Source organism: Tetrao urogallus (assembly GCF_951394365.1).
Source record: "Tetrao urogallus genome assembly, chromosome: Z".
In the NCBI taxonomy this organism is placed as follows: domain Eukaryota; kingdom Metazoa; phylum Chordata; class Aves; order Galliformes; family Phasianidae; genus Tetrao; species Tetrao urogallus.
This window is the reverse complement of record NC_136816.1, coordinates 56,034,184-56,156,079: the sequence shown is the minus strand read 5'-3', so window position 1 is coordinate 56,156,079 and position 121,896 is coordinate 56,034,184. Positions and strand designations below refer to the sequence as shown.

Genomic DNA, 121,896 nt, shown 5'->3' with positions numbered 1-121,896 from the left:
TCACTGTTCTGAGCATCTGTTGAAAGGGCAGAGTCAGATTAAAATCTAGCCAACTTTCAAAAATCAGCTCAAGCAGTTCTGCATTCTCCTACACATCTCCTGAATTACTTGCTAGGCTTATTTACAGAAACATGACTTTCCTGCTATGTGGTAGATGTACAAAAAAAGGGGAACTAACTTAAACAAAAATGGTGAAGCTAGCCTGAGATAAAAGTACGGGCAATAGCAGGGAAATAATTTTGTGTGGGGCTATGGTGATAGTTTGTATCACTCTCATACAGAAATGTGTAGTTGACTGACTGTTCCTTACAAAACAAGTGATCTGTGGGGAGATATGAAGAAGCAATTCATTACTTAGTCCAACAATTTTCCATTTAAAAGACATCCGCATAAGCATTATGACAGGAAACAGCTACAGGAATTAGTTACAAGACTATATTTATCAGCAGTTTATACCTGGGACTGCAGAGCACTAACACTGATCTAGAAAGTTCCTTTTATATTCCCCTCCACATTTCCATTCACCTCAGGCTTTTTCTTTATAAGTGGAAAGCAGAACTTTAACCTTGTCTTGGAATTATCATTCTGTGTTTTTTTTTCACCCCTGAAGTAAACTGATTTCAAATACCTTTGTGCCGCATTTGAGCATAAAAGGCTGAGAGTATTTGTGCTCCTAAGTATACTTCACACAAAATTAAGGTCATGAAGCTCATCAGAATTACTAATGACTATTAGTATTTACACCACCAAGCTTTCATTCACTGAGTTAAGATGTACACAGGTGACACCACGAATACTCTTGCTGTGACAAGCTTAAAGCAAACTAGAAAATGTAGCATAATACTCACTGTGCAGATGCTGAAGTGTATTATCATCTGGACAGTCATCTGAAACTTGCTTTTTGAGTTCTCATTCACTTTCAAGTGGTTGTCTTCTAATTTCACTCCTGTGTTGGAAGATTCATGCTGAGCATGTCATGAATGTTGCCATGGTTATACTTCCCATTTAGTAAACAGGATGAAATAAACTCACATTCAATGGCAGTAATGTAACTGAGACAAACCCCCAGTTACTCTTAAAGTGATTTTTCATTTACACTTCTTAAAAACCTGAGTCAACATAGGTTGCAGATTCACTTCCAAGTTGCTACTATAGAGGACACCATCACACTATCCCTTTCAACAAATGCCCAGACTTAGCAAACAATTTTTCACTCCTTGGACCATCTTTGCAGACAAGGAGGAGACTGAGCAAAGGGAAAAAGTTGCCTTCTTCCCCTTAACAGATGTGGTGACTGCAACACATGAGTACCAGATGGAATTTGTCACCACAGCATCAATTACTGTGAGAGGAAACTGCAACTTTTGTAAGGCCCAGAGCTATTTTAGGAGGATTTTCCTGATGTTAGAGTCAGTTTAGGGAGGATTCAACTTCCCTGGCAGTAAATGCCATTTAGAGGGTGGAGCTGGCAACAGACTGGGTTTTATATAAACTAGATCACCCTTCAGCTCTTACTCGCACTCGTTCTGCCCTTTTCTTCCTCACTTCTTCCACTCCTTAAACATGTTCAGATTTTCTTTAAAAAGGAAACATCTCTAGCCCTTCAACTGCAGACAGTAAACTTCTGTTTAAAAACAAAAACAAAAGCAATGAAAATCTAATTCTTTGTGCTTATAGAGATAAATTGAAAGCTCCAGAGTAGACTGCAAACCAGCTCAGGACTGGTTATCCAAGCGTGAGCATGGAGAACTTTTCCTGTGCTGTGATCCCAAGCTCAATGAAAACTAAACAGAATCTGTCAATCTTTTCTGCTGCTCAGAACCATGGGACCACAGAAATAGAAGCTGATTTTTGTGCTGTCTGTAAACAAAGCTCTGACAAAGCACATATAAAAATTACTAACTGGGAAGCAGTTCTGACACAGGCTATGGAGTGGGTCTTCTTTCTTCTCAGTTTGGGGAAGCAGGTATGGGGAATCATAGAATATCCAGAGTTGGAAGGGACCCAATACGTTCCTACAGTCCAACTCCTTGCTCTTCACAGAATCATGCAAAATAGAATCAGAACTTCACTACAATGGATAAATTCAGTGTCTCCCATTCTCACCCAGATTATTTTTTTCCTGAAAAACAAAAAAATGTATTTTACATGGACTGCAGATTTTTATCACTCTGTTCAAGGATCACAACATCCACAGGATGACTGGTGGAGAATCTGCCTAAGGCTGCAGTCAGTCTGACACAGTGTCTCCTATAGGATCTGAATCACACTACTTACCATGTCATATCTATCCCTTCTGAAGGACTCCGTATACAGCCCAGTAGAGGACAGTGTCTAGCAATAAGAGAATTATTCTGTGAGTTCAGCCTGACTTCCTGAAGAAAAGCAGAATGACACATGTGAAGCATCAAGGGGTTCCTTCCTTTGCAGTACTTAGAACTGGCAAATTCTTGCCACTCCTAACAATCCATATGGAAGAAGATCAAAGTACTAACTATCTGGAAATAAATAGGTACATTGTGTCACTGTTATTACAAGTGGAAAAATGTAGCAGAGACATATCTTGCAGCTCATCTTCATCTCTATCTTCTGAATTTGGCTATAAAACTTAGTTTGAGATATTAGCTCTGGTACAGTTTCCAAGATTGCTGAGCAAGAAGCCCAAGAATAAGGAAGGTAAGTGGATTGAATGTTCATGGGGTGTTTATCAGAAAAGAGAACTATTACATATGAGAACTGTCAATACCAAAGTACAGTCATTGGGTAGCTATGAAGAAGAGAAGAGGTGTAGAAATAGGCAAATATGCTAGAAAATGCATATAGTTGGTATAAAGGAAATGTGAAATCATATCAGAATCACTCTAAATACACACTGGTAAGCTGTGTCTAACTCAGAAAATTGATTGCTTTAAATGGATGGAACATTCCACAGCTCAGTAACTTGGCTTTGCAGGGAAAATGCAATAAAACAAGCACACATCAGGCTAATAAGAACTTGGGCTACAAAACTTCAAATGCTTTTTAAAGCCCCAGCTCAAATGTAAAGTTTTTCTTAGATCAACTGAACCTTCTGAAATACCATCACCTTTAGATGGCACTTTGCTTAGGGGTGGAGATGATACCAAATCAATAGATATATGTGGAATATAATGTCTGAAAAACAAACAAATGAAGAAAGCAATTCCAAAAAATGTTACACTCTCATACTGAGTTTTTATAATGGTGGGACAGCATAATTTTTCTGCCATATTAGAAGTCTCAGTCTCTGATTTCAGAGAGTATCTAAGTTACATAGTATCCTCATATTCATAGCGCTCTCTTAAAAGTTTGCCTCTAATACAAGAAAAGAAGTCTGTAAATCCCAACAGGAAGTTTCAGTCCTAGAGGAAGGTCTGTGGTGTTTTTTGAATATTAGTACATTCAGAAGTTAACAGTCAGTAAACAAAGTTTAAATGGACTGTTAGCAAAAAGTTTCCCCAGTTTGCTAAACGTAATCACTGGTGACAAAGTCAGAGGACGCAGACATCGTAACCAAGCTTTTTAAAAGAATGCCAGTTGTTTAAACAGGAACCGGTTAAGTGTTGCTTAGTTATCTCTGACTGCCTCCACGTCCCTGCCTCCACGCTTTATGCAGGTGCACAGTAACAATTCATAAAGGCATGGAAGCTTACAGGCAACTGGCAAATATCAGAAGCAACAGTTGGACAGATAACTACACCTTCTTCTTCCCGCACTTCTTGGCTGTGTTGGTAGAGACAAGCAGGGGGCAACAGAGCCAGGTGCTGGGAACAAGGACCACATCTGCACATAGGCAAGAACTGCAGCTCCTCTAAGTACATTCCACTTCCAGTTTTTGGCACGTTTAAGCTAAGTACCTCTGCATTCAGCTCTGTCAGCATCACAAATGAACCTGGACTCAGAATTCTTGAGATGGGAGACAGAGACTTCTTTTTTTTTTTTCTTCCCTCCTACTCTAGAGCCATCCAGCCATCCTACAGCATTCAGCAGCTTGAAAAGTGCACATATGAGACTCTTTATATGTGTTGTTTCTCTTCCTTTGCCACGGGTGAACATCTGGGTAAGCAAAGCCTTTTGTTTCAGATATTAGTGGATTGAGGCTTGCATGCCTTTCTTCAGGAAGAATCTCTACCCAATAATTAATAAATTTCCTGCCACAGCACAGTAGCTATTTTCTCTAATGCACACAAGTCTCAAGTAAAGTTTAAAGAGAGGGAGCTGGGTAAAAAAAATAAAAAGTTTGTTTGTGCAGTATCTTATCCACAAGAAGCACTGCAAAGAATGCCAAAGTAGTACTTCAGTGTCCATACACTGTATGTGCAGAAGTGTTCCTACAGATGTTGGCAGACTGACTGGTGGCATTCTGCAATTGATTAACTTCGAAACTGGCCTATCATGTTTTTGGTGGAGGATGTCTGACCAGGAGACTTTAAAGCTTTGAGGAATGTGTTTTCTTATTATACTACTACTATTATTATTTTAATCTTTACAGAGATACTTTACCAGATTTAAGAGTATGTATTTGCAACAAGGAGAAAGAATACCTACAAGAAAGTTATTTTAAAGATTGAAACATGTTTTTTCAAATACATTTGCTTTTACTTACAGCTAGAAAAGCACAGTCCTTTAGAAATACCATTTTCAAAAGCATGAGGAGTAACATTGCTTTTACTTAGAGCGTTCACAAATTCTGAAACAACAGACCCAGAGTGATATTAAATCTAGCTTCCTCTCAAAGACAGGATTTTCTGCTTTTGACTTCTTGTGAGTGGACGTAAGCAAGTTATAACTCTGAAGAAAGATGAGACACTCATTTCTCTATTCACAGACTTTGAACCTTGTAAATCAGTTCAACATGTTTCATTTTAAGAAGTCACTTGCATGTTATCATTTTACTTGTAACAGTGATACTTTTATTCCTAGGAAGTTAGTAGTAAACTAAACTGTCCCAGCAGATATTCCAACACAATGCTCCTTATAAGGAAGAAATAATTTTTTCCCAGGGTCTATTCTCAATAAATGTGAAGTGAATGTGCTTGTTCCTTGAGGAAATGCAGAGCAGCATAATTCAAAGAGCTCTGGGACTCTGGCAAACACAATACCATTCCCTTCAGTACATCTCAGAATGACTTCATACATCAAGTATCAAGCCACAGAAAGGCAGAGGACACAGAAATGAATGTCAAGAGGATTTAGCCCAAATTAAGATATTTGTTTCTTTACATTATTTTACAATACTGGTGGAGCATGCCTAGTACTTTAAGTACCTTTTTCCTAAATGTTTTTGTATTCTAGAATCTGACTCCATTTTTAGAATCATCATGGAGTTACAATAAAAAGCTGTCCCTTGAAAGGTCTCTTTCAGTGCTGTTGGTTTATTTACACGTTAAAAGAATGACTCCTAAATGAGCTGGTAATATTTATCCTAAAGTATCCAATTTCATGTAAAAGACTAGTGAAAGGCAAGATTTCTATTTTTAACTTCTGAAAATAAGTTTCTGAACACAATGATTTAAACAATTTAAGAAAACATTTCAAGCCAAAGATATAGATCAGGTATGCTATTTTCTTCATTGACCAGTCTTCATCAACATTCATCATAGTTTCCTGCTTTTCCTGTGTTTGAATTTTCAGAGCTATGGCACTGCCAAGCGTAGCAATAGTCACTGTTTTTATGTACAGCAGTGTTTTCCAAGTTGTTTTTTTTTATGTACAGCAGTGTTTTGTATGATAAATATTGAAATACATTTGGAATCCGTATAATCTACAGCTTTCTTACAAACTGTCTTTGAACTGCTTTATTAAAAAGAAGTCCTTATGCAAGCCAGTTAAAAAAAAACATTGTTTTAGCATTGTTAAACTGTTTCAGTATACTTCTCAGTCTTCCTTGTGTTTGATTATATTAATGCTGTCATCTCTTGATCAACACTTCAAATTAATTCTTAGTAATTTTCCTTGTGCTTATTCAAGGAGTTCTGGCTGTAAGAACCTTCTAGCCTCCTTTGCCAAGTTTCAAAGAATCACACAAAATCACAGAATTGCAGGAGCTGGAAGGGACTTCAAGACATCATCAAGCCTAAGCCCCCTGATAAAGCAGGTACACCCTGATAAAGTAGGTCACACAGGTAGGCACTCAGTTGGGTCTTGAATATCTCCATAGAAGGAGACTCCACAACCTCTTTGGGCAACCTGTTCCAGTGCTTTGTCACCCCTACCACAAAGCATTTCTTCTGCATGTTTGCACAGAACTCCAAGTGTTCAAATTTTAGGCCATTACTCCTCTGTTGCTATGCAGCACTGAGAAGGGGCTGGCCTCATCCATTTGCCTCTCACCTCCAATTAGATATTTATTAACATTAATTACATTTCAGCTCAGTCTTATTTTCCCCAGGCTGAAGAGACCCAGGTTACTCAGTGTTTCCTCATTTCCCCCTTTTCATTTCTGACCTCCTATCCTTATGGTGCTTAGAGATACTTTATGACCTGCATGAATATAGAGACTTGTTCAGCTTAAATGCTGCCTTGGTTTTTCTTGTTCTCAATTTTCCAGATAAGTTTTAGCCACCATGGTGACTCATGTTGACCAGCACTGGGCTGTCCACAATCCATTTTCTACATACAGACCATTGTTTTCTTCATACAAAGACAAGTGCATGCAATCCTTCTTTCAAATTAGTGCAACTAGTGGAATGCTCAAGCCTTGTATGTACTACAGCAAGGAAAGGGAATGACTGCAAGTTGTCCAATGCTTTGAAACATTAAGAACAAATTATGCTGACTGGTCATCAAGGATGTTTTTCCAAGTAGCTCACTGAACTGACTTTGATTAAGTGCAAGAGGTTAACCATGTAAAGGCTGCTATTCCACAGCCATTGCTTTCCTTCTGTGTAACTCCGTAACACAGATCGTCAACAACTGGGAGGCAGAAGAAGAGGAAATGAATATGCAGCTCAGTAAACTCTTTCCAAAAAAAGAACATCCTTCGAAAGAAAAACTAACTACAGATTTAAACACAGATAAGACATTATTTTTTCCCCCTAGACTTTACACATCTTCCTAGTTGCTTTCAGAAAGTTTGAGGTATGAAGGAATCACTACTGGAGGAAGGAGGGAACTTTGGGTTCAAATAATACATGTAAACTGTTACTATGTCAGAGCAGAGTGAGCCCAACAAGAAGCATCCTTGTTGCTTATGGCATCATATCAAGAGGAAAGATGCTATTACTCTTTTATGTACTTTCCAGCCCAGCAAAGAAAAAAGCTTCAACAGCATACTGTGTGGCTATTAATATCATAGGATGTGAGTATGAATGCCTCATATATGGGAAGCAACTCTTCCTGCTGAGTGGCAGGATGAAATATCGATGGGCTTTTCTCTCGGATTTCCTAAGTGAATTTGTTTTGTTTTACCAGATCTGAAAAGACAGAAGGATGACTAAATTAAGACAACAGACACTTGGGCTACTTTTGCTTATTACAGAAAGTTTTATTTTTCATAGCCGTACTTGTCAGTCTTCACCGCAACCCCCTTCGCTGTGACAGGGAGAACTCTCCCAGCAACGCGTTATTTCCATTGCAGCCGGCGGCTAAGACCTGTTGAACAGCCATTACCCAGCTGCGAAGCGGCACTGCCGCTGCCTCGGAAGAGGCTTGTTGGAAGCAGAAGTAGCGGTGGAGCAATGTGGAAGAAAACTGTTTCAAGATGTGAGTCGTTATTAACAACGGCTGAGTGAGGGGGCTGGAGTTAGATATTATTTCTCCTCTGCTGTCGTATGGGTACCGTGAAACTCTTCTATTTTCTACGTGTTTCCTCACTCTGCCCTCAGACGCACAGAAACCAGAGCGCTACCAAGAGTAAAACCGAGCCCGACATCCGCAACTACTCTCTTTAGCACTCGGGCTCCCAGACGGCTCAAATACTCAGTCGAGGTTAGGTACATGAACACAGCAGGTGCCACGAACGGCAAAACGCTACGTTAACGTTACCGCCCGAGCGAGGGGAGCGCAACCACGGCAGCAGAACGGAGGCGGGAGAGGAGTTGCTGGCGAGCCGGCAAGGCAGCCCAGCGTGCTCCGAAATAACACCACGGCGCGGTCCTCTGCCAGAGGAAAGCCTCCCACTCCCAGCGGCCGGCCGCTCCGCCCGCGGCCGGGCCGCCCCTCGGCACAGCCGCTCGCCTGCCCTACCAGCTACCGTATTTCCCCTGCCCGCAGCCACCTCCCTGGCCGGCGTTCCCGCAGAGGTGAGCAGGGTGAGGCCGCCCCTGCATTCCGCTCCCCGCGTAGCGTCAGACGGAGACCACCCCCCTTTTTACCACAGCGCGTAACGCCATGAGGCGGGCTGGGGGGAGCGACTCGGCGTCCTCCCGCCGCCGGCTGTGTATGCGCGCGGGGAGAGAGTGGGGAGCTACAGCGCGCACCTTCCCACCGCGAGCCGCACTCGGGCCGTTCTATTTATGTTTGTGGTGGCGATTTGCATACGGTGCCGCCCCTGCCGCCCGCGGGTGGGCAGAGGAACACGCCCTTCTCGCCGTATGAGGATAAAAAGGGCGGGGACTCGGGGCCGGTGGCCGTTCGTTGCCTTCCTGGTGCCGTTTATAGGGTACTGCCACTTCCGCTGTCTGCTTAGAAGCGGCGCGATCATGGCGGAGCGCGGTCAGCTCCCTCCTCCCGCGAAGCGCCTCTGCTGCAGACCCGGCTACGGTTCGGGCTGCAGGCCGGGCGGGCGGGGGGGCGGCGCCGGCCCCGGCAGCGGAGCGCTCTGCGCCGGCCCCAGCTCCGCAGCCGCCGCCGCCGCCCTGGGGCTGCTGCCGTTGGGCAAGACGCAGAGCCCCGAATCCCTGCTGGACATCGCGGCTCGCAAGGTGGCGGAGAAGTGGCCCTTCCAGCGAGTGGAAGAGCGGTTTGAACGGATCCCGGAGCCGGTGCAGCGCAGGATCGTCTACTGGTCCTTCCCCCGCAGCGAGAGGGAGATTTGCATGTACTCCTCCTTCAACACCGGCAGCGAGGACCCCGCCGCCGCTCCCGTGGGGGCCGCCGCCGCGCCCGGCGGGGCCGCGGACGCCGCCGACGAAAACCGTCTGCCCTTCCGCAGGGGCATCGCGCTGCTCGACGGCGGCTGCGTCGATAACGTCCTGCAAGTCGGTGAGTCACCGGGCGCGACGCCGGGCCCGTGTCAGTACCGCTCCAACATCCCCCAGGTCCCTTCTCCTGGGGTGGACTTCGCCGCCCCTCGGCGCGGGAGGGTTGCCCCGGCCCGGCGGGGAGCCCCGGCACAGCGCTGTCCCTTTAACTCTCGCTGCCGGTAATCCGGAGCGTGTAATCCCGTTTGGGTCTGCCCCCTCCCAGCGCCCACCCCCGGTAATCCGGGTCACCGCCGTACCCCGGGCCACAATGGGGAGGAGGTGCCCCCCGCGCACACACCTCCCCGGTGGAAATGAATCAGCAGAAGGCGGCCCACGGGGGTGGTGTGTGTGTGGGGGGGTGGGGGGTGATGCGGCGTGCTCGGAAATAAAGAAATAAAAGCGAATGCCAGAGCCTGGTTTGAGGGAGGAGGAGGAAGGGGGGGAGCGGCGAACAAAGGCATTTCTAGGGCAGCGGCGAGCAGCAGGGAGGGGGCGAGATCCGCAGCATGCGGGCGTGGGGGGGGGGAGCGGGTGGGGGGCACGGGGCCGTGACAGCGAGGCGTGTGTGTGCGGGGGGGCCGGGCTTCCTCCCGCTGGAACAATGCTCCCTCCTCTTCCTCCTCTGCGTTTAAAGGGCTGGGGGGCTCGGTGCTCCCCTTCTGCCGGGGGGGACGCGCCTCGCCCCGCCTCCCCTCCGCGGACGCCTCCGTGATGGGGTGAGGTGCCCCTTGTCCACTCGTGGGATCTATAACTTCCACGCGGGGCGTGGGGTCTGCTTTGTAGCCGGGCACTTTGTTCTCGTTTTCGTGTTTATCTCCCACCTTTTAAAGGGAAAGCTAGACAAAAGGATCCTGCTCGGTATTCTAATTGTTATTACTTTTTTCAATCTAAAAACGCATCTGTCTTTATTATTTCCCCCACGGTTCATCCTGTCCCGAGCCTTTTGTTCACTCCACTTGCGCTTCTCTTTCTGGACATTTATTTTCGCTGCTGCTGCTTCCAGCCTCACTGCCTTTCTCAGAGCTGAACTTGAGACAAATTGTTTTTTTTAAATCTAATTAACTTTCTGGTAAGTTTCATCGTTTGACTTTTTCTCCTTTCCAAAGGTGCCTGTAGCTCCTTGGAGCTGGCAGAACCAGAAGCAGAGCTCTTCTACTTGGGTTGGCTGTACTGAGATTTTTTTTTTTCCCCTTCTGCTTGCACTTGATTCTGTTTGCAAGCAATGAGGAATGACAGGAGTGCACATAGGGAGGGTTTCTTGGATGATTACATTTAAGCCAGGAATTCACTGTGAAAATAAAGCCAAGGGGCGATAAATAAAAGATGCAATCTTCTGCAGGAGACAGACACCCAGCGTGGGCTTCACTGTGCTTGCTTTCAGTGACAGAACAGGGCCTCAGCGAGGAGTTGTGAAAAGAAGAAGTAACTTGTTGTATAGCTCCTGAAGGGGAGGGGCATTGAGTAATGCTGGCAAGGGTCAATGTGAAGAGAGAAAATATGCATAAATACAACTGAAGTGTTGACTGCTGTTTCTGGAGCCCTTAAACATGTTCCAGACAAATGCTGAAAATACAGTTGTGTTGTGTTTTTTTTCCAGCCTTTCACTGGAAAGCTGTGCTCCAGCAATGTTGGAGCTGTTGATGGTGAGTGTCTCAGTGCTCTGGCACCATCATGGTTGAGCCCGGAGCTCGGGCAGGGCTCTGGATGCAGAGCTCTCATGCAGAGCTGGTGCTGCGACTGTTGCTGGACTGAAGGATGCGACTGAGCCTTGGGTCAGGACCAGTTCTGTGTGGTGTTATGGGGTGCTGCTTTGGGAGAGCTCTGATGGGTCTATGCAAGCAGCGATTGGTGGCCTTACAAACGTGAACTTGTGTTCCGTGCAGTGTGAGTAATGGAAACTCTGTGAATGTTTACTGTTGCGCTGTGGAAAAGTGCGGCTGTTGGACAAAGTGCGTTTTATTATTTATCAGTCCTAACAGCCTTACTTGTAGTGATGATCACTATAAGGGAATGCAGATCTGGTTAGTGAGGGAGAGGCATGAACTTCACTTTGGTAGTTAAATGGACTTAAAGGCTTCTGGAGTCTACATTTCTTAGTCTAGCCTGGAGTGAACACTCGGACAATCTCTTCACAGCGGCTCATTACAAGTAGTAGAATTTCAAAAAATCTCATGTCTACATGCTGCTAAGAATTTTCACATGCTCCCATATCATACTCCCCACCTCTGTCTCACATGTGTCATGAAAAGAGCAAAAGGAGCTAACGTGTCAGATTTGCACAGCCGATGATCCGATGTTGGGCTGACGAGAGCACTGAGTGGTATTGGCCTGGCATGGTAATTAGCATCACTTAGTTTTGAAAGACTTCTCTCCAGAGAAACTGGCTTAAAAATTCTGCCTGCATCTAAGTTATTGATGTTTTTTTTTTTATAGCTTATTTTGGTATGTTTCAACTAAACATAAAGGAATTTCTTTTTTTAAAAAAAAGAGAATGTAGAGTTCTGGAACAAACCTTTTCAACTGTATAATTTAGTTTTTCTACTATATATGTTTCATTTATTTCAAACCAGGTATTTTTAGTAAAGATTGCAGGCTAAGCAAGAAAGCACTTTGAGGAAATACAACAATCTGGGGGAGAAATTAGAAGTTGACTGTGGTTCGTTTGGAGTTTGCACGAAGATGCCTGGAGTGAGCAGACAGTTTTAGCTGGTAGAGTGTATATTTGGTTCCTGAGGTTTGTCTTGAATTAGTATACAGCCCTGCCTTGTCGTCACAGCGGTGTCTGTCAAGGTTAGGAAGAGCCTCAATAGCACTGTTGACCTGGTGAGAGCCCTTAATGCAGCTATTCTAGACACAGGGAAAAAAGCCACCCTGTGCTCTGGTAGGATGACTTTCTGCTTTGGGAAGGGCAGAGGCTGCCTTCACAGCAGTGGCGGGAAGCCCTGCTGCTGTATCTGCGTCCGCATTAGAGCCACTTGAAGTGGTTTCTTGATACGTCACTTGAAGTACTCCTAGAATGTCTTCATCTGTCTTTAATTTGAGGCTGGTTTGTCTTTGCTGCTTAGAACTTGCTTGCTCATACAGGTCTCCCTTTAAGGTGTTGTAGTCTTTTCCACAGTAGCATAGGGCTTTGTAATCATGGTAGTCATGCCTCTAGGTATGAATGGCAGGAGAGTGAGTTGGAGGGAAGAAACTTCCAAGGGGAGGAAAATAATGTATAGAATTAATTGACGGGCACTTACCACAGCACTGGAATGTAATATTCATGTTGTGAACTGGGAAACTACCTTGTCTGGGAAGAGTGTTCAGCTGGAGTGACGTTGGTATGGAGTGGTAGATGTAGTTTTCTGAAGTCCCCCAGTGAAATGTATTCAGAAGGATGCTACCAAAACACTGTTTGATTTCAGGAAAAAAAAAAAAATGAAGAAAACAAAACAAGTGAAGCTTCTCAAATGTAAAATAATAATTAGAACTTCCTGGATGTTTCTTTGTTTGGTTCTTAAATGAAGTTAGGACGCGTGACTTTTTTTCCCGATTTTCTCTTAATGCGAAGTGTTTATCTTTTGACTTCGTAGCTTTAATCATCTGTTGTTACAGAAGAGCTACAAGTTAGTGGTTGCTTTCAAAACCAGGAGAAACCATCATTCTAAGAAGAGAAAGCTTTGTAAGATCCTGTTGGTAGCTGCTCTTATTCTGTCTGAATGTGATATTGTAAAGAAATGTGATATTGTAAAGAATCAGACATGCTTATATAGTAATCAGCAACTTTCTGATCCTTTTGGTGGATTTTGATCCCAGTTAATTTTTTCATTCTTCCTAACCATCTTTGCCCAAAACAGTGTGGAATTACACAGCACGTGAGAAAAGTGCAATTTCTTTTCTTTCAAGATCTAATTATTTGAGTAACAACAGTATAATGTGAAACACCTTTCTGTTGATTAAAACCACACCAGGTATTTTGTTAGAAATCTGGCACAGGCATTTGTGCTATGCATTGAAATGCAGACGTGTTGATTTTCACTAATACCTACAATGTATGTTGTTGACAAAACCTTTGTGACACATGGATTTAGCTTTTTTCTAAATAAGGTAATATTAAATTAAGCAACAAAGCTAAGGCTGTTATTTGTGAATGTAAGCGCTGTGTTCTGCATTAACTTCTTGGAGTTCTGGTGTGTCTGGTGATCTTTGTCCAAGAAGAGAATGTTGTGCTAAGGTTCTTCTCCTGGAAGAGGTAGTTTACGTACTGACATGCCACAGAAACAGGCATGGTTTCTTCAGCAGCCAGCCCAGTGTTGGGGTTTGGTTAGGAACGTATGACTAAAACAAGTAATATAGAATTTGTTAATACAATACTGTGGTAATGTAGTAAGCAACTAATATCTTGCTGGACTTCTGAATATTCTTCTTGAATAGCAACCAAGACCACTAGGATTTTGCAAAAATACCTTCAGTGATTATGATTTGAATTAGCTTTAAGAAAGTACCAATATTTCCAGGTTTGGAGAGACAAGTAAACTCATTTTTAAATATTTCTTCCTGAAAGAGAGACAGCTGAATGCATTCCAGTTTTGTTGTTAGATTTGGAATGCAGTATATTAATTAGGGAACACACAAACTATTCTCAGTGAGTAGACATGTGTATTCTGATGGATTATCCTTGACATTGAAGAATTTCTTTGGAAACTTTTCTTCTTAAAAATAAACATAATAAAGTGGGGTTGGGGGAGAGGAGGGGGAATTATTAAAAAAAAAAACAAAAAACAAAAAACAAAAAACAACAACAACAACAACAAAAAAAACAAAAACAAACAAAAAAACACCCAACTCTTTCTGTTAAGACTAGATTAAAAAACATGGAAAACGTAGTCAGCTCCTGCCTTTTTTGAGTCTTTCTAAAAATATCTAATCTGAATTTTAAGAGAAAGTAAGCATTTTTCAGTGATTACAAGAAGCAGGAATAAAAGCCTTACCCAGGTTCATTTGGCCCATGGCCCGGCCCAGCTGGCTCTGCATCCCAGCTGCTGCCCAGTGGCCCAGCAGTGCCCTGGGCATGCACCTACTGCTTCCTCGCAGCCAAATGTGTGATGATGTATATTTGCAGTTCCATTTTCAGTTGACATAAATGCACAAACTGGGCATTTTCAAATGGAGTGTACAAAGTTGCAACCAGATATTCAACTCAAAGGTTTGACCATGTCTCTTTACTTTTGTAAGCCCTCTCTTACCGTAGAGAAACTCTCCACGCTTCACAATTAGCCTTATTCATGTCATCATTTTTTGGCAGCGCAGATGTTTGGGGACAACTGTTGTCATGGATGAAGTGCTGCAGTAACATTACACCAAAAATCGCAGACAGACTCCTTGAAAGCTCACAAAGATTTGCAGGCACTGCCACTGAACGATCAATGGTCGATGCATTAGTTTCACACAAGCAGGATTATGCATCCCACTAGTTCTGGGTTTTTGTTGCTCTCCTTTTTTTGCTTTAATGTCCTAATATTTTAAAAATATTATAGATTGAGATTAGTTTTGTTACTTATATACATGAACTACATTATATATTTTCGGAGAGCTCCAAAATTAATGACTGCTCTTTTATTATGTTGACCTACAGTGTCAGAGGCGGATGTTGGTGGTACAGTGGTAAGAGTTGAACCTTACCACCAATATTCAATTCCCTGTTGTTGCTGTGAGACAGATGGCAGCAGAGGGGCGCTCTGACAGAATGGCATCTGACATGGAACTGTGTATGAAGCAAAGGTGTGTTACTTTAAATGCCTCCATGAGGAAGAAAAATGGCACTAGTTGACATTCATCAACGCTTGCTGAACATTCCTGGAGACCAGAAAGTGGATGTGAGCACACTGAGGTGGCGTGTGGTGCATTTCGGTAGTAGTGACAGGGGTACTCCTTTGCTGGTGCAGATTTTGACAAGCATGGCATGCAAGCTCTTGTTCATCACTGGAGAAAGTGCATAACTAATAATGGTGACTGTGTTGATAAAGACTGTTTTGTAGCTGGGAATTTGCTCTATCAAATGGCATTATTGTGCTCTGAAGCTGGTGCAGTTTCCATGGAAATATATAGGAGGCATTACTTTTGGAGCATCCTTTGTCTGTGCAGCACAAAACTGTTCACTGGATGTGGCCCAGGTAAGCCAGAAGATTGGACACTGATGCCTTGTAGAGTTTTTCCATGTAATTACAAATAGAATAAGTTTGTAATAAGGCAGTGTATTTACTGTGCTAGAATTTGGTAAATTGCTTCTGCTTAAAATTTGTAAAACATCAAAACCCCACTCTTTTCTGAAAAAAAGTTTTATATTTGCCTTGACCTAACAACTTGCTATTACTCATTTTTTGTCAGTTTTCATGTTTCTCAGGTTTCTTATTTACTCCCTTAATTTCAAGGCTTTCCTCACTTTGATGAAAACAATTTCCATTTTTAAAACTTGCTTTCAGTTTAAGAAAGTGATTCCATCTCTGTGTATAGTCAGATGTTTTGGTATGTAGCAGTTCTTGAATTTGAGCCAGTTGTCACACCAGCAACTGATGCTTTCTCTGTCTGTCTCTGTGCTTTTGGAGATGAATGATTAATTAGAAGTGAAATTTGTGTGTAAGGGTAGACTGAAGCTGTTTAAAAGTTAGCCTTGGACAAATTGGTTTTCCTTAACAATTGCTAGGTTGTTGGTGAGTTTTGCCAAACAAATGTTTGCTGTTTGTTTTTTTTTTTAAACTTACGTAAGACTCCGAAGTTCTAATTAAAACTACTTAGTGAAAAGTAGCATATTATCTTATACAGCAGTCCTTACCAGTGAAGGTTAAAGTATGTTGGGTGGTACCCTGAAAGATGTATCTGCATAGGCTCAGTTTTCGTGTCAGCTGCTGTTTTGGTAATCTAGTTCTTCAAATCCTGAAGTTTTGTAGTAATGTGACAAAATATTAGCACAGAGCTACGGTAATGCAAGAAGGCAGCTGACACCCTTTCACTTATTTTCTCTTTAGTTGATTTTCTTTGGGGATTAGACAGGAGAATTTACTGCATCTTGAAAAGAAAAATAAAAGGAGGACAGAACTATTTTAACTGACAAAAGCTATTCTAGTTTATGAATCTGCCTGTCTGTCATAAAAAGTAATTTGAAATGTTACAAAGCTTTCATGCGCAACGACGGTACAGATTCAATGTGAATTCTGATTGCCTGGAATGCAGTCAGCCTGACAGCATGTGAATACTTGAGCACTGTCCAGTAACTGCACTTGTGCTGGGAGAGCAGTCTCCTTGAACTTCCATTTTTTCTTCTTGGTTCACTATCTAAAGCTACCTGTGAGAAATGCTTCTCTTAGCTGGATGTGCATGCAGCCTTTGACATGGCTTTGTAGCCTTCTGTGACCTGGATCACTAGTAATGTTGGCTGGGGCTGTGTGCTGGTTTACATTCTCCTCCTGGCTGCATGGCAATTACCGTGATTTAGTGATACCCTTGCAGTGCATTACTGTACTGGCTTCTGATGAGGCAGCCATATGCGCTCAACCTTTGTTGCCTTGGCCCCACTGTTAAACACTGGGATGTCTGGAAAGCTGGTAATGTAAGTCACTATCTTAGAATAGTTGCTCTGCTGTTTGTTTGTTTGCTTGTTTTTATTCTGCAATTGTGTGTAAACAGACAAGGAAGGGAGCCTTCTAAAAGTAAGGAGAGTGAAGAGCATAGGATTGAGTCAGAACTGATAAAAGGCTTGCTACTGAAGCTTAGTGGCCATTGCTGAATGGAGCTGTCTCCCAGTGTAGGCTTTTTACCTATACTTTATTAAGTCTTTCTGAAAATCAAAAAACAAAATGTGAAAGAGGGGCATCTTTAACTATATTTAAAACATATTTTAAGGTGATTGCGATATGCACCATCATGCTTTAAAAAGACCTTTATCTTTTCTTTCCCTCTAACTCTTTCCTCCTTGTTGCAAATGAGAGCATTTGACAGTCTTGAGATATCTGGGAATTTTTGCTTTGGATATGCATTGGCAATGGCTGAGAAGGTCTGACGTTAATTGGGAGGATGCAGCAAAACCTGTCAGTAAGTTTAAATTCATGCTAGTAGAGCTAGCTGATCAGATAAATCAAAAGCTCATTTACTGAATTAATGTGCTAAAAATTCATGTGGCTTACGTTTTGTCCTGCTTTATTTAACAATCTGCCTGTTTACATAAGTCATCTTTCATTGTTAATGGGTGTCAGAGCTCTAACTTGCTATGGGACTGCTGGAAAAATGTGTGGAAAAGTGGCACAATAGGAAGAAAGTTAACAGAAGTAGGTGTTAATATATCTTTATTGAATCTGTTTGACTTTTTTTTTTCTTCCAAGAACTAATTATTTTCAAACGATCACTTTAAAGGCTGGGAAAATCAAATGTTGCATAGCCGTATGACTTCTAAGAAATGAGACACTTTGTTGTACGCAAGCCAAGTTTTGCTGCTAACTGGTTACTGACAGCCAGTAGTAATGCAAATACAGTGCAGGAACTGTGCAGCTGCTTACAATGTTTAATTTATACTAATGAAATAAAGAACATTTGACCATTGAGACACTTAAGATTGAATAAACTGTTTTATAAAGTGTGAGACAAATTTACAGTCTGTAATACAGTAGAGGATCAAGTTTGCATGTACTGTACTTATTTTTATATTTCTAATTTTGTGGGTTTTGGTGATAGGATTTTACTAGCATTGACTCTTTTGGGCTTATTTCCATATGCTTCAAGCTTGACTTTTTTTTTTTTTTTAATACTAATGGCTTGTTTTTTTGTCCTGGTACCTGTGTTCAGCTATGTGCTCAACTTAGTGGCTGTGGAAGGCCTCTCTGTCAAATCAGCTTCTAGCTTACCCTTGTCAAGAGCATCTGGTGAGTTTTATTAATACTTGGTTTCTACAGTGAGCTTTAATGCTTAGACCAGCCTGAAGTTCAGAGTGTCATGCCATCTTTAGTGATGGTGTATAGGATTGTTAGCTTGTGGGAAGTATAAGCAACTGCACCTAGTGTGGTGTTAGGATGTCATATACCTGCTGACCAGTCACTTGTGCCACTTAGCTGTAGTCTTGACCATGGAATAATGGCAAATAGAATGTCTGTGTTAACAATCTATTAACAAAAGTGTCAATCAATGATCATCCTGAATTTGTCTGGAAAACATGAGAAATTTTGTAAAGAGCTTTATAGTAAGCAATTGATTACTTGCACAGCAGCAGTTGCCTCAGTGAAGCACTTGCCTTCCTGCTTATGTTTGTGGAGTACAATGCATCATTTGGAAAGTTAAAAGCTAGTATTAGTAAAACACTTGTTTGCATATTTACACAGCTGACCTTGGTAACCACATTAAGTGTGACTTGTGCTTCAAGACAACTCTGCTGAGCATGGTGATTCTGAAAGCTCAGAACAGGGAAAATCAGTAGCCTAAATGAATTGTTTAACATACTAGCTATGTGGAGGAAACATGGGATGCTTTTCTTCTGTTATGACCAATGGCAACTGTGCCAGCTGACTGTATTGCTGATGTACATGCAGAATGACTGTCAGTTCTGCCACTGATTTAAGGTGTAAGCTGAAACCTTGCAAACTGACTGTTAGTGTCTCATGGTTAAAATATCCAGTAGTAATATACTGTATCTGTGTCTGGATTTAGAGTAGCTGTATTGCACAGAAGCGTGAAAATTCAATTTTACTTCTAGAACAGAGGGATAACAAAATGTGTAACTGTGGTGTCAAATTTTTAGCTTTTCATTATTGCAAGTCATGATCTGTGGGATAGCAGTCACGCAGCTTTCCTGGTCAAATCTACATGCATGAACTAATAGAGATGACTTCAGCTGAATATGCTACTAATGTCTGAATGATAGACAGTGACTAGAAATAGGGCTTGATGTAACAGATGCCTTGGCAGTCTGATTGGATAAGGAAACTGAGGATAACTTGATTAGTGTGATTTAGAAGTTTTAGAAGCCATGTACTGCTTAGTTTTACTGATGATTTTCAGTGACCAAACTTTACATTAGGTATCCTGGCAATGATTTACAATCTTAATTTTTACGTAGTTACGTAGATGATAAATATAAGTGGCTACTTGTTGGCAGGAGTGAATCTTTTTAGGAGTAAACAAGAGTTCAACTCACTGAGTAAGATATACTTGAAGACAAAAGGGGTAGTAAGATGCTGAGCTGACCTTTATAGATGAGAGACTGGAAGAAAAGTGGGGACGGGATAACTTCTGAGATAAGGTAGAGGTCAAAGAGCTCTGCGGATTTCTGAAGAGGTGTGTTTAATGAGGTTGTGGTCTGAATGACTGGCATCTCCCTCTTCTATTATCTGTTTTCAGAAGGTTTTAGTGAAGGCATGAAAGGATAGATTTCTCCATTTATGAAAACTTTGTTTTGCTTTGTACAACAGGCTAGCAATCTAACAGCTATCTTGTAGACTTTGAAAATGCAAAAATATTTAAAGCTATGAAGTGAACAGTTGCTTGTTCTGCCCTCTCCCTTTCTTACATCCTAATTTCAGTATTAGCAATTCAGCATATCTGACATTTTTTAGAAAGTGCTGACTTTTCTGTTAAAAAGAAGGTTATTTGTCAGACTGCGCTTTACCGAAGCAGAAGCTATTTCTGTTATGTCTTGGAGGCTCCATCATCAGTGATTAAAAAGAGAAAAGACTTTTTATGCAAGCAATAAACAGATTTATTCATGGGGTTAAATATGCATTGATTAACTCATGTTACAAATTAATCTTGTTTTATTTTAAGATATAGTCAAGTTTTGTCTTAATTTTCTTAATTCTAATCAACAGGCAATAAATGGCATAATTTTAAACCATTCTCTTTTGGAAAAAGTCCACGTGTTTGTTTTCATGTCCTTTTTCTGCAAAATAGTAAATTGGTGTGGTACCCAGAGTTGTGAACAACTGAGTTTTATTTTTCTGACTGTATCTTGTGCTGACATGGGGATAAGAACTGGGATGCACTGAAGAAAGGATAAGATTCTGGTGACAAATGTTGCATGTTAGGCACTTCTTTAGACAGAAGTATGAAGAGGAAAGAGAAGAGCTGGCTGTGTTGGTACAGCCTGAAGCTATAAGGGCTAGAAATTGTTAGGGATAGGAGATACATGTAAGCACTGGAAATGTAGGGATAATGTGAGCATTGTAATCTTAATAGCAAAGAGATCCAGTTTTGTGGGATAGGGTTTATTAAAAGGGAGGATTTGTATATGCACCAGGGATCAAGGAAGGGTGCTGATGTCAGAAAGCTCAAGACTCTCAGAGGGGAGAGTAAGCTTGAGAGGACTGAGATGGCAATAAGATCAAAGCAGCTACTCCCTGATTACTCAAAGTATGGAATGATAGCTAGTGAAATGCTAGGCAGGATAAATGAGAAAAATGTGAATCATGGATATGCACTTCAGTGAATCCCTGCCTGTTATGAGCTCCGTCTTCCCCTCCCTACTTGAATGACAAAAGGAAGTTAACTGGTAGAGATAAAGTATTGAGAAACATCTACTGAAAAGAGGAAGCAGAGGAGGATGACTGTGCAGTGAGACACTAAGCTGTGATTTTAGGAAGTAAAAGGAGAACCACAGAAGCCAGTAGAGGTCAAAAGTGCCAGGAAAGGAGTCTTCTGCTTATGGAGATACTGAAAAGTGAAGCAGTCCAAGTCCTGATGAGTGTTCAGAAAAACCTCCAATGGAGGCCTGAGTGAGAGCTGTTCCAGTGAGGGGTCACTTTGTTGGAACCAGCAAATACTTGATGGTAGACCCACATTCCAGACAACAACCTCAACACAATTATTAGGCTGTAAGAGAGAGAAGGCAGGGATGTGGGGAAGGTGGCAGTTTGGGTTAATGTGAGCACCTCAGGTAGAAGTTACATGGATGAATGAAGTAAAGTAAATCAGAATAAGAGTGAAGAAGTCTGTATAGCAAGGCACAGCATGCATGGAGGTTTATAGGTAGGCACGGGGGGGATAGCTTGTAGCTGTGTTTTGTGCCAGACCAGCCTTGCCAATGGCCCTAATGAGGAAATGTGTCCTAAGTCTGAGTATGGGTAGCAAGGTGTGAGCGAATAGGGAAAGAAGTGAAAGTGGGTCCCCATATCTTGTGCTGGGCTGCTGCCAGGTGATGCTGCTGTGAAAGATGTGCTTGCAGTGAGGACCAGACAAGGGAATGCTACAGAGGTAGACTGTGACTTGGTCTTCACTGAGTGTCTTGTTGCACGCAGTGCGAGCTGACTCCATGCAGACTGGAGGAACCTCTGACCCACCTGCCTCAGCCCCTATAGGGCTGGGGATATAGGGCTGGGGGCTGCCGTATGCTGCTCACAGCTTCTTCACGGCTTTTGGTCAGGTGTCTTCCCCACAGAATTTGTATGCATCTGTGTGTAAATGAGGCTTGTTAGAAGTACCTACTGTAGGGATTGAGTATCAGTGTCCAGTGTGGTGGCTGCCACTCAGGGAGGGGCTCTGCTAGCTCCAGCTGTTCAGATCCTGTTTTACTGGCTGATGAAACCTGGACTTAGGTGTAAGGGTGCTGCACCAATGAAAGCCTGGGACCGGTGAACTAAGGTCCCTGTAAATACAAGTTGAAAGCTCAAATGCAAGCCTAGAGTCTGTCTTTCTAAGGCTGGTAACCTTGGGTTACCAAACAGATCGTAAATGACAAAGACCGTAAAACTTTACACAGAGAGAAGTAGAGAATTTGAAACTGTATTTCCAGTTACAGTTTAGCAGTGTTATCACCTTATTCCCCCTTCCTTTTTTGAGGGAGTAGGCACATTCCTCGTTGACCAAACCTGCTGCTGTAAGAGAACTGCTGATGCGGCAATGCAGCGTGGTCATAACGCTTCCTTGTGAGGCTGGGAGTTGTTCTCCAGGAGCTGTTCCAGCAAACGTGCTCCCTCTTGTCACTGGATGAACTCCTCCAAGGACAGGCTGCAGAACAGGCCTATCAGAATAAATGTATTCCATTGTGAAATACTCTAGTCATGAATATGGTAAATGAAATAACTGACTCATTTAGTGTGCCATGACTCATTTACTGCTCTGTGCCTCATTGTGTAACTCTTAGAACAGAAAATACGTATTGCTGTGCTCAAACATGTATTTTGAAAAGATTTTTTCATGATTGTCATTTTCAAACTTTACCCATTGTGTGTCATTCACCCTGAAGCCATGTGGATGGTTTAGGCTGGCTTAAATGCAGGCTGCTGTCAGAGAGACACAGTAGTTCTCGAGCTTGCACCTAGTGCCAGGGTTTGTACATGTGTGCAGTGAGCTGGAGAATTGTCCTGCTTGTGAACTTAAATCTTGTTTGGTAAGTTTTACCTTGTTTATTGGCCTTGTGAATGCTGCTGTTGATTTAAGCGAGAGATGTTGGGAGAAGGGGCATTATGAAGGGAAGGACTCTTTCTGTGTCAGTCACATTTTGATCAGTTTAAAGTTTTCTTGAAATCCTGACTGCTGCCTGGAAAAGAGATTGCTGCTGTACTTAGGAATTCGCTTTTGTCAGAGGCATCCTGACTGCTGAGGGTCTGCAGCATGACCTCTCCCTGAGCTGTGACATCAGACAGGCCTATGTGCGGCAGTCACCTTCCACACGTCTTCTCCCAGCAGTCTTCCTTATTGCAGAACCTTGATTGAGAAAGGAGTCATACTGCCATATCTATCTTGTGATTAAAAAAAAAAACAGACAGATGTTTATTTTAAGAGTACAGGAAAGGGAAGAAAATACCTAACAACTTGTTCTGCTCAAACATGTTGATTTCTTTATGCATCCGTATAGCTCTTGCAAAAAGTGCTTTTTGTCTTTGAAGTTCATGTGTTACCTCTTTTTCTGAGGCAGTACTAAGCTTTAGCATACCTGTGTTTAACACAGGCTTTCAAGGTGATTTTCCCCATTATTGTGCAGTTGTTTAACCAGATAACATATTCCGTGTTTTTTCTCATTCATAGCTGTTGACAACATTAGTAAAGCAAGTGTTCTTGTTTTTTTGTCTGGTCAGGCCTCTGAACCAACACATCTAAGAATGAGCTGGAGTCTTTTCTTTGTTTCTTTGAGCTTTGATCAGTTGCACCTTAACTGTCACACTGATGGCTGTGGGGTCATGATGGTATGTCATAGACTTCAACTAGCTTGCATGATATTCGTTACTGGTCGGAATGCATGAAAAAGAAACAATGGAGCACAACCTGGATCTCAAGCAGTTTGTAGGGCTGGGAACAAGGGAGGAAATAAACCTTATTGCTTGTAAACTGAGCACTTTTGATATGGACCTCACTGACGGTCTAAAATAGTTTTGTGGGGTTCCAGTATCATTACTTGCTTCCCCAAGAACAGCAGTTGAGCAGAATGTTGCTACTTCAATGTAACTTAGACAATGTGCAGGTTTCAGGATAGCCGCTCCTGTTAGTGAGGGATATTACTGAAATGATCTGTCCTCGGGACTGGAATAAAACAGATGCGTGAACTATTCCAGATGGAATGAAGTAATGCAGAGCTAAACTTGACCATAACTGATGAAGGGAAGAAGGGCATTGGGAGCCCTGTTGTGTACTTTGGTGATGATGAGACAATTTTTAGGGTAGGAATGGCTTTTAACCATAAAGAGTGATATCATGTGGAGTTATGCAGGTCAGCATGGGCTAGGATACTCTGGCTTTCTCAACTGCTTGCACAGAGACTAAAGCTTACCACTGGCTCACTTTCAAGAGTACTGTTTCAATGTGGAAGAAGTGGTCTGGGTCGCTCACTTTTTAGAACTCTCCACAGATCTGCCTGGAGGATTGTGGCTGTCTGTCTCCAGTCTAAGGCATGTGTGAAGCACAGCTCTTACGTGGTACTGTGCTTATGCAGGGTACTTTCCTGGTTGTCTTCTGCTGGAAAGGAGGCTGCGTGACCTCCAATCCTATCTGAAGTGTGTTGTTTCCTTCCTTTGCTTCTGTAGGTGGTGTTTGTCATTAATGTGCATGTTTACCCATGCTCCTAAATGAAACAGTTTCTCGTTTGAGGATGGTAAAGCTACCCATCTGTTATCTTTTCTGCTTTACTGCTACACTATTAACACTCATGTAAAATTAGATGACTCCTTTCCGTCATATCATATTTTAGACCGAAGTTGAGTGTTTAACATGATACTTTTGAGAGATGACCGTGATTTCTGCAAGCCAGGTTTATTAAAGAAATGTGTTTATACCAGCTCAAACTCTTGTCTACTCAGTGAATGAAGAACAGTCAGGTATCAGTCCTTCAGTTTCAGTCACAAATAGCTTGATTTCATAGTTGTCTTCCTTTTAATCCTTCCACCTCTACTCCTGATTCTTCCTTGTTGTTTTGAAGGTAAATACAGTCAGGAGAAATTGGCTGTTCAGAACTGCAGCGGTAAATTATACAAAGCGCTTTTGCTCATGCGAAGTTAACAAGAAGGAAAAAGAACGATCCCACAAATGGGAGGTTCTTTAAAGAGTCATGTAAAACAAAATTATTCAGTTTTGAAGCTTGGCTAAGCTGTGTTGAGTATAAGAGATGCTATTACAGGAAGGATGAAATGCTTATAGGATTTGGGGAAGGGTGGGGGAAAGAGAAGCAGTGCTTGTAAACTTCGTTAATCTTCACAGAATTCTAATGTCTGTGACTGGATGTGTATGCTTCTGTAATGTATTTATGCAAAGTAAAAATAGTGCTAGAGTTTCAGGTTAGTGTAGAAAAAGTATTTAAATTCACATACTAAGCTTTGTTTTTTATCCAGGATAAACTTTTTTTGCCTTAGTAATAAAACAAAAAACCATATTATTTTAAGGGAAGGACACTTGAAAGAGAGTTTAAGACTTGTGTGCCGCACTTGAGCGAACATCCTCAAACCTGCCAAGCTTAGAAACTCAATGGAATTGATGTTTCTGTATGGAACAGACAGTTCACAGTGAATGTTCTCATCACAGCTCAGGTTGAGGGGAAAAAACATTCTATTGCCAAGAAAACAAGGACTCAACCTAGTTCTTTGCATAAAGATTCGCTCATATGTTCAGAACTTTGCAAAACTGGTTCAGGAATCTTGACTTACACTTAGCAAACTTACCAAAGCCATCCTTGAATATTACATAAATACCTGCATACCATCTGAAGGTGAGAATGCTGCCTGTGGGTGCATGGCCAGAAGCTGCTGCTTGTCAGCTGATGGCTATAATTTCCCTTCCTCAGACCTTCATTTTGCACCTTCCTGAATGACAACTGACCACTTTCCACCAGCAGGTAAAGTGCTGTGGTACTATGGATTACTTTCCAGTCCCTGTTGGGAGACTGTCCACAGGGCAATTTCCGTAGAGCAATAAATGTGCTACCAGCCATGCCTTTGTATAGCTTTTGTTGCAAATCTGTACAGCAGAGAAGTCCTATGACAACTCTTGAATTCTGAATTTTGAAGATATGAGGAAGAGGTCCTGTTGGATTCAAATAACTGATACTGCTGAAATTGTTTGTGCAGTTTTATCTGCTCTTGCGCTATTTGAATTCAGGCCAGAGTATTCTTGTCAATTACGCTGTGCAGATGACAGGTCTAGTTCATCCATCAGTCTTTTTAAATGTATCCATCTTTAAAGATAAGTCTGCGCAAACTAGAAGCTGGGATGTGTGAAATTACTTTCACAACAAATTTTCTGCTCAGTGCATTCCAAAAGAACTTAGTATGTAAAGTGATTTAATGGGCTTTCATCGAGGTGAATCTGTTTCAGATTCAGATTGCATGTATCAGCTCTGTTTTAGCTGGGAATGCTTGGACAGAAGGAGAAGACAGAAAATTGACTGATCTCGATCTTGAAGAGATGTCTGTTAGGAGTATTTTCCCAAGAGTAACACTGCATATGGTAATAAAACTAAGATATATTTGTGTAAAATGATTAGAACTTCGGCAATTGGAAACTAAAGAAACCCTTCATTCATGTGGTCTATATGAAGCTTGCTTTTCGATAGAAGTGGCTCTTCTTGGTATATCCTATTGTGAATGCTCAGTAAATCAAGACATTGAAGTGATGTGTTGGTTTTGGAAAATACTGTTTTCCCAAAGAGAAAGAGGAAACTGTATGGAGTGATGACTTTTGGTAAATATCCAGGTCTACACTGCTTCTCAGTGAGCTTCAAATTGCACTTCCTCCCCTTACTTTTTCCTCCATGCTATGTGGAAGTAACAAGAAAAGACAGGCAAAATTGAACCCCATGGCATTTGTTAAGAAGGTGCCCCTGAACAGGGAGGTGTTTGAGATTTGGGCCTTCCATTTGAAAGCAGAATATGAACTTGCCCTCAGCAGATGCAGTGGTTTGAACATGAAAATCTTTCAAATATTATTTGCTGAAAACATTCAGCAAACTTTTAAATCCTTTTATATTTGAATACAGTCCAGCACATGTTGTTTAAGCCTGCTTTAATTTGTTGCATGCAGGAAGTGAACAGAACACAGTGGAGAATCCTCAGCTGAAAGTTTAAGTGGTTTGATTCAGGCTTGGTCATTTAGGAAGAAAGTGTTTCTTCAGAAAATAGGATAAAGGATGAATATGCTGTGTCTTGGTCATCATTTTAAGTTTGTTTTGTCTGAAATAAGGTATTGGTCACATTTTTATATCTTAACTGACCAGCTCTTAGAGGGTGGGAAAGAAAGCAAGCAGAGGAAATATGTGGCTTTTAATCAGTTCACTTGAAGCTATGCAGTTCTTGTGTGTACCTGGAGGTATAGGAAAAGCTTTTTATTTTCATTTGTTGACAGCATTTGGAGTTGATACACGTCTGCCCTGTTAGATTTTGTATCAGCTCACCTAGCCTTTCACTTCATGTAAGAACAGGACATGTAGCAAAACCTTCATTAACCCTATGTGCAGATGATGACTGTTCCTTTTGCTAATTTCACATTAGCAGTAGAGAAGGAATAGCCAATTTTTGGCATTCTGTTAATTATGCTTATCCTACTATTTACACAGACAGATTTTGAAGACTCAAAAAAATTGGTGTGGGTGGCTGGAGAAGGAAGCTTTATTGAAAAAATATTGAAGTGTTTTGGAGATTTTCTTTCAATACAAACACAAACTACTTTCAGGTTTCATTTTTTATCAGTAGTAATAGGTTTTCCATACATCCACGAATGTTTCTTATGTGAACAGCTGACAAAAGCTCAGGCTTTCAGGGTAAAGTGAGCTGTCTTCTGGCTGCAACAAAGACCTTTGGAGGTTTGGGGGGAGAAAAGCTTTCTAGAGAAGCACAGGTGTAAAGGCAGCTGACAACATGAGTGCAAATCAGAAATATATCCAGAAACTTAACTCCTCACAATTGCATTGCTCCTGAAGGAGAGATATTTTAATCTTATTGTCTTTGAAGGATGTTATTTTTTATCAAAGAAAACAATGTGCTGCTGCTTTTGGGGCTACAAAATGCTGTAGTGCAGAATAATCAAGTTAAAATGAAGGGAAGGAAGTGCTTGCTCAAGTGGTGTGATTTGTCTTGTGGTGAGGAACAGGGGTGTTACTGGGGTTAAATGAGATTAAATAAACAAACCCTGTAGGTCTGGGAGCTCTTCAGTTATCCTGAATCTGACATTATGTGGGAGAGCTCCTGCTATACTAGTATATAATACTGGTTCAAAGTAAGTGACTCCTGATGTTTGTAAAGCAGTATCTCAATGCTCTTGCTTTTGTAATACTCTTTCCATAACCATAGTACCTTTTATTCCTTGTATGGATTGTTACTTTGATAACTTTAATGGTACTGTACTCATCTCCCCTCCCCACATTTTTAGTTTGTATCTAAATCATTGCCACAAACCCTTGGTCTGCTCTGTGTTTCCTTTAGCTCTTCAGTTGTTTGTTTATGCTTACATTCAACCATGTGACTCAGCAGTGCTGCTGAGGGAGAACTTTCTGAGGAAGAAATACATGTTCTGCTTTGAAGGATGGACACTGTGAGTGATCTGGGGGAGGGCTGCGCTGGCTGAAGTCACATTGAGCCCTCCAGGCTCAAAGAAGAGGAACTGGAGTGCAGCAGCATGATAACAAGAAGGCAGCCCCATTTTACTCTGAGAGGTAAATGACATATAGAAAGTAAACTCCACAAATGGAGCAATGCAGTGTTGTCAAATTCAACTTGTTCATTTGCTAGGAGTGAATTGTCTCGATGTGCAGAACAATATAAAAAAAACACTTTGTGCAGCCTTTGCAAACAGATATTTTTAACAGTTTATAAAATATCATTAATCTACTAGTCTTAAACCAACAATAATAACATTCTTCTTTAACGAACACTTGTAATATGATGTGCTACCTCTTTTAAAATGTTTGCTATTGAATGCTTTTGTAGGTATCTTGGAGTAAAGAATTATGAACTTAGCTGAATTACACGATCTCAAGCAAAATAACATTTGTCTTCAACATTTCATTGGGAACTTAAGTGATATCAAATATTGGAAAAAAAAAATTAAATTCACCAATTAGAAAAAGATTGTTATAGCAGCTCTCAGTCTGTTTACCTTATTCAGTCCTGTGCTGATCGTACAATCTTACAGAATAATGCAATTCTGCCTCTTGTGCGTCAGTAGGCATTGAGCTTAGTTACAGCAGATTTCAGAGCACAGGCTGCTTTTACAGAGGATAAGATGCACTGTGTTCACTGAACAATAGAGAATAATTTAAAATTGGTTACAGCCACCTTTTTTCTTTCCTAAGCTTCTTATGCTGTTTTTAATTTACTCTGCTTTGCAGTTACTTAACTGTACTGTATATAAATAAAGATCTTCACATTTTATAATTCCTTTATTAAAGGGCATAGTACATATTTGAAAACTGTTGAGTTAGAACAGTTCACTGACTTATTGTATGCAGGGCTATCAAAACACAGCATGCTCAACAATAATCTGTGAATTATGCCATTCAGAATGTTCTTCTGCATTAGCGATGAAAGTGAGCTGACTGTCAGAAAGATCATGGGTGGTAGTTGTTCTGTACATCCCTCCAAATCCAAATGACCTATCTCTATTGTAAAATCGATCTTCTTTATTTTATTTTTAAAATCCTGCTTGTGGCAAGTTTTTTCAGCTGTTGAAGTCGCATTGTAGTCTATGGAGAGCAATGTTACTTCGGCTCACAGTCATTCTGGGATCTCTTTGGTTGGATACTGTTATGAACATACTACTTTCCACTCATCTAGTTCTCTCAGTTTTTGTTTTGTAGCGTGTTCTTCACCTGTTGCAAATGAAGTCCTTTGTCTGTGACTCATCTTGTTAGCTTTATCCTGTCTCATGTCATTGGGAAGTTTTGGGTACATTGGTTTGTGATAACAAAATACAATAAGAAAACATTCTGATCTGTTTTGGATTGTATTTTTTCGAGTTTTATTATATAACATCTAGAACCATTTTTAAAGGTCACCTGCAGTTCTTGAGACACAGTTCATCCTATGAGGAGCCATATGCATTAAGACTGACTCACTGTAGCAGTTTGCTTTTTTTTTTTTTTTTTGTGGTTTTAGAACCTGGTTGCCCCCATGAAAAGATGAGTGTGGGTTATACTAAGACATATCTGTAGGGTGTATCGCTGGGCATTCCTAGTGCAAACATAGCTTTTGTTACATCTGTAGTTGAACATAGACTCACTGTGGACTCAGTAACATAGGTGATGGTGCTGGGCCTTAGCCTGAGTTTAAATCAGTTACATGTGCTTTGAGGCTTATATTGCTAATGTGGAACCTACTGAAAGCAAACGACTGATTGCAGAGCTTAAATCTAGTTTTCACCAGAAACCCTTGGAGTTGGATTTATAGAGTACTTGATACCTAAATCTGCAGACAAGTGAATAGCACAACAGTAGTTATGCAGCTAATCACTTAAGGCATGTTTGTTGGCACTAAAATGTCTTTTAAAAAACAGTCCTTGCTGTTTTCTTTCAAAAAATAACTGCTCCATAAGAATGGGCTTTAAAAGGAGATTTTTAAACAAAAACAACTCTGCAGGTATTGGGCTTTTTGAGTCTTTCAGCAGGCATTCACTGCTCTTGATGGTATGTTTTCTGGCAGCTGGATTTAAGCTATAGGATTTTTGATCTGTTATCAATACAGTTTAGGCCTGTTGTTCTGTTGTTACTATCTGAAGTAGTGTCTAGACGAGAGTTGTCACTACTTAGTCTGTTTTTTTTTTTTTGGCAGAGTTGATCTTGTTCTGTTTCTGGGACTCTGATCTCTTGGTCAAGACTGAAGAATATTGACAGGCACACTTACAAACAGCTACAGCAATATGAGTGCACTACTTAGGTATCTACTATTCTATCATACTCCCTCCTGAGATTTGAGCAGGAAGATGCATGAAGTGCAAGCCACATTCTTAATCCTAGATGTGGATACCATGGTGATAGCTGCAAGGAATGATCATATGTTGAAGGTTAGAAAAAAATATTCTGCTTTATTCAGAAATGCAAGACCCGTTCACTTCTTTAAACTATAGTTCTTGGTGGGTTATGATTTTTTTTTTTTTTAAATAATTGCTTTTCTCAGTACGGAAGTTCAGGGTAGTGAATGGTAATTCTGTCTCAGAATAGAATGTGAATTGTTTGCTTCCGAGTGTTCTTCCAACCTTCTCAATGAATGAGCACCTGTGTTTGTGAGATTGAAGTTTCTTTTGTTTTATTGGTATTTTTGTGGTGAAAGGAATGAGTTTTAACTTTTGAAGCTTCTAATTACTCTTCAACTTAACTATGAAAGAACAATGTAACATATTTTGGTTTTAAAGTTTCAGACGCGACCTTTAACCCCAAACAGCAATGTAATAAAATCACTTGCTTAGATTGAAAAACAATAAAGATTCCTCATTTACCCTGCCTGTGTAATTGGAACAATTCCATTCATCTTGGAGAGGAAGAGTGGTAAAGCTTGAATTTACAGCACAGGCACCAGTACCAATGCCTAAGTGGGTGGGGTTGAAATTGGTACTGCTTTTATTTGGGAGGAGTTACAGAATGACTTCATTGATTGTGTATTTTCTTCCCTATTACTCTAGTAACCCGTCTGTCTGTTGTGATTGCTTCTGCAGTTTGCTTCGATTTCTGTTTAACAGAAGTTGATTGCAGGTGACCCACTTGCTGCTTTCTTTCTCACAAAGTTGGGGTTTTTGCTTGCAGCTCAACTTGCAAGATAACTGTCAGATGGAATAGTGAACAACCGATCCTGGCACCTCTCTGCTCTCCCTTTCATGCTGTTTGAGATTTGAAGAATTTTTTTTTTCAAGGTAGATACTGTAGGAGTTTTTTTGTTTGTTTTTTAAAAAAAGGCAAAGATTACCATATTTTTAAAGGAGTATGTTTCCTAATTTTGTCATTTCAATAAACGACTTTATATTCTTGACTTCTGGATTACAGTTGACAAATACGGGCCAACTGTGTTTTACATAGAAGACTGGTATATGGATGGAAGACAAGAAGGTAATAATATAATAGATACAGGCAAAGATGCCACCTTGCATTCAAAGTTCTAGTATGTTTTTTGTTGTTGTTGTTTGTAAATATATTTCATCTTCTGTAGTAGTAACAAAAATGTAGTATCATAGGACCAATCTTTTCTCTTGTGACTTACACTGTAATCAAATCAGTAGTGGTGTGCAAATACTTGTTGTTGTAATAAGTTCTAGTGATACCCATCAAATTTATTTTTATCACTTTTTGAAAAAAAAACAAATAGAAATTTACATATAATGGGAACATGAGCGTATTGGAAGGAAATGGATAACACATCTTATGTACAGTTGAGTTTATCATTTGGTGCTGTCATTGTGCTGCAGGAGGTCCCAAGCTGCAAGTCTACATTTCCCTGTTCCTATTCACTGTGTAAACACACAAGGTGGCAATTTTTGCCCTCTGAAATTTATAGTGAAATGGGAAAAATATGTATTTAAAAACTGAATAGTGGGACTTTGCTGCTTGTATGAAATTGCATGGACAGCTCGCTTTCCTGATTGCTGTTAGGTTTCTGAGAGAGCATAACAGGAGAAGAAAGCTTGAAGCACAGTGATGATAAAGCTTTATAAATGTTTGCAGGTTTTCTTCCAAGTAGAACAAGAAGGAAGTAAGAAAATGTTCTTTATACAAATTAGCAATGTGTTTTTGACTCAAGTCCTCAACCCACGCCTCAGAACTTGAATATATAAATGTTTCCTTTGCAAACGGTCATGTTCTAAAATGTCCATACTTAGGGCAGTTCAGGCATAATTCCCTGACAGCTCCTGTGCTCTCTGTTTCTCTCTTTTCCTTGAAGTTCTGCATTTCTTTAAACTCCTGATGGAAAACCTTAAGCATTTCCAGCAATTACTTCTGGATGTGCAAGGATGAAGTCATAGCCACAACCTAATTGTCAAATATTCACTTGCTGTTATGTTAATGTGGGTGGACCTATGTTGCCTTGGAACCTCTTAAGTTGTAATCTTCCTGTACGTTCTTCTGGACATCTTAACAACAGATGGAGATACATGTGCTGGAGAACCATAGAGTCACCAAGGTTGAAAAGAACCTCCAGGATCATCTAGTCTAACTGCCCAGATGTCATCAGTATCTTCCATTAAACCACATCCCTCAGTACCACATCTAAATGTTTCTTGAACACCTCCAGGGTTTGTGACTCCACCACCTTCCTGGGCAACCTGTTCCAGCTCCTGACCATTGTTGAAGAAATTTTCCCTAATATCCAACCTGAACCTCCCCTGGTGCAACTTGAGAAGTTCATGACTGAGATTAAAAGGCTGTTTCTACATGCTCTGATTAGAATGCAATGCAGAAATACTACTATTGCTTTTGAGAGGATATGTTTAGGAAAAAAAAAAAATTTGTGAAAAAGACAGTGTTGATCTTGAATGTATTACCTTCCATTACCATAAAGTCTTCTCTAAGTTCACATGTTGTGTAATGGGTGACTAGGCAAAAAAAATTTGTTTAGGATTGTGCCACACACAGGAAAGTATCAAAAAGTACAGCCAGAAGATTCATTACTGAGTGAGCTACCTATGTGCTCATTCATTCACATTCTCTCCATGCCATGAATGTACTTAGCTAAGTATTGGTTTCACCAGTCTCATCCACTCAAATTCTGCATTTCATCTTGCCTAAAACTAACTTCAATCCAGTCACTGAAGGCAATAAGAAAAGCTTGCTTGGGTTCGAGTTAGCTAGTGTAAATAATATTCTTCAAAACAAGAATTAATTACAGAGAATTCTGTGTTTTAGAAGTCCACAGTGAGGTGACGTATTAATGGAATTTAGGAACTAAAGAGCATGTTAATGGGTTTGAATTTAAGTACCTAACCAGTGGAGGAAAATAGATCATCCTAGTCCGAAAAGCAAAGTTGTTTGAATGTAAGGAACTTGGTCTGTTAGAGCTGTTGGTAGAAACATCTGGGTAAAGTTGGTGGGTTTTCTTTTCTTTTTTTTTTTTTTTTTTTTTTTTCCTCCTTGACAGGGGAATAAGCAGCTAATAAGCTTGGCCCTTTCTGTTCATATCGTCTACCTCCAGTGCTCCAGTGTTCATTGTAATGGTCACTGGAAAGCAGTGACCATTACAGTGAGAGGACATCAGTGTGTTTGGGACTTTCTTTTGACCTGACGAGGATTTGCCCAACCACCTGTTTTCTGATCTTGTCCTCTGTGACAAGTCTGTCCTGCTGTGACATACCTCTGAGCTTCTATGGCTTCTTTGTTCTTCTCTTACATAATTTTCTGATCTTGTCTGACCCTAGTTTACCCTCTGACCTATGTCCTTCTTTGATTTACTTTGATCTTCTGATCTCTTGTCATCTCTGACCATCTCTTTTGCCTTTTTTTTTTTTTCCTTCCCTGTTCTCCTCTGTCCTGCTGCCTTTTTCTTTGATCTTCTCTTCTCTGACCTTATTTTTTTTTCCCCCCGTGTTGTGTCCTTGTCCCCTCTTCTATAACCTTCTCCAATGTACTCTGAGCTTATATTGCTTTACCTGACCTCTCTGACCCACTCTGGCCTTTTCATGGACCTCCTCTCCCCTGTCCTTCATTGGTCTTCTCCTCTTTTCTGTTCTGTTCTCTAGCTTTCTTTTTCTGCCATGTTGTCTAGCATTTTCTCTCATCTCTTGTCTGATGTTCACTTTTTTAGGCCTCTTCTATTCTCTAATCTCTTCAGAACACAGCTAACAGAAGCAGCCTACAGATGCATCAGTTAGTACAGCAGTTTCTGGTTTGGCTTTGGAAGTTTCAGGATGTTTTGGGAACACTGAAGGAATGTATGGCAACCCTCTGAGAAACTTGGGTGCACTCTCTGCGTTTACGCAAGTATAAAGAAAGCAGAGAGACAGTGGTGTGGGCCTGAGGAAGTTCTAGCAGCTTACAGTGAATGTAATAGCTGCCCTTGACATAGAGTGCCTGGAGCCTTTGCTATAGCAGCCATCTATAACCCCAGGATTCATCTGCTGCTTGGCAGTGGCCTGTGTGAGAGCTGGTTCCAAAGCACAACCGTTCTCTCTGTATCTTTTTTTTTTCCTCTGCCCATTTTACATGACAGAAGGGGAAGTGACTCTAAAAAAATTATTGTGGCAGGAGAAGGTAACGTACCTACCTTAAAGTATTATTTTCTAACTTGGAATCATAGAATCATAGAATCACCAAGGTTGGAAAAGACCTAAGAGATCATCCAGTCCAACCGTTCACCTATTCCCAATAGCTCCCACTAAACCATGTCCCTCAGCACAACATCCAGCCTTTCCTTGAACACCCCCAGGCTCAGTGACCCCACCACCTCCCTGGGCAGTCCATTCCAGTGCCTGACCACCCTTTCTGAAAAGTAATACTTCCTCATGTCCAGCCTGAATCTCCCCTGCCGTAGCTTGAAGCCATTCCCTCTGGAATTGGAAGCAGATGTTGCTGCTGCCAAACTTGTGGCAGCAGTCACTTATTCATTTGTATACCATTCTTATCTTCACCTGCTACAATAACTTGCAAGGTCATCCCTTCCATCAGCATTCAGTGCTTCCTTGGAGCGTGGGACAGTGAATTCTCGGTGCGAGTTCTGGTGTAGTTTATAATTCTTGTTGCATGGTGATTAAACATGGTAACAGGATTTCAGGTAAAGCTGGAGATTGCCACCACCAGTTACTTGACTAGTTAATACTTGAAGGGCTGTTCATTGAAAAGATAACTATAAATGGTTGTCTTTTGTGAACAGCAATAAAATAAAAAGATTTGCAGTACTGAATTTTCATGACTTGATCCTTGATAAATAACGTGGTTTAGGAACAATGAGACATACTTTCTGTAAGCGTTTGTACCTCAGCATTACTAAGTTATTTTGTATTAGTACTTTAGGAGCCCTTTCTTTTGACCGTTGTGTGGAATCAGGTTAATCTTGGGGAGACCACTTTCTTTCCTTAAGGTCTTTGTAGAAGCTTAATTACAGTGGATTTATACATCTCAGTTTGGCAAGGCCACTTTCTATAACTTTGGTTGTTGTGAAGTTTCCAGGAGACTAGTGAAAGGTTCAGTGGCTGCTGGTCTGCTTTGATCTTCACCCTTACCTTCTCAGAGGGGCTACCCACATTCACAAAGGCAGTCTGAATTGAACTGTATGGAACCTCAGTACTGGTTTTCAACTGTGTTGTGTTTGGAACAGTCCTCTATTTTATCCATCCTATTTATCTAATTTTATATCCTACATTAACATGCTGCCAAAATCTTTCAGTGCATTGAGGTACAAATGAAACTCCCTACCCAGTGTTTAGGATGTAGAATTAGAGCCTGGAGGCTTTGTTATAAACCGCTAACATTACTGCTGTAGACAGTTGTTGTTGCTATGATTTTTAAGCATCCTTCAAGTTCCATGTTTTACTAATGTCTTAGCTTCTTTTTTTCCTTTAAGTGTAGCTTTACTTGAATGACAAATATGAAATTACCCTTTTTTGGTATTTCTGTGATAGCATTGAATCTCATTCCTTTAAATTTTAACTGGCTTCTTTCTTTTAGAGAAAGTCAGGAATTTTCCCTTTTTTTTTTTTTTCCCAGGTCCATTAAAATGTGAGTAACAGAGGTGATTCCTGAGTGTCTGTTTTGAACAGATACTTGGCTAGTGGCTTATGAACTATATTTATTTTTAAGCATCATAAGTTTTTTCTTGCATTATATACAATTCTAACAATTGTACTGCTGAACCATGCTAATACATTGCCATGCATTTTTATTTCTCATTTGAATTCTTGTGGTGGCACTCCTTTAGATGCTAAACTTGCAGTTCTCATTAGCTGATGATGCTTAGTTGTAGGCGATTGCATTTTATTATGAATGGTATATTTAGGCAGAAAATACAGCAAAGACTGTAACTTGAACCAGAATAGCTCTCTGTAAAGGTTGGAAGATACCATAGTAAACTCCAGCCTGATTTATAAATAGGCTTCCTGCCTCTTCTTGTAGGGGCTTGACATTTCAAGAGAACAGGTTTAACCTATGCTGAAGGCTTGCAAAACTGTTGTGAGAGAGAAACAAGCCATGTATGCACTGAACCAAGTCATAATGAAACACAAGTTGGAACATAATGTCTTTTACTTGAAATTGCACTGGGTACAGTTATGTTTTCAGAGTGCTTGAGAAAGTTTCAGTCTGCTTCATGAGTGTTGTGGCTTATTAGCTGTAGTAGTGCTGAAGGAAAAAAATGTTAAGAAACTGTTGTTTTCATGTCAGATCAGCAACATAAATAACATGTGGGTTCAGGGTTTCTTTCCGTTTCACAGCTCTCTGTAATTACATTCAGGGAGAGAACCAGTGTTACTGCTATATACGTTTTAAACTGCTAAGAACCTATTAAAGTAGCTCTGAAGATTGGGTTAAAGTTTTGCAAGTATTCTGCCATTGGCTGTGACCAGTGGAAGAACTGGTCCATGTGTATGTAGGACTTAGGCTGTGATTTTGTGTACATTTCTTGCAGTGTCAGTATGCATGGAACTTGCCCTCAGCGGCTTCTTTGTTGATTCTTCTCCTTTTGTTGTGCCAGCAGAAGTGAGGTATTTGTTTTGGATGTGGCTGGGTATGGTGTTATGGATCAGAGAACTTATCCATTGAAAGATGGTTTATTGTTTTTCCCTAGTTGGTCAATTCTTTGCTTCAGTTCTGTTTGTAGGATCAGAGAAGACTTGTGGGAAAACTGTGGTAGCAAGCACAAGCACCAGTGGTTCCTGCACGTTGCCTGGTGCTGGCAGTGGCACGCAAAGCCATGCCTGTGGGTGTGTTAGCCTGAGGTGCTGTGGATTTCCCAATGCTAATCATAAGCCATTAATGGAATGCTTTATTACCTTCCTTCTTCTAATCTGTGCTTATGCTAAGGCTGTAAATCTCTCTTTGGGGAGGAGGAAGGAGCATCCCCTTTCTATCTGGCACACCTAATTTGTCCTATCCAGGTCTTAAATTACATTAGGTTAAAGTTTTTCCCAAAGAAAACAAAACAGAAAGAGGGAGCAATTACAGTTCCCTGCCACCCAGAACTTAGGTGGAGGAAGGAAAGTACCTGACAACAAAGCAATCCCATTTACCTCGAAGGTTCTTTCTGGGGTTTAGTTTATCTGATGTAGTAGTGTGTATTAAAAAACAAACAAACAATGCATATATAACAGCCTCAGTGAATGAGTTTCTACTTCTGTATCTGCTAGTTGAAAGAAAAGAATAAAAAAAGAAAAAAAAGAAAAAAAAAAAAAAAAAAAGGAATGTATGCTGCTCTGCTTCCTGGAACATACCCAAGTTGACTGAGGAAGTGGAAGAAGGGTTGCTCCTTTTGCAGCATCCTTAGGTTATCGTAGAATCCCTGAAGTAGCCTGGCCTTCAGTCCTTCATCTTCAGCCCTCATAAAGCAGGCAGTCCACCACAGCTTAACAAAGTAACAGCTCTGTGAAAACATCCAGTATATCAGCGCATTTCCACTGTACTACAAACTGTGTCAGGAAATAACGTTGCTTTCAAACTTACTTTTATTTCTTTATAGGCCTCCTATGAGTGAAATATGGTTTGCAGAAATGAGAAGAGCTAGCGTTTCTGAAAGTGCGGAGCTCACAGTAGAAATCTGTGTCTTAGTCTGTAAAAATGAAGTGTAGGAGTCCCGTTGGTTCTTAAATAGAACTTGTGAAGAGTTGCCAAATTTAAAGAGGGTGTAGTTTAGTGCTGATGGTTTGTCTTTAAGAATAATTGCAAAACTAGTAGTTTATTTATAACCACAATCAAAATAAAGATCCATATTGGTTATAAAAGCCACATTGTTTTTTTCTCTTGAAATGGTAATTCTGCATCGTTATGCTGAGTTGTCCTTTCGTTTCCCTTCACTTCCTTGTTCATGGGTTGGAGAAGTTTTCTTTCTCTGGATTTCCTGTTTCTTAATGTTCATGTCACAAAGAAAAAGCTATTTGTAAAAACAATTATTCATCGTAAGAAGTCCGAATGATTGGTTTATTGAGTTTTTGTTGGTTTGGTGGAGATGTTGTCCTTTGACTGAAAGATTGCTCTGTAACTTGTGTACACTGCCAGTACAGTACTTCCCCATCGCCTCTGCGCTAATCAACCTGCTGTCTGTTCACAGTGTTTGTTTTATCTTGTTTGTACTAGATGCTGTACAAACTCATGTTACCAGTTAGTGCTAGCTCTGGAAAGTTTATTCTTAAATAGTGAAGAAAATGGGTGTAGCAAAAAAAGAAAGAGGAAGAGGCACTGAGAACAAAGATGTGAATGTGTGGTTTCGTAGCTAAATAGGTACATAATTGTACAGCATTGCATAATTGTCAACTTAAATCTCTAGAAATTGATTAATTACTTCTGAAACCAAAAGGCTTAAAAATCATACAAAGGCTGCTCTGAAAGTAATGCCTTGTATGTTACTGTGTCGGTCCGTGATGTCAGAGGCGGATGCTGGTGGTATGGCAGTAGAAATTGAACCTTGCCACCAGTATCCAATTCCGTGTTGTTACCACGTGACAGATGGCAGCAGAGAGGCAGTCTGACAGAATGGTGTCTGACATGGCAATGTGGATAAAGCAGAGATGTGTCAGTGGCACATCAACCCTTGCTGAACATTGATGGAGTCCATGCAGTGGGTGTGAGCACAGTGAGGCAGTGGGTGCTGTGTTTCAGCAGTGGTGACCGTGACACAGGGTCACCTCTGCTGGTGCAGGTTGCTACAAGTGCAGTATGCAGGCTCTTGTAGATCGCTAGTGAAAATGCACAGCGATTGGTGGTGACTGTGTTGAAAAATGGTGTTTTATAGTTGAGAATTTGCTTTATCAAGCACTGTTACTGTGCTCTTTGTATCTGTATCCATGGAGATAAATAGGAGGCATTAATTTTGGAGCAGCCTTCAGAAGACCCTAGGAGATAATTTTGAAACTCCATGTTTATTTCTCTTTTGTAATGCTCCAGAGGGTTGTAATTTTCAACTTTTCCTCTGCAGCTAAGAAGAGATACTTTAAAGCAGTCCAAAGATGTTTAAAATGTTTCTGATCTAAATTAGACAAACTGGAAACACTTAAGAATGAGATCATTTTAGGGAGACTTTTGAAGGACTTTATTTTGAGCACTGTTCAGATAATTATAAGGGTATGGTAAAAACCACTGAAGTGACATTGCTTTCACTGAGGGAGCTGCCTAAAATAAACCTGAGGAAGCATGATAAATGAGGCTAAAACTAAATTATCTGGTCGCTTCAGATGTAGAAAGTAATTGTTAATTGGAATCTTATAGCAGTCTGTAGTGTCTAACAAGATGTACTAAAAGTTCCTCAGCTTGTCTTGTGTTGGCTAAGGTGACTTGGGGGCATCACTGGGATAGCAGAGAACAAGGCATCCTACAGGGAACTATTCTTAATAGTTCTTGCACATACCCCACACATGATCCCTAAAGGAGGAGAGTCAAAGCTCAGCTGAAATCCCCTTAATGCTGCTGTCAGTTACACAGCAGAACACTGTAGTCTGTTTTTGGAACTGACATTGTTAGACATATTTTGGGAAAACTAATGGTTATAAATCTGTGAATTGCACATGGTAATGATAGATCAGATAAAGGAATAGATCCTTTCCAACCCAATTATGTATTACATGCAAAGGAAATAGTTTGCATGCTTAAAGCAGAGACTGAATTTGTAAATGTCAAGAAAACTAAAAGTTATCGTCCCCACAGCAACTGTTAAGTCACCCCATCATGTACTCTTTGTGTGTGTGTTGCTGTGTGTGCTGATACAATCTTGGCTTAAAATATATATGTTGTGGCAGTTATAGTAGCAAGGGGGAACTTTTATTCAAATAAGTGCCTTGGTGCTTTGAAGACATTGATCTGATTCATTCCATGCTCTTAAATCCTGGTGTCAGTTACGCATCTGGATAAGATGCTTTTATTTGTAGCAGTTAACTATTCAATTTCTGCATGGTGGCAAGCTGGCCAATCTGTGAAGATTTATAAAACTTAACATGAAGGGAGTAGTGGAAAGATGAGGTATTTGTTAGTACCTGTATGTTACATACATGATGTGAAGGGAATGAGAATCCTGTCTTTCCCTGTACTACCTGCGCATACAGCTTGGGAGCACGGGTTGGTGCTATGGTGTCTCTTTCGAGCTTGAACAAATTACAGATTCAGAGTCCACAGCTTTTATTGGGCTTGAGCAGCGTCAGTTCTGAGGAATGCCGATTGAGATATTTTTTTTTTTTTTTTTTTTTTTTTAATGGGGAAGCTACAATTTTCTGGTTGAAACATAGATACCCGTTGTAGGAAACAGCCTGTGATTTTAAACGTAGGTGTATAAAGCTGTGATCTAGCAATGTAGTTGCTCTTCTTTGGGAAGTATGGAGATTTGTTCCTTTGGAGTTAGAAGTAAGAGGTGGTGGTAGTGGTGGAAGACAGGTGATTAAGAACTGTTCTGACAAAATCTTTACAAAACACCTGAAGTTTATTTGCTAGCTGATCTTTAATTTTGCTATGACACTTTGAGCTCAGGCTATTTGTTTTCAGCTTATACTGTCTGCAGCCTTATGGTAGTGGTGTGATGCTAGCAGCTGAAGTTATTAAATCTTACGCAAGTGTTTCCTAGGGTGCTCACCTGTCTGCTTTGACATCAGTCTCCCTCACTGGGTGTGAGGCACTGTGTATTGGATGCGTGTTCACCTACAGGGCAAATCCTGACACATGCCAGCAACGTATTTCTGTGTGTGTGTGCTCTGAGAAGTAGAGCTAAACCTGATGGGTTAGAAGATTACAGAATGTTACAAAATAGAAGATTGCGAGCGTGTCTTATCGAGGAGAGCGGTGCATGCTGTTGCTGACACTTGCACTTGGCAACGTAGCACTTCCCTTCGCTCTTACACCTCAGTGGACAAGAGTGCCGCGGAGCTTTCCGCCGTGCCGCGGACAACTGCCGGCTCCTGCGGCGCTCGGAGAGCAGCGCCGTGCCGGTGCCGGAGCTCCGCGCTGGGAGCGCCGCGGGCGGCCGCGCCTGCCTCTCGGAGCATCCGAGTAGGAATGCGCTCTTTCGGGAGTGGTGGGGACGCAGGCGAAGCACAGGCTCCTCCAGGCGACGGGACCACGCGTGTCCGCGTCGGAACTGGCTGCCGCCAGCTCGTGCCGGGGCAGGCGAAGGGTTAACGTCGGGAGCGGCCCTCCGGCATTATGCAAGCGGCTCGGTGAAAAGGAAGTGCATTGCAAAACGCTGAGCTCAGCCGCCTGGCCGCCGGCCAAGCTCTGCTTTCCTCGCTCCAGCTGAGGGCTTTCTAAGCTTCCTAGCGGCGGCTCTGCCGGCACTGCCGAGGAATGCGGCCTCCCCGCCAGCTGACGTAGCACGGGCGGTTCAGTCCGGGGCCAGCCGGCATGGCGGCGGCAGGGGGCGGCCCCTCCGCCCCGGGGCCGCGGAGAACGCTGCCCGCCGCCACGCTGCCGTCGCCTGGGCCGCGCCGGGTGGGCGGCGCTGCGCCCCCAGGTCCAGGCGCGTGGGGTCGGACCGGGCGCGGTGCGTGTGTGCGGCTCCGGATTGCGAAACGGCACAACGCGCGATCGTAGCCGGAAAGTAGGCGGTTGCTGGACGTGAGGGAGACGCGGTTCGAGGTCAGCCTTACCGGCAGCATAGTGCAGGAAGTCTTACTTGCTGCTATTCGTTCTGTGTTTTAGGAGAAATGCTGCTCTTAGAGGATTCTGGCCGTCAAGACGCTTGCTAAGTAGGTCTCCCGATAGCTCCTTGAAGCTGCTCCCTTGGCTTTATTTTGCTTGTTTTTCTTCTCTCAGTTTTATTTTTCTGTGCTGATGTTCCTCTCGTAACTGATCTCACTGCTTCCCTAGGAGCTGCAAAGCTTTGGGCCGGTTCCTTACCACAGGGCAGCCGTGTATAAAATAGCACCTTGCTGTAAGCAGGTGGTGCTGGCTGCATGGCCCCAGATCGAAGGCATCTGGAAGGCATCGTGGAACTGATGATGGAGGAGGGAGATGGAGAATACCTGGGAGAATCCCTCTTCTCACTGCTTTCCCAGTTATCTCCTGTGAGTGCACTGCTGGTGTAGGTGGCAGCCGTAGTTACCTGTTCAAAATTATAAAGAAGACACATGAGAAAACAGTCAGAGGGAAGAGAATGCACGTTGAAACTGTTAGTAAGGAAAACTTGTTAGTGCAGGGCAAGGCTAGTTCATGAGGTTCATTCTCAGGTGATATGGCAGCCAGAAGGGACCAGATGTACTAGTGTGGGAAACACCTCTAAAACTGCTGTTGGAAGCACAGTCATTGGCTGAGGCTTTCTTTAGATCTCATCAGAGGTGGATTTCTGTACCGCTGAGGAGCTTTGTGCCTCTGGGTGAGTCACTGCTGTGCGCTGCTTTCTCCTTTTCCTGTCTTGTCTGCTGGAGATTATTATTACACTTCATGACTGCTACTGGACAGCACATACCAGAGTGGTGCCTCAGCTTCTGTCTGGGGCATCCGAGCATCAGTAATACAATAGCATGACTGCAACGAAGCCTCTGGGTTGCCAGTATGAATCAGACTAGTTTTACACCTCATTCCATTGAGCACAATCTGGGATTTCCTCTTGAGCTGTAGAGTGACTAAGTCTGGCTTAATATGGCACAGGCCATATGAAATAGGACTTCAGAGCTTTTAAAATTGCTGTGTATTGAAGAGGAAATTCGGTATATTGGGTTATAAGTTCTGCATTTCTACATAGAATAGGCACAGCATGAAGCTAAACATATTAATGCTTCTGAAGTTCGCTGACAGAGGTTTAATTTGATATACGGAGATGGATTAAATTAAATTAATTATGTGTGGATTCCTTCTACCTTAATTCAGGTTCAGTCTTTTGTAGTTGTTTTTTGTTCTTGTTGTGGTAAATACTTGTACTGCTGTCTCAATTCTCTTTTCTGGACCCTGTTTTCAAGGTGCAGTGCTCCCTGCTGTCCTACCAGCAGTCCCTCATCATGATGACTCAGTGAAACAAACTTAGATGCAGTTCTATGAGAGGATCTTCTCTTGTAAGCCAAATGGAAACGCCCCCAGTAGCATACTCAGTATGAACTCCAGTGCTGTGCAGCCTTTAGCGAACAAGAACAGAAAAATGGAGCAGTGCTGCAGTGCCAGTACCCAGTGTTATATTTTCCCTTTGTGCCTTACTAGCCAATGGTCCTGTGTCGTAGACATCTGTGCAGCATGACCAGCTTGGGATGATGACAATGTAAGTATTCGGGAATGAAACACTAAAACTTTTCCACAACACTAAAACAATATAGGAGCAGCCCCTTTGTGCATTATTGGTGTGTTCCTCTATGAAGAGGCAGAGTGGCAGTCAGATGGAGCAAGGCTCTGATGAATGCCATTTGTGTGTTAGCTGCTTCCTGTGGGCAATCCTCTCTTGGCAGGGTATTAGGTAATATGTTGTGTTCCTTCCCTGTGTTGACTCTTTGAGTAAAGGGATTCTGGTGCTAAACTGCATCCTTGTAATCCTTGTCTTGGGTTCTAATAACTAAAGAAGCATCCTTATCTCACTTTTCTAGGGATGTTAACTGAAAGGACAGTTTTGTGTGTGTCTGCAGGAAAAATGACTTCATCAAGGTTGCTGCTAGATATCACTTTCTTCCCCTCCTTTCCTCCTTTTCCGCACCAGGTTTGTCTCTGGGGACTCGCCATCTGGTGAACTACAGCCAGGGAGCAGAGAGCAGAGCTCTCACGGCTGGTGAATAAATTAGGAGTAATAAATTAGGCAGCTACTTCTTTAGGTAAGAAAACAACACTTAACAGAACTATTTTCCTGAGTATTATGAATAGATAAAAATCACTTTTAAGTACAATAGAGAACATTTCCAGTGACTGTAGAATTTTTTTCTTTTTAGCAGAAGAGCATGGAAGTTCGCTGTGTGCCCTGTCTGTTCTTTTCAGTGCACAGTGGCAGATAAATAGTTCTGCTTTGCTGCACTTTCTCAGTTTTCTTGGAGTGAGGGTAGAGAGATTCCTCTATTTAAAAAAAAAAAAAAAAAAGCAAAAGAGTTGTTTTTCTGGGTTTTTTTTTTTTCTTTTTTCTTTCTCTGCCTCTTGGTTTGCTGAATCAGGAGGGTAAAAATGCTCTAGTTCATCACTTGACTTGATGGGTTTTGGATGCAGTGAAGTGAGGGTGACAAACAAAGCGTTCCTGTCCCATCCCATTTTCAGCATGTAACTTCCACTCCTGTCCTCTCCCGCAGACGATGGGCAGCTTTCGTTCTCCTCTGTCTGCCCAGCATCCCATGTTTCCCCCACCAGGATGTGAGGCACCACAGCTTTGTAGCTGGTTCCAGTGCCAGGAGGTCCTGCGGGCGGTGCGAGGCTGGCGGGCAGGAAGCATGTTGGTGTGCTGCCTCTGGGAGCCCCGCTCCTGGTGCAGCCACAGAGGCTGAATGCGGGTGGCTGCTCGGCTGTCGTTAGCTATTTTGTTTTTCTCCTCGTGCTTCTAATAACAGTGAAATAATGGTATTCGCAGAGGACTGTAGTTAAATGAGTGGAGCAATCCTCAAACTTGTGTTAAATGCCTTTTCAGTTGCTGCAGAAAGTGTTTGCTAACTTTGAACTCTCGTAGCTTTTTGACTGTGACCTTTTGCTGTTGCTGTCTTCCATTATCTTACCTTATTCTTCTAAATGTAGACTGCATTTCACCAATTTAGAATGTAAATGTCTCCACATCCTGAAAGTGAGACACGGGTTGGCATGGCATGGATGTACCTTCCTATGCTGGTATGGGGCTGAAAGCTTGAAAATGCAGAATTCTGCTCAGTTGGAGTTTGCTTAAAGAGATTTTTTATCATCCTTCTTGTCGTCTGCTTCGAATGGCTGCAGTACATGCGATTTTGTTCTGTGAAACATGCTGTACCCTGGTACTACGCTTGAGATGTGTTACAGAGCTCTTTTGTGCTGACAAATCCTCATATCACACTCTGGTACTTATGTCGCAGAGATACTGCAGTAGTACATGAAGATACAGTGCCATCTGCATTGCCCAGTGCTTCGAGGTCTGTAATATATGTAGGAGGGGCCTGTAAGAAAAAATACTTGGTGAAATTTGGGGTTTGTTTCTCTGTAAGGCTCCTTCAGAGTGTTCTCTCTGAGCCAGTGGTAGCTGCATAGATTCCTATAACGTAGGTTCCAATGAGCCTGTTGTGACAGTGCTATCTGAAATTAAAAATAATATAGAAAAAGATTTATGTGTTTAGGTCCACATCATTGCTCTTTCCTGGTTGGAACAGGATAGCTGTTTTAATAAGTTTACTTCAAATCTGTTACAAAGCTGATAACATAAAAGCACAGTATCTGGATTTTATGCTGAAAGTTGCACACTGAAAACAAAAGGATTCCTTTGTGTTTGGAAGCAGCTTCTGTGAGTAACTGTATTAATACTTTTCCGTGCATTGATATTTCAACAAATAACAATTACAGGAAAGTGATAAAGCAACATTTTTATGAGAAGATTTATGCGGTTTGCTTTTTTCTCTTGCTTACTGCTCTTTTCCCTGTTTTGGCACAAAACAATAAGATACTGTTCACAGCTGGAAACGTGAAGAAAACCAACTTCCCTTGACTGTGTAAAAATCTGTTTCAATTTTTTTTTGCTGTCTTCAAAAAATGACAGCTTTTTTTTTTCCAATTGTTTTTACAATTGTGTTTACTATGAAGTAGGCCTAGCAGTGTGCAGGCAGTGTTTCCGCTGCTGCAGATTACTGTTGCAGAGCTCACACTACTGGGCTGATTTTTTGAGTGTTCTGTTGAGTGACATTTGCTTAAGATAGTATGGAGTGTTTGAGTTTTTGTGACTCTTGCCGTGGCTGGAATGGGATCCTTAGATATGCAAGGAGATACCTAGGATGTTCTGTGTTCAGCATAGGCACAGCTTTTGGCTGGAATATTTGGGTAATACTTGAAAGATTTTACCAAGAGTGAGGCTTGTTCTCCATCAATGGAAAAAAAAATAATCTCCCATTTGAATGGAACTCTTAAAAGCAATCTCCGCTGAATTCTGGGTGATGCTTTTTGGCAGGCGGGGACGTTTCCCAGAGGGGTTGCCAACACAAACACTGTGTTTGTACTTTTGTCTCCTTCCACTGCCCCACTTCTGTGAAACAACTTGGTTGGCATCGGTTGTGCCAGCACTGCTGTGCAGGCTGCTGGCATTGAGCTGCTGCTGCTATTGTTTGGAGCTTTTTTGCTGAAAATTAGAATCCCCGTAACCACCAAGCCCTGCAAGTGGCTGGGAACTCCGTCTGAGGGTTGTATTCCTGTCTCCATCTACTGGGAGGGGAAAATAAATGCAATGCAGCTGAACAGATTTCAGAGAGCTTGGGAAAGCAGGTGGCCAGGTATGAGCTTTTGCTGAAAATGTACCTGCTTGCTTGAGTTTGGCTTCATTTGGTTTTTAAGAAGTATTTGGGACTTTCAGAATGTTTTGTAGGTTTGTAAGTCTTTCATTGTAGTGCAGTCTTTAGTTTAGGTGTTGCTAGTTGGAAGGATTAGTTAAAAACCACGGGTGTTTCTGGGGGGATGAGGAAAGGAAAGACTCATGTTTAGGGATGTTGGTCCTTAAAGCTTATGGTTATCTAGTTTGAAAGCACATCAGCGTCTTTCTTTTTAAAAAAATGAACATTTATAAATGTTTTTATTTGTGCTATGAGTATACACTTGGTTTGCTAAAACCAGGACTAGCAAGAAGAGCACCGCTGTGTTGAAGATTACAGGTTAGTGCAAAGCATGCCTGGAACTTGTTGCTTTCGGTAAGGATTTCACTCTGAGTATTGACCTTGTCTGTGTGGAGGGAAGGGAGAAAGTTGTTTGATACAGTCAAAAGTATTTCTTCAGTAATTTAACAATATTTTTGCTTGACATAGGTTCAACTACCTGCTTAATTTGTGAGGTTTAATTAAGATACAGGCATCTTGTGCTGCCATGGACACAAAATCAATGTCTAGTTTGCCTGAGGAAATGGCTATTTTTCCTTTTGGGGTCTAGCTAAGTCTTTTTTTCTCCTTCCCTTTTTTTCTTTTTAGGCATTAGTTATTCAGAGAGCAGAAGCAAATAGCCATTTTTAAAATTAATGTCCTCAAATGTTAATTTGATGCTTTGAGGCATAAATGACCTTTCTAACCAGCCCAAACTTGTCAAACAAAGGAACGATAGAAACAAGCTGCTTTGTTCTAATACAACAGGCTGCTTTTCAGGCAGAATTTCAAAACAACTCTGCCTTCCTCTTCTCAACAACATTAAATTAAACTTTGGCCTGTGCTACGTTTGAATTTAGATGTGTATGCATCGTTGGAGAGATGGTGATGGAATCTAGACAACCTGTGCAAATTGAACCGTAGACTTCAGCTCCTGAAGCCCAGGGCAAGTGAATAATGCTTTCATCTGCAGCTACTGCAGCTGGTATTTCTTAGCCCTAGAAAAGCAGTTAGGTGTGGATCAGGAACAGAGAGAAAAATTAGAAGGGGATTTCTCGCTGTCAGAAAACTGAAGTGGAGAGGGCAGAGAGGAACAAAACTGTCACTGCTTCTTGAAACCTTTAAGTGTTCAGATTGAAGCATATACAGCTCTAAAAGTAAAACTAAATATACATTTCTGTAGCTCGTATGAGTTTGAGACTAGAATTATATAGGTATGTTGTACAAATGGGGAAAAACGCTTTATGTATCAGCGCCAACTCTGACGTCATAAGGTGTAGCAAATAAAACATGCTTAAAAGGCCAGGATAAAGAGATACAAGACAACACAAAAAAAATGAGTATGTCTTTCTCCAGGGTATTGCTTTCATTCTTCTACCCTTTTCCAAAAAGATTGAATTACTCTTGGTACTTGTATACCATTCTTCACTGCTAGCTATGCTTGAGGAGTCTGAGATTAATCTCTTGAAAGAATGTTTCTAATGTTTGTAAAGGAGGTACTATAGTAGTAAACTTCTTGTTCAGGAGACGAGTTAAGGAGTGACTTGCCTGGTGTTGCAGTTCGTGTATCTTGTATAATTTTTGTCTTATATTTTGTCTTCAGTGCTTACATTCTCATCCAAAGAAGAGATATTCAACTCCTAAGTTTGTTCCAGCCTTCATAAACTCTCAAATCTCCAGCAGCTGAGCTGCATTGTCAGATCTGAAGATTTGTTCATTAATATTTGGTCACTTGAATCTTTCACATTAGGGCTCATTTTATTTGGGTATGAAATGTGTATGTTATCAAAGTTCTAATGAACACGAATGTGGCTTCTGCAGATATTTTGTTTTAGATAATGTTCTCAGTGCTGTTTAATATAAAATGGACAGAAAAAAATACTTACCTTGGTTTATATTTTTGGCCTGAGAGCTCATCTGTGTTCTTTAATGGTTATTTTTTTGGTACATCAGAATCCATTCATGAAGGTGTTGTATGTTTATAGAATCGTGGGTTTCCACTTATACTGCATGATTTTCTCACAATTGTATGACTTTCTTTTTGACTGGTAATGAATCAAAGGCTTGTGTTGGTTTTTTGTTTTGTTTTTAAAGCCTATTTTGTTTTTATTATTCCTTTATTTGGCCAGAAGTCAAAAGTCTTGATGTTCTCTAGAAAGGGAACATGACTCAAATAGCCTGAAACCTTGTATAAAGCACTCAGATCAGTTCAGACTGGAATGTGGCCAAATGTTGTACCTGTGTCTGTTGTGGTGAACAAGAACACCCCACTTCTTACAGTAACCGAGGGGAAGCAAAAATAAAAGCTTGATTTTTGCTTCCAAAGTCATGGAATACTTTCTAAAAAGCAACATGTGAACAAACTGTAGTGCACACCGTTCTGCTCTCTGGACAAGAACAAAGAGAGCCTTCTTTTCTATGGTGGTGTCTGCGAAATGGTCTGAAGAGCTCTTCTGGACTGTGCAGCACATTGTCAGCCTGGAGCCTTCATGCAGCTACAGGAATGAGCTGTGGCTGCTGTGAGGAGTGCTTAATGTATACACCGAGCTTGTACAAGATTTCTGGTAGAAAACCTGGGCCAACAGCACATAGATCAGCACAATCACAAAAGTACGAACTGTGCTTGTTAATTATTGCATAACTTACTAAGTTTGCAGTTGATTTTGGTAGTTGATCCAAACTGCTGTCAGGCTGTATTTTCTCACACACAAACGTGTGTGCTTTTGCTTTAAATTGTTACGACTATTTCAAATCTAGCTGTGCATATTTTGGGCAACTGTTGTATTCTTCTGTGTTTGGGTATTTGTGTATTGAAGTGAGTAGGTATCAGGATGGAGCTCTAGACAAAGCTGTAAGCAAAGAACTTAAATAAAAGTACTTTAATTACATGATTGCTAGCTTTTATCCAGTCAAGAATACTTGAAGCTGCACTGAAGCTGCACTGTTTTTTAAAGAACAGAATTCATCCATGTGCTGTTCAGGACATCCCCACAGAAATGCTCTGAAAATGCATGTTCACCTGTTTGGCCTTGAGTATGTTTTGTGCTGCCATGACAATCTGGTCACAAAAAGCCTCGGGCTTGTGGTTTCCAGGCCTGATTAATACAATGTGCTGTAATTAGGAATAGGAAAAAGCCCCACAGGCTCTTTTCCAATTTAAATATTCCCACTGCTCCCAAGACTTCCCCAGCTTTCATTGTGCATTGTTTCAGATTAGTCATCATTGAAATACTTATTTTGTTCCATGTGTGGCCAGGACACTGGGAAGAGTTGCTAGAATGTATCCGGGCTTTCAGCTGCTGAACAGCATGGAGTTGGTGCCTCCCTGAGAGGGTCCTGTGATTTGGGGTGTACCCCAAGAGCGACCAGATGTAGCACATAACAGCATTTCAGCACTTGGCTTCTGCAGCACCTGTTCTCATCCAGAGGGGAACTGCAGATAACACTCCCTTCACTTTTCCATACATTTTTCAGTCACTTACTGCCTTCCTGAATTTAGTTGGTGAAGAGCATCAGTGTACTGAAACAGGAAAGAATCAAAATACCAAGCTTCATATATTTAATTTTTCTAGATACAGTGGGGACAGTAGTTTGACTTTACTGTGTTTCCTTTCTATTTTTTTTAAACTGAATTATATCTTAACCAAATGGAGTTAGTTTTTTTTGTTTTGTTTTACTACAGCTATGTAGCAATGTGTGCACAACTACTGTTTTGGAAAACAAAGCCTAGCAGGCAGATGGCAGTAATATTTAAAAAGTTGAGTGACATGGTTTGGAAGCATCCAACGAATATGCTGTACCTTGCATAGGTACCTTCAATTTAGTGCACAGTGGAAGACTTCAAATGTGTTATCACCACAATGTCTTGAAAGAACTATTATGAAGACTGTTATGTAGAATACAAATGATGCTTACTGAACTTGCAATTGATTCGTTCTGATAGATGATCCCCATGGCAGTCAGATTGTATTTACTTATAAACAGATGTGCTCTTACTCCAAATCAGGATAACCATTCCAGATCTAGTTATTCATAGTTTAAACAACTGCTAGATACTAGTTCAGTTATTTTTCTGGTCTCATGTAGACTTGGTTTTTCCAGTTTATCTTTTCCTCACCCTCACTCCATGCTCCTATTTTAAAGGTTAAAAATTGATGCATTTGGTTTGCTGTTATACAATTGAAGAGCTGCTACCGGTTAAAAAAGGAAAATAACTTTTTTTTTCCCCTTGAGGGTTTCAGTGTCCACTGTACTCTGCTGTTCTCTGTATGTTTTCAATCTGTTGAGTATAACTACATTTAAAATATTCAGCTTACTGTTTTCTCCTTGCTTTTGAAAGTAGATTTCAGACGAGATCGAAGCATTCTTGGTATCCATTTAGCAGCCATCAGTTTTTGGGAGATTATGGGTAAGATTCAACTGCTGGTGATGCACCTATGAGAAAACATGATCCTTGAGCTATTAAGCCTCAAAATAACCTTTTCGAAGATTTAAAGCACAATCAATAAGTGGTGGCAGATTTCCTTTATTAAAAATCGAGCAGATCTTCTGCAAGGCTGCCTTGCCTCCTGCCCCAGCTTTTTGAGGTGGGAAAAGTTTTCACTGTGAAAGATAGAACCAAATAGTTGAGCCCCATCCTGTCCAGACTGCCTCTTTCTCTTGTACTGACCTTCCTTGAAGCAGGCATAATCCATGTGCTCTGCTGGTGGTTGTTCTAGCAGCAGCAGTAGCAGCAGCTTTGGCTCTTCTCTCTTCATTCCAAACTCACCTTCTGCTGGTGTTAGACAACCTTCTCATCTGATCCCCGCACTTTACCCATGTGACCCTAAAAGTTTTTTTTTTTTTTTCCAAGTCTCTGCTTTTCAGACAGCTGCAAATATCTTGCGAATGGATTGCACATGCATTTTTGAGTGTGGTTGACAGCATTATACTCACTTAGGCCACTCTTCAATCATGCTGTACTTCACTGCCTTTCCTTAACGCACAGTACACAATCCATAATGATGGAAGAATCCAAATAATTTATCAGGACGGTGTCTCTGATAAAACAGATTTTATTTGCAATTGCAATGGTGGGCACCTGCAAGCAGGGGAGTGTGCAGAAAACAGTGTTACATCTTTTATGCCCTGTTACTTGACACTTATCTCTTTCTCTCCTGGTCCCTCATTGGCTGTTCAGTCTTCCTGATGCTCAACTAAACATACAGATACTGGGTGAACATCAATTTTTGCTAGCTAAGCATATATCGCTAATTAGTTAACCTCACACTTGCTCATTCAACACTTGGTCAATGCTTCTGGACATCTGTGTGTCCTTGCATAGAGATAAGCTTAGAAGGAGGACAGAGGGGAGTATCTTGATGCCTGCCTGTTGCATCCCAACCTACCCACAAAGCAAAGCAATCCAGCCTTGTGCAGAGGGCCTGGCTTCTTTGATGTTAAGTCTGTTTTTGTTTTGCTGGGGGTCTCTTATCCAAACAGAATAGTCCTACAACATGCTTTCTAGTCCATGGTACTATACCTATGCTATTTGGAACACTTAAAAACTATTGCAGCTTGGCAGGTGAGAATTAATCACATAATTCAGCAATTCTATTTCTAAAGTATGTTACTTACACATATTTCTACTTTTTCATATCAGCTATTTCTAGGGACAAGTTACAAAATGCAAATACAGTTGTGCTCTACTTCTTCAGATCAGTTCCCCCTTCTTAATATCTAATGCAGAAACAACATTCCATTCCTACAATAATAAAGGAAGAGAGATGTTCCCTGCCCTCCATCAGTGCCAGTGACTTTTGTGGATTATGAGTGTAAATAATACTCCAGTGCTGCAAATGCTAGCAAACTGCCTCTGGTGTTTTGGAAACTTTTTCTCTGTCGTTTGAAGTTGTTGTGGAATGGGTCAGTGGCGTATAACTCCCCATGTGCTGGAGTGAGTTACTTCCTTACAACAAAGCTTTTGGAATCCCCAGGAAAACAAAGCAAAACCGACTTCATTAGATGGTTGGAAGCAGAGAGACTTGGTGAGATTATAGTCGTTTTCTCTCAATTCGTTATCCTCAAATAAAAGTAAGAGAGGTATTCTCATCTTTTAAGAAACAAATTTTATTACTGGAAAACCCTAGGCCAGGAGTTTTGAATTCAAATGGATTTTGTTTTCATTTTATTAAGGCTTTTTTTTCATGTTCAACAGACAAGGGAAAAAAAGTTCAGCAGTTTCTTTCAGCCAGTTTTACGTCTTTTTTCAATATTAATTCTGAAAGAATAACTAGAGGTAGTGTTTGTTTTGAGCTGGTTAGATCATAGAGCAGCTTTAAAGTAATTACTCCACTTGCTAAATCAGCATTTCATTACAGCAGTAGAGCCTACCAGTGTTCTAAGAACAGCTTTGGCAGTAAAAATTTGGGCAGGGAATTTTCATATGAATTAATGTGGTAAGCAGTAAGGTTGCAGGGATAGCTATCTTAATAATGAAATCTCTCAAACTCACCTGAGAAGTGAGTAATACTTGAGGCTGCTTTAGCGCTCTTTTGCTTGGAAGGTGGACTGAAGAAAAAGTGTAAAAGTTGCTTCTCTTAATATTCTAAACAACTTTTTTTGTTGTTCAGTATTGTTCCAGAAATGAAAAATAGTCCTCTTTGTTTTTCATGGTTGAGAAGCCTTGGATTTTGCATTGCCTTCTTGTGCAAAAAAGCTGGCATCGCCTTTAGAAACAATATGTAAACTTGCAACATCTGTACTCTTACAAAGAAAATAAGCCTTTTTAAAAATCTAGACCAGTATTCTCTAGCAGGAATGTCTAAAAAGCACATGAAATTTGCTAAACCAGAATATGATAGTTTCATTTCATACTTCATGAATTTTATGTGAAGAATTAAAAAATATATTAACTTTTTTTTAGAAGAGTCTTGGTTCTGCTTCGTGATTTTGATTTTAGGTTGTTTTCTTGCATAGGGACTATCAGGTATTGTATTTTTTAAAAAATTACGTTTTCTCTCTTCCTGAATCTGATGTGATTTGAGCAACAAGTGATTTTACTCTCCCTTACATGCATCAGTTGTGACCGACCTTCCTCACAGGTTTTGTCATTCGGTCCAGTTTTGTGTGGACAAGTTCATGTATGTCCTGATTGTCTGGGGAGGTATTGGTGTGTTGTTTGAATTGCTTATTCCTTTAAGAAGAGATATATGCCCAGAAAAGTGTGCACGCACAAAAAATACTGTTTGTTCTGCAGCAGTGTTTTGTCCTCAACAGATCCAAAACGGAAAAGATTATCTGGTGATTTCCTGTTCTGACTGCATGCAAACTGTGCATATGCATGTATGTCATGAGGATGTTGGTTTCCTTCGGGCCCTCCCTGGTGCAGCCTTCCCAGCATCTGTGGTGCAGGCTGTGCTCAGGCGTGCAGAGCAGGCAGACCCCTACTTCTGCTGATTGCTGCAAGCTGTTGGGTAGTGCTGTGGTGCTCTGCTTCCTAAATATCCCAGGGCAGTGGCTTATTTCCTGATTACAGCAGCCTTTGGGTGCACTGGGTGAGCAGGAAAGCTTAGCCCCTGGAATCTTTCCTTCCTTAGGACAGAGGGTGTCTAATGTGGAAATGAAAATAGCGGGAGAAGGAAAAGGTGTAGTACAAGAGCTTTGGACATTGTCTCAAAACAGTAGTTGGACTACCATGTGCTTGCAGCAGGTAAGAGTGGACTGGGTTGAGGCTCCCTCTGTCTGACAGGGGGTGTCTCTTGCTACTTTATGTTCAGATTTATTTGTAGCTTGGAACAAGGAGAATGTACCAGTTAGTTTTGTTAACAACCTCAGGCAGTTTTTGGGAGTGCTTTCATGTTTCATAGCTCCCAAAATCTAGCATCAGAAAGATTTGAAAAATAACTCTAGAACAAATGTCTGCAAAATCCCAATTGTCTAGTTAAGATAAAGGTCCTTTTAGTTAAGTGTAGTGCCCTTTGCCTTGCCTTATGTTCATCTTCCAACAAAGTGCAGATCATCTCTTGCTCCAAAGCAAAGTACTGCTTCCTAGGGAACATCACCCTACTAATGCGAAATACATTTTTACCAGACTCTTACTGGGCTGTTCTGGAAGTGATGTAGTAAGGAGGTCAAAAGCTGAACTGCAAACCATACATGCTTGTTGCCTTCTAGTCTAAGCAATAGACTAATTTTGTTACCTGGAATAATCATATTTATACTACTTTCCCTGAGGTGTAGAGAATGTTGACCCTGTCTGAACAAAGCATTTGGCGTTGGATGATACTGAATAGATGATATTTTCCTGAAAGGCATGGAACATCTTACACACACTGATCCAATATCTGACTCCAAAGAAACTTTTGTTGTTTTAAAGTTTTCTGTTGAAGTCATTTGCTATTGAACAAGATTACTAGTAACTATGCAACAGACCATTACTACCCGGAGACTTACCTAGTAGGAAGAGTAAAATCTGGAAGATTTGGATCTGATACAAATATTCCTGTTTCCAATGGCAAGAATAACCTGGAGCAGGTTTCCCACCACTTTCTGAGACATGATTCCCTTTCCACTTTTCTTCATATCAAAACAGAGTAAAAACTGTACACCAGGGAGTGAGACCCAGGAACTAATCTGAATTATGTTAGCAGACCAGAAGTTTGTCACATCTGGTTACCTCACCTTGAGTCATGGGGTTTTTTGGCCTGGAACAGTCTTAAGCTGCTCTCTTGGGAATCTCTTAAAGAACAACAGGGAGAAAGCCTAATAAGAAGTACAGCATTTTTCAAAAGGAATAATGCTATTTAAGAGTACATAATATCTGAACAGACATGCAATGAACAGCATATAATTCTCCACATTGTGCCGCAGCATTAAATATGCATATTGGTAAGCTAGCAGATGCTGTGGTTCTGAAATTGCCATGTAAAGTAGCAGTCTTTCGCAGCAGGGTGCTGCTCTGTGTGAGACTCCTTCACATGTAATGAATAGGTAATTTCAACTCTGTAGTCCATGAGAGGCTGGGGGGTGTAGAGGAGGGGGTGTGTTCTAGTAACCCAAGGCAGCAGGATGTGCTTAGATGTGCTTTTAATGGTGCAGCAATTCAGAGCTCTTTGGGGTATATTCATAAAGAGGGATGTTCGTCTGTTACCTTGTATTCAAATAAGGAATTACTGCTGCAGAGGCCAGGCTGGAGATGAGAGGAGATGGTGGGAGGTTCCCTGCCTCTTCTGAAGTGATGGTTCTCGAGTCTGTTTATGTACTCTGTGCAACCAAAAGATGAAGTAAGATTGAGGAAATGCATCCACAAGAATTGGCACTGAAAAGATGAGTGGTGTTTCCTCTCATGCCTCTCCCAGAGCATGTTGACCCAACTGATCTATAACGCTGGAAGATTTAGCTAACAGGTGACTTCTGTGCTCCTGTGGGCACTGTTGTCCTGCAGGAGGTGAGAAATTGGGTTTATTGCTCAGTACGTGAAGGTCAACAGACGTTGGATATTCATGGCTTGATATGTATATTCTGTGTTTTTAAAAGTATTTTGAAAACATTTGGTCTAATGGTCAAATATTTCTTTAGGCAAGTGACCCCATTTAATATTAAACTATCACTATTACTTGTTAGAAAAACTAGGTCTGAGGATTTGAACACCTAAGACTCCCTTGGAGAATAAAATAAGGGTGTTAGGCATTGTATGGACATCTGTCACATCTCTGATCCAGAGATTTGGATGGTGGAGAGGAAAGGAGATTTTGAAGGAAATGGCTGATCGTGTTTGTATTTCCTGATATGTCTCACTCCTTATCAGAAGAGGAAGCCTCCTGCTTGAATAAGTAAACAGGAAAAAATGAGTTTAGTGAATAGTAACTGCTGCTGTGTAGTCTAATGTGCCTTAGCGTAGGGAATATTTTATTTGAACCGTCTTTCAATAGACAAAAGTAAGCTATATCATGTATTAGTTATCATTTTGGAAGCCTGATGCTAGCTAAACAGTACTTTCCCTTCCAATTTGACTGATAAGGGTCAGGATGTATTACTGGGGGAGGTGGAGTGTGTTTAGGTTTAAAAAGTAGACAACTCTGTTGTAGTATCTAGTTTAGTTGCTCCCGCCAAGTGAGAAAGCAGGGAAGATTTCCAAAAGATTTCCAAAACGTTGTACAGGACAAGAATGACAATATCCTCTCTATGATTTTTCAGTTTCTTCTGAACCATTTACAGGGATAAAAATCAATAGTCTTTTATGTAAGGGACCTGATTTGGAAGTATTTCAGTTTATAAGAGCTGGGATATTAACAGTGGTACACATTATAGGCCCAGATTTCAGTTTATGAATTTTCTACAAGACCAATGTGTAGGTTCACGTAGAAAAACCAATCCCGAGTCAAGTACTTGGTCTTGTAAGGTAGGTTTCATGCTCACCACCAAGCCTAAACTTTGACTATTTCAGTGGTAACCGAAGCTGACAATGAAGCATTAATTGCTCTTCCACAAGTGCACCACCTAATGGTTCATCAGAAGTGCTAATAGTTGTAGTGCAGGTGAGTTATCAGAAGCTGAACTCTGAAAAAACAAATGGCAAGGAACACAGAGATCTGGGAAGGAAATCTTACCAATATGAACAAGAGTTACTACTTTGCTTATAATCAAGTTATTGGTTGGCTCCTTGGTAGCTAGAGAGACTTGCCAGCCTTGAGGTTTTGGTCTTTTGTCTCCTTGTTTCTGGACCTCCCAGCACTGCATTCTAAAAGGGAAATAAGTGATGGTGGTTTTGTAATTTATGCTTAACGAAGGAAAAGGAACATTTTAAGGTCAAGAAAGATCTTGGCTTATATATATATGTGACTACATAACTGTAAATATAACTATAAATGAAAATGCTACCAGAAGTGTTTTTTTTTTTTTTTGGTTGGGGTTCTCAGTGTAATATCTTGTGTACTATAAAACTCAGTCTGGAGGCCAAACCACAGCATGCTAAATTTCACAATTAACTTGCTTAATAAATCCAAGTGACAAATTAGAGTGTTTATTTGTGTGTGTCCTTCCTTTCATTGTTTTATTCTTTACTTTATCCTGGAATTTTTGCTTCCTTGAATGTGCAGTTCTGTTTTTTCCTGCTTTCCCTCCCCTTTCCCAACTTTCTACTATCTGCATCTGTTATGTTGGCCTGGAAAGTTTTAGTTTTGTGTCTGTGAGGCACTAGTTTAAAAGAGTAATCACATTTAATTTTATCTTTCATGATAAATATGGTGTTAAAAGAGGCTTGGATAAAGTGGTATGTGCTAAAATACTACCTAGAATAGGTTCCCCTTGTTCCCCTATATTCAGCACTCGTCAGGCCGCACTTCGAGTACTGTGTCCAGTTTTGGGCCCCTCACTGCAAGAAAGATATTGAGGCCCTGGAACGTGTTCAAAGAAGGGCAACGAACCTGGTGAGGGGTCTGGAACACAGGCCATATGAGGAGAGGCTGAAGGAGCTGGGAATGTTCAGCCTGGAGAAGAGGAGGCTCAGGGGAGACCTTATTGCTCTCTATAACTTCCTGAAGGGAGGTTGTGGTGAGCTGGGGGTCGGCCTCTTCTCTTGTGTCATTAGTGATAGGACCAGGGGGAATGGTTTCAAGCTACGCCAGGGGAAATTCAGGCTGGACATGAGGAAGTATTACTTTTCAGAAAGGGTGGTCAGGCACTGGAATGGACTGCCCAGGGAGGTGGTGGAATCACCGACCCTGGGGGTGTTCAAGGAAAGACTGGATGTTGCGTTGAGGGACATGGTTTAGTAGGAGCTATTGGGAATAGGTGAACGGTTGGACTGGGTGATCTTTTAGGTCTTTTCCAACCTTAGTGATTCTATGATTCTATGATTCTATGAATGTGATTAATGGTGTTAAATACAGCTTGTTAAACCCATGGTTGCTGCAGGGTAGATGTAGATACTCCTTGAATTTCATGGCTCTGGCAAGGAAGAACAGTATACCTCATTCATTCAAGTAATATCAGTATGTGGCTTCAGAGGAAGAGGTGAGCTCCTAATTTATGAATATTTAGGAAAATTGGACATTAAACTTATCTGAATTGTTTGAGGAGCAGCCATGTGCTCCAAATGTGCTGGTGTGACACAGTCATTTGGTTCACCATGTTAAAAAGAACGTTCACCAGGTTCCCCCACCATCACACAGCTATTCCTGAAGTATTTCAAGAACTCCGGAAAATCAGAGATGCCAAGAAACTGCTGCCTGGGAACTTATGTAATTTTTGGTTGAACTAACAGATACTTGCTTTTTATAGATACAGTGGGACAAGTAAGCAGTTTATCCTCAACATTTTTTGCACCTTCAGAAATCTGAAGCCTATTCTTTGTCATCCTCTGTATGTAAAGAAATTGTGCATGTCTTCATGGAAGAGCTGTATGTCAAGTAATGACAGCCCGTTTTGTTGGCGGGGTGTATAAACCGTTTCTGCATTTTGATTTTTTTCATTTATTTTCATTTATTTTCACAGAGTAATCATTTGAGCAGTGTGAAGTGAATGAAGAGTTAGCCTAGCAACAGTATGGAAAAACTGTGAACTTCAAGAACCTATCTGCACATAATACATCCACTTTTGTGAATGTAGGCTTGTGTTGTCAAGTGTATTCTGATGTATCATATAGGTGACCTTCGCACGTTGCTTTATTTTTGTATATTTTACTTTTATTACAATTGTTCCCCAGGATTTAATTTGGATTCGAGATTCCACTGTAGTTGGTCTGGGCATCTAGGAAAAGAATCATGCTTTTCCTTCATACTGGCTTTGGCTGTACAGGGGCGGCTCATCTGTGATGTTAGTGTTGTTTTTAGACTTTTGCACTGGAGATCTTTCAACATGATGGTTTTAGTGTTCTTTTCTCTGCTGCTTTGCCAGGAAATACTGTGCTGTCCCTCACAATGCACTCATGACCAAAATAAGTTGCTGAAGTCATTAATCTTGTAAAATTTACAGTCTGAGCTGAGCTGAGCCCCTCCTAAGGTACTGTGTAAAGCCTGCTGTTTCTATGCTTAAAAACCTCTTTTTCTCCTTCTGTTTCTATTCTGGTTATAAATAAACAGGATCTCAGTGAATATCCTGAGTCTTGCTGTAACAGAAACATTTGCTGTAAATAAAATTAAAGCAATAAAATAATTTTGTAAATGCTGAAAATTAAGTTTTTCTGAATATTTACTCCAGAAATGAAAGAAAGAAAAAATTGACCATTAAGAAAAGCCTTAAAGTCTCCCGTGCTGGAAATTTGAATGCTGTTTTTGATTTGAAGCAAGTATATGGTTGATCTTTGCTCTTTTTCTTTTAAACAGTAGAATTTATTCTACAACTAGTTATGGAAATGGGAGTGGTAATTTCCTCTCTTAGTCCAAGTATACTATTTTCTGGAGGAAGCAGTTTTGGAAATATATGGGCTAGTGCTTTTACATAGCTTAAACTTGTGGTGTTTGAGTGCAGTCTTAAGTAGCTCTGTCAGTGAGATGTTTTTTGTTCTTGGAATGACCTAAATACCTTTTATTGTGGAATGCTTATGTTTCAGACATCCTGTGCTCGTTTTTCCCAAACTTTAAGCATCGTTATGGAAATCCAGACACTCATTACAGGAAGTAGCTATTTCTAATCTTTTTAAAATATCTTTCCAGGTTTATATCCGTGATTACTGTTGTCTTCCTTTCTAGGGTTTTATCCACTTCCTATTAAATACAGTGGCAGTTTAATCAAGCCTTTATCATCCTTTATCAAGAGGATGAGAAAGCAGTTATGAGTCAAGCAGGATGTATTTCTTAAAGAGCCTCTCTTCTTGTCTTTGCTCATCATTTCTGATTTAAACTCTGCTTTTCTGATTTAAACTGTGCTTTTCTGTGGCATCAACTACATTTCTTCAAAAAGCCACCTAAACAATTCCTCTACAGTTAAGGTTTGGAGCTTTTTAGTAGTAGTCAGTCTCAACCACTCAATGGTTGTATCCATTGTAAGACTTAGTGCTGCTATCACACTTATTTTTAAGAGCCAAGCCATATCATGGCCATGCAGAAGCACTGTAAGAATGAACCGATAAAGTGAAATTGAAACTGCAGTTTATGCAACCCAAACAAAGGAAAGTAAAATTGTTGGTAGGTAGCGAATATGTTAGTGAAATGGTGGTATGGATAACAGGGAAGGTTTCTGTCCGGAGTCCGGTTGGGTTGAAGAGAGAGAGTAGAATTGAGGCCAGTCTGACAGCGGGAATTCTCAAAACAAAAAATCAGTTTGAGCTGAGTACTTCCTCTTTCCTTCAACCCAAAGATCTTCCTGGAATTTTTCTTCAGTCTAAGATTTAATTTCTGGTATTTCTTTTTCATGGAGACAAATAATTCCTAGCTGAGGGTAAGCCTTGGGTAGTAGCCATTTAATATGACAAAAATTATCCTCTAGGCAATAAGAATGTAAAATGCAATTTAAAGAAAAAAGGACCATATTGTGTCTATTTGACAGGCAAAACAGCTTCTTAGTTGTCTAATACAGCTGATAGACTCAAATATTTACTTCCATGAGCATAAGAGCAGCCTATTTCTTGCTTGTTGCTCTGAGGGTATGTTAATGAAAGCAGGAGGTTTAAACTTGAGTTTGTTTCTTTTGCTTTTCTTCATTTGCATTCACTTTCCCATTTGTCATGTTTATTCTTGCACTATAGTGAGTTAGTGTTAATTTCTCCCTGTGAATACCACAACATGATAGCACAGTAGTAGTAAAAGTTGACGCAGCATCTCCGTGGGAGATGGATCTCAACTGCTGCTTCTTGCATCAGGGGAAGCCAGCTACTGCCAGCTTCTGCCAGTGCTGTGGAGCAAATTCCTCCCCAAAAGCTAGCAGTGAATGTCTCCCTGGTGGTTCTCTGAAGACTGGTAGTGATTAGCCGTTGTTCCTGGTCTCCGAAGCCTATTCCCAGGGTGCAGATCCTTTCAGACTGTTTGCACATCCTGCTGTCTCAATCTGTTCCCTTTGCGAAAACAGCAAAAATAGAGGCTGAGACATTCACCAGCGTTATCCTGGTTTCCTTCATTTCCACCAAATAGGATGGGTTTATTGTGAAACGGAGGAAAGATTTCCTTATCGTGAAGTATCTGTAGATAATCATTAGGATGTCTTAACCTTATGTTTCCAGCCTTTCTTGTGGCCAGTTGTAAACCTACTGGATGACTACTTTTATTTTGTTACAACCTTATGGGCAGCTTTGTGCATTCTAACTATCTAAAGGGTGTGATGAGTTAAAAGCACAATTATTTTACAGCAGCTCCATCTCTAGCAACATTCTTGAATATTAACAACCTTCTGCCTTATCCTGCATTTTAAATTTGCTTCAGGTTTCTTGTCAGTCACTGTAGTTTTTACGGCTCCCACTTCACACTGTTGCTGCAGTGAGCTAATCTATTATAGTTCCAGCCTGCTTCCCATGGCTCAGATAGCCTCTTACTTCTCCCACAGAATCTGAGGCTCACCACATTCCATGTGTCATAAATCATGAAACGTTAACTGGCACACATTCTACCAATCTTTCTATTTCTTTGTCATTCTTAATTTTTTAGTAGCCATCACATGATCTCTGTGGGATAGGGAAGAGCTACTCCAAAAGTAATGCTTCCTATTTTATTATGTTGGCCCATGATATCAGAGGTGGATGCTGGTATGGCAGTGGAAATTGAACCTTCCCACCAATATCCCATTCCATGTTGTTGCTGTGTGATGGATGGCAGCAGAGGGGCACTCTGACAGAATGGTGTCTGACATGGAGGTACGTATGGAGCAAATGTGTGTCACTGAATTCCTTCATGCAGAAAAAAAGGCACCAGTTGACATTCATCGACAGTTGCTGAACGTCTGTGGAGCCTAAGCAGTGGATATGAGCGCAGTGAGGCAGCAGGTGGTGTGTCTCGACAGTGGTGACAGTGACAGTGGGTCACCTCCTCTGGTGCAGATTCTTAAAAGTCATCTCTACCTGACAGGCATCTGTCAGCACCTGTACTTCCAGAGCATGCCTTGCACTTTATTCAGCCTCCTGCTGCTGCTTTGAGGACTGTAGCATTGTAGGTGGCAGTTAGCATTAGTGTGCTACAGGTGGACTTCTGTCCAGGTTACTACTGTCCGGATTTTTTTGACTATGTTTAACAGTATTTTACAGCAATACTCTGCTGGGTTTTTTGTTTGGTTTTTGACTGCAGAGGTAATGCTGCAGATAGCTAAACGAGGGATAATTATATCCATGAGGTGGTTGGGATGCAGGTGATCTCCAGTGATCTGAACATTGTTATGCGCTTTGTGTGGGGAGGGACAAAGACTTGTAACCACAGGGACAATGGTGGCACCCTGAACAAGTGACCCTTGTGGCCATGCTCCTGGGGAGAATGCTGTGTTCTTTGCCTCTACTTCCAGACAGGAGCTGCAGTAGGTGTTGGTCTTAGAACAGGAAGAGGCTTGTGGGTCTGGGGAAGGTGTTTTGTTGTGGTATTTGCTGCATAAACGACCTCCTCTAAATGGAGAAGAATGGTCTGGGAGGTTGCATCCCATCCACAGTCATCAGTGGACCTACTTGGACCACGGCATTAAGTGTTGGCTTTTGACCAGTCGTGTAGGTCAGCTTCAGAGATCAGCAGTCCTTTGTCTAATGAACACACTGAGTTGAACAGCTCTGAGACGTGAAGGTTTGTGCTGTGAGAGGAAGTCCTGGAGGAATTTTGTCTTTAAATAAACTGTTGCGTTCTCAGCGTCAGGAGAAATAACTCTGGCTGCTCAGGTCACTGGTGCTGGCATGGTTACAGCACACGCAGTCCTGGACACAGGCCAGATGTCACAGACTTGCAAGTTGTCAGCACGGTGTGTGTGTGAGTTATTTATTGCTGCTTCCATGCTGCCCTTGCATGCAGAGGTCCCAGAATATCCGATCCTGAAAGTTGTCTTTATGAATGTGAGTCATAGTATGCAGGCAGTTGTTTGTGGCCGGTCCTCTGTTAATGCGAGAGTGCAGTGGTAAAGCCAAATTCATTCTAGTTGGCAATCCTCCCAAAATAAAAGCTATTCTATCCCATGTGCATACATCATGTATAGTAAACATCTTAACTATTGCACGTCTTAATTAATCCTTTTTTGTGCTTCTCAGAACCATTCTGCCAGCATATTTGAGGTACTATGGGTAGGTATTTTCCATTTTAAATCAGTGTTTCTCTGGTTTATAAATAGGTTGCTAACATTAGCTTCAGGCTGAGTGGTGGCATGTAAAGTTTTGACTTCAGAATGATTTCAGAGTGTTGCTGATCCGTGTTTAGAGCACTCTGAAGTTTAGGCAACTGAATGTAGCATGCTACTTTGCTGTCTTAAAGGACAAAATTTGCTGTTCTTAAAAAGACAAAATTTGAATAAGATGAACATGGTTTATGTTTCTGCTCGACTTGGGGAAAAGAAAAAGCAACCACTGGTCTCAATTGTGAAAGAATAGCTAATGGGCAAGTTGGGAACTACTTTCCATGAGCATTTCTTGTTGTTTGATAGGCAAGATGAAGCAGAGCTGTTTTTCATTCTACGCTGTGATTACGTTTGCCAAATAATGTAGCAGTATAAATAAACCCTAGCTGGCAGGCCTGCAGGGTGATGTAAGTGACTGTTAAGATAAGAGAACATAATTCTGGCAGACAGAAGTTACGAGAGGGGAGGTTTCTCATCTGTGTCAGTCTTGCTCGCCCAGGACCCTCAGTTCTCAGAAGCAACTCTTCTGTCACTCCATGCAGAGCCTCTTTTCTCACTCCACTTTTCTGGAGCGTGGAACAGCTCATTGATTTTGCGAAGTGGAAGTATATAGGTGGCTCTTACAAACTGCTTGAAAACAAGGTTAATGGATCAACGTTAAGGACCAGTATAGATTCAGTAGCAATAGAGTCAGTAGCACATTTCCCAATTTTAACACAATGTACACATAGTGGTTGAGGTATGCAAGCTCAAAGTATGTGACAGCAAGCTACTCGATCACTCTTAAGTTTTGGGATGTTTTTGTAGTTAAAATTAGACATTTTTCTATTTTCTGCCGTGAATAAACAATATCCAGTAGTCATGCATGGTTGCATTTAAATCGAAGCTTTCTATTGTGAGTGTGAACTTAGTATTTGTTGTTTTTTTTTAATCACTGGAATTCTTGGCAATGGTGCTGTATTTCTTATATATGCAAAACAGCTTTGGAATTTTTTATCACAAATTTTATTAAAGTATTATTGTATGTTTATTAGAACAGCCCATTTTTTAAACCAGTCATGTTTATTTTGATGTCATGTTAGGAGTAGGCAACTAAAACTTGATAAAGAGTTACTCAAACTGTTTCAGGGAAAGTTTACGTTGTTTTTTTTTTTTTGTTATTGACTGACTCGCAGCTCCAATGGTGTTAAAGGGTTTTTTTTTTCTCTTTCTAGAGCACCATTTTAGAGTTTTGAACTCTAAATGACTTAGAAGAATGCAACAACTCTTAAGATTTTAGATTGAGTTATTTAAAGCTATTTAAATACATTTGCTATACTCTTGTTTTATTTTCCTAACCACAACATCCTGAAAGTTTCTGTTTTTTTTTCACAATTTTACTTAGCTTGTTCTGATAGTCCTTGCTTGTCTTGGTATATTTTAATACATCTTTGGACTTGGGATAGTCAGTGAAAGATGCTTTGCAACTTAGGGTAACAGTAGATAACAAATTTGAGATTGCCTTGATGTTGCTTATTTAGTGCAATAAATTTGCTGCTTGCCCTGTTGAAATAGTAGGAATTGTTTCAAAATTTGCTTTTGACTTAAGTACCCAAAAGCCAGCCTACTGCTGTGTTACACATATTGCTTCTCCTCTGTTGTTTTGAAGCCTCCTTTGTTTTATTTTAGTGTTAATTTTCTGTGGCACAACTCAGAAGGACATCTGAAGATACTTAGTCTTACTGGCAAATACTGCTTTGCAGTAACATGAATTTTCATTTATTAGAGTTCTGTAGTCCCAGACAGTTCTCAATTAGCGGATAGGATACTGTCAAATGGATTTTGGCAAAAATTGCTTTGTAAATATCAGTGACTTCTTAATGTTTTCCTCCCAATGGCGCTTTGGCACAGTCCCCTTCCAGAAGTACCGCAGCTGTTTTTTGGCTGTTGAATCATTGTTGTGGTGAATGTTCAACAGAAGGAAAATTCATTTGTGAAAGAGCTTCATTTGATATGTTGTCTTAGTGCTCTCACTGATTTTGTAAACGCTTTTTTTTTTTTTTTTTTTTCCAGAATGCAAATATTCTACATATTGAAAATATCAGTAGAGGTTGAAATACTGGTGATGTGCTGTTGTGAAAACAATAAAACTCAAATCTCAAACTGCTGCTGCTGAAGGGCAGAGGTGAAACGTGTGCTCTATAAATAGCTTCTGTAGTGAGCTGGCTCTTCTGCCTGCAACTCTTTTGTTGTCTTTAGATAACAATGAATGAACTATTTATTTTCAAGGTGAAGCACTAGAGTTCTTGGTGGTTTGTTGTTTTTTTTTTTTCTGTTGTTTTTGTATGCATTTCGGAATGGGTAAATATTTCTCACAAAGGTCATAACTTTGACTAAAAGAGGAATTCTCTTTGAAGGGAAATAAATACCTATTGGAGTGAAGATGTGCAAATTGAAGCAGGAGAAATTGAAGAAATCTCAGTACCTTCCAGGCCCAGTATGGGTGATTCCCTTTGCCTTCATCAGGGAGCATCTAAGATCTCTCCTGCTGGCAGCCTACAAATTGCTGCTGAGAAAAGTGTTTTAGCAGAGTACAGTGCATCAGTTTCCTACCTGCTACAAACTTTCTTGTTTGCTGAATGACTATAGATTAAGGCTCCCTCTACAAGAGGGGAACAGCCCTCCTTGTCCAATTACAAGAGCCCTACCAGGTCTTCTGAATCAAAATTTCCTGGTCTGTCTTCCCTGGCATGTTGAAATGTTTTCAAGGGTTGTATTTACTGGGGACAATTACCTTCTTTTTCTGTTTGACTATTTATAGTTGCTATGTAGTTGCCCAGCATAGTAGATGAGTACAATGCAGTTAATGAAGATCTGCTGTGTTTTGGAGTGCCAGGGCAGCTGATATTTCTGTTTAAATTCTAGGTAAGGTGAGAAGGGTGGGTCTGGTGTCTTGGCTGTTTTACTGCTGTCGTTGTTCAGATCAGGATCTGTGTTTATAAATGTTGCTGCTTGTAATGTGAATTCTCAGAAAATTGCCATGGAGGGGGAGGAGAGCAGGGAACAGCGCTTGCCTGAACGGAGCAGGGACTTAGAGGCAGTTCTGTTGTTAACACTGTCTGGATATGTTCCAGGAGAGCTTTAACCTTCTCAATACTTCACCACTTCTAAGTTTTCAACATTTAATTAGTAGCTGGTTGGGCATGTTTTTTGTTCGGTTTCATAGGAAAAGAGACAATAAGAGATTTTCTACAGAAATTAATAGTTCATCTACGTATTGAGAGCTGGAAGAAGTGAGATTGAGCCCTTCCAGTGTTCCAGTGTTAGGCTTTTTCTTAGCTCAACAACAGTTGATAAGTGCTTCGGAGGAGTTACAGAATCACAGAATCATAGAATTGCTCAGGATGGGAAGGACCTCAAAGATCATCAAGTCCAACTGCAACCTAACCACACTACCCTAACCCTAATGTAGGGAAGCCGATATTAAAAGAAAATTCTCATATACAGTTGTGTTTTTTTTAGACCACTGATCCAACTTTCTCATATCAGGAATTAACCTGGAATAAACAGCTGGCTAACAGAGTCTCTATTTCTTTTCAGAGGGGGCAGTTATGGAAGTGTGTCCTTAGTTCTTAGAAACAAAAGGGAAAGGTGGAGGATTTCACATTTTAAGGGACAATTCTGCTCCCCTTCTCTGTGCAAATACTGAGTGGAGCTGAGAGGAAATGCTGTGACTTGTTCAGCTTCCTCCCCCTTCCTCTCAGTGCACTTTACAGCACACTTACCTCTTCAGTTTCAACCCCAGCTACTCTAACTGGTAAATAGCCTTGTGCAAAGTCTGGGTTTGTGTGTGCGTATGACCTTCTTCAAGGCCGAGTATCAGAGTCCTGCAGCCCAATAAATCTAAACAGTAATGCTGACTGCACGACCTGCTCTGAAACGCGCAAAATAAACAAATGGGAAAAATGAGAAATTTTCCTGTTTCCTGTAGCTTGAGGAGTTGTTTGTTGTTTCTTTTTTTTTTTTTTTTTTTTTTTCTTCCTAAAATTGTTGGAAATGTGGATTGTAAAGCAAACAGTATTTTTTTCCACTTAATTTTCGTTTGATATTACTTTCTGCAAAGCATATCCTTCTGTTTCACAAAACTAAATCACTTGGACTTTTGTGGTGTGGTTTTATATTATTTCCATTATAATAGTTAATGTATAACACTTCTAGTGATTGTTTTAGATTTGATATATACTGTTCAAGTTTAATACTGATCCAGTATATGAAATTTAGTTGCATTCCTCTGTATCCATACCTCTGACTTAATGTTGGAGCCAGGATAAATGTCATGGAAAATCCATGAAAAACAACCAAATTCTGCTATTTAATGAGAAATTGAGAGCAACACATAGTTTGTTAACACAGAGGTAAGTTTGGATCTGATCTTCAGAGGACAGTGTCTGAGACCTTGGTTCAGTAGGGTTCTTTGTTGAGCAGTGGTATCTTTGCTGAAGTGAACATCTTTCTTGTTATGTACCCTAACCTTCTTAAAATATACAAAAGTCCTGCTCTTTTGCTTTGCACTTCATCATGCTGTATGGAAAGCAGAGTCATAAAATAAACTTTTCCGAAGTGTTGCTTGCTCATCTTGTTCAGTACTATGATTCTTATGTCCTGTGCATGGAGAACTGCTGCAGTTTCTATCTACAGTGGGCTGTGCAACCATATCTGCTTTACTAGATCACTTGTGTGAAAGTGAACTTCAGCACAGCTGTAGTGTTGGAAGCTGTGAAAGCAGATTAAGTGACTTGTGTTGAGAAAACTATGGCAGTGGAGATAGAGCCATGGTTTATGCCACTAGAGTGCACTACTTCCCTCTTGCTTATTGAGAAAATGGTTATATCTGCTGATAGGTGTGATCTCCCTGGGATAGCGTTTGGAAAATCGCTCCCAACTTGCTGAGCTGCTGGGAATTTTACATTGATCTTAACTGGATATAACTCTGCTTGTGCAGCTGCCAGTTACTGAATAAATGCTTGACTATTGAGCTTTTCTGAATGTTGTGATGGAATGGCAAAGGGGACTTATAAACTCACTTCCTTTGGTTTTGTTATAGACGGAGAAGCTATGTGTGTATGAAAGTGCTGATCGTATTTGTAATTAAATCCAAGTTATTTAAGATGAATCATTTATAAGAAGTATGTATTTTTTAACTTCTTTAACAAGTTTAATTGATAATGATATAGTATTTTTCTTACTTATATAAGCTCTCTTTGTTTTCCTGCACAGGTTTCCACTTGAGTGGCACAGTGACAGAGCCTGCAATGCAATCGGAGCCAGAAACTGTTTGCAATGTAGCTATCAGCTTTGATCGTTGCAAGATTACCTCAGTGACCTGCAGCTGTGGAAACAAGGACATATTTTATTGTGCCCATGTTGTGGCACTTTCTTTATATCGAATCCGTAAGCCAGATCAGGTCAAACTGCATCTTCCCATTTCAGAGACACTCTTTCAAATGAACAGAGACCAACTACAAAAATTTGTACAGTATTTGATCACAGTGCACCATACAGAAGTTTTGCCAACTGCTCAAAAGTTAGCAGATGAAATTCTGTCTCAGAATTCAGAAATCAATCAAGTCCATGGTAAGTTCGATGCTTGCTCTTCCTTTTGCCTCATTCTCTCATTGATTTTGAGCTTAATAGCATTTAGAAGTATGACCTCCTGAGGTTCCTTACATCTTGAGTTCTGTGATCTATACAAAAGATAATTGTGCACTTTTAATATGCCTTGCATATTAAAAGTAAAACTTTTGGAGAGAGAGAAGAATTTGTGAGTGATGAAGTTGATCTCTTCAGTGCTGTTTATACATGACCTGATCTACTTCACAATTACATTTTCCTTCTATGAAGAATGTGACTGCTCTTCTTGGTGAACTCAAGTTGCTCAAGGAACCAAACTACCAGCTGTGTCTTTTTGTTACTCTGTTCTTTTTAAACTCATCTTTTGATGTTTTGATTGTGTAATTTTGTTTTCGTGGCAAAGCATAAGAGCAGGTAGGTTTTACTGGTCCTTTTTCATACGTTAAATGCTTTTATTATCCTTTTAGATTTTGTTCCTATATAAGGCCAGAAAAAATATATTTCCATGACTTTTTTTTTTTCTGTTACTGTTGCAGCAGCCTACAGCATCAACAAAAGCCTCTTTTCTGTTCTTCCTGCTGCACATTGCTTTAAAGTCTTCTGGTTTCTTGTAGTGAACCATTTTAGGTTTTTTAAAGGGTGCTGAGTGTGAGGTTGCTCTTTGTGGGCTGTCCTGAACTGCTGTGGGCTTGAATTGACCCAGCTGTTTTATTAGTCTTGTGTTCCTGTCCTTATAGTACATGGAAATGTCCTGAAATGTCATATAATGTGACAATTTCTGTAAGCTTGAGTCCAATTCTGAGGGAAGAATAGGTTCATAGTTCATCAGGTTATCTGAATACATTTTTGTTTGTTTGTTTGTTCATTGACAGGAACAGTTCTTGTGTGCTAGGTAGTTAAAAGAAATGACTGCTGTTGCAAAGAATTTGCAATACCGGTGCAACAAAGTCACCTTAGTGCTAGAGAAAGAAAAACACACGTTTGCTATATGCAGTGTAGGAGGAACAAGACAAATAAGTCTCTGATTACATGTCTCATTTGCAGTCTAGACCCTTTCCTTTGGCTCCAGTGACCCTGGCAGGCCCAAGTAAGTGGTGCTTCAGTGTGAATTTCTGGAGTGTTCTTTTTTTTTGATTTGGGGGCTCTAGATGTGACCGGAGGGAAGGCTATTGTTTTGGTTGCTGTGGAAGAGAATCAGAAGGTGTTCAGCAGAGCTGCCTGGTGGCAGTGAAAAGAAAGGTAAACTAAAGCAGTTGCAGGACATTAAGGAATACAGAAAGATACTCCTATGTTATAAAGTGAAGGCACGCATAGCATGAGAGCTGATAATAGCCTGAACTGAACATAAGGAATTAAAGGAAAAGAAGGAAGAATTCTGGTGTAGAGAAGACTTAAAATAGATTATTAGAAAAGGTGAAAGCAGGCTTGGGAAAGAAAAGACAGATTGATGGGTATATTAGCTGTGCTGTGGCTATAGTAAGATGAGGAAGAACTGAAAGGCTGTAACACGGTGCTTAACCTTAATCCACTTCAAGTCTGTAATTATGTAGGGGTAGGAAGGCCCTATAGAAGAATCTGGACAGGCTGGAGAGCTGGGCTGACGCCAGTGGGATGAAGTTCAGCAAGAGCTGGGTCCTGCACGTAGGCTGCAACAGCACAGGCTTGGGGTAGAGAGGCTGGAAGACTGTGTGGAAGAAATGGACCTGGGGGTGTTTGTTGATGCTCAGATGAACATGAGCCAGCAGTGTGCCCAGGTGGCCAAGAGAGCCAAAGGCATCCTGACTTGTTTCAGAAGTAGTGCTGCCAGCAGGAGCAGGAAAGTGACCATCTGTCTGTACTCAGCCTGGTGAGGCTGCATTTTGAGCACCGTGTTCAGCTTTGGGCCCCTCTCTACAAGAAAGCCATTGAAGCTCTCGAGCATTGCCCAGAGAAGGGCAACGAAGCTTGTGGAGTCTGGAGCACAGGCCTTACAAAGAGTGGCTGAGGGAACTTGTATTATTTAGTCTGGAGAAAAGGAGGCTTGGGGTGACCTTACTGCTCTACAACTACCTGAAGGGATGTTCCGGTAAGGTGGAAGTTGGTGTCTTCTCCCATGTAACTAGAGATAGGACTAAAGGGAATGGTCTCAAGTGACGATAACTCCTGCACTGCAGATGTTCAATTTGTGATAGAAATCGTCTTGTAGACCTCTCTTAGAAGAGTTTAATCTTACTAAACTATTGTTTGAAGCAGAGTTATTATTGAACGCTGCTTGGAGGCACAGCGGTAAAGAGGTAAGTAAAAGGAAAAACTTGCAAAAGCTTGCTTATGAAAGTAATGGAAGACCTAACCTGGTGGAGAGACCCCAGGAACAGCTTTAATCAAAGGGAGGTCCATTCTGGCTCTGTATGAGGTGTTAGATATTACCTGAGTGGTATTTGAATTTCAGAGTTTCTTTGTCTGAAACTTTTTTTTCCCCTCATGGTGTGTTGGTTTTGTTTTTCGTAGTTCAGAGGTAGGCAAAAGAAATCATCTGTCTTGAATACCACTGTTAAATAATCAACATCTAAGGCTTTGAAGAGCTCTGACCACAGCGTTTGTCTTGATTTGCTTATGAGCTGGCTTGGGACATGGAGTGACTGTGCAGTGCTTTCCTTCCACAAAAGGCAAATTGGGTAATTGTTTGTTTGCTCAGAATTCTGCCTTGTGCAGTATTTGATGACTTTGGCCAGGTTTGAGATGGTTTTGGCCACTTTCCTTGTGTAGGAGGTCACTGGGGTAAGCTAATGGAGTGGCTTATACTAATGGCACAGTCTGTGAAGCGATGAATCCTTTTTTAGATCCTCAGTTGATGCAAGTGGCGCTGTGTTCTTTCTTGTTTCTTGGCTGAGCCTCACCCGAGGAAGGAATAGGGAGATAGTCTAAGAAGCATGGGGATAGAAGGCTGAGTATCACCTTCCATGCCTGCTGTAGCATTATTATTGGGTAATGTAGGGTAGGGCTGAGCAACAGAATACAGTGTATTTCCAATCTATTAGAGTTCCCTAAAAGTGAAAAAGGAGATATTTATTACTGAAAAAGGTAGACTGTATTCTAAAAAGAGAGACTCTTTCATATGAGCCTGTTAAACTAACAAAATTGAGGATCTAGTAGCAAGAAGGAAATAACAAGCAGTTTTCTTTCAAGGTAGGTAAGTATTAGGTGCTGCAGTGTTTATTCTTAGAATTATGTGATGATCCAGATAATGGGAAGGAAGTAACAAAAAGCTAGTCAAAACTAGGCAAATCTCAGAAACCCAAGCAGTGATGAATAAAGTAGTCTAATATAAACTGAAATGAAGGTTTAGTAACTACGAAACAAAGATAATGTTTTTTATTAAATTTATATTTTCAGGAAAGGATTTTGCACATTTGCTAAACATTAAAGCAGAACTTATACAGAAAATAAATGGTTGGTTTTTCTTCTGAGATATGGAACATAAAAATAAAGGGGCAATAAAAACAGTGCATGCTAGTCTAGAGTGATAAGTAGGTTTTTATCTGCCATGTGCAGGCAGACTTTGAAACTTACTGCTGTGCGGCATTCGTGAGAATAGGATTTTAGCAGGAGAGGTTAGGAATTGTCAGCTGATAAGTTACAGCATTTTGCTGTGCAGATGGAATGGGAAGAAGTTTTTGGAAGGTAAATTTTTTGACAGGAGGGGAGTAGTGTAACTAACCTCAGAAACTTGCCACAGCATGTGCTGTTTGTACCTTTTCTGTTATTAGCACTTGCTGCTTGGCTGCAGTTGCTCTTTTTCTCTGATGCTGTGCTCTGCTTAACAGGTGTTGTATTCTGTCCAAAAGTTCTGATGTTAGGGACCAGATGAAGTGACTTATATTTTAACATTGACTCATTTGGGAAAATTAAAGGCTTACCAGTATTCTTGAATTATTACTTTCATTATCTTTTGTTTCATATAATTATTATTTAGAACAGTTCTGAGTATGCTGGTTTTATAAAATCAATTGCTGTTTTGTTGTGAATCAGTGTACAGCAAACTTATTTTCTAGTTGGGGCCACTGAGCCTTTGTGTACTACTCAGTAAGTTGTTGTTGGTCCCTCTTAGTTGTTGCTGTTTTCCATATCTGCTCCTAACACTGCTATGGGATGACAATGACATTGAACTGATCTACTGTTCATTTGTATAAATTAAATTCAGAAGACTTGTGATGTGAAGTTCAAAAAGTTCAGCATGACTGTGGATGAGTAATTCAGAGAAGTTCAAGTGGAAGGTTAAAACATTTCAGGCCTTAAAAACTACATTCTTTTATTTCAGTCATAGTTTGCTGCTGATCTGGTCCTGAGTATTTTGTGATGTAGACTAATTTCAGCCTATTTTAGTTAAAGTGCTTTGGTTCTGCTTAGCCTTGTTCTTGAGGCTTTCAATGCCAGATCTTAAATGTTGGTGCTCATTTTGCGAGCAGTTGCAGTCAAAACTGCTATGTAACTGCTCAGTGTTTAATTTTTTTAAATGCTTCTGCTTCTTAGAGCTTGGAAGTTGTTTATGCTTAACTTGTAGCCTGTTATGACGATAAATGTGAAAGGTTGCTACCTCTGGTTTCAAATTTTGTTTCAATGTTCAGTGGCACAAACAATTGTGCTTCACTACTACTTTGATTGCTAAGATCATATGGGTGTTTTAATTTTAGTAAAAGAGCATGAGTAAATGCCTAGCTGTATCTATACGCCAAATACTGTATTTATTGTATTTAACTGTTTTTAAGTACATGACATAAAACCTATTTCAAAGACCTGTCATGACAGAAGTTAACAAAACCAGAGGTTGAAGGAGGGAAGATTAATATGCAAGTGTCTATAAACTGACACAGTTTAATTACAGGTTTTAGTATTTAGTATAATTATACAGTTCTTTTCACTTTCATAGTTCAAATGTGAGCTAATTTATCTGCATGACACCCCTCTAAAGCATGTAAGTAATATTTATCCCCAGTTTATAAGTGGGGAAAGGGATTTGCTCTCGGTACCAAGCTGTGTTGCAGAGATGACATTCAGACTGCCTGGCTCTGGGCCTCCTTTGGTCAAAGCCTTGAGGTGGCTATCCAGGGCCATGCTACTTCTGGAGTCAAGCTGCTGCCTTGGGACCAGACGTTCAGAGCTTGGCGCTCCTTGCCAGTTACTGTTAGTACAGCTTTTATCAGCATCTGAGGCAGCACCCCCTGAAATTCCGTTGCTTGTTTAAACAGTTTCTCCTCTCCTAGCCTGGTCCCCTGTCTTCAGAAGAGAAGTTGCAGTTTGGAAAGTCTGTTGTTCAAAAGGGATATGTGTGTGAGCAGAAGAAAGGCTCAGTTAGTGATTGTTCACCTTACTGCATATTAACACAAGAGTCTCAGAAAAATCTGGTTGAGAGACATGGAGATAGTAGTCTGCGGGCCCGAAAGCCAGCAATGTGAGCAGTGAGGGCAAAGGATTCCCTGGCAGTGATGGCAGGATGCATAGATCAATAGAGGTTAGGGGATGACCTGCTGGAGAGGAGAAAGCTCTGTGGAGAAGGACCCCAGTTCAAAAAAGACAAGGTATCCAGCAGTCCAGTGAAGGGCTGCAAAGATGATTAAGGGCCTGGACTATCTCCAGTATGAGCAAAGGCTGACTAACCTGGGTTTGTTTAGCCTCGAGAAAGGAAAAGGAAAGAGGATCTGATAAATGTTTATAAGTATCTGAAGGGAGGTGGGAGGCAAGTGGATGAGGCCAGTCTCTTCTCGGTGCTGCGCAGCAATAGGATAAGGAGAAATTACCTGAAATCTGAATATTGGAATTTTCATACTAACACAGAGAAGAACTTCTTTATGGTAAGGGTGATGGAGCACTGCAGCAGGTTGCCCAGAGAGACTGAATATCTTCACAAAGTTACTCAAGACCCAGCAGGATACGTGCATATGTGACCTACTGTAGGGTACCTGCTTTAGCAGGGAGTTGGACTCGATGATCTCCTGAGGTCCCTTCAAACCCTTCTGATTCTGTGATTCTGACTGGGTCTGGGCTCGTCCCAGTTGTGCACACTGTCTCCGTGCCTTGTTAGCCTGGGCTCCTGATGATGGCTGCCAGTGGTTTGGAAGGGTCAGTGAACTACAGCCCTTGCTGGTACCAGTTAAACGTGTGCTGACATTTCATTATACAGCCTGACTTTAAAAATCCTTATCATACTTATTGTAGCCTTGTCTTGAGGAAAGCAGAAAGTGACTATAGTACTGAATTGAATACTGTCTTAAAGTTCAGGCTCCAGTGTGACAACTTCAGCTTTTACGGTAGTCTAACCCAGTGGCATAAAAAATAGTGCTGGTGTAAGTGTAATACAATGTAAGTAAGTCCCCAGTAAAAGTATATTTGGGATCCTGCTGGAAGAAAGGGCCTGGGTGGGAGCGCAGCCGTGGGCCTGGGCAGCAGGCACCCTGGTTGCTGGGGAGGAGCCCTGTTGTTAAAGCATCTGTGGTAGGCTGCAATGAAATGTAACCTTGCAGCACATGCTGACTGATGAGCTTCTGATAAAATGTAAACAGCTATGGAAAGAATTTTTTTTTTTCCCTAAGTAGGGAAGCTTAGCTGAGGAATCTTGAGCTATTTTTAATACAATTTAAAAGTAGCTATACCAAGACTGTTTAAAGACAAATCTCTGCTCAACTAAAGGATACATATGTTTTGTATATCAGTATTTTTATTTAATTCAATTTCACAGATCTTTTTCTCTGCATTTTAGAGCAATGAAATATTTAAGCTGTTTGCAAAGTGATACTACAGACCTGGGTCTGTGCAACAGCCACACTGCTCATTCTCTTGTGACTTGATTTCACTTTTTATCTCAGTCTTTAGAACTGAAGACTTACCAGCAAGTGTTTCATGTTGCTGACTGAACTGAAAGCCCAATGAAACTGGAACAGTAAAATGTAGGCACTCACAGAAGTTCTTAATTTTTTGTTTTATTGTCCTGTTTTGGGCTTGTTTTCTGTCGTCTGAGGTACTCTTATGTTTCCTGTGGAAGGCAAGAGAATTCTTTCACATCTTCAAAGATGCAATTTCTTATTAATCCAAGTACACATTTATAAGGACAGCAGTGCTGCATTCCTAGTTACGGGTTCTGAAGTTGGAGGCAATTTAGGAAGTTGCTGAGACAAAAGATTTTTCTAATACTCTCAGCAGCTAGAAGACAGCACATCCCTCTGACCTTTTAAATCTTTCTGTTGTGTTTTCATTGAATAAAGATCCTACCATTCACTACAACTGCTGGAAAGCTTCACCTGCGTGGCACAGCTGCAAATGTGAAATGAAGGCTTAAATCAATAGAATCGGTGTTTAATTCACGTTCATCTGAAGGGTTATAGATGGCTTTATGTTTTGAGTTCTCAGGACTTTTTGAAAGTGAGCTTTTACAAATCTAGCTGTGTAATTTTCACTTCGTCCAACATTCTTCTTGTAGCATTGGCGACAGAGGTATCACGGAATGCAATTTAAAGGTGGTAGATTGCATAACGTGATTTAGTTTCTAACATCTTCTTAAAAGCCAGCAGGGGCAGAAATTCCACAGTAGTGACAAGCTCAACATGAAAATGTCTAGTTGAGTCTTGGGCAGCTTAAAATACTTTGTATCTGGTACAGTGATACACTACCTTGACAGTCTTGATAAGTACACTTCAAATTTCTCACTTTAAATACCTTTTAAAAAATACCCAGTGGAAGTGTGGGTTAATTCAGAAATATGTAGATTTCACAGTGATGCAAGAACTTGTTTTAGTTAAATCTTTAGCCTTCAGAAAAGGCCACCAGTGGAAAATAACTTATCTCAACTGTAAAATTTCTGTTAGAACAGCCTTTGGCCAAAGTGCATCCTGATGTAAATTGCAGTTGTTACAGTTTGCACTAGTCTAATTCACTGAAATTCACTCTATGCTGATAACACTGTGTGCAGTAAAATTCTCATTCAGAAGCATGAGCATTAAAGTATTTTTATGCTGGATGTGCCTTCAATGCTTTAAGACTTTGGATTTATTTGGGGATTTTTTTTGTTCTTTGTTTAGCTTTGCAGAGTCATCACAGCTCAGAGACACTGAGGTGATTACTTTCCTCATGTTCATCAGTAGCAGTGCTCACTAGTAGTCACTTAAACATGAGTAAGATTGCAGAAGATACAGGAATTGCACGTGTTTTGGGGAGAGTGGTTTTAACGGTGCAGTAGTAGAAATGCTACGCAACGTGTAATTTTCTTTGTAAAAGCTTCTAGTATACCTACTGAGATGAGAGGAAAAACCTCATTTTTATTTTAATGTTTTATTATAAAATACTGCTTATATAAATAGCATTTGATAGGCTATCATTTCTTTCCCACTAAGTGCTTAAGAATATTGAGAAGATATTTCAAAATCTATTTTAAAGAATGCTTAGATTGAAGCCAGGATGTTCGAAACAGGAAAAAACACGAATCCATAAACCTTTGCAATACTTCTCTCCTTTGGACTCATGAACCTTTCATCTTTATCTACAACATAATTTCTTTTCTTGCTGTTTGCAGGTGCTCCTGACCCAACAGCAGGTGCTAGCATAGATGATGAAAACTGCTGGCATTTGGATGAGGAACAGGTCCAAGAACAAGTTAAACTCTTCCTCTCACAGGGTGGATACCATGGATCAGGGAAGCAGCTTAACTTGCTTTTTGCAAAGGTGTGTTGAATTAAAGTCTTAAAGTTTCCCTTCTTTCTCTCCTCTTATTCCTCTAGCCAGACTGTACTTGTTAGTGTCTTACTCCAAATTCTGTTCTTCTAAATATAAAGCCCTAAGAATGTGATGATAAGTTAATCATGAGCTGTTGAACAGACATGGGCCACAGTCTCGTGTCTCAAAATCAAGTTAAGGATATGAAGTAGCATTTCAACAATTTGTATCTTTGTCGTTCTCTTCTTTCCCTACCTTAAAATGTTGGAGAAATATGTAGAAATGATAGTTTTGCATCATGTTGCATAATACACGTGTAGATTAATTGTGGAAGAAGCATTTGCAGAATTGCATGGAGTACTGAAATCAAGTAGTTAAAAATGGGAAAGAAGACTGTTGTTTCCACTTAAGAATGTCACTTTGTATATATTAATTTTATTATTGAACAGCGGTGGAATGTTTAACAGTGAAATGCTGTCTGTACTGTGTGGAACTTTTTTTCAAGTTTGTATTAAAAGGCTCATTTCCTAGGTGCGAGAGATGCTTAAGATGAGAGATTCAAATGGAGCTCGCATGTTGACGTTGATAACGGAGCAGTTCATGGCTGACCCTCGTCTGGCACTTTGGAGACAACAAGGAACTACCATGACTGACAAGTATAGGCAGCTCTGGGATGAACTGGGTAAATACACAGACTTCAAAATCATCTGCTGTTCATATGTACAGTGAAACAATTATGTGTTCGGGGGTGGAGGGAAGCTGTTGTGGTCCTAGGTAAAAGAAGTTAGTTTTATGCAGCTTTGCTTGTTCAGTTAGAGTTGGATGAAGTTGAATTTCTGATCTACTGTATGAACGGGAGGCATGATAAGAGATAATTATGATTGCAACACGTAGTAAGTAAGTAACTTGAGAATCTAAAGAAATGAAGCAAGAAGTGAAAATACAACTGAGGGTAGGTATATAAACCAATAGTGATGAACTGGATAGGTTAAGGAAGAGATCACTTCAAAAGTAGAGAGAAAGAGAAGCCAAAAGGAGGAGATTTATTAAGAGTATGAGAAGACTACAACAAAGGAAGGAAGTCTGTTATGTAGTTGGGAATGAGGTCACGTAATTGAGGGCGGAAACAGTTAACACTGCTCTACAGAAAAGATCGGTTGTGACCAGATATGTGACCTGTACAGCAAAGAGAGGAATGCAGACTGATATGGATAATGAATACTTAAACTAGTAAAATCTGAAGGCACTTAAAAGGCACTCAAAATGGTTTCAGAAACTTGCTGATGCAATTTTGAAGTCTTTGTAACAGCTTGAGAAGTTCTCAAAGTATAAGAATTTGTGGTAGGGAAGGAAAACTAGAAACAGTTTGAAGGTAGATGTCACCAAGATTGTAAAGGAAGGTAAGCAAGTGGGAAAGAAAAATACTTAGTAACTACCAGGATTGTATTTTGGACATAAGGAGGAACTTTTTCTCTCAGAGAGTGGACAGGCACTGGAATGGCCTGCCCAGAGAGGTGGTGGAGTCATCATTCCTGGCAGTGTTCAAGAGGAGTCTGGACGACGTGCTGCGTGATATGGTTTAGTGCTTGTGGTGGCAGTGGTGATGAGGAGACGGTTGGACTAAATGATCTTGTAGGTCGTTTCCAACCTTGTGATTCTATGATTCTATGATTCATTGAGTGTAAGGTAATGGAACAAACTATTATCGAGTGGGTGTTATAGACATGTAAAATATAACAGTGATAAATGACCTGGATTTTTTTAAATGATAGTAAATCTGATTTGTTTATCTAAAAGATAATTCACTGAGCATGTGAAAAGATTAACATGATATATCTTAGCTACAGTAAGGGTTTTGTTGCTGTCTTGGAGACTTTCTGAAAGCAAGTTGAAGATGCACAGGCAAGGTGAAATTGCTTTGTGGTTTATGGAAATTTTAGTAGTTACCTGTGCTTTCACTGAATCTGTAAAGAACTTCAAGTTGACTTGGAGGAGCCTGTCTTGAGATGCATTCTGACCAATATAGCTATTTCTGACTTACATGGTATGAAAGATGCATATATATAAAAGCTTACAAACAATGCCCCAAGAGACTATATGTAAACACTGTGGAGAACGGAGCCAGAACTCATAATGGTTTTCGTATGTTTAGGGGATGCAAAACCAAGCTAAATGAAGTAAGATGAAGTAGAAGTAAATCAAAATAAGAATAATTCCTTCTTTTAGAAGGGAAAAGTCCATGTAACTTTTCCTTCTTGTTAAGGTTAAAAATGACTATGATTGATTTTGTGTTGTCTAGTGGGTCTGGGACTAGATAAAATATTAGCATAAGTAATATTCACTCTAAATGAAGCATTAGGCTAATAAAGACTGGCTTGTCTAGTTGAGATTATAGATTTCTATAGTGAAAAATCTTATTTATCGTAGCAGGTAAAATTTTACTAGAGTGAGTGTTGATATAACACTTATCCAGTTTGGAGACCTGTGACTAGTGGTGTTCCCCAGGGGTCAGTGCTGGGTCCAATCTTGTTCAGTGTCTTCGTTGACAACCTTGATGAGGGGATAGTAACCACCTAGAGCAAGTGTGATAGAAAACTGGGAGGAGTGGCTGACACACCTGAAGGCTGTGTGCACCATTCAGCAAGACCCAGACAGACTGGAGAGCTGGACAGCAAGAAACCAGATGAAATGCAACAAAAACAAATGTCAAAAGAGTCTTGCACATGGGAAGGAATAACCACAAGTATCAGTACAGTCTGGGACAAGACCTGCTGGAGAGGAGCTCCGTGGAGAAGGATGTGGGGGTCTTGGTGGATGACAGGTTGGGCAGGAGCCAGCAGTATGCACTGGTGGCTGAGAAGGCCAGTAGGATCCTGGTATGCATTAGAAGGAGCATGGCCAGCAGGTCAAGGGAGATGATCCTTTCCCTCTACTCTGCCCTGGTCAGGTCTTCCCTGGAGAGAGTATCCAGTTCTGGGCTCCCCAGTACAAAAAAGATAGCGATCTGCTGGAAAGAGTCTAGCAGAGAGCCATGAAGATGATAAAGAGCCTAGAGCATCCCCTATGAGGAAAGACTGGATGACCTGGGTCTGTTCAGCCTTGAGAAAAGAAGACTGGGAAGGGATCTTATTAATGTCTATAAATATCTTAAGTGTGGGAGTCAAAGGGACATGGCCAACCTCTTTCCAGTGGTTGTGGGAACAGGACAAAGGGAAACAGCCATAAACTGGAGTGTAGGAATTTCTACTCCAATATGTGAAGGATCTTCTTCACAGTGAGGGTGATGGAGCACTGGAACAGACTGCCCAGGGGAATTGTGGAGTCTCCTTCTCTGGAGATATTCAAGACCCACCTACACACCTACCTGTGCAGCCTGCTGTAGGGAGCCTGCTTTGCAGGCGGTTGAACTAAATGATCTCTAGAAGTCCCTTCCAACCCCTACAGTTCTATGACTGTGATAACTACCTTGCCTTAAGTGTAACAACCATTGTAGCATGGCATTTTTATGAAGCTTTGGGAATAGTGCTTTTTGCCAACATGTGTTTAACTGGACATAAATGTCACAAAAATCATATCCCATCATGCTGAGGACTGGAGATTCTCATGCTTCATTGCATATGTGAATTGAGCTGGTAGGTGGTGGAAAGACAGAATTGAGCTCTCCATCTGTTGCCTGTAGCATTCTTAACACATACTGCCAGTAAAAGGTTTTGTTAAATTTTCTTAGCAGCTCCTTGTTAATTCAGTGTCATATTGTGATCATCTTCTTGATAAAACCTATCTGAAGGTGGAGGAAGTGGAATCTCTCTGTTTGCAGCATCAAATAATATTTTAAATTAACGTAATTGATTGGTTTACCTCTATTTGATCAGAATTACAGTTGCCACTTGCAGAAAACCACCGTGCAACCTTCAGCTTCATCACTACTTCAGCTGCTGTATTTGTTATCTGAGGTAGGCTCTGCTGTTTCAGTCCTCTGCTGCTCTGTATCCTCTGATGGTATCAAAGAATTTTGATCCTGAGAGAGATTTTCTGTAACCAACATTTCATCCGCATCAGGTGCATAGTTGGCTAAGGCAGAACACAGCTTGGTTCTTTTACTTCCAGCTTGTTTTCACATTGATGAATTTTCCAGATCATCCCCACTCTGGCAGAATCCCTTCCACTGGTAGTGCTGACCAGGTTCCATGGAATTTGCTCTTAACTGTATGAATCTCTCCAACTGGACTCCTATCTTGTGTGAAAAGTACAAGCTGCTCACGTGTTTTTTGTTAAGATCTCACCTTGAGTTTCATTATAGTTAGACATGTCCTCTATTCCAGATGAAGCGTGCGTCACTTAATAAATAAATAAATAAATATATGTGAAAGAGGCTTTAAGACAAGCTGGAATCATAGTAGCAAACTACAGAAGAAGCAGCAGGATGTCTGTGGAGACTGATAGTTCTGGTAGTAGCATGGAGAACTTGGCTATCAATGTATTTTAAAATGTTTGTTTCCTGTCTTGTTCTCATCTTCTTGGCTGTCAGGGAACTAAAATAACAAAATAGAAAGGGTGGGATAGGCCTTTGAATACTTCACTTACTGTATTATCTGTTCACAGTACTCTGAGAGCGTTAAACATGTATGGCTTTTATTAAAAAAAAGTTATTTATGAACTCACTTATTTTGCAGGTGAGTAGCAATTTAGCATGGTATTTATGGAAGACTTTAGGACATGTGAAGTATGTAAATGTAGACTCTGCTTAATAAAGGCTTGCTTGCATGCCCTGGGATGCCGTCTGTCATCCACTAGGCTTATGGCCACTTTGTCAGTTCCATCTTGGCATAGGCTTTTAAGCGTACTTAAATAACTTCAGCTTTACTCCTTTACTGTGTCACTTGAGCCTTTCATCAGAACTTAACTGATGCTTCCTGCTTGCCACTGAGCATTGGCAAGGGTACTGGAAGGGCACACAAGTCCCTGATCAGTTTCTACTGGAGTTTATGGTAAATTGCACTGACTTCATTAGAAGTCAGATTGGGCTTGAGTGTTCAGAGGTGCTGATTTAAATAAGTTGATTAAAAGTAAATACTTTGCCTCTAAGTGGGAGCTTGGCACTTTTCTAATACAATTCAGTAAGCAATCCAGTTAACTAACTAGTTGTTTGTAGGGCTTTTTTTGTTGTTTTTCTTAAAGCCTTCAGATCAAGAGGAAGAATGCAACAATTATACTCGGCTGATTTCCCGTTGTATGTCAAAGAAAGGGTTAAGCTAAGTACTACTTAGGGTGGTATTGGCAAGGTCAAGATTACAGGCTGAGGTTATAAGCCTTCCTCGTATACTTTTCATGCTAGAACGTAAATATGACTTCAGTGATGCACTGCTGAACACTTACAACTTGCCACAGTAATGTGAATACGCTTTCCAGATTTTAAAGCTGAGCTGGATTTCTTCATGTTGTTGCTGTTTAAATGGTGTTTTGTTTCAGTAGTAAATTCCACATGCTGATCTTTAGGCATTTAACTCTCAGTGACCATGGTGGAAGACTTCAGTATATCAGAATGATTAATTGTCTGAAGCTCTTGTATTGCCTTTTTAATTAAATTGTGTTGATAAAATAGAGGAATGTGGAAGTGCACAGTGAGTATCTGCTGATGCCCATTGAACTGAGATCTCTGATTTCAAGGAAAGGTCAGGTAACCTTTGTACTCTAGAGGAAGAGTTGCATAACGGAGGAAAAAACTGGTGCTTGAAATCTTATTATAGCAGTAATTCTATAATATTTATCCATCAAAATTAACTAAAAGTTGCTCGTGGTCTACAAAGGGGGGAATATTACCTCAATAAAAGGGGAGAATTTGACTTTGTGCCCCAGTGCAGGGATTGTGAGGGCTGCAAAGCTCTGCTTTGGAATTAATGTTGAGCACTGCTAGATGCCAGACGCAGAGAAGAGGCTGAGTTTTGTCGGCAAGTGGGATCTGCAAGTTAATTGGTGTTTTCTGTTGGCTTCTGGCTGTGAAATGAAATTGGAAGCCCTTTAGCCACATGGATAATACAGGACCTGAATACAAATGTCACATGTCACCATCAGGGCCCACTGTGAAACAATAGTGTTCCCACTCGAACACTGCACCATTACAGATCATTTAAAGATGGGGATTGCATTTAAACTGAAAGACCCATTTGCCTTTTACTGCAATTTAAATGTCCTCTTAGCAAAAGCTAAGTGACAAATTAAATGAAAAAAGTGCCCATGTCTTTAAAGCTGTAATGCAAAACAACCTTTTATTGCTTCTCATGTGCCATGAACGAATCATTATACTTGACAACCCTAAACCAAGCCATAATTGGAGCAGCTACTGTTATCAAAGTGGAGCTTGCTTGTGACAGCTTAATAAAGCTGAAACTGTTAAATTAAATCCCAGATGCTTAATCTGATGAAAGCAGTCAAGTAGAAAAATCTAAGACAAGTGTCTACTACTTGGTGGAGTGATGGAGCCCAACAGCTTGTCAACATGTAGATTACAGGATCAGATTTTTTTGTGTGTACTACCATTTTTATTGTTGCCTGCCTTTCCTGTGAAGAAACTTCACATAATTTGCATGTTTTGAAACAAACATTTCCAGCAGATTACCTCCATTTTGATATTTAAGAGCAGTATAAGGAGGAGGGAAGTTGTTCAAAGACAATCTCTGTATGGAACAGAAAGATGGTGGCTTTTTCATAGGGAAGCTCCAGAGAGCTCTTGCAATGCAGGGCTGCGAATAATGGTCAGATGTGTTCTGGGTTTTTATCCTGCTTATCTTGATCTTGTTTGGTTCTTTTATTTGGCAAAATTGAGGAGAACTAAAATGGCATTCCATCTATCCAACTGGGTGCTCTCTACTCTAACGCTTCAGAACTTGTTAGTTCTGAAGTTTCAGGGTATGAACTTCTTGCAGTATTGCCAGGAGCTTCATTTGTGGCATCAAGCTTTCCTTGGTGACCATTTCACTTCTCTTTCTGCTAGGCATGCAGAGTGGATTGTTCCTGTAAAGATATTTCCTGAAATGAAAAGCATGTATTTGCCCTAGCAGGTCTAGTATTCTTCATTATACCAAATTTCTCTTAAAGCACTTAAAGCTAATGTGGGCTACCTCTTAAGTGCTGTGACATCCTGGTGATCTGGTTTGAGTTCGTTTGCTGGTATTTTGACAGTTTTCTGGATTAGTGACACATTTTCACACTAAACTTTAGAACTAAAATATCATTTTACAAGGTCACATCACACAAAAATACTGCAATGTACTTCCTGAAGGATGATGCATAACATTTTATTAGTTCACTTTGCTCTACATTTAAAACATAATTCTAGATGTTGAATATAGGTAAAGAATCACTATAGATTAATTAAGAAAGATTTAATTACCATTTTTCCTCAAGCAAGCTAGTGATTGAGTTAAATAAGGCTTTTTGATTTGAAAACCATTCTAAATTTTTCTGATACAAGCTTACATTCATCTCTAAAAATAGCAAGTTAAATTCTTCGAACCCTAAATGGAGCTATTCCCAATCCATATTTCTGTCTCAGGTATTCCTTCCCTTTCCAATTAGAGAGACAGACAAACTTGTGCAAATGAGACACGCCACCTGTCGTAAACAAATTATTTCTGCTTAGCACTTAAAGGGAGAGGGGAGAAAGGCACAAAAACAGTTGGAATCGTTGCTGGTATGCCACTAGAGAAATTCCTTCTTGATGCTAGGTCTGGTGGGTACTTCAGAGCTGTCATAAAAGGAATCACTGAAGTTACAAATTCATTGCAGTGTTTCTGCTCTAATACTATTTTTTATTTAACTTCATACTTCATGCATTCCTCGTGTAGTATCAACTCTGCAGTAGAAATATGGACTTTTTCTTATAATTTCTGGTATTTCCAAAGTGATATGGCAAGAATGTAATTTTCAAATTTTAATGTCAGATGTATGTCAATATTTACATGATTCCTGCTCCTTTGGAAAATAGCTTCAAAATTTCCTAGTTCAGGTAAAGCAATTTCATGAATCACATTTTTGGCCTTGAAGTGAAAGCTGTTGGGACGCCTGTGTTTCAAAGGTGCTGAGATGCATCGTGCTTTGCTCAATTGCGAGGCTCAGGTGGAATGATGTCATAGATATTTGTGTCTGTGTCCGTACGGCATCCAATAGGCTGTCCTTGCTTAACTGATAATCCTTTGATCCCTGTTGATTTTTTTAGTCTTAGCTGCCATGGTGCAACTGCTGTATAGTTAGAAAATGTGCATGAACTGAAGGCACACATAAGGTTGTGTTGCTCTTTCACAGAATACGCTGTTAATATATGTCACTGCATTGAAATGATTTATGCTATTGGAGGCACTAAATTAACAGCGTTTCTGAGTTATCAACACAAGATGCTTCTGCTGCTCTGTGGCCTGAGTTATGGATGACAACTTAAAGAAATTGCTGTCACAGCCCTAGAGTGTCTCAATTGTTGCTGTCACCTTCATTTCCATGGTGAAGGAAGCCAGGCCACCTTTCTGCAGAGATGTGTTCTGTCCACCTCTTCTGAGGTGATTTCCTTCCTCCTTCATTATCAATAGTAGAATATTGGCTCCTGTCATAATGATATTAAAAATGAGGGTGTATGTGGCTGTAGTGTCCACGAGGCTGTAGTATGACAGCAGGTGTGAGCTGTTTTCAAAGAAGGTATTTTTTCCTGTGTTAAAGCTGCATTTACCAATTTGACAAAGAATGCTAAAAGTCATTCAAGTGTGCAAGCATAGCTTTAAGGTTTTATTTTTAATGCACATAAATTGTGGGTTTCCTTGTGGTTGAGTTGGATGGAAAGCACTTTCTTGCAATAGAAGCCAAATTTCTTCAAGTACCCACTTTAAAGCAGTTTTTAAAGTTTTTATTCCTAAGCTGTTGAACTGATTTACTCAAAATATTCATTAAAAAGGAAGGAAAAAAAGTTGGAGCTGGTACACACTGCTGCCCTAAATACGAAATCGTGACTTTCAAAATAAACGTCAGAGTTGTACTATGGTCTTAAACATGCATAAACATTTTTTTTCCGCCTTTTCTCTTTATTTTTCATACCTCTGTAGTATTAAGCAGTCAAATAATTTTCTGCTACAACTTCTAGTAAATATGAGAGATAAGGGGAAGTGGTAGATCTGTGGATTGAAGGAGCCTTCACTAACTTCTTGGAGCTTTCCTGCAGTCCAGCAGTCTAACCATGTGTTATTTTCCAGTTTTCTTTTGAATGAATAATGGGAAGATACCTGGAAAACTGGAAGATCATTTGAAGTGAGAGATAAAACAATCTTAGTTATTATCTTGTGTCTGTCAAAACACAACAAAGGATATAAAGAGACCTAAACAGACTAGAAACTGGATAGTGAAGACACTTAACAAATAAAGGTAGCTGGAAATTTTAAGTGAAGCTGGACAAATTTTAAAAAAGATAATGTTAGAATTTGAGTGAGGGTACCTTGCAGTGGAGCAGCTCACCAGTAACTATGATGGATTCTTGTACTGGAAAATTTTTAAAATTGAAGTATGTTCCTTTGTAAAAGCTATTGCTTTTGATATGGAAGCTGAAAATAACCCAGAAATCTTAGACTGTGAAAGAATTCAGACTAGGTTGTCAGAATGTATTCTTCTCGCCATTTATAGTTGGCTATTCAGGTTCTGTAAGCACAGTAATGGTAATCATTTATTTTTTGACCTTTCCCACTATGTGATAGACTGTCTGTGGTTTTTTTTTTTTGAGGGATGAAAGGCATTTCCCTCCTTTTATGGGTATCTTGTTCCTCTCAAACTTCACAGTTTTGTATGAGAGAAATTCATCCATCAATTTAAATGAAGGTGGGGTAATGCTTTAATAATTAGTAGACACATCAACTTTTTTTTCTGAAAATTGTCAGTATCTGAAAATAAGATGACTGCTGAGAATGAATTACTAGTTAAATATCTGGTAAAATAGCTAGTTGCTGCTTTGGATGGAGTGCTTTTGTTCACCAGCTGATTGTAAATGTTGGTAATGATTTAAAAAAATGCAAAGAACCTTTTCAAGATGTTCATGAAATAGTGTATTTCTGCTATTTGTGCTACTTGTGCTAATGTTAGCAGTACTTTCACCATAAAATGATTGTGAGCCAGTGAATAAACTGTTTTGTCAATATTAGAGAAGTTGATCAATGTGGAGTACTTTAAGTGCCTAGAGGGACACATAATTGACATATGACAGATACCTAAATGCTTTCTTAAGCATATTGTAATGTGAAGCGAATTTCAGTTCTTCTGTGTAACCATTTGGACAAACGGGTGGATGTCTGTTACAGCAGTTTGAAACAACAACAACAAAAAGCATAGTCCACAACAAAGTGCTCAGGTGAGATGACAGATACTTTATGCTGGGTCCTGTTTCCATTGTGTGGAAGTTGAAGCATAGGAAGACTGCAGTGGTTATTAGTTGACAAACGTAGATCAGAGCATGTAATTGATGATAGTTTAGAATAAAATTTCATAATGCAAATGTCCATTTTAGCCAAATATATGTGTGATTTTAACCTTTGGAGCAGCAGTATGCAGTAAAAGGGAAAGGAAAACTTAAGGAACTAGTTTTATTTTATTTTATTTTTGTCCTACACTCCCTCTAACGCAGAATTGGAGTTCAGTGTGCAGGGTAGTGCAGTGATTCTCTGTTGTCATCCGTGCTGCAGGTAATCTATTGCGTTAATCAGCCAGCTTGTGTGAAATGCATGGGGAGTGATTATACTATCATACACAATACAGTCAACGTGAAGCACATGTCAAGACCAATACATCAAAGTTTAATTCAGTAATAGAATGAATTAAGCAAAATGAAACATTCTGTTCTCCAAGAAATACAACACCCACAGCAAGCCTTTTTTTTCTTGAAGGCTGAGTAGGGAGACCACAGTGCATTAAGGGATTGTTTTTATGAATAAAATTGCAACTTGGATCCAGCTGAACACTGCTAGTACTTTTTCTTGGGATTCTTATCAGGGACAGCACAGCTCTGAAGTGCTTTGCCTATCTTCACTCTTTCATAAAAGCAACTGTTTAATTGGAGTGTTATCTAGTGAGACTCCTGATTGTGCTCTGTTCTAAGGGAGATCTCTTCATGACTGGAGGAGGGAGGCGGCTTTACCAGTCATTGTGAAGGCACTTGTCTTTCTTGTTGAGAAGCAGTAGATAGCATTTGCCACCTTCTTTGACGTTTCCAAGTGGCTGTCCCACTGAAAGTGTGTATGTCTTTAAAAACCTGATGTAAACCACTTTTAAATCTTTTGCTAATACTTGCGTTATAAAGGGGTCATGGGTTCCGTCTCCTATTACTGTTTCTGTTCTGGCACTGCCAGTGCTGGAAGATGATGTTTTTGTAACTGAACTGATGAGATCGAAGTAGGGCAAGTGTACAGCAAATCCTGAAACTGAGCTGTAGGTTGCACAATGGGATTAATCTTGATTACCTTGCTCCATTTTCTTTGAAATAATAAAATGCTACTAACTTGGAAAGGTGCGGGTTTTTAGTTTTAGAGAAATAGATATACAGTAATAGAGAAAGCAAGGAAATTTTGAATTAGATTTGCATCTATTTTCTGTATTTTTCTATTTGCAAATGGATGTATTTCTGTATATTTTCAATTCAAAAATATGTGTATTGATCTTAATGATATTAAGATTATACATTAAGATTAGTTAAACTACAGCTCTGACAAGACAGAGTAATATTTCTAGGAAAAACAGATTTCCTGGGAGTCAGTCGCACAAAATTGTCTGCTGGATCTTCGCTCATGCTCAGTGCCCTAGCCCATCCTAAAACTGTTTTCACCACCATTCTCTGATTTACTGGCATACGAGTAAAATATAATGGGATTTCTGAAAACTGAGCAATGCTCTGTCTCTAAGGATACTGTGTATATATTCCTTAAGCTTCCTTTAACTTTATGAATACACTCTATGCAGGATGTGTAATTATCCATCAGGTATTTTTAGATGTTTTAATTCAGTACTTCTTAGAATTTTTCAATTTGCATGTTCAAATCCTGCTCAGTGTAAAGAAGTGCTGTCCTTTCTCCCTCATGAATTCAGAGGTTTGGGTGTTTAATGAGTGATACCCAAAGTACCAATGTTTGCATACACAAAAAGAAGGCATATGTTGTGTAAAAAACGATAATATAACCTATGTTTTTGTGATATGGGGCACACTAAAGATAAATTACAACTGTGTGTTTCCAAAAAGAGGTCAGATTGTACTAATGGTTTGTTTAGCAGAGCTATCTGTTTTCAGGTCAAGAGGATTATTGTTGAACCAAAATAGACAATTCCTTCCTGCAGTGTGACAGTTCTGTGATTCATTGCCTTGTGAAATTAATACCAAATTGTACTCTCAGCATGGCTTACCTTCCAGTTACCTATTGGAGAAAAATAAATTCTGCATCATGGTTTATGATTGTTTGGTACTGTACTACGAAGAGTTTTCTGTTGGAAAGACATCCTCCATAGTCTAGGGATCTGAACCTGAGCTACTTTAGGTTTGGTCTTGAGATCTTGTATGAAAAAATAGCTGGTGTCTGGGGAAAGGGAGGTGGGAGAGAGTGCTGTGGTATAGAGGAAGACAATGTGTAAACACAAACATATGTCTTGCTGTGTTTTTCATTTAATGAGACATTTGTACATACTAAAGGTGGCATTGGTGACATCTAGTCAAACAGGTAAACTTGAGAGTGCCAGGAATGCATTTTCTAGAAATTGACTGTTTCCTAGTGTAGGATTCATTAGGCAGAAAAGCAAATTTCTTGTTTGAGGCCAGTGTAAGTCTATGGGTCAATGACCAGATCCGGGTGGGGGGCTCTCATTGAGCAGCAGCAGAGCGAAATGGGAAAAATGTCCTCCAGGGTTCTTCCAGTTGGTGTGTGGTAAAATCTGGGCAGGAACAAATGTTTTCCTGACTTCTCAGTGCTAGAAAGCAGGACAAGGACCAGTGAATGGAAGAAGCCTGGATGGAGCAGATGTCAGTAAAGTGGCAATGTGCTCAGGGAGAAGGATGAAGAAGAAATGAGAGTACAGACAAGTGCATACACACACTAGGGGAAGAAAAAAAAAGAAGGAAAACAACCAAAAAACCCAGAACCCCAATAGGTTGAAGACCATAGGGTCACTGGCATTGTGCTTCTGTCTCCCAGATGGTGGCCTCTGTAGCACTACAGGAGTTGAGCCTCAGGCTCTTTCTGTTCCTTTCTCTTCAGGAGGAGAGTTTATCACATGCTCCCTGTGGTACCAGAATGGAGCAGCATGCAGGGCTGTGCCAGGCTCTTAACCAGCCCGGATGCACACACAGCTCACACTCATGTCAGTGGGAGCATGAAGTTGGGCACTGTTGAAAGCTGGAGTGGTCTGTGTGCGGTTTATTAGAAATACACTTTTACTTGTGCTTCATTTGCATAAAAAAAGCAAAAAAAGGGTTTCTGAGATGGCCTGCTGACAGTGTAGTTATGCTCAAAATAATTACCCTCTTAAAATGAAATAAGTTTTTAGAGGCTTTTGGTATTTTTGGTTCTCTCTTCCCTTTCCTGTCCATGTAGTGGAGCTTCTGCAGAAAGCATGTTATTCCTTCACCCCGACTAGTGCTTGAGATACAGAGAAGTAAGAGGCTACTCATTTTGTAGGGGTGTTGTATAATCTGTAGTGTGTGTTCTGCCTGACTGAATGGCTGAAATGCTTCCCAAATTCAGTTACGATACTCCACTTTTCTTTTGCTTTAGTCTGAAAATACTGGGAGTCTGGCTAAGAAGTATTAAATGTGTGTGGGTTTGGGTTTTTTATTTGTTTGTTTTTATGAAGATGCTGAGAGATTCGGTGTCCTGTCTGTGCCCTCAAGTAGTGCTTCATGTTGAAAATAAAACAAACAAACAAACAAACAAACCCAAGTTAACTCTTCTTCAAGGCGTTCCAATATGCCCATACCTGTCTTTTGTTTTGCAGATTACAAGACATGTGCTGCTTATGTGTGGGGCAGTGCTGAGTGTGCACAGATGCTTATTGAATCAAGTGAAGCTTGTTCAAAAGGGTGTTTAAAGCAAAGTCATAAGATTTAATTTTAAAACATTTTAAAAACAACATCTTACTCCCATGATAAATTTTAGACACCTAAACAACAAAACAAGAAAAATGCAAATTTGCTGTTACTGTATTTAACAGTAGGCAGCTACAGTCTGCGTTACTGGTGCAAAAACTCAGTCCCAATGTTGTCTGCAGTGCATGTGGCCATGACTAACACAGTGGTTTGGGTAATGGAGCATCCTTCTCTCCGGAACGTATGCTTCTAGAGAAAGGAGTTCTGAAATTAAGTCTGAAGGAATAAGTGTCCTCATTGTGGCCTTCCAGTACTTGAAGGGAGTGTATAAACAGGACGGGGAACAACTGTTTACATGGTTTGATAGTGATAGGGCAAGAGTTAGGTAGGGTAGCATGGTTAGATTGCTGTTGGACTTGATGATCTTTAAGGTCTTTTCCAACCTGATCAATTCAATGATTCTGTGATCTCTTTGGAATTCTGCGTAGTGTACCGCATTTTATTTTGTTGTGTTCAGATTTGTCTGCTGTTAGTTCCCAATCCTTGGTAGTCAGAGTATCTGGGGAATTACAACCTCAAGGATCAGGTTCTGTTTCCTCTGGCTCCTGTATTGCGGCATACCAACATGCTACTCTAAGAATGAGTGTAATGCAACGGCCTGTGCTCTGGGTGTCCATTTTGCATTCTTAGTTTGCGAAAGAGTACATGACTGTAAAAATCTTACTGTCCTGAAAGAGCCAGCTGCAGTGTTTTGTGCAGTCTGTCATGAAGATGGCATAGTTTGGGCTCTAAACCACTTGTGTATAAGGCGTGTTCTTAATAAGCAAATGAACTGCTGCTAAATAGCACTTTCTGATGACTTCATGCTTCTGTCAAAGTTCACACTGATGAAGAGACAACTAATCTAGAGAAAAATCCTTCCATTTGAAAATTGTTACTAGATGCCTTGATGTATTTATGCCTGCCCTGTCATATAGAGGCAAGGAGCAGGTTCTAAAGATGGTATATATGTGAAGTGTCAGCACAAATTGGCTTTCTGTTAGAGCTCCATGAAGAGAGAATGTAAAACAAATTTTCTAGCGTATCCGAATTAGTGGAGTAATTGCAGTAAAACGTATCTTTGTCCTGTAAGAATTCACAAAGCCAGTGCTTACTGGATCTTTGAGATGGAAATGTGTGGAAAATGCATTATATGTTCAGCAGTGCTTCTACTGGGAAGCATATGTTCACAAAGTATGTAGTTTACTTACATGCTTTCTTGGTTCCTGTGATGTAAAGCTGAAAGATACATAGATTTAGTTTGTAGAAAGCAACATTCACTTCTGATACAAAAAATAAAAGGAAAAAACTTGGATAACGTCTTGCTGTAACTTTCTGAGTTCTTGTTTGCTTTTGACTGATACTGCTGACCGACGGCCCATACGTAGTGAACTCTAGATTTTCTAATGCAAAAGAAATGCTAAATACCTTTTAATAGAGAAGTTTGGCTTGATACAGTCTGATACAGTCTTGATACAGTCTACAGATACTGCTCAGATGGGTCAGGTTCTGTGTCAGGAATTCAGCCTTCCTGATGCTAGGCATAGCTGGGAAGTAAGCAGTGTAGCCTTTGAGGGGAGAGTAAAAGTATTACAGTATAGAGCTATAGAAGTTTGCAATTAGTCATTGGCTACTGCATTTTTAATAGAAAACATAATTTAGCAATTTTTTTAAAATCAGGTGCTCTGTGGATGTGTATAGTCTTAAATCCCCACTGCAAGTTGGAGCAGAAGGCCAGTTGGCTAAAACAGCTGAAAAAATGGAACAGTGTGGATGTTTGTCCCTGGGAAGATGGAAACCATGGAAACGAGCTGCCCAATTTAACCAATGCTTTGCCTCAGGGTGCAAATGCTAACCAAGGTGAGCCTAAACATATGCACTGACTGCAACATATAATATAACCTCATCTTATGTACTCTAGCCTTGCAGAATTCAGCACTCTTTCCTGGGACTAGTAACTTTCTTGTTAAAAATTGACCAGCCAAATTTATTTTCACTAATATTGTCCTTGCGGCAAGGATAGTTTTTTGTGCTGGGGCTGCAAAACTTTCAAAGCAAGTATTTGTGTTTAGTTAGGTCTTCTAACTTTTCACTTGGTCCTTCTAAATACCTGTTGCATGAAAATTGAAGTATGTCATGTAAAAGCCTGTTGTTTCTGTGCTTGACTATAGTCCTATATCCCTTCCAATGTTGGGGTTTTTGTTTGCAGTTACAAAACCTTTGATACTTATTTAAAGAAAGATCTGTTGCAGCTGCATTAAAACTGAGTGTGTGAGAAAGTAAAGCTGTTATTTGTGGAATGTGCTCTTGTTGTGCAGTCCGCATTTCCACGTTTTGGGTGGGGTGCAGAGGCAGCACTCTGACTTCTTCGAGGAAGCGTCTCTTCTTGCTCAATATCATTCTTGGTAATTGAAAATGCGGTTATTAAATCTGACAGAAGCCTTGTTTGGTCCTCTTCAAGCAAGATTATTACTCTCGCACAGAGTAATAACTAACAACTGGGGAAAATGCAAGATTTCTCTAGGAGCAGGGAGGAAAACCTCGTAATCTTCAAAATATTCAGTATTTTGATACGTATTTCATATATACTTACGATGAAATAAAAATTAATTAGTTGTTGGGGGGTGGCAGATTTGGCTTTAGATGGGTTTTTCCTTATTTCATTTTCTTGGAAGAAAATAGTTGATACGTAGTTCCTTTATAAACCTTACAGCTAACTGGGCCAGAAGGTCATTCAGCATAAAACTCCCTGTGGAGATTGGTTTTGCTTACTGAATCTCTTAATGTTCTGTCCAGCCTGAACAGACTAGTAGCTGCTTTGGCATGGCATCTCACATACACACAGACAGAGCTGTGTTAACAGCACTTTTGCCATTGGACGATACCCAGTAAGGGTTATGTCAGTCCCTTGCCCTCAGTGCCTTGTTTTACCTACAGTATCTGTGTATGATTATGAGGAGAAAATTGAACAAGTGCTCAGAGTTAATGTCACGTTCAAAGGAGAACAATGGAAGTCCTTCATGTGCTGTTCATCCTTCTCCCTCATCCTAGCAGCTCCAGAAAGGGAAAAGCTGTGAATGTCTGAGTAGCTGTGCCATATACCTTTCTAGCCTGTTTTCAGGAGAGCTGTCAAATGTCCTTCATCTTTAGCTGTTCCCTTGCAAAGCCCTGTTTAGCAGTAGTCTTGCTGTGCCGTAGTTCTCTTCCCAAATGGGAATGGTGCACTCTTGGTTTGACCTGCTTGATGGCAGGATGTGAAATGTCATCCGCAGTCTGCTCCTTGCAGAGGGGCAAGACAGGCTGCCGTCAGCTGGGGGTTGTGAATAGGCAGAAGACAAGAATACTGTGAATGACTTATTCACATTTGAATGAGTAAAAGCTGATGCAGCTTTCTGAACTTGTGAAAATGACAGATTCATCGAACAGGCCCCATCGGACGGTGTTCACTCGAGCCATTGAGGCGTGCGATCTTCACTGGCAGGACAGCCACTTACAGCACATTATCAGCAGTGACCTATACACCAACTACTGTTACCATGACGACTCTGAAAACTCGCTCTTTGACTCTCACGGGTGGCCCCTCTGGCATGGTAAGTGGCTGAACCGGAAAGGCATTTCCATGACTTGGTGCTTTGTTTAGTTTCTATGGCATTATTTTGGAGGGGTGGGGGGAGATGAATGAAAAGCCTGGCAAAAAGAACAGACGCTCCCTTGAAACGCTGGTCTCAACAGTAGTCCTTTAGGTCTCTTTTGCATAGTAAAAAAAAAAAACAAAAAAACAAAAAAACAAAAAAAAACCCCAACCAAACAAAAAAAACCCAACCACAACAACAACAAACCAAGAAGAAAAAAAAAAAAAGCCTTTGGAGTTAACCTAGTAAAACAGGCCATTGCAGACATGGAAACATTGCTATTCCTCAATTATTTTCTCCATTTTAGAACATGTTCCTACAGCCTGTGCAAGGGTGGATGCATTACGATCTCATGGATACCCAAGAGAAGCACTGAGGCTAGCAATAGCTATTGTTAATACACTAAGAAGGCAGCAGCAGAAACAACTGGAAGTGTTCCGGGCTCAGAAGAAAGGTAATTGCGGGAAAGAGAATGGCAAAGAATGCAATGAGATGACAGTAACACTGGACTAGAACTTTGCATGAGAAAACTGGTTTTGAAGCTATAATGCTAAAGAGGTGCCTTGAACTCTGTATTACAAATAGTCATGGTGGTAATGTAACATTCTGGAGATTCAGGGCTTTCTATACAAATTCTGTAGGGCAAGGACTTGGTTCTGATTTCCGCAGTATGTCTGACACTGCTGGGTCTGTATCCCAGTCAGGGGTTTTGATTACACAGTGTAAATTCTGTGTAACTTACAGCCTTTCAAACAGAGCTTTGTATACACATTGGGTAATTTAAATTATTTCTTCCACTGACACATAATTTAGCTGAGCTGTACATTTCTGAGGGGAGATCCTAAGTTTACGTTGAGGGTTATACCAAGGCGAAGTCTGCACTACAGAAATTCATCAAATTTGGTCATTTCTTCCTTTAGTCTTGTAACACCTTAAATTTTAGTCTTTCTGAATGAAGTTGGATTAATATAAACGGTAATGAGTGTTTGAAACATTGTTTTTTATATGGTATTCCTCTGCCCATTATCCCTGTAATGAATATTCTTCTTTAGATACAGTTTTTGTTCCATTTGATCCTTGCTACCCAAAATAGTTTTACACATAAACATTTATGACTACTACAAAAGCACCTTACTTCAGACCTTTGATCTTAATTGCTGTTCTTAGCTATTTAGATCTTCATACATTCTAATTTAAAACACCATTGTGAAGTTGCCTGTAAATCTTTCAATGTATATGCAGATGTTTTCCCAGAAATGTGCAGTTAAAAATCTAAATGATGAAAATGTAGATATCTGAATAAAAAAAAAGAAGTTTTGTTGTTCTTATGTGCCTCCATTTCTATTTCACAGTACCTGAGCTCGTTGCTTTATACACTGTTCTGGATCTAGATTTGCACAAAATTTAAAAGCACATTATGTTGTTATTTACGAGAATTTTTCCAAGTGATTTCTATCATGTAATGCATCTTTCCATAAAATCTATTCCCTTAATATCTTTTCATCTTTTCCAGCCTCCCAGGCTGGGGGAGAAGTGAGGGCGGGGTTGTGTATACGTGTACTTATTACTAAGGTCTGGAGAATCTGCAGGAAGTGTGCTTGGCTTAGTACTGCTCTTTCTCATTGCCAGTTGCTAGGGAGTATGTAGGCATTCAGTACTCCTGTTAAGTTCCTTTTCTCTGCGAGCAGTGTCTATAGCTGTCAACTGGTATTATGCTATTATAAATGAAAGTTGGATTGTATGAAATGCGGTCCATCCTATCCTGAAACAAAGAAGTTTGTCATTTCTATGTTATCACTTGCTATTTTTGTAGTTTTTCTTCATATGTTTGGAATTTGAGTTTTTTTTAATTCTGCAGTATCTTCTGGTCATTCATATAAGCAGATGAATTCTGCAGCTCTAGATTTCAGTCCAGCAAACACCACATGCTTCTACTTGGCTCTTACTCATATGACTGGCATACATGGAACCTCTTGCATGGGCTAAAGTTAAATGTCAGCGGGACTAGTGCCTTTGTTTGGAGTGAAACTAGTGAACCTCATAAATAGGCACAGTAGATGAGGTGAAATATGAGTCAGTAAGAAGTCAGTGTGATTAATCCTATTCAGCAGTACTACTGACTTCTGCATGTCATCTGTAGTGCATGCTATTTGTTAGTTGGCAATAACTTGTTTGTTTTTTGTATTACATATCAGTTGATTCTTAACCATACAATCAAAACCTAACCTAATCCTCTTGCATAGTCAGTTCAACAGTTTCATTTTATAGCCCTACACGTTTAAATAGGTAAGAAGTGGACTTTCTAGTGTTTTAAAGCTTTGCTATAATACATGTGGTTATTAAGGAAAGGTGGCAATCCATGAATGAGAGAAAGCAAAGGCAGCTGAAGGTTAATGTGTGGTAAGAAGAGAAACAGAGCACTCATAACAGCTTCTACACATTTTTAAACCATAGAATTATTAAGGTTGAAAAAGATCACTGTTTATCCAATCTAACCATGAGCTCATGTCTACTGTGACCACTAAACCATCTCTCTCATTGCCATGTGTTTCTTGAATGCCTCCAGAGATGGTGACTCCACCTCCTCGGTAGGCAGCCACTTGGAAGGTGCCTGACCACCCTTTCAGAGATGATTTTCTTGTTTTTCAACCTGAACCTCTTCTGGTGCTAATTGAGGTTTCCACCTTGCCATAACCCTCCTTGTAGAGATCTATCAGGTCTCCCCTGAGCTTCCTCTTCTCCAGACTAAACAATCCCAGTTCCCTCAGCTGCTCTCCTTGAGACTTGTGCTCCAGACCTCTCACTAGCTTCATTGTCCTTTTCTAGACACACTCCAGGGTATTTCTTATAGTGTGTGGCACAAAACCGAACACAGTACTGGAAAGGCAACTTCACCGGTACTTCCTTCCATTCACAGTGCTAACGGATTTTTTCATGTTCCATCTGATCAGTGACATATACAAAACAAAGTATCCAAAATAGTGTAATTGTTAAAAGTTTTAGAATGCTAAAATTCACTTGTTTCAGAATTAAAGGGTGATTTTTTCTTGTATACCTCATTTAACCTTTTCATTCTTTTTTAACAAGGAGCTATAATCCTGAGTTTACTTATTCAGTGAATATTTAGATGATGTAAACTCAGATTTTTTTTTAATGGAGCATATTTTAAAGTATTCTCATTTGTTTCAGCACCATCATGTTCACTTAAGATGTGAAAAATGGTACTACATCTTTTGATCCAGGAAGGAGATGCAGATATTTTACAAAAAAAAAAAAAAAGAAAAAGTCGGTATCTTTGATGTAATTATCAGCAGATGTTTTCAGAAGACTTCCTGCTATTGAGTACAATTTTAAGAAGTGCTGCAGTTGAAATTCTTGGCTCATAATATGCTTTGTTAGTGCTCAAAGGGTGTTTGGCCTTTGTTCTTTTACTTTTTTTCTCTAAAACATACGCATTAAATAGTTTGCCCGGGAAGATACTGTTTTGCCTTTCTTAACAGAGGCTACTGTTTATACTTGGTACTGAAAACATCTTAATCAATTTTACTTCTATAATTGTTTTATGCAGCTAACATGCTCTGTTTCTCTCCTTTCTCACAAAATTTTTTTCTAACATAGAACTTCTCCACAAGGGAGTAACGTCAATAACAAATCTGGAAGGCTGGGTGGGACATCCTTTGGATCCAGTTGGCACTCTCTTCAGTAGCCTGATGGAAGCCTGCAGGGTGGATGATGAGAGCTTCCATGGATTCTCAGACTTCATGGGTAAGGCTATGCACAGGAAGCTATCTTCTATGTATTTTCAGTATCCAGATGCATTTTTCTGCCTTTCTGTTCAGAATTAACATGGTGTAAGAACTCATATTTACCTTCTCTAAGAAAATGTGTAAAAGAGAAAATACTGAAAGTAGAATTTTGTTCTAAGCTATGTAAAAACACTTTGAAATTATCCATTGCTCATTCTTGAAAATTCTATATATCATGTGTAAAATAAAAGCAAATGAGTTCTTACTGTAGCAGCATCTCCACATACGTTCCTCTGGGCTTTTTTTGAGATAATGCAGAAGGTCACAAAATTGCAGAATTGTTGAGAATGGAAAGCAGATCTGCTTAGAGATGGTGAGCTACAGCAGGTTGGTCAGGACTGTGTCCAATTGGATTTTGAGGCACTCCAAGAATGAGGGCTTTACAGCTTCTTTGGGCAATCTCTTCAGTAAACACACACATAATTAAAAAAAAAAAAAAAAAAAAAAAAAGTATTATGCTAAAATAGAACCTTGTGTTTAATTTTGTGCTCACTGCCTCTTGTCCTGTCATGATATCTCACTGAGAAGAATCTGACTGTCATTTATATGTTCTGCTATTGGATATTTTTACATGAGATCCTCCTGAGCCTTTTTCAGGCTGAAAAGTCCCAGCTGTCTCAGTCTTTCTTCCTATGAGAGAATCTCCAGGCCCATGATCGCCTTTGTGGCCTCTCAATGGATTTGCTCCAGTATGACCATAAGTACTGTGGAGCTCAGAACAGGATGCGACATTTTACATGCCTCTCTCCAGTGCTGAATAGAGGGGAAGAAACAACTCTCTTACCTGCTGGGTCTGGTTGCTGGCAGCGCTCTCCTAATGCAGCGCAGGTTGTTATTAGATTTCTTAGCTATATATGCGCATAATTCTTCAAATAGATGGCAAAACAATTACAACGGTCTACAAAGAATATGAACTGGAAAGCAGTGTTTCAGAATTCATGCATGCTTTTGATCAGGATGTGTATGCCTGTTTCAAGTTCAGTATTTGCTTTGCAAGCATTTATAAGATGCATTCCTCATTCTCAGTCTATTTCCACCTCTGCAGTAGTTTCTGTATGGATAGAAGTTGGGTGCTTCTGCTTGTAACTCTTACATATTCATATCCCCAATCACCTCAGAGCTTTGCCTCAAAACTCATTCAGTGAGATTTTCTTCAGTAAACTTACAATCTCTCTCATATCCACCTATTCTGGAAGAACATTTAATTAAAAGAAACTAGAAACCAAATTCTTTGCAATTAAAAAAAAATGCAAAAACAACAGCAACAAGGAAGAAAACCAACCCATAACAAATGAAAAAAAAAAACCCTCAACTTAAGAAATGGAAATTGTATGTTGAAAAATAACTTCCCTTACACAGTGCATGTGTTTTGGTTTCTCATATGCTGCAGTTGTCTATCTCCCAACATCTGTCATCATAGGTTTTTCTTCCCCAATAAGCCTGTTAACTGCTAGAGGCTGGAATACTGTTTTGTCATCTGTGGAGTGCCAAATGAATTGTAGTACTTCTTAGAGCCATTTATCGTTTGGTCTCTATGGAATTTCCAAGTATTGTACTTAAAGTAAGAACAATGTCAATTAAGACCAGAGACTATACATGTTTATCATAAATGTAGCAGTCACATATAATAAAAATTCCTGAAGAACTCTAGCAGTAAATGCTTAAGAAGTTGTGAAGCTGTTAGGTCTACTGTATTTGCAGAGTCTTAATTATTTCATCTGAAATATATGCTGAGATATAAATGTGTTCCCTGTCCACTGATACAACATTGAGGCTTTAAGGAGATACAGAAACACGTGAGGGAGGAAAAAAACCAAAAAATCGAGATGCATTGTCTAATTTTGGTCTTGTTAATGCAAAGCTGGAGGAAAAACTGCTTTCCTCTAAATTGTGTGAGTTAAAGGCAAATCTTTTCTTTTTTACTTGTGTGATTATTTTTTAAATTCTAATTGGTTTATTTCTCCCTGCATCAGGTAGTTTGCATTGGATCTTAAGATAAAGCCAGTAATTTAAATCATTTTAAACAAATGAATGCTTACAGAGGTAGCATTTGTAAATGTGACATTATAAGCAGATTATGGATTAGAACAGCTTACTGATGTGTTGTTCTTTCTGTTACCCTTTACAGAGAACATGGGGCAATGCAAATCTCTGGAGTACCAGCACCTGCCTGCACACAAGTTCTTAGAAGAAGGGGAATCGTATTTAACACTGGCTGTGGAAGTAGCATTGATAGGGCTGGGACAGCAACGAATAATGCCAGATGGCTTGTATGCACAAGAGAAGGTTTGTCGAAATGAGGAGCAACTCATTTCTAAGCTACAGGAAATTGAATTGGATGATACTCTGGTGAAGATTTTTCGAAAACAAGCAGTCTTCTTATTAGAAGGTAGCTCAATATAGACACTAACTGTTCTTTAAACTGTCTTCACTTACAGAAGCCCATGGAACTAGTATTTCTGTGGAAACTGATCTTACCTACCTAAGATGTTTTTTTTCATGTAGAATTCCAGCAAAATTTTGTTTACAGTCTTTTACAAAAATGAAACATACACCAAGTTTGTTGTTTCATTTTTGTAAAAGAAATGAAACATACACCAAGTAGTACACTCACTTTAGTTATAAGGCATTTACTGACATATGAGCCTTTCATTTCAGTTTTTAACGTATTTTGTTCTTAAGATTTATGTGTTGTGTGTCATAATCTGAGTAGCCTAACTATACAGCCCTGGCTTCCAATTAAATATTATAGAAATCAGTTATCAGCAGCTCCCAGGTAACAGAATTCTAAACATCACTTGTTTCCTGAAAATGAGCTGTCACCTTTGTAAATGCAAGATCTTTTTTTTTTTCCCCCCCCATTTAAAGAGCTTAGAAAACTTACTTAAAATTGCTGGGATAGAAGTATAATATTTTATTTAGTATCTAAGAAAATTAATTCCCTCTGAAGTCTGAATCATCTCTGAAAATTAAAATACATGGTCAGATATTGAGGCTTAAAGACTGACCTTGTGGCTAAACTGCAATCAAGGCGATTTTCTGTTTGGGAGTCATGGCGGTGGATTGCAATAAAATCTGTGGGAAAAGAATTCATGCCTTTGCTTTAACTTTTAAAAAGGATTAACACACATCATTTTAAAATCATATTCAGAAAATAGCCTAGCTTTTGTTTTTTTAAATAAGAGATAAAACTGTAAAGGTGCTCATTAGGTGAATACCTGTTCAAGGCATGGTGAGGAGTGCAATATTGCTGTAGCTAAGTTGTGAAGACTGTTACACAGCAGTCAGGTTTTTGCTTGCTTTGTGAGACATTTTTAGAAAAAAAATGTTTCATTTAATGGAAGAGATACATTATGACTAGGTCCTTACAGACTTTGTTATCTACTGATGGTGCTATTTGACATTGCAGAGAAGCTGCACAATAGGGAGTTTCTATTATGATATGCTCTGCTGCTGCTTTATGGCCTTTGGACAAGAGCAGCTTCTCACTGGATCCAGCTATTAACAACCACCAGGCAGAGATCTTATGGATTATAAAATCAATTTGCTGCATTCTTAACTGTTAAGGATGCTTCATGAAGGAAATGCAGGGTTTTTCTTGAGTGCTTCCTTGTTTGCTGCTTTGATCAGTGATGTTTTGTTTCCTTGGAGCAGTCAACAACTGACCATAGCAAGAAATGTGCTAAAATAGTTACCTAGGAAATTGTGGTGAGCAGTGTGCAAAGAGGGTCTCGCATTGCTGTTTGCTGAGAAATGTAACTTTCTTTCCATTGTCTTCAGTTTACACCTGATTAGACAGAAACTGCCAGCTCCCATGGAGGAAATACTGTACAGTGAGGGAAGATCTTAATCATATCAGTTGTGTTTTTATAGTTGAAGTCTTGTAGATATAATAAAGAAAGCTTAATGCATGCTGTGTGCAGCTAATGTTTGAATGCATGGGAAGATAGAATGTTGAAACTGGTTGCAAGAACTGTTTTAATTTTTTGCTTGACAATTAAGTTAATGGCAGAATATATTTTCAAATAAATGCTTTGTCATGTATTCCTCAGGTCCTGAGTTTCTGGCTGAACCACCAATTGGCAAAGATATGAAACAGCTCCTTTCACTGAAGCTGTGCTAGATAGTTTTTAATGGACTTCACCTTCATTTAAATGATTACACAAGACACTGTGTCACTACTAAATCTTCATTGATATTTCCTTTGTAATTGGCTCCAATCTTAAGAAATGCCCAGCTACAGAGCTCAGATTCTTTTTCATTTCACATGGTATTTTTACCTTCGTGCTGTGTAGAAGAAACAGTCAGAAAAACATTGGAACAAATGTGCTTGTGCAAGTTGTTACAAACTTTGCTTCATGGAATTCATCCTCTTCTGCAGAAGAAATGTCTGCTTAAATTGTACATCCTCATCTGTAGGGCCAGCCATTTTAAACTGCTGCTGGAAATATAAATGGTGTGTGTGCTTCTGCAGTGAATTGTGCTCATCCAGTCCTTGTCCATCCAAGTGTGGTGTACTGAAATCTGTAGTGTAGGAGGAAGTAAAATCCTATTCTCTCTCAGTAATTTCTAGGACTGCTGGTTGCTACCTATGCTGTAATTGTCCAGTAGTAATTAACATAAAATTCTTGTTCTGTATCTTGCAACATATTACACTAGCTGCTGAAGCCAAGAACTGCTTGGCATAGTGTTCATGTTAACATGAACAGCAGCTTCATGTGATTGCAGGAAAAATGTAAAAATGGTATTGTGGTCACTGTTAACATTCAGAATGCATCGAAGAAATAATCACATTTAAATTTTCATTTACTTTTGCTGTTCTTACGAAATACTGCACTGTATTTCGTAATGTGCAAAATTACGGCATTTTTTCATTTTGGTATGTGCAAAATCCATTGTCACAGCAGTGGGAGTAGTTTTCTCATAGCAAATGTAATTTTTGAGATCACATGGCTATAACAGACTAGCAAAACAAGGTTTTGTTGCAAGATCTGACCTTGTCTTCTCTTGAGACAAAATCTAGACCAAAGGATAATTTATATGCCTTATGTTAGGTGAGATTAATAGGGACCAGGTGCTGTTGTAGTCATTGGTCATGTAACTTCAACTGAAGATGTGCACCTCTTCACTGAACACACACTTTTAGTGGAGGTGTAGAGATTCATGTACACAATCTAAGGGTATGGAGGCAAAGCTGAGACTAACACATTCAGCTTTTGCATACCATAAACTTGTGAAATGAGCCCTATGATGCTCTGGGACTGTCACTTGTGTGTGGGCTGGTAGTGTGCCTGGTACTGTGCAGTTTGCATTCTGTCTCACTGTCTCAAAGAATATATGGTATGTGATAGGTTTGTAATATATTGTACCTATTGTCACCCCAAAAATATTGCCTCCTGTTGATTTACATAGAAACTACGTCAGATACGAAGAGCACAATACCACTACTTGATAGAGAAAATTCTCAGCTACAAAACACAATTTTCAACACAATCACAACCATTAGCTGTGCATTTTTGCCAGTGATCTGCAAGAGCCTCCTTGCCACACTTGTAAAAATCTGCACTGGAGGTGAATCACTGTCCCTGTCACCCTCTGCTGAAACACACTGCCTCATTGTGCTCACATCCACTGTTCAGCCTCTGTAAAAGTTCAGCAACCACTGATAAATTCTAATGGGTGCTGTTTTCTCTTTGTGGAGGAATTCAGTGATAGACCTTTGCTTAATATGCACTTCCATGTCAGATGCCATTTGTCAGATGGCCCCTCTCTACCATTTGTCACACGGCAACAACGTGTAATGGCATATTGGTGAGAAGGTTCAACCTCTACTGCCTCACCAACATCTGCCTCTGAAATGAGCTAATGTCATAAAACAGGAGGCATTACTTTCAGAGCAGTCCTCATATAAATGTGATACATGTATGATATGAGTAACAAAAAATAATCAATGCAGTTTTACCGTTAGCACAGCAAACACTGGATACCAGTTGTAGTGAATGTTTTTAAAGGTGCAGAAGTTGTTTTTTAACAGTCTGTAAAGATAGACATTTTTTTCTCTTTTCTGCAGCTGGACCATATAGTGGATTAGGGGAAGTCATTCATCGAGAGAGCGTTCCAATGCACACATTTGCCAAGTATCTCTTCACCTCTCTCCTACCTCATGATGCTGAGTTGGCATACAAAACTGCACTGAGAGCCATGCGGTATGTATTCACAAGTCACCTAGAAAGACCACAAGTAGCAGTTGGGAAAAGAGGGGAAAGCTTGGTAAGCAAGACCTCAGCATTACTCCCTTTAAGGACAAATTACTTTGGTTTTGTCATCTGTCAAACCAAGTGATGTCTGTGTTAAATATGGCATAACAATTTATAAATGTACAATTAGTGTTTACCTCCAACTGTAAAAAAGCATTCTGTTGTAACTATTTATTTCATTCTAGCATCCCTGTTAGGATGTGTGGTTTTGTGTTTAACAGTGGCAGTGTTATCGTGTGTGTTCTCTGTTTGTATGTGGTGGTAGTGATGTGCGGGACGATGCATGTAACCAGCAATTCCAGTATCATCTCCTGCTTAGTCTCTAGTGGTAGTTCTGTAGGACTGTTAGCTCCACTAGCTATCTTTACAAATAAGCTGTCAATGATAGATTTCAAACCATGTGGTGTTGTCTGATACACTACTTGTTATTTCATAACTAGTTGGTCTTGCGCACACTTCTGGGTGAACACTGGGATTTAAATGGAGTATATGTTATACGATAGCAAAATATGTGACTTGCATCCCATTTGTCTTCAGTAATGGGGAGAAAGATATTTCTCAGGGAGCTCTCAGTATGTGTTGGCTTGATTTCAGGGCAGGCCAGATTGCTAACAGTGGCTAAGAAGAGCCTTCTGAAGGAAATTTCAAGGGTCTAAATGATTAGTAATAAATCTGTTGTCCTCCTACACTGCAGGGAAGAAGCTGGTCCCATCTGGATTGCCTGGTTGCTGTCAATAACTTGTATTAAATGATGACTGCTGGTTGTGGCAGTTCTGTGACTGCTAAGAGCAATCAAGTTTCTGTTTAAACATGTGTGTTTGGTGTTTGTGGTCACTATTATCAAGAATGATTGCACAGTGATTGTAGGATGTGCTATCCACATTAATGGTATTTATCTTCATCAGGCAGATTGTGTTAGTGGTTTGGATATGTTTATTTTTTCTGGAGTTTCTGCAGAATACTAAACAAGGAGAAAACAACTATGTGGTCAAAGAAATAAACAGGATAGCTACTGCTGTGTTCAGGGACATGGTTTAATGAGAACTATTGGTGGTAGCCAGACAGTTGGACTAGATAATCTTGTAGGTCTTTTCCAATCTTGGAGATTCTGTGACTGTATCAGATTAGACCAAAAGTTTGTTTAGCCTAGGTTAGTTGTTTTTCATTTGTTTTTGTCTTTACACATATCTGGCAATGGGTATTAGAGGAGGAGTCTCAGAAATACAAGATGGCCTTGCATACTTGCTGCTTGTAATTAGAATTTAGGAACTGTGTTGACGAGACGATGCACCGTTAACTAACTATTGAGAACATTCAAACATGATCAAAAAGCTGTCAGCTACATATGCCTCTTTTCTTTCTTAAATGTATCAAAAACACTGGTTATAGCAGATCGTCAAGATAGTACAGTAGGCACAGTAAAAAAGAAAAAAAGTTGATTTTTGTGAAGTGGACTTTTGTCTTTATATTAATTTCCAGTTATTGTGTTAAAGTGTTTCTCAGAGGTCATTCGTGTGGGGTTTTCCTCTTTAAGCTAAACTTGAGAGGCTGGAAAAGATATATATCAGCAGCTTTGCATAGTGCACTGTACACTTCAGTGGATGTCCACGCCATTCCTCTTGAACAAGGGCATGTCACTCCTGAAAACTTCTCTGGAAGTTTCTTTTCTCAACAAAAGAAACAAACAAAGTGCTAAAAGATCCTAGATCATGAAATCTTTAGCTAATCCAGCCACTTTCCTGCCATCTCAGCTGAAATTGTTTGTCAGAAAAAACCAACAAAACAAACAAGCAGACAAACTAGTATCAAATGAGCTGCCTCATTGAGGCAAATTAGCTGTTTGCTTCTATCTGCTAAAATTACATGAGGCACTGGTATAATTAGGTCAGTTCTCCATAGTCCATTTGGCATTGCTATAAGACAGATGAGAATTAATCTCTAAACAAAAGTCAGTCTTTCTGCGCTTTGATACGTGGCACAATTTAGAAATATGGACTCCTATTTTGAGCTGTGATAATGGCAGATGCAGATACTCTCTGTTTGATGTCTCTGCATTCTTAAGTACTTCTCAAAACTTCTAAAAAGTCTTCTTTAAGAAGATTATTTACTTTTCCGATTCGTATGAAAGTGGTAGCTCATAGTACAAAGAACTCCTTATTAAAAAAAAAACTGACTTACTGTTGCCTTCATGGGGAAAAGAAAACAAACAAGTAGACTGAATACTTGCCTCAGGATTGTGAGGTAGAATGGATCAGAAGAAGGAGATTTGAGCATCTTTTCCTCCATGGCAGTGAGTAAATGGAAGTGTCACAGATAAAAATGTCACCTGAAAATTAGTAAAAGTGCTGTTTAGGAACTTCTGTAGTTCCTCATGGTTTTAGAAGTAGAGCATATTTCTTTTTTTGCTTCAATATTTTTCAAATAAGTTAACTTCACAAAGCCATAGTTACTTGATTTCCACACATATTTAGAGTCAACCTGCACACAAATCTACGTGAATTTGTAGAGCTACATGAATTTGTAGAGCTCTACTGGTTATAGAGCTACTGGTAGCTCTGTTTTGTCTCTGTGTGTTCAAAATCATCTGTTCATGCTTCATTTTTTGGTCCTCTTTCAGTGTGGGGAATACACAATACAAAAATCAATAGAAACTGAGATTGTGCCTTTGATATAGCTCAGGTTTGCAAACACAGGATGTGCTATTCTTGATGGTCTCTACTGTCTGCATTTATCTTCTCGCTGCATCAGAACATACAGAGTGGAGCTTTAGAGAAATGTGGATATGTGGTGACCTAGTTGACTGCTCACATGGAATCGGAACATTTGAGGTAGCTTAGCTGATCTCTTGTGAAGTATGAATTTCACCCACGCTTTTGGAAGTAGGCTTTAATGATGATGTTTAGTCACAAGATAGCATTGCTAAGACCTAACTAAATAATGGATGTTTGAAAGGAAAAAAAAAAAAAAAAAAAAAAAAAAAAAAGTTAAGAAAGCTAAATCTGTTGTAGCTTGTGCTTGTTCTGATGTTCCTTAGTCTTGCCAAAATTGCATGAAAGCCACCAATTCACAACAGCATTTCCTTTTTACAGCAGCGGAACACAGAAGCTGGCAGTGAAATTTGAAGTGACAAAAGATTTTCCCAAAACAGCCTCTTCCTTTCATACTCTATTTGTTGCTACTTTTGCATTCTGTAGTAGTTGAGATTTCTCCTGTTTATTGAAATTATTTAGTTTGTCTTTTTTCCTCCTCGTTCTGTGCTTGGAAAAAAATCAGCTGAGGAATTTACACACATTATTTTTCATGTATAAAGCTTTGCAAAAAAGATATATCAGCAGTAGTAGGACAGAGATTTGACCCTTGATACAAATCAAATTGGCAGTTGGTTAATTCTTTCTTTTTTTTTTTAATTTTAGCGTGCACATACACGTATCTGAAAACTGTAGAATAAAGTCCTGATGGGTATTTGTGTAGTGTGTGGTATTTCCATGTACCTGCTAAATACCCTAACATATATTTACAATGAGCTTTGCTAAATAATTCTTAAAGGTACTGTCAGTTGCTTCAGGAATGTACAGAAAACGTTAAAACCATTGCAAATGTCCTAAAACTATATTAAGGTCTCCATTTTTGATATGAATCATAGAATCACCAAGGTTGAAAAAGTTCAACCACCCACCTACCACCAATATTTCCCAGCTAAACCATCTCCCTTAGTATAACATGTACATGCTTCTTGAATGTTTCCAGGGTTGGTGTCTCAACCACCTCCCTGGACAGCCCATTCCAGTGTCTGACCACTCCTTCAGAGAAGTTTTTCCTGATATCCTACCTGAACCACCCCTGGTGCAACTTGAGGTCGTTCCCTCTAGTCCTGTCACTGGTTATGTGGGAGAAGAGTCTGACTCTCACCTTGCCACAATCTCCTTTCAGGTCTTTGTAGAATGTGATAAGTTCTCCTATAAGCCTCCTCCAGACTAAACAATCCTCATTTCCTCAGCCTCGCACTCCTCATAAGGCCTGTGCTCCAGACTCCACAAGCTTCGTTGCCCTTCTCTGGGCAATGCTCGAGAGCTTCAATGGCTTTCTTGTAGAGAGGGGCCCAAAGCTGAACACGGTGCTCAAAATGCAGCCTCACCAGGCTGAGTACAGACAGATGGTCACTTTCCTGCTCCTGCTGGCAGCACTACTTCTGAAACAAGTCAGGATGCCTTTGGCTCTCTTGGCCACCTGGGCACACTGCTGGCTCATGTTCATCTGAGCATCAACAAACACCCCCAGGTCCATTTCTTCCACACAGTCTTCCAGCCTCTCTATTCCAAGCCTGTGCTGTTGGCTGGGGTTGTTGTGGCCTACGTGCATGACCCAGCTCTTGCTGAACTTCATCCCACTGGCGTCAGCCCAGCTATCCAGCCTGCCCAGATCCCACGGAAGGCCTTGCTAGCCCCAGATGGATGAATATTTCCTCCCAACTTGGTGTCATCTGCAAACATACTGACGATATGCTCAGTGCTATCGTTTAGATCATCAAAAGATATTAAACAGGGCTGGTGCCAGTGCTGACCTCTGCGGAATACCGCTTGTGACCAGTCACCAGCTGGATTTAGCTCAGTTCTCTACCACTCTCTGGGCCCAGCCATCCAGCCAGTTTTTTGCCTAGCAAACAGTACACCTGTTCAGGCCACGGGCTGCCAGCTTCTCCAGGAGAATACTGTAGGAGACAGTGCCAAAGGCTTTGTTGAAGACTACATCAGCAGCCTTTACCACATCCACCAGGCAATCATAAAAGGAGATCAGGTTGGTTAAGCGGGACCTGCCTTTTATGAACCCGTGCTGGGCCTGATCCCCTGTTGGTTGTCCCAAACATACCTTAACCTACAGATCCTGTAGAAGTCAATTAGGTGCTGGTCGTGTTATGGCTGGCCCATCTGACAGAGTCAAAATGGCCTTTAGAAAACTCTGTGGAAGTCAAACCAATCTGTGGTTCGCTTGCACTGTTTTTGAGGTAGTTAGTTTAAACTTAGTCTGGCTGTGTCCATATGAATTGCTGTATATCCTTAAGTAGGATCACATAACTATATTCTGCATATTACTCAATAAGGTCATTTTCTCTGTAAAATACTTCACAGAAAGGATGAGTGTTGGAAAATAGAGGTGTCTGCTAGTGACCAAGTAGTTCAGAATTTCAAGGAATTGCCTGTGTTACACTGCACTGAGATTCTAATCATGTGAAAGCAATGTAAAAGCACAAAAACACATTCCTGCTTTCTTTGTTGGGTAACAATGAAGAGATTGCTTTTGGACAAGATGCAGTTGGTATGTTACAGGAGTAAATAATTAGAAAGCCTTCAGTATAGGAGCACACTAACAAGTAAGTCTTCAGATTTTTTGAACAGTAATTTGCTAGAGTGTTGTGAGTGCCAGAAAACTCAAACTTTAAACCTAATGAAGAAACTAGCATTTGGAAAGCTTTTGTTTCCGGACATTTTTCATTACTTTCATTTGATGTCTCATTAACCCTTCATGCCTTGAAACCATGCTTAAATGTTGAATAAAAACATTTTCATTCAACCACTTCTACTTCTTTTCGCATTTATGTTGTATATGGTGTATCAGTTCTGGGTGGAAGGTGGGCTATCAGTTGAGTCTCTGTTATTGGCCATCCTTCTACTATAGTAGTCAAGAGAAAGCATAAAAATTTGAATTTTATAAGTGTAAATACTTCGTAGTGAATAACCTCAAATTCTTGCTTGAGGATTAGAAAACAGTCTAAAAAGTATCTTTAGAAGCAACTTCCTGTGTCACTGCTGTTTGGGATCCTAACATCAGATTATTGTATATTATGCAACGTTGGCAAACTGTAGCTTAAGGACTTTAAAAAGTATGTAGTAGTTAAATAGTGAAATTTCCTTTTTGGTATGTTTGATTTTTAAGATCAAAATCCAAATGACTTCTTTAATAACCATCTTCCTTACCTTCCTAATCATTTGCACGTAAAGGAAGTTGAAGTTGTGCATGCATTAATATTGGAAAACATTTATATGTTTCACTATGATGGAGAAGCATTTTCCATCCTGAGATCTGTGATTCAGAGGCTGAAAAAAGGCAAGAGAAAATGTTTCAGCTCTAAGGATGATGTAGAAGGTCTCAACTGCCTTGCTTAATGGATGGCTTAATTGTCCTGTGCATTCGTACAGATCACTGCTGATACAAGCAAATTTAGCAAGTAGAATCCCCAAGCTTTTCAGTTTCCTCAAAAAAAAGAACTGATTTTTCCAATATCTTTTTATACCCAAAAGGGCACATTTTATAAACAAGGTCAAGTGTTCTTGAAGCTTTAGTTCTGCTCATGAGTAACCTAATGTAATAATGATTTAATGAAAGAGGATTTCTTCCTTATTTCAGGTTGCTAGTATTGGAATCTACAGCTCCTTCTGGAGACATGTCCCGCCCACACCACATTGCATCAGTTGTTCCAAACCGGTATCCCCGCTGGTTCACTCTAAGTCACATTGAATCCCAGCAGTGTGAGCTGGCATCAACCATGTTAACAGCAGCCAAAGGTACAGTGCTGTCAGTTACATACTCAGCTAAATGTATGCTTTTAATATTATATGGAGTAAACAGATTTTAAATCTTGTGTTTAGGAATCCAAATGGCAGTCTGACAGGAGCTTGAAATGGGAACAACAAGCTGAACTGACTTAATTTTCACTAAATCTTCTAGTAAAATAGTTAAGCTATTTAAAGGATAGCCAGGCAGATTTGATTTGAGGCTGAGAAGACAGCTTTTTGTTCTTCTGATGCATGACTGTGAGACCCAGCAGTGGACAAGTCACTTCTAAAATTCACAAATCAGCTTGACTTTTTGGCATGTAGTACACTAACATCATCAGACACAAAAGGAATCTGTGCCCTCTTATATCTTTTATTGATATGCAATTTAATTATGGAAGGTTTATAACAACAAAATGCAAACAACAGAATCATTATACTATTGCTGCAGCAAGACAGGCTTACTTATAATGCATCTCTGGATGTCTTGGGAGCTTGTTCTGTTTTGTTGATTCTGTTTACGTCTTGCAGGTGATGTTCGGAGGCTGGAAACAGTGTTAGAATCCATACAGAAAAACATCCACTCTTCATCACACATCTTCAAACTTGCGCAGGATGCATTTAAAATAGCTACACTCATGGACAGCTTGCCTGACATCACTCTTCTAAAAGTTTCTCTGGAGTTGGGCCTTCAGGTATTTCTCTTGTTCATTATTAAGACAGCAGAATACAGCAAATAGACTCTGTTGGTGGGTTCAGATCTTTAAGTCTATGAGGACCATATTGGCTTGCTGCCTATTGATGTGAAGTTGACTGGTAAACTTCACACTGGAACAAGGGTCTGCTCAGCCTCTTCGTTCCATTTGAGTGGAAAGAACTGGAAGTGGCTGGCTGCAGAGCATTATTCTATTCATGGGTCAGAGATAAAAATTATTTTAGCAGTGTGCTAGGTATTTTGCATGGTCTTGAGGAGCTTCTTACTGTTCCTCCCTTTCTTCCCTTCCTCATTTTCCTAAACAAGGTGTGGTGGTTGCCTGCTGAATTAATAGGGAAAACCAACGGCAATCGTAATGTCCTGTTTCTAAAACAGATTGCGCTACCAGCAGCCCTCGCACTTTCTTCATCAAATACTGCACTCCACATACTCCACATACTCCACATCCTGTTTCTAAAACAGATTGCGCTACCAGCAGCCCTCGCACTTTCTTCATCAAATACTGCACTCCACATACTTTGAGGTGATCATCTGCATCAGATGCAGTTTGAGGTGTGCAGCAGCATCAGGCCAGTTTTAATGCTCTTAGGAGACTTATCAAGCTAAAAGGAAACTGCTAGGTTTTTAAATATCTGGAGAAATATTGCCATACACTGATGTGCCGTGGAGATTACACAATTCAACAAAAATAAATCTCTTCATCCCTCTTCAGGGAGTTCTTAAAACAAACAAACAAACAAAAAACAAAACAAAACAAAAAAACACCAAGCCATGCAAAGATCAGGAAACCATTTATTACTTTGCTTCAGTAAACAAAATTGCAGAGAATTCTGGGGAGAGGATATTGTATCTCAGTTGCTTCTCATGACAAAGAAAGGTGCTACTTGCTTATTTTAGACTTCTAGAAGTAAAAATCTTTAAGAAAGCTAAGATTCTGTACTCTTCATTAGCCTTTCTTATTCTTAAAGTTGCTGTGGAAAACTATTTCTTTTTTCACATCTAGGTATGTTTCTGAATTTTTGCTTACTTGAGAAAGAAAGATCTTTGACCTATGAGTCACCTCAGACATTGAAGGATAATTCATTAGTAGCAGTACACATCTGATGTCACTGTTTATAGATACCTGTGTGTGGTTGATAGTGTCCTTCAGGGAAATGTAATGAGAGAAACATCATGAATTTGTATTTCTTGGGAGAAAGTTCTTCCCTGAGACAGTGGTGAGGCACTGGAACAAGCTTCCCAGAGCTATGATCATGACGCCAAACCTAGAAGAGTTCAAGAAGCATTTGGACAAGCTCTTAGACACTGAGTTTGATTTTTCAGTGGCCCATTCCAGCTTGGGGTATTCTGTGGTTCTACAGTTCCTCCTAAATCCAGTACTTGGAATGAAACAAAACCTAAACTGGTATAGAAACTCTGCTGTTCTTTTCAGAGGTGACACTAGCAATTTCACAACTCTTTCACTGGGTTCTCCAAGACATTAAAGCTTACTGCATTGTTCTAGATTAGGGAGAAACATATGGACTACTGGGTTCTTTCTCCCTGTTTCCAGCGGCAGCATGTGTTCTGCAAAGGGAAAGCATTTTAACTAGTTGTGCAAAGGAAGTCATGAGCATGGCAAAATGGTCATGGAACACCTCAAGTGTATTTTGTCTTTCAGAACCTTACTGACACTGATGTTCTGAGATCTGCAGATGAAAGAGCAGCTTCTGTTCCTCCACTTGCTTATCATGCTACGTCAATGAGAATATTATTGCACATGTACAGACAAGTATGCTGGCAGAATTGCTGAGTGAATTAGTGCAGATGGTTGCTTGATGCATATTTGGCAAGTGAATACCTGAAGTGAATCCATGAATACCTGTAAATAAATCTTTTTCTAGTGCATATGACGAAGAGTTTTTACATTGCTGTGAAAGCTAATGGTTGGCCATTTCTTGCATCTCTCATGAGTAGCTGAGCTCTTCTGTTCCTCCAGATTAAGAAACTTATAAAAATCCATTAGGACCAAATGAAGAGACCTTGATTTTGGGACAATTTACTACATTTAAAGGGGTTTCCTATTATTTTTAGACTTACTTGTTGAGAAGCCCCCTTCCATCGATAGAAGAGGTGTTCCAGGAGTGTTTTGAGCACAAGTGAAATAGTTCCTTGGTTTTAAATTAGTTTCAGCTCCTCTTTGATCAAGACATCAATATATGCTTTATTTGAAATCCTTGTTGTTGTTTTTTTGTTTTTGTTTTATTTTTAATCATCATTAAAGGGCCCCTCTCTTAGTGTTCTCAGCCCATCAGTTTAATCAGGTGAAAAAAATACAGTTCCAAGATAGATGAAGACAAACTTGTCCAGGTCAAGGGACTAGATATGATGATGTGTTTTCCTCTCAAGTTAGGACTGTCTGCACTGGAGTTGACTGTGCTTGCTGGAGACTCTTGTGACTGATCCTTTTACAGACCACCAGAGAGAAGAATGTAATCAGAGTAGACATCAAATGAAGTTGTCATTCATACAGTTGTTTGTTTTTTTTTAAACTTTTCCCTCTTGCATCAGTAGCAGAATTCAATCCATAGATCTATTTTCTGTTGGGTTCACTCTTGTTACAAGGGTTAAGCTAAAATTTTGGTTTTGATACTGGAAGAGCATTAGCCTTCAATTATGTGTGCGTCAGTAAAGAAAGTCTTGACTTTCTCATTGATGGAGAGGACAGATAGTTGCACTCCTGTTGTAGTTTAACCCAGCAGGTGGGTCAGCATCTGCACATAGAGTTGATTCTTAAACATCAACTTTCTTTCAAAATATTATTCTGTGCTCTAGCACTTACATTATAGCTTAGTCAAGCTGATGCTCCCATGTTTGAGGCTGATAAAGCCAATAAAATTCTTATTCTGTGACAGCCAGTCACCAAGCTCCTAAGGTAGGAATGCTTGGAGACCACCATGGAATCACAACCACACAGTTCATGCATGTTTTTTAGTAGACTTTCCATCTTCTTAATTATCTTTTCTACAGTTTAGGACAAAAGGAGATGGCAGGAATAGCTGGTATGACAGAGGTTTACATACTGCTTTGAAGCCACCTTACTACTGGGAAGGCACATGAGCAGAGAACTCTCTTACAAGTACTGCTTGACTCCATTAATGAGTAGATTTTTGATTGTAATGGATATTGCTCCTTGCTGAGAGCTTTATGATTGACCTAACTTCATTACCACAGCTATTGCTATGGGATGATGACTGAGATAGTAAAAGAGAAGACTATTTGGATTCTTTACCTGTGTCTGTGGAATGTTCGATTAGCCAAAGCAAGCTTTCTGTGCAATTTCTGTGCAGTGTTTTTTTTTTGTTTGTTTGTTTTTTTCTTACTGAAGAAACATTTTTGCCTACATTTTGCAAATAACACAGGCAATAATTAATAGTGGAATGTAATAGGGGCACTGCAATCTAAGCTTTAAGAACTCTGGGTTTCTGATGGTTTTATGATGGAGCTTTTTTTGCGGAGTCTCTGTTCAGGTAGAGAAATCATTGCTATGAGTGGTTTAATAATATCTGAATATATTTAGAAGTGTGTGTATAACATTGTAGAATTAGCAGACATTAAAATTTAAATTATTGTCTGTATTATTGAAGTCAGTGAAAAGAAACACACATGTAGGGAGAAATTAGTTTGCCCAACAAAAGTGAACACTTCCACTTTGAAGGCTACTATTCATAGAGGTAGAGGAGACGATGTAATTTAATTTGACTCATTCGTAATTGGTTGGACTTAGTTTTGTTTTTGCTTTTCCCTAACAAAACATAACCTTTCATTTAGACTTGAAGGGCCTGCAGCTGGAATTATACTCTGCATGCTCTTCTAAGATAGTTGTGAAGTCTTTTTCAAATCTTTGGACGTGTCAACTGAAAGACGTAGCAGAGCAGAGAGAGCAAGAAGTGCTATTTTGAACCCCAGTGTATCTGAGTAACTTAAATACCTAACTGCTGGGTTTTTTTGTATCAGTTTTACAATTAGGATTGTTTGTTTCTGTTTTAATAGGTGATGCGGATGACGCTGTCAACACTGAATTGGCGACGGCGGGAAATGGTGAGGTGGCTGGTAACATGTGCAACAGAAGTAGGTATGTGCAAAGATGCTCTTTAAGAGCTCCTGCCTTTTCATCAGTTAATCTTAGATAACTTGATCTTATTTGTTAATTCCCAAGCTCTGCAAGTTGTTTCACCTTTCTGTTATCTAGAAAGTTCCTTTTTATGTCAAGTATTAATTATGGCAATAATGAGTGGTTTCCTTGAGCACATGATGGAATAGGCACAGGCCAGTTGAGATGATATTTGAGTAATGTAATGTGACCTTTTTGCCATGCAGCATACAGGGGTGTGTAACAAAATTTTGATGCAGTGCTCTTGTTTTAACATTCTCATATCTTTGCAGAGATAATTATTACTGAGGGTATATTACGCATAGTGCCTGGATATTACTTCGTGTAGTTGTGTATTGGCAAATAAAATGCTGGTTGTAAAAGCTTTAAATTAGTTTACATATTCTAATAGAAGTATCCAATAAAGAACCTATCATGTCATGCTAAGTACTCTTAAAAATTAATCATATTGGTAAAGCAAGGAATCTGCTTATTTAAATGTAGTTATGGTGTGCTCTGGCTGTGCTCCATTTTTTCACGTGAGTGAAGGGATGCACAGGAAGCATCAGAGTCCTGCAGAGAAAATGAGGGCCTCTGGATGTGGTTTAGATGGCTTCACAAATGTGTGTAAACTGCCTCTAGCATAAATAAAACACTCTAGTTGTCCACAAAGTTAAATTATGGAACCCATCAGTCAGTTTCCCCCACCCTCCCCATGCCAAACAAATATATTCACACCAGGAATAAAGTGATGCTAAATAAAATATCTATTTCAGGTAATAACAAGTAGTGAATATTGCTCCAAGTACTTTCCTAATGTACAGCTTAGTGTTCAGGCGTGTTTGATTTTGATTCAAGCTGTATCTGAAAACCTGTTGGAAGCAGGTGTCAGTTACGATTCCTGGGTCTTTTTTTCTTTTTTTAAGGCATGCCTATTATTACTAGTATGTTCTAGTAAGTAAGCCATTAGTATGGTTTCATGTTCTTTTCTGCATGCTCTTGAGCTTGTGATCTACACTGAGAAAAGAAGTTAAAATTGCTTTTTAAAATAGTTCAATATGAAGGTTGCTTTTGAGTGATGTGATGAGACCAAATGAGCCAGATCTTGTTATCCAAATTGTTTTAAATAATAAGTAAAACAGCTCAATTGTCACACCAGGAGATTAAAGTTTATCTTACAGGCTTTTTTACATTGTCCTCTGCATTTCAGTGATTGCTGCAGATTTTGCACATTAGCCTCTGTTTTATTGTCTTTTTTGGGCTTTCTTGACAAGGCACATCCCCTTGATAACCTTATAGACTGCTAAAAACATGATCTCTTGCTAAGCATCTGTATCACTAGCTTTTATCAGCTGCAGCTGATCTCTTCTTTCTGTTACAGGTGTTTATGCACTGGATAGCATCATGCAAAACTGGTTTACACTGTTCACTCCAACCGAAGCCACTAGTATTGTTGCTACAACGGTGATGTCCAATAGCACCATCGTCCGTCTGCACCTGGACTGCCATCAGCAGGAGAAGCTGGCCAGCAGTGCTAGGACGCTTGCTCTTCAGTGTGCCATGAAGGATCCTCAAAACTGTGCCCTCTCTGCACTGACCTTATGTGAAAAGGATCACATAGCTTTTGAGACCGCTTACCAAATCGTTCTAGATGCTGCTACAACTGGCATGAACTACTCGCAGCTTTTTACTATAGCACGATACATGGAGCACCGCGGCTACCCTATGCGGGCCTACAAGCTGGCCACTTTGGCCATGACACATCTCAACCTGAGTTACAATCAGGACACACACCCTGCCATTAATGACGTTCTGTGGGCATGTGCGCTCAGCCACTCCCTTGGGAAAAATGAGCTAGCAGCTATAATACCTCTGGTTGTCAAAAGTGTCAAATGTGCAACAGTACTGTCAGACATTTTGCGTAGGTGTACTTTGACCACTCCTGGCATGGTAGGACTTCATGGAAGGAGGACCTCTGGTAAGCTCATGTCACTGGACAAAGCCCCTTTAAGGCAACTCTTGGATGCCACGATTGGAGCCTACATTAATACGACTCATTCACGTCTCACTCACATCAGCCCTCGACACTACAGTGAGTTTATAGAGTTCCTCAGCAAGGCTCGAGAAACCTTCTTAATGGCTCATGATGGACACATCCAGTTTACACAGTTCATTGACAACCTAAAACAAATCTACAAAGGCAAAAAGAAACTGATGATGTTGGTTCGCGAGCGGTTTGGTTGACAAAAATGTGTGAATGGGGAGGGGAAGGGGGGGTGGGAAGGGATGATTTGTTTTTACTTGAGCCTGCCTTTGTATCCTTTTTAACTTAAAGAAACAGAGCCACACCGGTATTATATGTGTATAGTTATATTGAGTTTTCAAACTAAACTGTCATGTTGTGAAAGTCTGTGTGTTTAATTTTTTTTCCTTTTTTCTGTTTTGTATGAGAGAGAGGTTAAAAAAGGTTTGGTTTACACTGAGTATATGTTGTCAAGTGGCAAAAGCCCACATTGCTCTCCTGTTCTTTCTGTATACGTTCACAGCCTCAAAAACAAACGTATATTGCAATGGCTTTAAAAACCAAACACCTCCATCCTGTGATAAGTACCTCGAATGGATTCAGCTTTACTCCTTTGTAACTCATCCTTACATTTCAGCATATTTAAACAAACCAACAAATGAAATAGTAATAGTTCAAAGGCTGACCACGTGGCTTTGCAGTGCTGTTCATCCAGAAGCATGGCACACAATGCTTGTGCATGTGGAAACTTAGCGACTGTCAACATACATTCTCAGGGATTTATCAAAAAAAATTAAAAAAAAGAATGAGAGCATTTATTGTACTGTATATATATTATAGTATATGTCTGAATATTGAAAAATATAACATTAACTAATTTATAAAAAAATCTATCTAATGCAAAATACTTGAAGCTGCAGTAGCTTGGTTTTAAACAAAAAAAACCTATCAGAAGGACTACAGTGCGCCTTGCTTCAGGGTTGGCTCAGGTGGTGAACTATATGCTGGGCATCTATGCAGAGCCACCTTTTGGATTGCATGGTTGGACTGATAACTAATGGGGAATATTTTATATATATATATTTATACAACCCGTGTATACATATATATGTATACACACATACACACATGCTTGTAACAGGCACTATAGTAAAGAGGGACAACAAAAAATACACAGCCAGAGCAGCAAGCCTTAGAATTAAGAATACAGTATGCCAGAGTTGGGGTTTGTGCCTCCTAGCCTAGAAAACTTAAAAGAAATATCCTTTTTGACACAAAACTCAAAATGTTTTCAAAATGATTGACGTGACACATTACGCCTTTGCAGTGAGCTAATAATAAGCTAACCTTTGTGCACAAATAACATATATATATATATATATTATATATATATATTCTGCATAGGTATTTTGACTTTGTGCAGGACAGAAAGTTGTGTAGGTATGACTGTTCTACTTTTCAGTTTGTTTTTTTAATATATTTTATTTTCTCTAGAATTACTCAGACAAAAGCAGCCTTCTATCTTGCCTTGTCTTAATGCTTTAAAATAACCAAACTGGAGATCTAACTACCAAACTGTTCATAATATTATTAAATACCAACTTTGGTTACAGTATAGTGTCTTTACTTTAGCTGATGGTTCTGTATCCTTGTGCTTTTTAAAGCAGTTTTTATGTTTTGGTGCAAAAGTTGTCCAGTGTCTCTTGTTCCCTTCATTAGAGAACATGCTAGAAGTATGTTTGTAGGTGTTTTTGTTTAGAAAAACTATTTCATGCTCTCCATTTTATTTATTATAATAGGTAAAAAGGTTGTACTTCATCACCCATGTAAACATGCTCATGAAGTTGAAAGTAATTAAGATTTGATACACTGATATCAATTTATTTATGTAACTAAAAATTCACTGTTTTATAAACTTGTTAATGATCAACAATTTTTTTGTTTTGATTAAAATTAGTTTTTTGAAAGTTGATTCTGTCTCCTTTATGGTGTGTTACTGGAGTTGAACAGATGTTTTGTGTATCTTAACTGCCCAGCTTACAGCTTTGAGGCATTACAGTCTTAAACAATATGGCCA

General features: G+C 39.9%; 1 protein-coding gene across 1 annotated transcript; it reads left to right on the top strand.

Annotated features, from left to right (window-relative positions):
• Positions 1 to 8,606: 8,606 nt before the first annotated feature.
• Positions 8,607 to 120,040, top strand: ZSWIM6 (zinc finger SWIM-type containing 6; the record flags this gene model as incomplete). The annotated part of the gene is made up of 14 exons (XM_079548053.1): positions 8,607 to 9,162; positions 69,546 to 69,902; positions 78,439 to 78,587; positions 79,110 to 79,260; positions 94,384 to 94,563; positions 96,117 to 96,293; positions 96,643 to 96,789; positions 99,954 to 100,100; positions 102,270 to 102,530; positions 106,212 to 106,347; positions 112,801 to 112,958; positions 113,481 to 113,644; positions 117,697 to 117,778; positions 119,178 to 120,040. The coding sequence occupies exons 1-14, from the start codon at positions 8,661 to 8,663 to the stop codon at positions 120,038 to 120,040; spliced, it is 3,474 nt and encodes a 1,157-aa protein (XP_079404179.1). The 5' UTR covers positions 8,607 to 8,660.
• Positions 120,041 to 121,896: the final 1,856 nt, after the last annotated feature.